We start from the raw sequence: 142,283 nt of genomic DNA, 5'->3' as shown, positions 1-142,283 counted from the left end.
AGTGCTGGGAAAAGGGGGCTTCGGGGAGGTGAGTGAACATTCATGTTTTTAATTGAAGTTCTTATATTCAAGTCACCTTTCCTGTCCCTTCTGGATCAACCTAAAGGGTCGGTGCAGGGATCCCCTGGGGGCACCAGTGGCTCCATGTGGGCCCCGGGGGCAGTGAGGGTGGGGGAGAGTCAGTGGCCTTGGGGCTATCAGGTGTGTCTAAGGTGGAAGGAGGGTGTGGAGCTGGGCAGGTAAGACAGAGGGGCTCTCCCGCCCGCCTCGGGCAGGGTCCAGCCTGCAGAGGACAAATGGGCAGCCCTGGTCGTGTGTGGGGAGGAGATGTGAGGGCGTGAGGAGGCTGGGCAACCTTGGCCACTCAGTGCCTGGATGCCCCTGTCATGCAAGATTTGAGATTTCGTTGTACATTATCTGATCTTCCCAGCATGTGAGGCAAGCCTTGTTATTCCCATTTTAGAGATGCGGAAAACTGAGGTCCAGAGTGGTTAGCCAGCCAAGGGCACACAGACAATGTGGGGCAGAACTAAGACTTAAGCCCAAATGCTTTGGTTCCCGCTTATCTGGATTATAAAGTCAGGGTTCTTGAGGGTCTCCTATCACTGCCTCCCAAAACAAACTTCTCTACCAGCAGCCGGTAGGAGAAAATCCTGTTGCCCTGGGAATGGAATGGTACTTGGGGCCCCAGTCAGTTATCTAAGCCTTGGTGTGAGTGGCTCATTCTGCCCCTTCCAGGGCTGGGAATCCTTGAAGGAGAGGAGGAGGGAGGGCAAGGGCCCGGGACAGCTGTGGGTCCCAGGCCAGGCATCACTGGGTCCTGGGAGCCTGGAGCACCCATGAAGCCAGGCAGGGCCGGCTCTCACCCCATCCATTCTCCACCTGGGAGCTCTGTGGTCCTGGCCTTGGAGGAGCTCGGGGCAGGCCTCCACAGTGCTCTTGCCACCCTGGTTTCTTTCTTGCACTGCAGGTCTGTGCCTGCCAGGTTCGGGCCACGGGTAAAATGTATGCCTGCAAGCGCTTGGAGAAGAAGAGGATCAAAAAGAGGAAAGGGGAGTCCATGGCCCTCAATGAGAAGCAGATCCTCGAGAAGGTCAACAGTCAGTTTGTGGTGAGTGAGCATCTGGGCCCAGTGACCGGCTCGCCATTCTGTGGACTGGGGCTTCCCTCCCTCCGGAAGGGCGTGGTCCTCTAATGCGGCAGGTCCCCACCCCGGGGAAGGGGAATGCCAGTGGCAGGGCTGAGCTACAGAAAGGCAGCAAGGCATTCCTCCATCACAAGGCCCCTTGTGGTCAGTTGTGGCTGGCTTTGTCCCATCCTCAGAGCCGGCCAGTGCCTGGCTCCCTGCTGTGTGTGAGACCGACGCCTCTGTTCTCCTGGACCACTTTGTAAACTCCTCAGTGGACAAAGCAAGTTCACCTGGGCCCAGCCTGGGAGCTGTGGGTTCCACAGACCCTCTAGGCTGGTGCCATCATGGTGGGGACCTTAGTGCCAGCATCCTGGGATGGCACTATCAAGTCTGTGTGCGTTGTGTTAGTCAGTCTAGGCTGGGCCCTGCTGCAGTAACACATTTGCCCCAAACCCTAAGTAGCTGAATACAGCAGAGGTTCATCTGTCACTCACCTGAAGTCCAATCAGATTGGGCCACCCTCCTCCATCTAACAGCTGCCCTGTCTGGAGCCTTAAAAGTGAGTGCTAGGGGTTCCACGCAGAGACTTTCCACTGCCTCTACTGGACAGATGTTCCTGAGTTTCACCCACAGTCTGCTAGCTGGAACCAGTCAACACAGAGACAAGTTAGTTTCAGGGGAGGCTGGGAAATGTGAAGTGCATGGATATTTGGTCAGCTCTAATATCTTCTGCTACATGCTGTTATAAAAAATAAAGCTGGGTACAGTGGTACATGCTTGTAGTCCCAGCTACTCAGAATGCTGAGGCAGGAGGATTGGTTGAACCCAGGATTTCGAGGCTGCAGTGAGCTATGATTGTGCCACTCTACCTCAGCCTGGGTGACACAGCAAGACCTCATCTCTAAAAATAAATACATGCATACATTAAAAATAATATATACACAAGGTAAAAATTTAAGCAGCACAGAAGGATATACAATAAAATGAAAAGCTTCCCTCTTTTAGTAATCACTCAAGACATGTTTTATTCATGTACAGGCTTTATTATTTTTAGCCAATGGGATCTTCCTGCTCGTCTTATGGAGGAATGTTTTTCCCTTACATTGTAGATCTGTTTCTCCATCCAGACCTCTAGTCACACCCCTTTTTAAAGTTGGGCATCATTCTCCTGAAGAGATAAAGCATAATCCATATAGTCAGTCCCCATGAATGGAAATTGTTTTCCATCTTTAAACCACTACAGGGCCAGGCACGGTGGCTCACGCCTGTAATCCCAGCACTTTGGGAGGTCAAGGCAGACAGATCACTTTAGGTCAGGAGTTAAAGACCAACCTGGCCAACATGGCAAAACCCCATTTCTACTAAAAATACAAAAATTACCTGGGCATGGTGGTGGGCGCCTGTAATTCCAGCTACTTGGGAGGCTGAGGCATAAGAATCACTTGAACCTGGGAGGCAGAGATTGCAGTGAGCTGAGATCATGCCACTGCACTCCAGCCTGGGTGACAAGAGTGAGACTTCGTTAAAAACAAAACAAAAAACAAAACAAGCAAACAAAAAACACTACAGACCAGTGGCACTCCAAGAGGATGGAAGTTTGCATTTTGGGATCTCATCCCAGGCCACCCCCAGCTGCCAGCCTTGTCTGGGGTACAGGTGTGGGCAGTGCCATGGTATGTGGAGATGAGGCGGATGAGGCTAACTCCAGCTATCATTTCAGCCACGGGCCATCTTGAGTCCAGAACCTTCCTCCCCACCGCCAGCCCCTTCAGCAGGGACCCCTGGATGCTGCCTATGGAGCCTTGTCTCTGAAGGGACGGTGCTGGCTCTGGCCACGGATGGTGCTGGCGGGTTCTGCTCAGAGAAGAGGATCGTGTGACTCACAAAGCTGGGTGGCATGTCTTTAAGGGCCTTCAGTTACGATGGCTGCACCTTCTTTAACTGTGCCCCATCCACGGCCCCGGCAGGGAGTTCCCACGGTGTCACCTCCTGGAGCCCTTTCTCGGTGATCACCTGGGCAGATGTGGGAGAAAGGGGACAGCTGCAGCTGTTGCAGCAGAAGCACAGTCCCCATGAGCTTGCTCATCCTTGGCTGCCATTTTGTCTCCTTTCCTCAAAAATAGCTGATGTTGATGCACCAGTTTTATGGCACAGTTGGTTCCCAGCCTGGCCCACGATGGCCGGGTTTCATGTGTGCCGCCTCCCTATGTGGAGAAGGATTACCTTCTGTTGTAATTTGCCCCTCCTGCCCCACCATGGCCTTGCTTCACAGAGCCTTGGGTGTCTAGACCCCACCAGCAGAGGACTAGACCCCCCTCTCTTGGTGGTCCCTTGCCAGGTGGACCAGTGTATTAGTCCATTTTCACACTGCTGATTAAGACATAACTGAGACCAAGCAATTTACAAAAGAAAGAGGTTTGATGGACTTACAGTTCCATGTGGCTGGGGAGGCCTCACAATCATGGTGGAATGTGAAAGGCACTTCTTACATGGTGGTGGCAAGAGAAGAATGAGAACCAAGTGAAAGGGATTTCCCCTTATAAAACCATCAGATCTCATGAGACTTATTCACTACTATGAGAACAGTATAGGAGAAACTGCCTGCAATTCAATTATCTCCCACCGAGTCCCTCCCACAACACATGGGAATTATGGGAGTACAATTCAAGATGAGATTTGGCTGGGGACACAGCCCAACCATATCATTCTGCCCCTGGCCCCTCCGAAATCTCATGTCATTCACATTACAAAACCAATCATGCCTTCCCAACAGTCCCCCAAAATCTTAACTCATTTCAGCATTAACTCAAAAGTCCATACACAGTCCAAAGTCTCATCTGAGACAAGGCAAGTCCTTTCCGCCTACAAGCCCGTAAAATCAAAAGCAAGTTAGTTACTTCCTAGATACAATATGGGTACAGGCATTGGGTAAATACAGCTGTTCCAAATGGGTGAAATTGGCCAAAACAAAGGGGCTACAGGCCCCATGCAAGTCAGAAGTCCAGCAGGGCAGTCAAATCTTAAAGCTCTAAAATGATCTCTTTGACTCCATGTCTCACATCCAGATCATGCTGATGCCAAGAGGTGGGTTCCCATGGTCTTGGACAGCTCCATTCCTGTGGCTTTGCAGGGTACTGTCTCCCTCCTGGCTGCTTTCATGGGCTGGCATTGAGTGTCTGCAGGTTTTCCAGGCAAACAGTGCAAGCTGTCAGTGGGTCTACCATTCTGGGGTCTGGAGGACAGTGGCCCTCTTCTGACAGCTCAAATAGGCAATGCCCCAGTAGGGACTCTGTGTGGGGTCTCTGACCCCACATTTCCCTTCTGCACTGCCCTAGCAGAGGGTCTCCATGAGGGCCCCGCCCCTGCAGCAAACTTCTACCTGAGCATCCAGGTGTTTTCACACATCTTCTGAAATCTAGGTGGAGGTTCCCAAACCTCAATTCTTGACTTCTGTACACTCGCAGGCTCAACACCACGTGGAAGCTGCCAAGGCTTGGGGCTTCCACCATGGCTCGAGCACTGCATTGGCCCCTTTCAGCCACGGATGGAGCAGCTGGGACTCAGGGCACCGGGCACCAAGTCCCTCGGCTGCACACAGCACGGGGACCCTGGACTCAGCCCGTGAAACCATTTTTTCCTCCTAGGCCTCTGGGCCTGTGATGGGAGGGGCTGCAGTGAAGACCTCTGACATGCCCTGGAGACATTTTCCCCATGGTCTTGGGGATTAAGATTCAGCTCCTTGTTACTTATGCAAATTTAGGCAGCTGGCCTGAATTTCTCCTCAGAAAATGGGATTTTCTTTTCTATTGCATTGTCAGGCTGCAAACTTTCCAAACCTTTATGCTTTTCTTCCCTTATAAAACTGAATGCTTTTAACAGCACCTATGTCACCCCTTGAGTGCTTTGTTGCTTAGAAATTTCCTCTGTGAGATACTCTAAATCATCTATCTCAAGTTCAAAGTTTCAAAATTCTCTAGGGCAGGGGCAAAATGCCAGCAGTTTCTTTGCTAAAACATAGCAAGAGTCATCTTTGCTCCAGTTCCCAACAAGTTCCTAATTTCCATCTGAGACCACCTCAGCCTGGACTTTATTATCCATATCACTCTCAGCAGTTTGGGCAAAGCCATTCAACAAGTCTCTAGGCAGTTCCAAACTTTCTCACATTTTCCTATCTTCTGAGCCCTTCAAACTGTTCCATGCTCTACCTGTTACCGGTTCCAAAGTCGTGTCTACATTTTTGGGTATTTTTTTCAGCAGTGCCTCACTCTTCTGGTACCAATTTACTCTATTAGTCCATTTTCACACTGCTGATAAAGACGTACCTGAGACTGGGCAATTTACAAAAGAAAGAGGTTTAATGGACTTAAAGTTCCACGTGGCTGGGGAGGCCCCACAATCATGGCAGAAGGTGAAAGGCACTTCTTACATGGTGGTAGCAAGAGAAGAATGAGAACCAAGTGAAAGGGATTTCCCCTTATAAAACCATCAGGTCTATGAGACATATTCACTACCACAAGAGCAGTATGGGAGAAACTGCCCCCATGAGTCAGTTGTTTCCCACTGGCCCCTCCCACAACACATGGGAATTATGGGAGTACAATTCAAGATGAGATTTGGGTGGGGACACAGAGCCAAACCATATCAGCTAGGCACATCCTGCATGCAAGAGAAAGCCTTTACCAGGCTGTGTTCCACTTCCCAAAGCCCCGCTGCCCCTCCAGCTCACCCTCACTCAGCCTTGTGATAATGGCTCCCATAGCCAGAAGGGCAGGTGAGCCCTGCTTTTCTGACTGGCCAAAAAGGCACCATCCAGTCTTCCCCAGCTGATGCACACATGTGCTTCTGTGGAGGGAGCACAGACGCCATTCTTTTGGATTCACTGGGAGGTCGGGGTGCCAGCCTGCCCTACCTGCCTTGGCCTTCTCACCTTGAGCCACTGAATGGGAGGTGCTGGTGTGAGCCCCTTATCAGCCAAGGAGGCCGCAGGCAGGGTCACTGCAGAGGCCATCTGGGTGCAGGAGAGCAGGGTGAGGCTTTTCTGTTCCCTCCCACCCCAGCTCCCAGGATCCTGAGGAGGGAAGTGGAAGTGAGTGGCCATTGTCATGACCTCCCCATGGCACTGTTCTTGCGCTCCCAGGTCAACCTGGCCTATGCCTACGAGACCAAGGATGCACTGTGCTTGGTCCTGACCATCATGAACGGGGGTGACCTGAAGTTCCACATCTACAACATGGGCAACCCCGGCTTCGAGGAGGAGCGGGCCTTATTTTATGCGGCAGAGATCCTCTGCGGCTTAGAAGACCTCCACCGTGAGAACACCGTCTACCGGTGAGTGGGGGCCACCAAGGCCTTCCAAGTCTAAGTCCAAGGGGGTGGGACCAGCCCCTCCACACCCTTGGGCAGGTGGTTGCCATCACTCTGGGAATCAGCCCTGGTCAGCACCAGGGGAGGGTGCAGAATCAGACAGACTTTCCACTCCAGGAACCTGGGGCCCCCGGCACTGAGGAAGCGAGGTGGGCCACCCTCTGGCCAGTGTTCTCCAGCCTCCAAAGTTTAGGGAAGGCAAGCAAGTGAAATGATGTTCCTGAAACTGACTGCTCCTTCAAGTCAAAGAGGACGGGCTGTGACCACTGCTCCCTCCAGTCGCCTCCATCCCAGGATCCAGGGAAGCTTGGAGGGGGCCTGGTGGCCGCTATCTGGGATCAGTCCTGGGAAGACTTGGGTGGGGTCACTGCCCACAAGCAGAGTGGCCCATGCTCCCACCCCATGCTGTCCTCAGCTTGCTGTGGTCTTCACCCCCTCTCCCCACCCACCTCAATCCCACAGGGACCTGGACATTGTAGGGCCAGGGGTCCCGATTCCACTCACAATGAGCAGTGCCCTTCAGATTTTTCTCCCAGTCCTTCTGAAAGAATTTTGAAAATCTCTGTGATGCTGCATTTTAAGTAGACATTTGAAATACTCCATCATATTGACGTAGTGGCAATTTTTGATATGTTGAAATTGAACAGTTACATTACACTCTTCAGGGGATCCAGTGGAATCTCTGGTTGCTGTAGCAAATTGATTTCCACCTGCATTTATCCAAAAAATGCACAGAAAGCTCTTTAGTGATGAGGAATTTTCTATCGTTTCCTTCACTCTCTCCTTCCCCCCAGAATGTTAATAATATATTTTTTGCCTGAAAGTCTTTCACTGATTAGCATATATCTCTGAAACAAATATATAGATACATACAAGGGTTTTTGAAATTCCCCTTGACCGTAAGGCTCTAAGTGTTAAAATAACTTCTCTGGCCGGTTGCGGTACTTCACACCTGTAATCCCAGCACTTTGGGAGGCTGAGGCAGGCGGTTCGCCTGAGGTCAGTGTTTCAAGATCAGCCTGGCCAACATGGTGAAACCCCGTCTCTACTAAAAATACAAAAAGTAGCTGGATGCGGTGGCACACGCCTGTAGTCCCAGATACTTGGGAGGCTGAGGCTAAAGAATCGCTTTAACCTGGAGGTTGCAGTGAGTCAAGATCACCACTGCACTCCAGCCTGGGCGACAGAGTGAGACTCTGTCTCAAAATAAAATAACTCTTTCTGTCTAGTTGCCATTGTAATTAGTAGTAGATCTCATTTCTAATCAGTCCTTTGGAACTGGGGGTTTTGACATCTGGAGTGGGTCGCTACGGTCATACTTGGGAGGGGAGGAGGCTGGTTTTCTTCTGTAACTTGGGAGAGAAGAGTTATTGAGAAAGGGCAGATGGGAGGGAGATCCCAAAAGATGCCAGGACAGAGCATCCTGATGCGAAGAAATCCAAACCCTTCAAACTGCAGACAGGAGGGAACCCCCTGCTCGGTCCTGGCAGACCCCGACACGCAGCCCAGTTTGAACACCTTTGCAGTGGAGCTCATCTTGGGACCAAGAAGGTTTTGAAAACAAGAAAGAATGGTCTTGATGACATGCCCTTCCCCCCATACCATCCCCCCATTTATGTTTCTGTTTTGTTTTCATTCAAATGAAAAGAGTCAAAATTTTCCCTAAGGGTTGAACAAAGAATTCTCTACTTGATTGCCTTTTATTTAAAAAGAAAAAAGAAAGCCCTCCAATTTCCAGCTCATCTTCTTCCAGGGGGAAAGAGAACCACAGTGCCTCCTCCCTGGCTGTGACCACTCACCACGGCCTCTCTCTGGGCTCGGTTCTGGCCAGTGTCCACTGGTGAGCTGCCATGCTAGCCTGGTGGCAGCTGGCTTGAGATGATGGCTACTGCCCTTGTTTGGAATTGTTCACACATCAAAAGAATGCTGTTTAAATAACAACAGCAACAAAAGTATTTGATGATAAATAAGGATACACAGACACCAATTATCATTTGATGAGGCTCACTGGCTGGATTTGGGTACATTAACCACTCCGCATGAGGACAGCTGCCATCAGTTAAATAAACAAAGCTGGGTGGTTGAGAACTGGAGCCTCCATCCAGATCCTGTGTACTGTTTGCCCCATGGCTTACCTGAGTTGCACACACTCTCCTGTTGGCTGTTCTTTTACCCATAGAGAAGACCTTTTCCTATAAAACCAGCTCCTCTGCTGGCTCTCCCCCCATCCTGGAAATGCAGAGGCTCCCTTACTTGTGAGCAAGATCCTGTCATCAAGAGAGGAGACGTTAGGGACAGGATAAGGCAGCCACACCTATGCCGTGCCCCGTGGCTGTTCTTTCTCCCAGGCTGTAGTGTAGCTGGAGTTGGGGGGTGTGCCAGTCTCCTGCAGGCCCCATCCCAAAGGGGGTCTTTTTCCTGTGCCCCCACCTTCTCCCTTTTGATCCTCTCTTCCCAATTGTACAGCTCCCTTCACTCCAGGCCCTGTTCTGCCTTCAGGGCTTCCTGAGACCTGCAGGGTCTTCTCAGCCTTGGCATATCCTCAGCTCTGGAGTAATTGATGTGTGAACAGGGGCCATGACTGGCCTTTTCCTAACTTTCTCAGTCACCCTCCAGGATTGGGAAATGCCTGTGGCAAACAGCAGTGTTGCTTTAAATTACTGGAAGGAGAGAAATTAGCTGAAGATCATTTTGACTCAGACCAGACAGCCTGAGCCAGGAGGTGGGAAGGAAACACCCTATGGCCACTCAGGCCTGATTAGCCCAAGGGGTTGACCCAGATGCCAGTGCATCCTACCTGCCCAGAATGCCCACACTCTGATGCTTGTTGTTTTTCCTTTCAGAGATCTGAAACCTGAAAACATCCTGTTAGATGATTATGGTAAGTCTTTTCCTACTCGGTAGCTGAGGCAAGCATCGCAACCCAGAGAAAGCAAAGGGCCTCCCAGGGATTCTCAGAGAGGGCTGGGGAGGCGAACCACGGGCCCCACTCCCACTGCTCAGTGCTGGCTACCTGGAGATCGGGGAAAGCTGTGAGCATGGACAGAGCTCCTGCTTGGTGAACAGGCAGTGTTCAGAGAGACTTTGAAATTCAGAGTTTTTGAAATTCCCTTTGACCTTAAGGCTCTAAGTGTTAAAATAACTTCTGGCTGGGTGCGGTCTCTACAGCACACTGAACAAGGAGTCCAGAATTTCAGAGATGCTGGGCAAATACTTAACTTCCACCAAGTTCTCCACCTCTCATCTTGTTTGTGAAATGGAAACAAAGCGTCCTGCCCTGCCCTGCCCACCCAGAGGGAAGAAGGTGGTGGAGAGGCTTCTACATGACAGCTTGAGAGGGAATTGCTTGTCAGTCTAGCCAGCTGTAAATGTCTTAGGCATTATGTTTGTGCATTACCATCATTATTTTCTCTTGGCTGTGGACACTGAATAATAAACAACCACAGTAACCCTCACAGCTGTTTAGCCTCACACCTGGAAAATAGTTCCTATACCTTCTTTTTTTTTTTTTTTTTTTGAGACAGAATCTCACTTGCTCAGGCTGGAGTGCAATGGCATGATCTCGGCTTACTGCAACCTCTGCCGCCCAGGTTCAAGTGATTCTCCTGCCTCAGTCTCCCAGGTAGCTGGGATTACAGGTGCACGCCACCACACCTGGCTAGTTTTTGTATTTTTTTTTTTTTTTTTTTTGAGATGTAGTTTTACTCTTGTTGCCCAGGCTGGAGTGCAGTGGCGCGATCTCCACTCAGTGCAACCTCCACCTCCTGAGTTCAAGTGATTCTGCTGCCTCAGCCTCCCAAGTAGCTGGGATTATAGGCACGTGCCACCATACCCGGCTAATTTTTGTATTTTTAGTAGAAATGGGGTTTTGCCATGTTGACCAGGCTGGTCTCAGACTCCTGACCTCAAGTGATCTGCCCTCCTTGGTCTCCCTAAGTGCTGGGATTACAGGTGTGAGCCACCGGTTTCCACACCTTTGATCTGACTAGATCTTCCCACCTGCACAGAGAAGGGCAAGACAGCATCTCTGTGCCCATTTAACAGATGACAAAGCTGAGCCTCAGGGGAGCCATCCTGCCAAAGTCACCCAGCAGCATCAGTGGGGAGCTGAGGGCAGAAACTGGGTCTCCTCCCCGCAGGCCCCAGACCCTGGCAGCCCCCAGTAGAGGGAGGGGAGAAACCTGGTCACTGATGACCTGAAGAGAGGTCTGCATGGGATACTGCGCTGTGGAGGGGCGGTCGGAGGGCCCAGGCCTGCTGCTCCCTCTGGATGAGCCTGGTGCCTCCCTTGGTCTCAGAACCACGCCCACGCTGCTCCTCTCTATCCTAACTGTCAGCCCCCACCAAGCCAGGGAGTCCATGCGGCTCCAGCCTGGCGGGGTCTTGACACTGGCCCTTGCTGACATCTAGGCTGGAGGGGTAGGGTGGGGCCGGGGCCCTGGTGTCCATAGGCAGGGAAGGGAAGGGGACGTGTTCCTTCCTGCGGGGTAAGTTGCGGCCGCGACCCTGCCCAGGTGGGCCGTGGGAGGGACAAAGACCGAAGTGGAGCTCAGCTCGGCGTCTCCCTTTCTGGGGGGTCAGTCCTGGGCTGTGAGCTCAGATTCATCTCCAGGCTCTGCCAGGCCAGACCAGACGTTTTCTCTTCTCGTTTCTCTAAAGTGAAAAACAACCAATCTCCAGAGACCAACAAGGCAGGCCGGGGAGCTGCTTCCCAAATTGTTTTATAATTTTTTCCCCTTAAGCAAATTGTTGCAGAATGCCAGAAGAACCTCACATTTTTCCCATGAAGTAATCCCAGAACCAAGCCAAGATTCTCTGTGGCCTCAGCCTTCCAGGAAGCCCATTCAGCCTTTGACTAGGCAGGTCGGTCCACGTCCAGCCGGGTCCAGGCGCCCTATTGCATCTTTGTGTTCCACTCCTGAAGAGTGGTCATTTTCCTGTGTCCTCCCACACCTGCACTCTCCCAAGGCTCTTGTGGTCACCCTGAGATGGCAGATTGGGGTCCCTCTTGTCCTCGGACAGATGAGAATGCCGAGAGCTCATGTGCCTTGCCCAAGGGTACACAGCAAGGCCGGGTGCCCATGAGGCTGTCCCAGGGAACAACTGACCCTGCTGTCGCCCTCAGGCCACATTAGGATCTCAGACCTGGGCTTGGCTGTGAAGATCCCCGAGGGAGACCTGATCCGTGGCCGGGTGGGCACCGTTGGCTACATGGGTGAGTGCTGGGCCGCCTGTGTCAACACACCTTGAGACCCACTGGGGCCGCCCCTGCTCACCACCGGCCAAGCCCCCAGAGCCTGCTCGCAGAGCCTCTCGCCTCTTCATGCACTGCTGATCACACGCAGAGTCACAGTCTCTGCGGGGCTGCTGGGGGGCAGCCTTAGCCAGGGGGAGGGGGAGCACAGGGGCCCCAGATGTGATGACTGCTCTGAGCTCTCTGCACTCCCAGGCCCCCAGCCCCACCTGTGTCCAAAGCCAAGCCACTCTTAGGGGTCAGGGCCTGGCATACAGCACTGCTAGGGGAGGCCGCATTGAAGCAGGGGTCTGGGAGGAGAGACCCTTGAGAGGAAGGAGGTAATTCAGAAGAGCCCGCAAATGAGAGGCACGCACAGCTGCTGTGTCACCAAGCATGATTCCAGTAGACAGCAGCCTTGGGCTCCTGCGGCCTTTCCTCAGTCTGCTCTGAGACCAGCGTCCTGAGGGTTGCAGGGAAGAAACCCAGAGTTAAGTCCTGTGCCCTAGAATTCCCTGTCCAATTGGGGGCATGCCCTGGGCTTCCTCCTGCGCATTCCACACACCTACCCTCCTTCCCCTGAGAGGCGGGGGCCCCCCCGAGAGCTCTGAGGAGCAGGCACGCTGCTGCCCTCTAGTCAGGCTGGTCCCAACAGCAGCTGCACGGGAGGTGTGCTTTGTCTCTGGTGCTAGAGGGTCCTTTTCAGATTGCATGGCATTTGGCAACCTGTGGGGTGTGTGTCTGTGTGTATGTGAGTGTGTGTGTGCCCACATGAATGCTGATCGATGATTGATAGGGAGGTAGGCAGGTGGGTGGGTGGATGGATGGATGGACGGATGGATGGATGTGATAGATGATGGATGATGGATGGGTGGATGATAGATCTGCCTACCTGTGTGTGCATTTGCCTGGGTCTCCTTTTGCAGAGTGTTCCATGCATCTGTCTGCCCAGGCTCTTGTGTGCAAACCAGCACGTGTATGGATGCATTTCCCTCCAGACATACGTGCTGATGCTGCAGAACTATCTTTTCTGTATTTCTATGGTAAATCTGTAATTCGGTTTATCAAAGTGGTACAGAAGACATAGCAAGAGGTTGTTTGAATTACAGATAAATTTAAAATCATCTTTAATTTGGGTAGATACACCTTTATTCATTGAAACAAATATACCGATAGCACATGTTCTGTGCCAGGTGTCATACTTGCTACAGTAGTGAATAAAGTAGCTCATGTTCTAGGCGAGGGGACATCAAGAGTGCAGGACACCTCCATCCACGGTGGTCAGAGTTCTAAAGCTACAATCAAAGTCCTTTGGGGGCACGGAGGAGAGTCATCAGGGCAGGCTCCCTGGAGGGGGGTGGTATTCACAGCAGTTGGCGGGGTAGGAGTTGGTGGCAGCCATGAAACTGGTGTCCCAGCCATGAAACTCCAGGTCTTCTGTGAGCAGCGCCACCAGCTGTCTCCCTCCTCACTCCTCTCTCCTTTCCTCTGCCCCCAGCTCCAGAGGTCCTGAACAACCAGAGGTATGGCCTGAGCCCTGACTACTGGGGCCTGGGCTGCCTCATCTATGAGATGATCGAGGGCCAGTCGCCGTTCCGCGGCCGCAAGGAGAAAGTGAAGCGGGAGGAGGTGGACCGCCGGGTCCTGGAGACGGAGGAGGTGTACTCCCACAAGTTCTCTGAGGAGGCCAAGTCCATCTGCAAGATGGTGAGCTCCTGGTGGCCAGATGCCACCCCCAAGCTGGTGGCTTCCCTCCCTGGGCCTGGCCCCAGTCTGTCCCCAGAACAGCAAACAGGCTGAAGGGACAGGGGTCTGAGCATGGGGGTGGGGGTTGCAGCCCACCAAGCTAGAGTTGAGGGCACTCCTTGCTGTGGACTGGGGTGGTCAGCGGAGGCTTCCAGGAGAAAGCCTGGGTGGAGCAGGGACACCCAGGAACCAAGGGAAGGGGGGTGAGGGGAACAGTGTGGAACACCCTCACATCCAGCACACAGGGCGGAGAAGAGATGGTCTGAGCTGGTGCCCCAGACACAAAGCAACCTTGGGCCAAGCCCCCGCCCCTGCCCTTGGGCCTCCTGCTCCCTCCACCTCTGGATCCCAAGGTGTTGGTTTAAGACGAAGGGCTACAGGGGGTGGGGGCGATGATTTCAGTCTTTGAACATCTTATAACAAAGTTTTCCACCACTAGATGGACTGCTGGTCACACCAGCCTGGCTCCTGCATGACAGGGTCTAGGGATAGTGAGGTCAGACCCACCCAAAAGCTGGGTGGGCGGAGCCAGATGTGGGGACTGGAAGCCAGATAAAGGAGTGACAGGAGCCATTGGAAATGGGGGATATGGGAGTGGAGTCCGCCCGTGCACCCCTGCCCCTGGGCCCCCCCATGCCGGCCCTCAGGCCCTTCCCTGGGAACCAGGACTAGTGGCTGGCTTTGTGGGGAGATGGCCACTTCCTGCTCCTGTCTGCCTCTCAGCCCCCAAGTGCAGCCCATGCCCCCTTGGGGCCCTCCTCCTTATGGTCCCAAGCACAGCTGTGCTGGCACACCCGCTGCAAGCAGCTGCCCTCTAATGCCAGCCTCATAGGGACAGGAGGGGCCGGAGCACCCAGCTCCACACTTGCCAGCCCACAGACTTCCTCTCCTCTCCCGGGAGCCCCATGTACCTGGAGCCACAGATGGGCAGACCGAGTCTGGGACGGGGGAACCACACTTCCCACCCCTGTACATCTGCAGGGACTTTGGGGGCAGATTCAGCGTGTGCATTGACAACCCAGGCAACTCCCGGAGTTTAGGAAGCAGCAGGCCGGGGAGTTGATTAAAAGTTGCAATGCTTCTGCTCAGGAAGACCTGAGGCTGCGTTGTGAACGGCCCCAGGAGGGTCTGGCTGGGCTCCTCACCCCGGAGGCCCCTCTCCTGCAGCCAAACACCTCTGCTCGGCCCCTTCCTGTCACCAGCCTCATCCTCACATCACAGAGCTGTGGGAAGAAGGCCTGTGTGTACAGCAGACCCACACCCTAACCCCACAGCTGTTGGCCCGCCATGCCGCTGGGGCCTCAGAGAAAGCCACGTGGTCATCGCAGCCAGGGCTAGGGTGGGGGGACCGGAGGAGCAGTGCAGCACTGGTCGGGTAAATGGAAACGTGGGTGTGAGCCACACTTCGCTGTCTCATCGGGAGATATCCGTCAGGTGCGACAAAACTAGACAAGGGAAAGAAGGGGTCAGACAGTCATGGGCAGAGCATCACCAAATGTCCCAGGTCAGGGCCAGGCAATCACAGAAGCAGGTCTTGAGAGATCTCAGCAGGGATATGGGACGTACTAAGAGGATGACGAGGTGGAGAGGGCCCCAGTCCCAGCCCCAGACCCCAGACACCCACCTTGGCCCCTGGCTTTGGGGCTGGGATCTCCTGCTGCAGCCTGGACCAGGGCGCTGCTGTCCCTCTGCTGCCCCCTGGTGGACACTGAGAGAAAGCCTGCTGCTCCCGGAGGACCTGTCCGGTGGGTACAAAACCACTGTCCTCTGGAAGCTTCTGGCATTGCTGTGGCTTCCCTTACAAATGATCTTGGGTCTTGGGAGTCTAGTCTTAGGCCTCCTTCATGCCTTTGACTGCAGCATCTCTGGCATCCAGGCCTACCTTCTCCCCTCCAGCTGGCGGCAGCTCAGGACACTGCAGAGCCTGACTTTCCGGGAGACCTCGCAGGCCCTGGGTTCACAGGGCTATTTCTAGGCTCTGGTGGCTCCAGCCCTGCCTGCCTAAGAGGGTCCCTCCACAATCAGTGAGGAAGCCGGTCTCTGGCCCCCAGGTCTGTCACCCATTCTACCTTAGCAGCCACAGAACCCGCTCCCCCTCCTCTGGAGCCCAGAAATTCACACATCTCACCGCTTTGTCCCCTGAGCCCAGTCCATGGGCCCAGACCTCAGCCTCCACCTTCCCCAAACCCCTGCTCAGTCCCAGCACTGGGCCTTAGCCCCCGTCCAGCTCCCTCTTGCCCTTCAGACATCTTGGTCTCACTTGTCCTTCCAGCCCATCTGTACTCCTCCTCCAGGAAGCCCACTCTGCCTGCCCCACCCATCCCAGCTCACACCTTCCCTTCCTGTCACTTCTCTTGGTGTCCACCTGATAGCATGGTTGCAAACTCTTTACCTGATGATGTGGCTGCAAACCGTTGACCGGATGCCAGGGTTTCAAATGGCAGCATATAGGCGGTGTTTTGTTCAACCTGCACACGGTTTTTCAAAGGAAGTAAATGGTAGATTCATTGCCAAGATTTAAAAATGAGGAGATTTCATATAATAACCTGGATTTTCTGGCTTCTCTTGAAAAGCAGAAGCCCCAGGCCCTGGCTGCCACCCCACCTGGCAGGAGCTGACACATAGCCTGGCCCGGCCCACCCAGCCCACCCCTCGCCTTTCTCATCCTCGTTTGTGCCACTTTCCTGGCCAGCCACTGCAGAAGGAGACTTGCCTCTGAGGGACTGCTTAGAACAGTGCAGCCCCTGGGCCCAGCCCAGCCCAATGCCTTGAGCCTTTGTTGAACAGTGAAGCCCCCAGAGAGAGAAGCAGAGGCATGAGCACCAGACCCTGAGCCACCAGCCTGGCGGTCCATGGGGACATTAGAGGGCAATGCTGTGAGCGACTGAGCTCTCTGCTTAGTCCTTTCAAGGGTGGAACTTGGTGCTGGCCCTGATGCCACCTTTGATTCCTTTGTTTGGGGGGCAGCCCCCTCCAGACCCTGAGCCCCAGGAGGCTGATCTGGCTGCTCACTCTCCCCGGCGTCCCCAGCCGGCGCAGCGCCTGCCCCAAGGGACCAGCAGGAAGTGTACATGGGATGAATATGAGCAAAGTGCACGGGGCACTGGGAAAAGACAAGGCTGGGCCCCTACCCCATGCAGGCTGCTCCTCTGGATTTTAGCCTCAAAGCAGACACTTAGTAGACACCAACTGCGTACAGCTGCAATGCTCAGTAAGGCAGAGGAGATTATGAGGCTGGGGCACTGGGAGTGCAGGTCAGGGGCCGGGGCCCTGCGGTTGTGTGGCTGGCCATGGCCAGTCGAGGCCCCCTGCGTGGGTCCAGCCCTCTGGCCTCATTCACAGCCTCATCCCGTCTCACCCGGGTGTCTGCTCCCAAAGACTCTTCCTCTCCTAGTAACCTTCCTGCCTCGTGGTTCTGATGAAGACACTCTTCTACCTCAACCATCCCTGGCTCCTTCTACCTCCAGATGAAAATCCCGCCACCTGACCTGGCCTTCAGGACCCTCTAACATCTCTCCCTGACCAGCCCCCTCCCCCTGACGCATCTCTGCACCCTCTCCTGCCCTCTAAGTCAAACGTGTTTTGGGTGTTCCCCAGACACACCCTGCACGTCCTGCCTCTCTGCTTTGCTGGTGCAGTTCCCTCTACCTGTATACCCCTCCCCCTACCCACACCTTGAAAGCCTATTCGTCCTACAAGACTCAATTTAAATACCTCTTCCCCATGCGGCTCCCTGACCCCTAGCTGGCAGCCGGTCATGCCCCCTGCCCCCGGGGTGCCCGATCTGTGTCACCTGGATGCGTCCTCTGAGCATGATTAGCCCCCCATGAGTCTGAGCACTCCTAGAGGCCAAGTTCCTCGGTGGTGCCTTCTCTATCAGGAAGGGGCTTGCACCCAGGAAGTACAACTCTGCAAATTAGCTGAGTGTGTGCAGGAGAGAGAGCTATTGATGCAGTCCTTGACTTTTGTTGCTTACCCTACACAGAAGAGGTGACAGTGACTCGACACCCATTAATGAGTGCCCACCATAACCCAGGAACGAGGTCTGTAATCCTGGGAGAAACAAGATTCCTGCTCTCCTGTCCCATCAGGCATCTAGCCAGGCTGTGAATGTGTGAGCACAGATGCATGCCAAGACTCAGGCAGCCCTGAAGCGAGACCTTTGCAGGGTGGGGCAGTGTGTCTTGGGTTCCTAGGCATGGTGCAGACACTGTGGAGGCAGGAGGTCCGGGCAGGAGGAAAGGCCCAGGGGACCTGGCTTCATGGGGCTCTCTGTTTCAGCTGCTCACCAAAGATGCAAAGCAGAGGCTGGGCTGCCAGGAGGAGGGGGCTGCAGAGGTCAAGAGACACCCCTTCTTCAGGAACATGAACTTCAAGCGCTTAGAAGCCGGGATGTTGGACCCTCCGTTCGTTCCAGACGTGAGTAGCCTCCCCCAGCCCCCAGCAGCTCCCTTCGCAGGGTACCCAGGGCTGCCCCCCAGTGCTGCCTCACAGTGAGCTGGTGCAGAGTGTGGGGCACATTGTGTCTTTGTGGGGACCAGCGTCCCCTCCCGGCCACTTCTCGCCTAAGCTGCAGATGAACTTCATGCCAGGCAGTGCAGAAGAGGCGTGGGCCAGGGAGCCCACATTTGCTGTCCAGAGACTTGGGCACTTTCCCGGGTCTGGGGGTCCTGGACAGATTCCTTCTAAGCGTCAGTTTCCTCCCTGTCCAATGAAGCCAGTAACACGCCTCCCACCTGCCTGGGAGATTTGAGGGTGAAATGAGAACTGAATGGGGAATGCTTTCAAGAGCATCGAGGGCCACCACGTTCAGTTCATCTTGACCAGCGTGCATGCATTGAGCACCTACTGTTGACGCCAGGTTCTGGGCCAGGCAGAAACAAAAGAGGCCCCTCCCCCAGCAGCTCACATTGCAGGGAGTTGCATCTTCCCAGGAGGTCCCCAGGTCCCCCGGTCGGTGTGTGAGGCAAGATTCCAGCTGAGGTAGAATTGTCCTTGAAAGTCCCCTAGATGGTCTATAAATCATGAGCTCTCAGCTGGATCAGAGGCCCAAGAGTGGCAGACCAGGCAGAGGCTGGGTGATCTGTGTGGGATACGTGCTGTGATTCCGGGGCCTACTCTGTTTAAAGTCAGGGAGTCAGAAGCCAGGAAGGCCTGCTGTGCTTCGGCTCCTGCCACGCTCCCACAGATGACCCCTTGCCGGCAGTGGGGACTGGGCCAGGGACTGTGGAGGCTGTGGGAGCAGCGGTGTGCTGCAGGCGAATGACTGCCTCTCCAGAGAGCTCATATGCACATCTCTTCCCAATTCTGTGTCCAATGGCTTTGCGTCGGTAACTTACAGTAGATCCCAGTGGTAGCATCCGCACAGCAGCAATTTGCAAATGCTACAAATCAGGGCCTCCATGTCCCCCTTCCCCAGAACCAGTGGTTATCACTTACCAGTACCGCCCTGAGTGGAGGCGGGTGGGGACCGTCCTTGGAACTCTGGTACCCCCTGTAGGTGGGGATCCCCTGGTCCTCTGGGACAGCAGCTGGCTTGGGAAGCTGCTGGATGCGGATCAGTGTCCATGGCAACCACACCACAGACCCCGTCCGGCCAAGGATGGCATCAGTGTGATGGGTAATCAGGGAATGCTTTCTGGAAAAACACGAGGGCCACTGAGAATACAAAGAGTAGGCCAGGCACGGTGGCTCATGCCTGTAATCCCAGCACTTGGGAAGGCTGAGGCAGTCGGGTTAGGAGTTCGAGACCAGCCTGACCAATGTGGTGAAACTCCCTCTCTACTAAAATACAAAAATTAACCGGGCGTGGTGGCAGGCACCTATAATCCCAGCTACTCGGGAGGCTGAGGCAGGAGAATCACTTGAACCCAGGAGGTGGAGTTTGCAGTGAGCTGAGATTGTACCACTGCGCTCCAGCCTGGGCGATGGAGCGAGACTGCATCTCAAAAAATAAAAAGTGAAAGTCACTGAATGCTACAAACTCAATCTGCAGATGAGCTTGAGCAGGCAGGGGGAGGATGGCAATCACAGCATTACTCTCGACCCTGGCTGCCTGGGGAACCGCCTGGGAGCATGAACAACACTCGCCATGGATGCAGTCCCCAGGGAGTCTGGGGTAAGACTTGGGCTTGGGGAGTTTTGAAACCTCCCCAGCTGATTCTAGCGTGCAGCCAGGGTTGACAGTCACTATTATGGGAAGTGCCACGTGCAAGGAGTGTGTTGTTTATTTGTTGTTTGTTTTTAGTGTCAAGGGCTTTGGGAGTGGCCACTCCTTGGCGTTCCAGGAAACCACATAGCGTGAGTGCATGAACATCACGGTTGTGCCATTGGGCTGATGTCCGAAATTGGAGAGGATGTGGGCACCCAGACTAGGAGTGTGGCAAAGGTTTGGAACCCGGGTGGCCATCCTTGTGGCCTCTGGGCTACCTGTTGCTATGGTGATGGGCTGAGATTAGTCATGGCATTGGAACTATTCCTCTAACTTCCAGCACACTCCAGGTCCCATGCCAGACCCCAAGGGAGATCCCATGGCACACAAAACGGTTGGTTGTTTCCTTCATGGAACTTCCAGTCTGAAGAGGAGCAGGGGTGTCAGCAAAACCCCTTAAATAGAAGTAGAAATATGAGTCACAAGAGAAGAGAACAGGCAGCCTCAGGGAAGATTGGAGAGTAGCGGGGCCTCCGTGCATGCACCCAGGCACGGCTGGGGAAGAGCGCTCCAGGCCCCGGCAGCAGCGTGTGGAAGGAGGCAGCTCTGAGGGTCAGGGCGACTGACTGTCCTGCTTTGCCTGGGACTGTCCTGCTTTTAGCACTGAAAGTTCTGTGTCCTGGGGAGACAGGGACAGTTGGTCACCCTGGGAGTGACCCTGGCCACTTCGAATCAGGGCATTAGGATGAGGTAGCAGAGCCCTGCAAAGCACACAGCCTGACAAGGTGCACAGAGCAGCCCACCGGTGCCCTCCTCCCCGGGCCGTGTACCCTGTGGCCCAGGGCCTCTGTTCCTGGCATCCGAGGCCTCAGGTGAGCAAAGGTTGCAGGCCCTGGAGTGCGAAGCCACTGTGAGCTGGGGACTTTGCCTTTTCCCCACTGGCCCTCCCCAGGCTGCACGCCAGCCCCCCCAGTCATCCCTGCCAGCCCCCCCAGTCATCCCTGCCAGCCCCCACAGTCATCCCTGCCAGCCCCCCACAGTCATCTCTGCCAGCCCCCACAGATGCAGCCCCAGTCATCCTACCAGCCCCATCATCCCCCCACCTCCCTCATCCTGCCAGCCCCCAGTCATCCTGCCACCCCACAGTCATCCTGCCAGCCCCCACAGTCATCCCAACACCCCCACAGTATCCCTGCCAGCCCCCACAGTCATCCCTCCCAGCCCTACCATCCCCAGCCCCCCCAGTCCCTGCCAGCCCCACATCCTGCCAGCCACCACATCATCCCTACCAGCCCCACATCGTCATCCTGCCAGCCCCCATCAGTCATCCTCCCTCACCCCCCACAGTCATCCTGCCACCCCCCACAGTCATCCTGGCGGCCCCCACAGTCATCTCTAGCCCCCCCACAGTCATCTCTGCCAGCCCCCCACAGTCATCTCTACCAGCCCCCCACAGTCGTCCCCACACCATCGGGGCTGCTGCCACGTTCTTAAACCACAAGCGCTGTTAGTGATGTCATCTTTTTGACTTCCATTGACTCTTTTTTTTTTTTAAGTAAAAATCAACGTATTTTAAAAGGAAACCTTTCCAAGGAAATAATAGCCATGAAAGAGGGGTTTGGGTGTGCCAGGTAACTTTCTGTTCCATTACAGATTTTTAAAATACGTTCATTTGTTAACATTCCTCTGCAAGCCACCCAGGGCCAGCTTCGTGAGCTTGACCTGGGCACCCGCTAGGGCACCCTGGGTCCCCACACCTGGCTCAGTGCCCTCTGTTGCCATCTTAAAATTCTACATGTGGAACATGGACCCCGCGTTTTCATTCTGTGCTGGCCGTGTGAATGATGTGGTCTTGCTTCCAGCTAAAAGTCCACTGAGTTCCACAGTGGCGTGCACCCCGGGCTTTGGGAAATAGAGAAGGGTCGCAGCTCTGCAACTGGACACCCCTGCCCCCACCCCTGCTTCCGCCCACATGCACTTGGGCCCATGGTTTGCTCTGCTGGGGACGGCATGGCCTCGAGCCTTGAGCTGGGGACCAGAGCAGACCGGAGGGGAGAGTCCCAGAAAGTGCCGAGCCCTGAGACCATTGCTAGAACCTTCCTGGCATGGCGGAGCCCACGCTGAGCCAGTGCACTGATTCACAACTTTCAAATTAGCCAAATGTCAGGAGACTGTAAGCAGGAGGTAGCCTCTACCCTCCAGTGACAGATGTGTCACCAGGTCTGGGGATCCCCTCGCACCCCACCTGGGGCTGTCTCTATAAAGGCCTCATCTCCAGAGCCTCTGGGAAGCCTCCGCGCACCAACCTTGAACTCTTAGAGGGCAGGGTCCACCCAGGTTCATCTCTGCCCTGGCATAGAGCAGGCCCCCAGTGCACAGCTGAGGGAGGAGTAAGGTAAAAGATACGCCCACCATAATAACACCAGCTCCCAGTTACGGGCGCCAGGCTCGGTGGCCAGCACTGACAGCAGCCCTGTCACTCAGGTGCCTCGTTGTCCCCATTTTGCCGGTAAGGAAACAGGACATAGGCCTCAGGGGATATGAGACTTCCCCAAAGTTCCTAAGCCCCACAGCTGGGACTTCAGCCCACGTCTGTCCAGTACGGGTAAGGGAGTGATGGCAGGAAGGAGCCCTGGGCTGGGCACCCAGGTGCCCCCAGCTCCTGTGTCACCCCAGCCAGGGTCCCCTTCATGGATCTGAGAGAGGGCTGCACTGTCATCTGGAGGGGTCGCAAAAAAAAACACAGGCCGTCATCTGAGGTGGGCAGGAAGCCCAGCCAAGCCACTGGGGCCGACCCCTCCCCTGGACTCACCTGCCCCTGAGCCACACACCCTCCAGCCACTACCCGCAGCAGTTCTGGGGGCGGGTCCTGGGAAGACTCCCCACTGCTCCCCAAAACCCTAAGGCCTGGCTCAGGGCCACTGGAGCCACAGGCAGGACACATGTGTGACCGGCCCTGTGCCCCTGGCAGCCCCGTGCCGTGTACTGTAAGGACGTGCTGGACATCGAGCAGTTCTCCACTGTGAAGGGCGTCAATCTGGACCACACAGACGACGACTTCTACTCCAAGTTCTCCACAGGCTCTGTGTCCATCCCATGGCAAAACGAAGTGAGCGGGGCGGGCCACTTGCTTTGGTCTGGGTGGGATGGAGGGACTGATAGGGGGAAGGAGGTGTTGGGAATATGAGTTTGGCAGTGGGAGGATGAGCACATGACTTCTGTTTTCTCCACGAAGGCAGCACACAAAAGCTGTCAGTGGCCAGGTAGGGAGCTGTAGCCACCAGGAGCCGGTCATTGACGGGGAGCCTCGCCCAGCCCCCGAGACCTGGAGGGCATGTGGCTCAGGGGCAGGTGAGGCCAGGGGAGGGGTCAGCCCCAGTGGCTTTGCTGCTGGGCCTCCTGACTGCCCCAGTTAACGGCCTGTGTTTTGTTTTCACGGCTCCTCCAGATGATAGAAACAGAGTGCTTTAAGGAGCTGAACGTGTTTGGACCTAATGGTACCCTCTCGCCAGATCTGAACAGAGATCACCCTCCGGAACCGCCAAAGAAAGGGCTGCTCCAGAGAATCTTCAAGCGTCAGGTGAGACACCCATGCCTGGCCAGTCCTGGTGTCAGCCCCGAGACCCCTGGCTCACTTCCATGGGAAATGAGAAGACCCTTGAGGGGCTCAGAAGTCTGGGGCAGTAGCAGCTTGGAAGGGCAACTGATATGTCCAAGGCCCCTGACACCCACTGCAGCTGATGGGAGCCCCAGGGAGAAGGGCAGGGCCAGCCCAAATTCACCCTCCCTCTGGGTTTCTCCACCTTGACACTATTGGCACCTAGGGCCAGTTAATTCCTTGTCATGGTGCTGTCCTGTGCATCATAAGATTTGGGGCAGCAAGTTTGGCCTCCACCCACCAGATGCAGCAACACCCCATCCCCCAGTCGTGAGAGCCCATAAAGGAGCCAGATATTGCTGAATGTCCTTAGGGGCACAGTCACCCCTGGTTGAGAGCCACTGCCCCCTCTGGCCCTTATGAAGCCTCAGTCATGTAAAGACTGAACATCATAAGCCCAGAGAGAACTGGGGGTAGAAGCTGACCCCGCAGAACCTTCCAGCTCCTGGGATGGTCCCCATCCAATGCTGTGCCCTCCAGCTGGCAGCCAGAGGAGACAGGGCCCTTGGGAAACGACAGTCAGAGCCTGGCCCTGGTAAGGGTTGGTGTGGGCCAATGGAGGAAATGCCGGGGAAGGGCCCCCACCTCACCGCACACCATGAAGGTGGCCACCATACACCCCATCTTGGCCTGGCCCTTGAGGAAGCTGTGGCCCAGTGTGCCCATCCTGGAGCCTGGGAGGCTCCCTCTCCTAGTTCCGCTCCTTCCTCCTCCCCACAAAGAGCCAGCTCCAGGACGGGCACACTCAGCCAGTGATAATATAAAACTACAATGCTTCAATGCTTCCATCAAGTAAAATGGAAGTTCCAGAAAGAATGACCTCTCCCTCCCCTGATGGCCAGGCATGCTAAGAACACCCTGGGTCCTAGAAAAAGAAATTACCATGGAGTCTCACAGACCCGGGTTCAAACCCAGCCCTGACACTTCTTGGTTATGTGGCAACTTCTGGAACCTCTCCCGCCTCAGTTTTCCTGCCTGAAACATCAGGATAGAAATGCCCGCTGCCTAGAGCCATGGGTGGCAGCCCTTAGCACTGTGTGGGCACCAGCACCTGTGAAGCAAATACTTCTTGCCTCCCTCCTCCTCCCCTCTGCAACATGAAGGGCCCAGCACCCACGGGATGCAGAGGGAAGGCCTGAGCAATGGGAACGACCGCCCATCTCTCCCAGGCCGGCCCTCACTAGAGCCCTTTGCATATGAGGCCCCATTGTATCCTCCCAGCCACCCTGTGCGGAAGCTGCTCTTCTCCTGTGTTACAGGAGAGGAAACTGGGAGATGGAATTGCATGCCCAAGGCCACTCTGCGAGGGAGGGGAAGACTAAGAATTCCAGCCCAGGCAGTGTAACCGCAGGCCTGCAGGCTTAACCAAGGTGGATATTATACGAGGGGCCGCCTCCACCCTGACTGGAGGTTCTGTTAATGCCATGGCTCTTCCAAGATACCTGTGCCTCCAGGGGTGGCCCTTGCACCTGGCTGTGAGGGGAGACTGCAAAAGGCAATAAAAAGCAAGGGTTGGAGCTGGCGGAGGCAGCCCCTGACCCATCCCCAGGGCTCCCAGGACTGACTTCTGCTCTCTCCACCCCGTCTCCCCCAACCCCAACCCCAGCATCAGAACAATTCCAAGAGTTCGCCCAGCTCCAAGACCAGTTTTAACCACCACATAAACTCCAACCACGTCAGCTCGAACTCCACCGGAAGCAGCTAGTCTCGGCTCTGGCCTCGAAGTCCACCGTGGAACCAGCCCAGACCCTTCTCCTTAGAAGCGGAAGTAGTGGAGCCCCTGCTCTGGTGGGGCTGCCAGGGGAGCCCCCGGGAGCCGGGGAAGGAGGCCGTCCATCCCGTCGACGTAGAACCTCGAGGTTTCTCAAAGAAATTTCCACTCAGGTCTGTTTTCCGAGGCGGCCCCGGCCGGGGTGGATTGGATTTGTCTTTGGTGAACATTGCAATAGAAATCCAATTGGATACGACAACTTGCACGTATTTTAATAGCGTCATAACTAGAACTGAATTTTGTCTTTATGATTTTTAAAGAAAAGTTTTGTAAATTTCTCTACTGTCTCAGTTTACATTTTGTATATTTGTATTTAAATGAAAGTGAGACTTTGAGGGTGTATATTTTCTGTGCAGCCACTGTTAAGCCATGTGTTCCAAGGCATTTTAGCGGGGAGGGGGTTACCAAAAAAAAAAAAAAAATGTGACTCAAGACTTCCAGAGCCTCAAATGAGAAAATGTCTTTATTAAATGTAGAAAGTGATCCACACTCCACCTTTAAAGGATTGGTTGTATTTACCCACATCTATCTCTGGAGCCATTTCTTCACATTGGTGTCACCCTTCTGTCGGCTTGGAACAATCTGAATTAAATGTTCCAGACACACGTGGGACTTCTCCCTCCCAGCCAGAATGTCCTCTCCTCGGAGTTGCCTAGGCTGAGCCCTTCTCCTCAAGGGGCACGCCGAGCCACTGTTGCACCCACCTCTGTCTGCTCTTCCTTCAGGAAGGCGGCTGGCGCGCGGATCTAGATGTTTGCAGCCTGGTGGGCGACGGGCCTCTTTCCTTCTAAGCAGGTCCTGACTGCTAAAGCCAGTTATTTTCGAGAGGTTTGCCTTAGGGGATTTTTGTTCTATTTTTTAACAGAAGCGTAGGATCATAAAGATTTGTCATGAAACCCCAAGTGTCCCAAAGCCTCGGGGCCCACGGGAGCATCGGGAAGTGAGGCAGTGCGCTCATCCTGACGGAGCAGCGTCGTGTCTGTAGCAGGGAGGGAGGCTGGCCCAGGGACCCGGCATGTTCCTGAAGCGTTCACAGGGTTTCCAGACCTTCGCAGCCCCATCAATGTGCTGGCCCATGTGGCATGGATGGGGCAGTCTCTCCGGGGAAACGAGAGGCCCAAGGAGAGACCAAGCCACCAAAGAGCTCAAGACAAAGTCACTGTTCCTTCCCCCAGGAAGGTGGGGCAGAGGCAAGATCTGTCGGACATTTCAAAGTTTCAGGCAGGAGCTCCCAGAGGACTTGGTGGCTTTGCCAGCCCAGGGGCCTCTGAAGGCAGCCCCCAGACCCTTGTAGCAGGGCTGTCCATCCCCAAGGAGCAGCTGGCCACCTCCTCCTGCCTTGATGAAGTGACCAGGGGCCAATCTGCTCCCACCTCCTGTCCAGGACAGGGTGAACATTTGACCTCACTGTCCCCTGCCTGGCTGAGTCCCTGGTATCTGACTCGGCCACCCAGCAGCTGCCAGGGTCTCTCACCATGTGGACCCTGCCTAGCTGCACCTGCACCTCCTGTCAAAAGCGCAGACTCGCAGGTTCCACCCCAAACCACAGAATGGGAATGCCTGGGAGCCCAGCCCTGCTGCGGGCTGTCAGCAGGGCTTTGGGGGTGATCATCCCAAACACATTTCTCTGGATGATGCAGGCAGCATTGGAGCATGAGCTGTGGGGAGGACAGTCGTGAGCACACCAGCCATGAGGTCCGGTTTCCATGCCTTACCCCGGACTCTACCCCTGAGTCCTGGGGCGTGCCACTAAAAGGGTCCTGGCCTTTAGGACTGATCATTTTGAGGCCCTTTTACAAAGAAATGGGGGAGAAGAAATAGCTGGGCTTCCTTCAAATCTTATTAATGTGCAGTATTTTTTTGTTCAAGACCAGCTCTTGTTTTATGAGGCTCCTTCCATTACCTTTCTTGGGCTGAATACAAAAGAAATACAGCCATATTCAAGTCTTCCAAGGAAGCAGAAAACTCTTTGAATGGTATCTTAAGATCCTTAAGCTCTTGCTGAACTTCCTTTTTCAATGAAAAGAAGGACCATCATCCTAGGACGGTCATCAGCCCAAGCCACCACCCCAGCCACTCATCCAGGAGGTTGGTTCGTTTTGCCCAGTTCATAGCAGCTCAATCCTTACCAAATGGATTCTTGGTGTTGGGAAGCAGCCTCTTTTTATTCCTGAAAGGCAATGCCCTGTCCGTTTGCAGTAGAGAATCCCCAAGGAGCAAGAAAGATGACAGAAGTGTGGCTGCCATGTTTCTAGGTCATGAGAGCTCTGGCGGTGCTATCACAAGGCCTGCACGTGGATTCTATGATAACTTGAGTCTTCCATCATGTTCGCCACCAGCCCTCCCTGAGTGCCCAGAGGAGATGGGGGCAGAGTCACTTGGCCTACTAACGCCTCCTGTTCCTTCTGGCTCATGCATTGCTTTGTGGTAAGAGAAAGGAAGTTTTTAGAACAGTGCCTGGGAATCAGCCCTTCTCCCTACTGAGTCCCCAGTCCTGTCTCTTCCCTGACTCGCTCCTCCAACCTTGGTTTCTATAGCTGCATTTTTTTATTTGAGACAAGATCTCATTGTGTTCCCCAGGCTGAAGTGCAGTGGCATGATCCTGGCTCACTGCAGCCTCAAATCCTGAGCCCAAGCTATCCTCCTGCCTCAGCCTCCGAGGTAGCTGGGACCATAGGTGTGCACCACCATACTCAGCTAATTTTTAAAATTTTTTGTAGAGATGGGGGTCTCACCATGTTGCCCAGGCTGGTCTCGAATTCCTGAGCCCAAGCTATCCTCCTGCCTCAGCCTCCCAAAGTGCTGAGGTTATAGGTGTGAGCCACTGTCCCTGGCCTATACGGTCATTTTTTAAAAGATACTTTAAAATTAAAAGCAAACAACACTGTCCACCCATCTACCTGTCCAGGATAAGACATATTTGGGTGGTGAACGGATTTACTCTCTTTAATGCATTTGGGCGCTTCACAGAAGAGCCTTTCTTGCTCCAGGCATGACATTTTTTGTTCACCGACTTTGTGACTTTGAGGTGAGACATGGGATCTCTCAGAAGCGTCTCTGCATCTGCATTTCAGGAGATGAGCTCCTGTCCCTGGTGGACCGAGGCGGTCTCTGCCATGGTCACCATGATGCCCTGCAAGTGTTTATTGAGTCCCTTGGGGGGCACCCAGAATACCACCCAAAATAGCAAGAAGACCCAGTCCCCGCCTTGCGGAGGATGCACTCGCACGCCGCAGCAACCCATTCTCGCCTCTTCCTTGGCTGGGAACCTGGGCTCTAGGGCTGCTCGCTGTTGCTGTGTCCTGCGCAGCCACGGGAGGCTTCCTGAAAGGCATTGCTCGGAGGGGCGGGGGCGGGGAGGCCTAGCCTGCCCCACAGACACAGCTGTGAGGCCTGGGTCATACACCTACCAGCAAGCAGCTGCCAAGACACATGGTGGTGGGAAGTCCTGGGGACACACACAGCCTCTGCATTGACAGCACAAGTAGGATCAGAGCCCAGGTGAGCCCCTGAGGGTACCGAGGCCTTCCCTCCCTGAAGCCGGGAAGTCTCCATGCCTCCCAGGAGCCTGGCCCCGCTGCAGAAATCCCTCCTCTTCCTCCACACCTTGTCCTTTCCCCCAAAGGCTCGGTTGTCAGTTCCAACTACCCATCGACTTTCCCACTGAGCCGCTGCTCTCAAAACGGAGGGGCACCGCAGCCTCCTTGAGCCTGGCATCCCAGGCCTTGCCAAAGGGGACGGTAGCTTCCTGGATAATCGGAAATCTCTGAGAAGAGGAGGAAATGCCTGAGTGACACTCAGCTGTCCTCTGGGGTCCCCTGGTGTGCATGCACGTCCTCCTAAATACCTGTACTTCCAAGAGGTGGTCTCCTGTTTTCATAACCCAACACTCTGAGATAGGATCTTCGAACTTTTTAGCCCTGGCTGTGGAAAGATAGTGAGTATGAAGTCTTTGTGCATTTGGAAGTGACATCACTGTGTGGATTATGAACACAGAGAGCTGCCATCTTCCTGATCACAATAGGCCATGATTGCAAAGCCTCCTCTCCCAGAGACCCCTTCTGCGCCTGCCCTCCCCACCCACCACCCAGCTGTTGAAGCTCAGCGTGTGCAAGTCTGACCCTGCACAGGCCGGGGGTGTCTCACCTGGCCTAAACGTAAAGGCTTGTGCCGGAGACAGTGATTGAAAACATTTGAAAAGCCAGCTCTCCCTGGCAGAGAAAGACGCTTCCCCTGAATGGAATATAGATGTCTTTCCCTAGTCCATCAAGAAGTCATTTTTGTAACAGTCCCTAACCGAGTGTTCTCAATTAGAAGAGTTTAGTGGCTGTTGGTGTTGTTAAAATACTAATAATCCTTCTAGCATCCAAAGCTTTCTAATTTTTTTCAGGGAGATTTGGACATTAATGAATGGAAACATCCATGGTGGCGGTCACTCCTGAAGGCAGCGGCTTCCGTTCTCCCGCTGCTCTAACTCTGTGTGTTCCGTCTACCGTGTCACAGTGCCACTGGATCTAGATAGAAACACTGTTATTGTTTTTAAAAGAGAAATAAATTCCTTAATGGAAGTAGCATGGCATCGGCATCTCTCTTCTGCTGCTGAGCTCTTGCTCTGCTTCCTCTGCATACGACAGCTGTCCCCAAGATGCCTGTGGCCTTTGGGTTAACCCTTTCCTAAGGTTGACGGTGGAACCCACCCAAACCCGGCCCCCACACTGACCACCCCCTGAACTACCCAAAATGGCCCAGCTCCAGTGGGCAGGGCCCAAGAAAACCTGAATTATTACCAGGCCGTCAGCTTCTGATCTCAAACCCAGCAGATGGTTCTAGAAGTGCCCTGGCCACTTGGCACCAAGGAGGAGCTGGGTGACAAGGGCTCGAGTCAGTGCCAGCACCATGACACCAAATGGCACATTTGCAGGTCCCACCTACCTGGTCTTATACAGAAGAGGCGGGCTCTGCAGAGGGAGCCGTTCTGGCTGTCCAGGCTTCGCCATGCCAGGCACGTGCTGGAACATGGGGTAGCCAGTGAGGCACAGCGGCCCTTGCACCTCGGAACCGGGATTCCCGATCTGGGACCCAAGACCTCTTCTGTCTCCCTCCACCTGCTTGCCTTAGCTGTTAGAATGAGCAGGGCTTACTCTGAGATGTTTATTTTAAAAATAAAGGTAAAAATAAAGGTAAAAATAAATTTAAAAAATAAATAAATAGAATGAGCAGGGCTGGGATTCAGCCAACACCCTACTGATGATATGACCTTAAACAGGCTACTCTGAGACTTGGTGTCTTCATCTGTAAATGGGATCACACCTCAGTGATGGGGCTGCTGGAGGATTCAGTGGGAACTCATGTGCCACCCAGCACAGAGGCCTTGGCTTTGAGCAGGGTCCTGGCCTTGACCTCACACCCATTCACACCCAGCCCTGCCTGGAGCCACACTCCAGCCAGGCCTAGAGCCTGGGGAAGAATCTGCTTACTGGGGGACCCTGTGGAATTGGATAGAGAGAAAGAGGGGCTGGCTGGCAATGAGGGTGGGATGAGGGAGGGGCTCTCCCAGGATGGAAGAGTGGATGGTACTCATGGCCGAGGATTTGCCAACCATGCAGGAAGCCTTCAAGGGCAGAAGATGCAGGGGTGGGGCAGGAAATGCTCTGATCTCAGAACAGGGACGGGGAGGACCTCCCCGCAGGGCCCAGCTCTCTCTCTGGGGCTTTCGCCACTCCAGAAACTCCACTGTCCGAGCCAGCCTCCAGGCAGACAGAAGCTGCCGTCTCTCTTGGGACAGACAGGGTGTCAGCGGGAGAAACTCCAGCCCCATGGCTCCGGCCCCCCTCACCATTTACACTGCCCTGCTCAGCAGCTTTGGCCCGTTCCCAGGCAGATCAGGTGGGCTGGGCAGGAGGAGTACCCACCCCTTAACTCCTCCACACCTTTCAGGCCTGTGCCTGTCCTGTCCACACCAGACAACTGTGGATTCGGTGAGGGGACCAGAAGAGCCTCCATCTAACTCATTTTCAGGAAAGGCTCAAAGCAAGCATCCCTGGGCCCCAGAGAGCTCCAGGCCACAACCCCTCTGGGAGGCGGTCCTTAAGGCTGTTAGGATCCACCTGCCATCCCCAGAGACTGTGAAGAGGAGGGAGAGCTGGGGCCCTGGGAACAGACCTTCGAGCCACAGCATGGCAGGGCTCCTGGTACCACTTTGCCCAGCAGTTTGCCAAGCCAAACATTGCCCGGGCCTGGGCCAGTTGTCATGGGGCCTTGGCTTGGCTGTCTTAGGGGAGAGAGCAGGAAAAGCCCATTCAGCAGGCCATGGGGTAAGATCTAGAGTTTGCACTCTAGGGGCGTCAACTACTGGCAGGTAACCCAGAAGGCGCAGAGGCTTGGGGCAGCACCTCTCACGCTTCAGGAGTTCTGACTCATTTGGTATCTTGATAAACTAGAATCCGATTCGGCAGGTCTGGGGTAGGGGACAGTCCACACTTCTGAGTGCTCCGGGGTGAAGCCACTGGTCCTCAGACAACACTTTGAGCAGAGAGGCCTTAGAAAGCCCCAAACCTGGCTGGGCACTGTTTCTCACGCCTAATCCCAGCACTTTGGGAGGCCGAGGTGGGCGGATCACCTGAAGTCAGGAGTTTGGGACAAGCCTGGCCAACATAGTGGAATCCCGACTCTACTAAAACTACAAAAATTAGCTGGATGTGGTGACATGCACTGTAATCCCAGCTACTCAGGAAGCTGAGGCAGGAGAATCCCTTGAACCCAGGAGGCGGAGATTGCAGTGAACCGAGATTGCACCACTGCATTCCAGCCTGGGTGACAGAGTGAGACTCTGTCCCAAAAAAAAAAAAAAAAAAAAGAAAGCCCCAAACCGGAATGGCAGGCTGGGTCTATAGTCAAACCAGGTCCTGCATTCTATGGTACAGAAGTTTTATTCATACTCACCAACATTTGCCCTGCCCTTGAGGGGAGCTGATACCAGTAATTTTCAAAGTCTGACACCCTCACCCCTACAGGCCACAGCAGCATCCCTGTGAACTTCTGAGAGATCCAGGTTCCTGCTCCCCGTGCCAAGCCTATTGAGTTAGGAGTCTGGGTGGGACCTACGAACAGGACCCCCAGGTGACTGGGGTGCACACTCCAGTTTGAGGCCCACTGGTTTACAAAGCGCTTTCATCTCATTGAGAACCCTTAGGGCAAAGCAGCCACTGGTCTCCCTGCTGACAGCTTTTCAGAGTCACAGAGGGCTGAAGAGGGCGAGGTTCTTACCTGCAAATGGAAGCAGGTGGGTACAATTGGCTACCACTGTTCTTAAACAAAAGGAAAGAGGATACGACATAGAATCCTACTGTCATATTTTTAATGAAAAGATAAACCAAAAAAAGGAAAAAAGTTACCTACAGGGAGAGGGAAGCTACCAGGGAAGGAGAGTGGGAGACAGATATAAAAGCCAGTCTGCTCAGAAATGTGCCCTGTCTTGTAGATTTGACTTTGCGAGCACGCATCAAATAAAACACAAATCCAGACTCAGTGGGGAGAGACCAACTCGAAAGATTTTTGCAAGGGAGGAAAGGGGCTACTGCAACAGGGGCTGGGATGGAGAGCACTGCAAAACGGGGAAGGCTTTACCATGCCATCTGCAAGGGTCTTGAGGGTTAGGTGAAAAGATGATCTCTTTTGTAGAAAGAAAAAGGCTAGGAAGAGCCAGGTGTGGAAAGTGAGATGAAAGGGTGATGTCGTCAGATAAATCGATCAGAAAATGTCACCCTGAGGCGGCCTCTGCTTTGGAGGGGCTGCCTGCAGCTTCAGGCTGAGAGTTGATCAAAGTTCAGAGTCCAGGAAGAAGGAGTGAAACTTACCCAAGTCTGGCTAGCAAGCATTTTGTTTCCATGGATCAGTGGGAACAAGCCATTCAGCTAATCATTTATGAGGCAAAGAATGGGAATTTGGAGGGTCTGTGTCTGGCCTTTCATAGATAAATAAGGGGGACATCCCTCGGCCTTATGGAAGTCTGATGTGGTTGGCTGTGTCCCCACCCAAATCTCGAATTGTAATTCCCATAATTCCCACATGTTGTGGGAGGGACCCAGTGGGAGGTAATTGAATCACGGGAGTGGGTCTTTCCTGTGCTGTTCTCATGATAGTAAGTCTCATGAGATCTGATGGTTTTATAAAGGGGAGTTCTGCTGCACACACTCTCTTGCCTGCCACCACGTAAGATGTGCCTTTGCTCCTCCTTGCCTTCCACCATGGTTGTGAAGCCTCCCCAGCTATGTGGAACTGTGAGTTGATTGAACCTCTTTCCTTTACAAATTACCCAGTCTCAGGTATGTCTTTATTAGCAATGTGAGAACAGACTAATACAAAGTCATATGGGGAAAGGTGGTTTTTTGCAGCGTGTTGTTTTCCTGGAAAACAAAAGTGTGAGGAGAATCTCTTGTTTTGGCTTTTTGTTGTTGTTTTGTTTTGTTTTATGAGACAGGGTTTTACTCTGTCACCCAGGCTGGAGTACAGTGGTGCAATCATGGCTCACTGCAGCCTCTAACTCCTGGGCTCAAGCAGTCCTTCCACTTCAGCCTCCAGAGTAGCTAGGATTACAGGTGTGTGCAACCACATCCGGCTAACTTTTTAAAATTTTTGCAGAACTGGGATCTCATTATGTTACCCAGGCTGATCTTGAACTCCTGGCCTCAAGGGATCCTCCTGCCTTAGTCTCCCAAAGTGCTGAGATTACAGATTGAGCTACTGCACCTGGCAGGGGGAATTCCTTTAATCTTTGCTGTTTTCCAGGAGCACTGGGCTCAAGTAAAATTCAATATTTTAAAAACGTGTAAATGTTTTTGATAATTGTAAAACAAAACAAAAAAATTTTTATAGCAGCCCCTATAAACCAAAAGACAAATGGAACAAACAAATCTGTTCATATGCAGGTGGTGGTATAATCACACAGAGACCATCCCCAAGTGACTTTAAGGCACAGAAATGTGACTGTAGGTTCTCATAGAGGGGCATGTCCTAAAGACAAAAAGAGTTGCCAAAAAAATCTTAAGCCATTTTCACTAAACATATTGTCAGTAATAACGTGGATGTTATTATTCCTCAACTAATGTATGTTATAGGGCAAAACATGTAATTCTGTTAATGTAATTAAGAGCAAATATTTTTCAATGTAAGAAAAAATAAAAAAATAAAATAATATCAAAGAAGAAAAGCCTTTTAATCCAACCCAAAATAAGCTTTCTCTTTATAAAAAAGGCATCCATGAGAACTTTGGCTTCTTGAGACAACACCATTGACTCCCCATGAGTGTTCAGGACTCTTTCCTGGCCACGGGAGATGGAGGAGTACTGGACTTTGATGACGGGGGAGGTTCCTTCCAGTTCCAACAGTCTGCCAGACTTCTGCAGCTTGTTCTGTCTTTGTCTCCCACTTTGCCTCCCTTTATTTTCTCTTTGATATAAGAATTGCCATTTCAGCCAGGCACCGTGGCTCACGCCTGTAATCCCAGCACTTTGGGAGGCCGAGGCGGGCAGATCACGAGGTCGGGAGTTCGAGACCGGCTTCACCAACATGGTGAAACCCCATCTCTACTAAAACTACAAAAATTAGCGGGGCGTGATGGCGCACAACTGTTGCACCTGTAATCACAGCTACTCAGGAGGCTGAGGCAGGAGAATCTCTTGAACCCGGGAGGCAGAGGTCTCAGTGAGCCAAGATGGCACCACTGCACTCCAGCCTGGGCGACAGAGCAAGACTCAGTCACAAAAAAAAAAAAAAGAATTGCCATTTCTAAAAATAATAATAATAAATGAAGGGATGAACGAAGGGTGAAAAATACTGGGGTACGAGTTACATTGTACTCTAGTACTCCTTGGAGTTATGCTATTCAGATGTTCTAGGATGGATGGATGGTTGAATGGACAGGTAGAAGCAAGGAATGAAGGAGGGAAGGAATGTAGGAGATGAAGGAATGTAGGAGGCAAAGGACAGAAGGAAGGGAAGGGAAGGAGGAATGAAGGAAGGAAGGGAGGGCAGGAAGGAAAAGGAAAGGAATATCCATGAGTATGAATGAATAGATGGTTCGATGGATGGAAGCAAGGGTGGGTAGGTGGTAGATGGGTGGATGGGTAAAAAGGTGGGTATGTGAGTAGATGGATTGGATGAGTGGATAGAAGGAAGGAAAGGTGGGTGGATGGATGGATGGATGGATGGATAGATGAATGGATGGATGGATAGATGACTGGATGGATGGATGGTTAAATGGAAGGAAGGGTGGGTGGGTGGTGGATGGATGGATGGATGGGTGGGTGGATGGATGGATGGATGGATATATAAAAAGATGAGTAGGTGGGTAGATGGATGGATGTGTGGATGGATAGATGAATAGATAGATGAATGGATGGCTCAATGGACAGATGGGTAGAAGAAAGGAAAAGTGGATGAATGGTTGGATGGGTGGCCATGGTCCTATGAACAAGTTATGCTCTATATACAGACCCAGTGGAGGATACACTTCTGCAGAGGAGCACCTGTGCAAAGCAGACCTTCCCCAGAGAATGTCCAAACCTTTGCCTGGTATCTTGTATTTATGCAGGTGGCACTTGGCCCAGCAGAATCAGGTATGGAGGGTGGTTATTTAACCAAGGTCTACAGCTCTTGATATGGCAGCCCCTGGCCTTCAAGCACTTCTGTGTGGCAGTGCCCAATGCAATGATGTGGGACAGAGTACACATTCTGAACTCTATATAGAAGAATTGGGTCAATGCTGGTCACCATAGTGACTCCATTTCTGCCCTTAAGGATCTGGTAAAGACACTCAGGATGGAATAGGGTTTCACTACTCCTTCTGCATAACTACAATGAGTCAGGGAGTAAGAGAGAAGTATTAGAATTAAGTCTGAAGTCCCCTCAGGGCACCAGAGAACCCTGGCAGGAGATTTTGTCCCCAGCCCTCAGCAGAAAGGAGAGGAGCTTAGTACTAAACTCTCCACAGAGACTCGCCTGTGCACCTGCATGCCGTGCAGACCTGGCTCAGGGGAGGGGATGCTGTTGGGAGAAGGTTCCACCCAGGTGACCCCAAGACCTAGCCGCCAGCTCTGCTCCTGCCACCACTTGTGGACCCCCCAAGGCAGTGGCTGGCTCTCCACCCAGCTCCAGACACAGACTGGTCCCTGAGTGAGAATCCATTTCTGTGAAGGAGAAAGCATAAGTGGGCCATGCCCTCACCCCTTCCTCTTAGCCTGGGCATCCTGAGGCTCCCACAAGCTCACTGCAGGCGTGCACTTGAGGCTGGTGTGTTTCCCTGGGAGCAAACCTCCTCCTTCCTGCAAGGTCCTGCAAGGCACTGAGAAGTCCCACCCAGTCTCATGGGGACCCACTGGGGATGTATTTTGCTTTTTCTAAGAGAAGCCAAATGTTTCCTTTAATGGAGAACTACCATAGAAAACTTGCCGCATATCTACAATTATCTGATCTTTGACAAACCTGACAAAAACAAGCAATGGGGAAAGGATTCCCTATTTAATAAATGGTGCTGGGAAAACTGGCTAGCCATATGTAGAAAGCTGAAACTGGATCCCTTCCTTACACCTTATACAAAAATTAATTCAAGATGGATTAAAGACTTACATGTTAGACCTAAAACCATAAAAACCCTAGAAGAAAACCTAGGAAATACCATTCAGGACATAGGCGTGGGCAAGGACTTCATGTCTAAAACACCAAAAGCAATGGCAACAAAAGCTAAAATTGACAAAAGGGATCTAATTAAACTAAAGAGCTTCTGCATAGCAAAAGAAACTACCATCAGAGTGAACAGGCAACCTACAAAATGGGAGAAAATTTTTGCAACCTATTCATCTGACAAAGGGCTAATATCCAGAATCTACAATGAACTCAAACAAATTTACAAGAAAAAAACAAACAACCCCATCAACAAGTGGGCGAAGGATATGAACAGACACTTCTCAAAAGAAGACATTTATGCAGCCAAAAAACACATGAAAAAATGCTCATCATCACTGGCCATCAGAGAAATGCAAATCAAAACCACAGTGAGATACCATCTCACACCAGTTAGAATGGCCATCATTAAAAAGTCAGGAAACAACAGGTGCTGGAGAGGACATGGAGAAATAGGAACACTTTTACACTGTTGGTGGAACTGTAAACTAGTTCAACCATTGTGGAAGTCAGTGTGGCAATTCCTCAGGGATCTAGAACTAGAAATACCATTTGACCCAGCCATCCCATTACTGGGTATATACCCAAAGGACTATAAATCATGCTGCTATAAAGACACATGCACACGTATGTTTATTGCAGCACTATTCACAATAGCAAAGACTTGGAACCAACCCAAATGTCCAACAATGATAGACTGGATTAAGAAAATGTGGCACATATACACCATGGAATACTATGCAGCCATAAAAAATGATGAGTTCATGTCCTTTGCAGGGACATGGATGAAACTGGAAATCATCATTCTCAGCAAACTATCACAAGGAGAAAAAACCAAACACCGCATGTTCTCACTCATAGGTGGGAATTGAACAATGAGAACTCATGGACACAGGAAGGGGAACATCACACTCTGGGGACTGTTGTGGGGTGGGGGGAGGGGGGAGGGATAGCATTAGGAGATATACCTAATGCTAAATGACGAGTTAATGGGTGCAGCACACCAACATGGCACATGTATACATATGTAACAAACCTGCACATTGTGCACATGTACCCTAAAACTTGAAGTATAATAATAATAAAAAAATAAAAAAAAATTTACAAATAAAAATAATTTGAGAAAAAAAAAATGCTTGCTTTTCTGAGTTATCAGAATTAACCCGGAAGGAGGTGACAAACGGGTTAGGTCCATTAGCCACTCAGAGTAACTAAGTAATTTGCAAGACAACTAACAGCCTGGGTGTCCTCAGTGTTCCTGGGCCAGGCCAGCTTCCCCGGCAGGCAGAGGTGCGCTGTCATCAGGAGGCATGAGTGGTTTGCTGCTGGGTCAGGCCCTGTGGTCTGCTTGTTGGGGAAACCACCCACCCCGACATCCACCCTGCCCAGCAAGCCTGGCCGTGGCCATGGTCCTGCCAGTGGGTGCTGCCCCTCTTTGCTCACATGTGACTCACAGCTCCCGTAACACAGTAAGAGCTTCCCAAGGCACAGCCAGGGCACTAAGCTAGGTATGGGCTGCAAGCATTTCCTTTTGCAATTAATAAACAAGAAGCAGCATTTATAAACAGTCACCAGCTACCCAAGTCTCACTATCTTTACAAACAACGCTCCATAAACTGAGGCTCTGAGGGGCTCTGTGTCTTGTCCAAGTTGACTAAGCAAATGAGAGGCTGAAACTCACAGTTGTCTCCAGAGTCCCTGCTCTTTCTTCTCTGCATTGCCAGCTTCCTTTCTTCAGTTGGGAGAACAGCCATCAACCCAGCCGGCACCCCCAGCTCTCTCGGCCTTACAGTGGGTGGAATGTTCCTTCTGTAAAATAGGGAGCCAGTGGGCAGCCCAACCGACCTGGGTTCCCAGGTTTTTTTTGTTTTATTTATTTATTTATTTATTTTTGAGATGGAGTTTTGCTCTTGTCGCCAAGGCTGGAGTGCAATGGTGCGATCTTGGCTCACTGCAATCTCCATCTCCTGGGTTCAAGTGATTCTCCTGCCTCAGTCTCCCAAGTAGCTGGGATTACAGGTGCCTCCCACCATGCCCGGCTAATTTTTGTGTTTTCAATAGAGACGGGGTTTTGCCATGTTGGTCAGGCTGGTCTCAAACTCCTGACCTCAAGTGATCCACCTGTCTCGGCCTCCCAAAGTGCTGGGATTACAGGCCTAAGCCACTGCGCCCAGCCTGGGTTCCCAATTTTAACTGAGCATCAGACTCAGCTAAGCCTTACCTTCTCCAGGTGTGCTCTTCAGACCAGCAGCGTCTCCTGGGGACTTGTCAGGTGGTGGACCCTTAGGCCCCGCTGAATCAGGATCTGCCATTTAACCAGATCCTGCCCCAAAGCACATTGAACATTTAGATTCTCAGGTTCTACCCCAGGGAGTTCAAGGTGGCCCAGAAACCAACCACACTTCCAAGGCAGCTCAGAAACCGACCAGCAACAGGGGCTTTGGTTGAAACTTCCCTAGGCGGCCCAGAAACTGACCAGCAGTGGGGGCTTTGGTTGAAACTTCCCTAGGCGGCCCAGAAACCGACCAGCAACAGGGGCTTTGGTTGAAACTTCCCTAGGCGGCCCAGAAACTGACCAGCAGTGGGGGCTTTGGCTGAAACTTCCCTAGGCGGCCCAGAAACTGACCAGCAGCGGGGGCTTTGGCTGAAACTTTCCTGCTGGATGCCATCCTCCTGGGCTTCTTGGGGAAAGCCCAGGGATGGGTGGCTAGAGTTCCAGCTGTTACTACATGGTGCCTGGATTGGGAGGAGACTGGCTTCTTTGCCTCTGCTTGGATGGGCCTACTGTCTCAGCTTTATGGATCTTTGGAAGTTGTAGGTGACCATTCTCCTGCCATTGAGGTCTCTGTCAGGCGGGTTGCTGCCTGCCCTGCTGTCAGTCCTAGAGCAGTTCTGTCTTCACCGAATCTCTTCATCGTGAGTGCAGTGAGCTTCAGAGGAAAGGAAATGCACTGGGGTTTCACTTGGAACTCTAGGGCAGGGAGTGGCCTCGCAGGCTGGGGAGAACTGACCGACCCTCTTTCTCATCTCTCTTGGGTCCACGGCGGTGGATAGGCCTCTTGAGTGTCTCCGTTGTCCTGCAGCTGGGAATGGCTTTCCCTGCTTCCCAGCACACACGTGGCCCCACATCCCACCAGCCCCCAGCTCCCAAGTTCACATCCTCTGGCCCAACCTGGGAAGGTGCCCCTCAAACCACCATGGAGTCAGCCATGGCCAGCAGAGCAGGGTGGGCTGGGCACTCACCCTGGGACAGCAGGCACATCTCAGGAGAGTGAGGGGGCTGCACACAGATGGGGAAGCCATGAAGACTCCCAGGATAGCAGGGAGGAGGGGTGTCCCCCAACTCGCCTCAGTCAGAGGCAGGCAGAGAACGGCAGATCTGACTACTCCCTGCCTTCCCCACACACCCTCGCAGGGGAGGCAGACCAGCTAGCATGCCCAAGTGTGGGCTGAGTGAACAAGACACAGACACGGTCCCAAGACCACTGGCTTGTACATGGCAAAAGTCAGTCCTGGTACCCAAGGCAGAGCCTGGAAGGGAGTAAGAGAGGAGGGACCAGAGCGAGGAGAGGGACCAGAGCGAGGGGAGGGACCAGAGCGAGGGAGGAGGGACCAGAGCGAGGGGAGGGACCAGAGTGAGGGAGGAGGGACCAGAGCGAGGGGAGAGGGACCAGAGCGAGGGGAGAGGGACCAGAGCGAGGGGAGGGACCAGAGCGAGGGGAGAGGGACCAGAGCGAGGGGAGGGACCAGAGCGAGGGGGGAGGGACCAGAGCGAGGGAGGAGGGACCAGAGCGAGGGAGGAGGGACGGACCGGCTTGGGGAGCACAGGGTGTGCTTCATGGTTTCAAGCCAGGGCCCAGGTTCTCAACCCTGCTGCTCACCACAGTCACCTGAAGAATTTGCAGAACTAGGGCTGGTGGCGGCCCCGGTGGACACCATTAAGTCAGAACATCTAGGGGTGGGCTCAGCTGCAGTGTCTCAGTCTCAGCGCCTCTGCTGTAAAATGGGGACAATAACAGCCCTCCAACAAGGTTGTCGTGGGGATTTAATGACGTGACCTGGCAGGAGTGCTTCACCAGGGGCCTGGAGGTGGTAAGTGCCAAGAAACAGTGGCCGTGTTCCTGTGGTCTCGAGTGATGTTACAACTACCTGGCAAGGTGGGCAGTGGCACCCGCTGTGGAGATGGGCACGCTGACCTGGCTGCTAAAGTGACTCACCCAAGGCCACACATGGAGGAAGCTGCAGGGCGAGGTTGTGGACCCAGCGCCCTCTGACTGTGGAGTGTGACCGAGTTGAATGTCCACACTGCTGCCTTGGTCTCCCAAAATGCTGGGATTACAGGCATGAGCCACCACACCCGGCCATTTTAAATGTTTTATTAATGTACTGTATGCCGGTATGATATAGGTCAAAGAGTGTTACAATTCACAAACCACCTTTCCCCACCTGCCAGTCCTGCCCTCCAGCCCTGCCAACACCTGGATTTTAGAGTTCTGGCCTCCAGAACCCTGAGGTCATAAGGAGGTGTTGTTTTAAGCCACCGAGCTTGTGGTAATTTGTTACAGCAGCCACAGGAAACTAATACAACATCTCTTTTTTTAAGAAAAAAAGAAAAGAAAATTTATTTTATAAGCTCAACACTTTATAAGTCCTCAGATTTCCCTTGTTTATTTCCCTTTGGGCTTTGTGGGTTGTCAGTAAAGTTCCGTTGGAAAACCCTGCCAGCCTCCTTGAAGCCAAAAGAAACACAGAAGCAGGAGCCAGCTTTGCCCACGCTTGGCCAGGGAGAAGAAAGATCAGGGCCGGCAAGGGGCTGAGGGCGGGGCGCTTTGAGCCAAGAGAGCAGGTTAAGACCAGGCTCTGCAACCAACAGGTGCTATGACCTTAGAAAAGTTATTTACATTCCCTGGAACTAGATCTCTTTATCTGTAAAATTCATTCAACATTCACTCCACAAATGGCTTATTAAGCTCTTTCCTTCATGCCAGACACTGTTCCTGGTCCCAGAGATACAATGATGCACGTACGAGGCAAAAGTCCCTGCTCTCAGGGAGCATATATTATACGGGGGTAGGGAAGAAAATAAACAAGACATGTAAATAAATATATAGGATGCTTGTCAAAAACGCCAAGGAAAAAGCAATAAAGCAGGGAGAAACAAGTGTCCTTCAGTAGGTGAATAGTTAACTAGCTTGTGGTCCATCCATATCATGGAATACTATTTAGTATTTATTTACATAAATACTAGTTATTTATTTAGTTAATAAAAAGGAATGGATTATTGATACACAACAATGTGGATGGAGCTCAAGAGAATTCTGCCAAGTGAAAGAAGTCAACCTCAAAAGATCACATACCCTGGGCAACACCGGGAGACTCTGCCTCTAAAAGAAAAAAAAAAGTTAGCCAGACGTGATGGCATGCACCTGCAGTCCCAGCTATTCAGAAGGCTGAGGCAGGATGATCACTTGAGCCGGGGAGTTCAAGGCTGCAGTGAGCCATGATTGCGGTACTGCATTCTAGCCTGGGTGACAGAGTGAGACGCTGTCTGAAAAAAAAAAAAGTCACATACCATATGATTCTATTTATGTCATTCTCAGAATGTCAAAGTCATAGAGATAGGGAACAAATTGGAGGGGTTAGGGATAGGTGGGGTAGAGGGAGGTATGATTATAAAGAAGTAGAATGAGAGAGATCTTTGTGGTGATAGCATAGTTCTGTACCTTGATTGCAGTGGCAGTTACACAAATGCACACATGTATTAAAATAGCACAAAACTACACACACATTGGACCAGTTGGAACAGTGTCCATTTCCTGGCCATGCTGTTGGATCCTAGCAATGTAAGATGCAAGCACTGGGGGAAACTGGGTGAAGAGTGCAAGGATCCTTTCTGTACTATCTTTGCAACTTGCTGTGAACCTATAAGGTATTATATTTGTAATATATTTCAAAATTAAAAGTTTTCAAAAATATATGTAAGGAAATATAGACTAAACCAGGGAAGAAGGATAGGCACTATGTGGGTAGCAGGTGTTAAAATTTTGGACAGTACCTAACAATATGTTACTACTTGTATTAGTTTGTTCTCATGCTGCTAATAAAGACATACCCAAGACTGGGTAATTTATAAAGGAAAGAGGTTTAATGGACTCACAGTTCCACATGGCTGGGGAGGTCTCACAATCGTGGTGGAAGGCAAAGGAGAAGTAAAGCTACGTCTAACCTGGTGGCAGGTAAGAGAGCTTGTGAGGGGGAGCTCCCATTTATAAAACCATCAGAACTTGTGAGACTCACTACAACGAGAACAGTATGGGGGAAACTACCCCATGATTCAATTATCTCCACCTGGCCCTGCCCTTGACATGTGAGAATTATTACAATTCGAGGTGAGATTTGGGTGGGGACACAGCCAAACCATATCACTACTTTAGAGGGCAGGTGGATGGTTTAAATGAGATACGATGTGAACTTGGAATGCTGCTCATACTCAGTAAATGCTAGTTTTTAATTCTTTTTATTGGGGAGTTTAGTGTTGTGTTATATTTAAATAACTCAATTTTTTGGTCAAAGGAAACCTGTGTATAAAAAAATATTAAAATTAAATAAATAAGAAACTCAAATTTTTAGATGTCACAATAGTATGGTGGCTATGTTTTTTTAAGTTCATCATTTTTGGAGATGCACATTGAAATATCTGCCAATGATATGATATGAGGTTTGGGATTTCAAAATAAAACAGAACGCAAAATGATTGGTTGTGTTTGGGCAGTACTGCTGACGGTTTGGTGGGTGCTGGGCTAAGCCGAGGTGGGCTGAGTTACAAAGGTGGTAATTGTGATGGTTAATTTTATATATTAACTTGACTGGGATGAGGGATGCCCAAATATTAATAGCTGATAAAATATTTTGGGTGTGTCTTTGAAGCTGTTTCTAGAAGGGATTACTCAATATATAATATTAATGTTGCTATTTATCTCAGGTTCTCTAGAAGCAGAACCTGAGATGGAAATTCTGATGCAAGTGATTTATTGAGGAAGGGAGGAAATCAGGACAGGTCCTGGAGGAAGCTGGGGAGAGATGTGGTTTCATGAGAAGCCCAGCCTCAACCTAACCCCAAAAGGACCTTTAGAGCATAAATTACAGCTCAGAGGTCAAACAGCAGGTGTTATGCTTCTGCATCAATCAGCCATTGGCCATGGGCGTCAGGGGAGGGGCAGCTGCAACCTCTCAGGCATCTCGGTGGAAAAGAATGACTTGATTGATTAGTGATGTCTGCAATGGACATGAGAGGGGAAATGGTGGCTGTGTATAGGCTTGTAGTCTTGAGGACTGCTCAGACCTTTCTAACATACCTCTTTAGAATTCTAACAGGTAACCATTTCCTCATTCATTCACCACATATTGACTGAGGGACTACTGAGTGCTAAGTTCTGGACCTTTTGCAGGGCCTTCATGGAACTTACTGTCTGGGAGGGAAAAGAAGACACAGGCATAGAGAAAATGTGCCAAGCCATATGAAAGGGCACAGGGTAAAAGCTCTAAGCCCACCCCATCACTGACAGCTGTTCCATGAGGTAAGTCAGGAAGGACTGTGTTTCCCAGCAATACAAAAATTCTCAAAATTAAATTTAAACAGTTAAATCCCTGGGTTTTGCTCATTCTTCTTACATATGTCCAACTCTCCGGGCTTCCTCCATGGTTTCCAGCTGGCATACAACATGTTCACTGAGAGCTCCAGCTCTGGACCTAGAGAGACCTGGGATTGAATCCCGGCTCTGCCACTTACTAGATTGTGTGACCTTGGGCAAGTCACTTGACTCTGAGTCTGTTTCCTCAACTAATAAACTGATCTAACAACAGCAGCTGCCTGATTTGCTGATGGGAGAAATGTAAAGCTCTGAGCACCTTCTTGGCAAGGGGACCTTTGGCCCCAAGAGGAAGGAGGTTTTCTGCAGAAGTAGAGAACTCCTCACTCATCAAGGGAAGCAGGAGAGTGAGAGAGGCTGGTGCAGATGGCCCCGAAAGGCAGAGGTGGGACCACCTCTGCTACTTTCTCTTTCCCTTTGCTGGTGGTCCATTGTCTACTGCTGCCTTCGCAATTGAAAAGCCCGATCCCCAGCCGGGCACGGTGGCTCACATCTGTAATCTCAACACTTTGGGAGGCCGAGGAGGGCGGATCACGAAGTCGGGAGATCAAGACCATCCTGGCTAACATGGTGACACCTGTCTCTACTAAAAATACAAAAAATTAGCTGGGCATAGTGGCACATGCCTGTAGTCCCAGCTACTTGGGTGGTTGAGGCAGGAGAATCACTTGAACCCAGGAGGCGGAGGTTGCAGTGAGCCGAGATCACGCCACTGCACTCCAGCCTGGGCAACAGACTGAGACTCCATCTCAAAAAAGAAAAAAGAAAAGCTCAATCCCTGTCTTGGTCCTGCCCCTACCAGGCCCCCTCGGGTGAGTCTCTGAGCCTCAACTTCCCCAGTGATAACAAGGCTGGGGTGCAGCAGGACCCTGGGAGCTGCAGCCCTGCTGTGCTGCCTGACACCCCACCAAACCCTGAGGGAAATACTCGTATGTCCCTATATGATATGGTTTGGCTGTATCCTCACCCAAATCTCATCTTGAATTCCCACATGTTGTGGGAGGAACCTGGTAGGAAGTAATTGAATCATGAGGGCAGATCTTTCCTGTGCTGTTCTCATGATGGTAAGATCTGGGGTTATTATGAGGGGGAGTCTCCCTGCACAAGCCCTCTCTTTGCCTGCTGCCATCTATGTAAGATGTGACTTTGCTCCTCCTTGCCTTCTGCCATGATTGTGAGGCTTCCCCAGCCACGTAGATCTTTGTAAATTGCCCAGTCTAGGGCATCAGCAGCATGAGTACGGACCAATACATCATATTTGGAGGGGCTCAGACAGGGCCTGGAGGGCACACACCCCATATCAGTGAGAGAACTGAGTGGCAGTGGGGGAGAAATATCACCTACAGCCAGATTTGCCTCCTTCTGGGAAGGACCCTGGAGGCATTTTGGGGTGGAGGATGGCATGACTTGGGCATCCCCAAGCCTCTCAAAGCCCTTCATCCCCTCCCCATGGCCTCTTACCTGTAAACCTAGCACTTTGGGAAGCTGTGACGGGAGGATCACTTTAGCCCAAGAGTTTAAGACCAGCCTGAGCAACATACTGAGACCCTATTTCTGAAAAATAAAATTTTTTTAATTAGCTGGGCACGGTGTTGCATGCCTATGGTCCAAGCTACTTAGGAGATTCAGCTCTACCTACTTTACAGAAAGAGAAATGCCTGTCTTAATGGTCCGGACAATTGCAGGTTCCATCCCACATGGGGAGCATATTTCCCATAAGTGAGTATAAGCTGGAGATGTGAGTCCAGTCAGCTGCTCTCACTGCCCCGCTTGGTGAAAACATCCCACCACTGCATGTCATTCTGATGTTTACCCATACGTGTTCTTCACCCAGCCTGGGCTCTCCACAGAGGCCAACGACTGGGCGAGGCCCGTGCCCTAAGACCCAAGAATCTGTCCCCTGAGCCCAGGAGGCGGAAGGAAACCAGCCGTGCCGGTCTGCACCATAGTGTTTGCCTAGGGTGTGTCCAAGGGAAATTTTGGTGAGGCAAGGTACATGCTGGATGCAAGGCTTTAGAACCTCAGCCCATGAGGAAGGATCTCCTCTGTCCTTTAGCCAGGAGTGGGCGGAACAGGGAGAGGGAGTGTTGAGGCTCTTGGAAGTGGGACCTCCATGGCTTGGGAATAAAGTTTGCTCCTAGCTGACCTAACGTCACCATCAGGCTGACCCTCACCTTGCCCATAAGGAGAATAAACCAGTACTACCAGCGTGCCTGCTTGGAGGTTCTTGGATGAGTATCTTGGGCATTTCCAGAGGCAGCCACCCCACTCTACCCAACCCTCACTGAGGCTTTAGGGCCCTCCCCACCTGACGACCTTAAGCCTCTGATGAAATAAAAAGTATACAGTTTCTCCTTAGAAAAGTTGGGGCCTCTGAACTTGATGCCCACTGTTTCCCCAACATATGAGTGGTAAGAAGTAATAGAGAACAATCCTCTGTGCCCTTCCCCCAGTTCCCTGCACGGGCAACACCTCACCAAACTCTAGTGCAACATCACATGTACAGAACCAGGATGCTGACATGGACACTCAACACACGGAGTACATCCGTCACCACGAGGGTCCCTCCTGCTGCTGTTTCATGACCACGCTCACTTTCCTCCTGCCCCCACTGCCTCCTTAACCCCTGGTGGCCACTAATCTGTTCTCCATTTCTAAAATTTTGTCATTTCAAGAATGCCCTTGAACCCCGTCTCTACAAAAAGTACAAAAAATTAGCCAGGCATGGTGGCATGTGCCTGTGGTCCCAGTCACTCGGGAGGCTGAAGTGGGAGGATCATTTGAGCCCGAGAGGTCAAGGCTGCAGTGAGCATGATTGTGTCACTGCACTCCAGTCTGGGCAACAGACTTGACACCCTGTCTCAAAAAAAAAAAAAAAAGAAAAGAAAAAGAAAAGAAAACTCTTGAAATGGAATCATACGACGTGTACCCTGTAAGGACTGTCTTTTTTTTTTTTTTTCACTCAGCATCTTTCTCTGGAGATTTACCAGGTTTTTGCACATGTCAATAACTCGTTCCTTTTTATTGCTGTGTAGTATTCACGGAATGGATGGACACAACTTGTGTAACCATTAATGTGGTGAAGGACATCGGAGTTGTTCCAAGTTTTTGGCTCTAACAAATAAAGCTGCTGTGAGCTTTTGCGTACAGAGTTTTGTGTTGTTGGGGCCAAGGGAACTTTCCCTTTGTCCTCTGAAGGTCCTCTGGAAAATCAACTCACAAAAGGCAGATTCACTGGAGAAAAGGCATACAAATTTACTTGATCATAGTTTTATGGGACATGGGAGCCGTCAGAATAGAGACCCAACCCCCAGGAGAGTGCAGAAGCTTAGACACTGTCTTGAGGTTACAGAAAGAATGGAGGCTCGGATGCTGGCAAAGCAGGTTGTAGGACGGGAGAGAGGAGGAACTTTGCTGAGGGCCAATAAAGGATTCCTACGGAGAATTCAGTGGGCTTGAGGAACATACAAGCATCTGGGGCAAAGTCTGTTGGGCCTGCAGAGCGGACAACAGTTTGTGACAAAAGTCTGCCCAGGTTTGTTAAAAGAGAATTCCTTCCTTGCAATACGGGTTTAGTTCGTGAAAACTCAGAGAAAGGATCACAAGGCATTGTTTTCTTCTTTGGTAGGTCCAGACTTCAGGCAGATAAGGAAACTTCAGAGAATCCATTGCTTTGGAGAACAGTTGGGTTGGGGCAGTCAGAGAGATCTTGAAACTCCTTTTTCAGTTCAGCATGTCCAACATGCCATATTTTGAAGCATCCGCTTCTGAACCCCAACAATGTGAACATATATCTTCATTTCTCTTTCCTTCCCTCCCTTCCTCCCTTCCTACCTTCCTCCCTTTCTCCCTTTCTCTCTCTTTCTTTCTTTCTTTCTTTCTTTTTCTTTCTTTCTTTCTTTTTCTTTCTTTTTTCTTCTTCCTTTTTTTCTTTCTTCCTTCTTTCTTTCCTTCTTCTTTTTCTTTTTTCTTTCAAGACAGGGTCTTGCGCTGTCACCCAGGCTGGAGTGCAGTGGCGCAATAATATCTCACTGCAGTCTTGATCTTCTGTGCTCAAGCGCTCCTCCCACCTCAGCCTCCTGAGTAGCTTGGGACCACAGGTGTGTGCCACCACGCCCAGCTAATATTTTTTCTTTTCTTTTTTTTTTTTTCTTTTTTTGCAGAGATGGGGTCTCATCATGTTGCCCAGGCTGGTCTCGAACTCCTGCCTGAGCTCAAGTGATCCACCTGCCTCAGCCTCCCAAAGTGCTGGGATTACAGGCATGAGCCACTGTTGCCTGCCCATATATCTTCATTTCTTTGGAATAAATGGAAAGCAACCATCGGGTCGCATGGTAGTTGTATGTTCAGGTTTTAAAGAAACTGTGAACGTATTTTCCAGAGTGGCTGTACCATTTCATGTTCCCACCAGCAGTGTATGAGTGATCCAGTTTTTCCAAATCCTCACCAGCACTGGATGTTGTCACTGTTTTTTATTTTAGCCATTCTGATAGGTGTGCATCACTGTGGTTTCAATTTGCATTTCCCTAATGGCTAACGATGTTGAACATCTTTTCACAGGCTCAGTTCCATTTGCACATCCTCGTCAATGAAGTGTCTCTTCACGTCTCTTGCCCATTTTCAAATTCGATTGTTTGGCTTGTTGTTTGAGAGTTTGAGAGTTTATTACACTCTCTAGATATTAGTCCTTATTGCTATATTTGTTGTGGTGAGTGGTTGAAGCCTTTGAGCCCTGTTCTGCAGTTTTCCTTATGAGTATAATACACATCCATCTGGCTTCATAAATGGCAGGGTGCCTCCCCAGAGAGGGAGCTGGGCAGGTTAACGGTGCTGGGTTACTCCAGCTGAGATCCTTTGCAAGCCTGTCTTTTACAGTCCTTGGTTCTCTTCAAACCCCATGGGCATATTGCGTCTCTGGCTCCCAGTTCTTCCCACCACCTTTCCTATAGGTGGCTTCATCCTACACACTTTGGAGATGGTCATGATACCTTGATGATGACAAAGGGCTTGCACTTCTCCCTACAAGGCCATGGTTCTAGCCCATTCCTTAAACCGTCTCAAAAAGGCACCTCCAGCCCTTTTAACCTTTGATGCCATACCTTGTCCTGTTGTTCTTTGCCACAGATTCCAGATTCCTATAGATCCTTGTCACTCATTGTGAATCAAAGCTATTCTGCAGGACATAGAAAGGCAGAAAGGAAGGTCACTGGAAAGCTTCATGTAGAATCATGGCTCAGGGCAGGAGAGCCTGTGTGCTGCACGCTTGGCCACACCAGCCAACGGTTAAACAAGTCAGCACTGCAGGGGATGCCCCAGACAGGGTGAGCAGGAAATTGCAATCTACATAGACCCAAAGGTGCAGAGGAAAGGTCACAGGACTACGCACCAGAGCCCCCTGCTCACTGCAGGTCTGTGTGTGTGTGTGTGTGGCAGGGGTGTGGCGGGGGGAGAGGAACAGGTGTCACATGACCCCTGCCCCTAAGCATCTGAACTGAAGAAGAGGTCAGTCAGCCTCCTCCCACTCCAGACCTCTGGGATACTTAAAGTAAGTGTTGCAGGGTTTGTAGCATCTTGGAACCTTTTGTCCTACATCACAGAAAAAAAAAATAAAAGGTCCAGTGAACTGGTTCCACCTCTTAAGAAACTGTGGTTTCTACAGCCTGAACTTGAGCAAAACTGGAACATCAGAAAATTATTTCCTCCTGCCCAATCTCTGATGTGATAGCAGATCCAGTCCTCAGCTCTGTTTCTACAGAGAAAGCTGGGTGAACGGGATGGGTCTTTACTGAGTTCCCTTTGACGTTCTCCCAAAAAATATATGTGATCATCCCCTCTCCCTCCCTCTGCCTCCTTCCATCGTCCTTGCCACCTTTGGACCCATAGAAGGGGGTTCTTGTGGGAAGGGATGATCTATGAGCCAGGCCCTCTTTCAGATGAGCTATCAAGTTAGTTTGTTTACTTATTTTTTTTCATCTAAACCCCAAATACCACAGAACCAGCACCTGCAATTTTTCCTAACACATCCTTTGAACTTGCTGCAAGTTAAACTGTAGAGGTTTCATTTCTCAGTTATAATTCAGGGTGACTTCCCCCCTCCATTTGCTTCCAAGAAGCACCCTCTCCTTCCCTTTCTACCCCAACTCCCATCAACAACTGAAAAAAACGAGAAATCAGAACTTCAGCCACAGCAGCCTTTCTTGGCTCTGTGTGAACACTGTGGAGAGAATACAGCTCTTGACTCCCTGGCCCTCCTCCCTCTCACGTCTGAGCTGGGAACACCATAAACAGTCACAGTGCTGAGGCAGGCAGAGAGGCAGACGGGTACAGCCAGACGGGACAGATGTAATTAGCAGCATCATTTCTTTGTGTGTGCAGAATAGATAGCAGAATGCCACCACCCACATGATGCTTTGGCAAATGTACTGTCGCTCATTTTCACAAACAATTCAATGGGTCTTTTAAAAGTGTCTACAACAAGCAAAGAAAGTTACGGAAAGAAACCAGAGTGACAACTCAGCCCAAGTTCCAAAGTTACTTGAGAGTTACTCTGGGAACAGTGACGCCAAACCAACTCCAACTTCAATCTGATCCAAGTTCAGATGGACAGAGCCTGGCATCCACGGGGCAAGCAGTGGCGCTGGATTCATCGTCAGATAAAGTGAGCTCAGATGCCACCGTGTTCCTGACGTAGCTGTCACATGATGCCTCTGAGTCGTACTTTTTCCATCTGCTTAATGGGCACGTTGATCCTGGTGTGTCTATTTCTAGACTTGCTGTGAGGCTGGAGGGAGGCCATTTGGAAGGGGAAGTCTTTGTGATGTATGGAGTGGGGGTCGTCGTTAAGGAAGAGCCTCAGGAATTGCAGCCACGAAGGCAGTGCCATTCCTAAGGTAAATCACGGGAATAAGAAGTCTCTTAACCCCACCTGCTACAGCAGTGAGCATTAACTCTTCCCCAGTGGCAATTCCCCAGGCCTCTCTCCTCATGAAGCCCAAGGATCAATGAGGTAACCCTTACGTGCTCCAGCACCCACATGGTCCAGCCTCGAGCTGTTGTGCAGCTGGAGAAGCACAGTCCAGTGTGTTTTTCTTCAGTTTCCCCAACACTCTGAAGGAGAGCCCAATACCAAATTCTGATAATGTATTCTTTTATTTTTAATGCATTTTTATTTTATTTTATTTTATTTTTTAGAAGGAGTCACTCTGTTTCCCAGGCTGGAGTGCAGTGGTGCAATCTCAGCTCACTGCAACCTCTGCCTCCTGGGTTCAAGCAATTCTCCTGCCTCAGCCTCCTGAGTAGCTAGGATTACAGGCGTATGCCACCATGCCCAGCTAATTTTTGTATTTTAGTAGAGACGGGGTTTCACCATGTTGGCGAGGCTGGTTTCGAACTCCTGACCTCAAGTGATCCACCCACCTCGGCCTCCCAAAATGTTGGGATTATAGGTGTAAGCCACTGCGCTCGGCCTTTATTTTTATTTTTGAAAGACAGGGTCTCATTTTATCACCCAGGCTGGAGTGCAGTGGTGCAATCATGGCTCACTGCAGCCTCAAACTCCCAGGCTCAGACAATCCTCCCACTACTTAGCCTCCCAAGTAGCTGGGACTAGAGGCATGTGCCTTCATGCCCAGCTAATTTTTTATTTTTTGTAGAGATGGGGGTCTCACACTGTTGTCCAGGCTGGTCTCAAACTCTTGGTCTCAAGCAATCCTCTCACCTCAGCCTCCCAAAGTGCTGGGATTACAGGTGTGAGACATTGCACCTGGTTTGGGAGCTTATTAAAATCCTCATTTCTCTCCTATTCATGTCCCTCACCCTGGCAGCCACCCTGGCACCCCCTTCACTTCTCCCATCCCTCTTCTGCCCCTTCCTGTATCACGTAGCTTTGCTTGGCCTTTTTTCCACGGGTGGAGACGATGTAAGCCAGCTGGCAAAGACGGAGTTTTCAAAGGCAGCTGGTAACAGAGGAAGGCTCGCAGGCTAATGCTTATTGCCCCACTGCCATTGTTTCATTTGATGGTGTCCTCAAAGCTCTCCTGGGTTCAAACTTAAAACCCGTGCAAGTGTCAAAACAAATCGTGCCTTTTTGAGTATTTTTTTCTCTCCTGGATCTTCCTTTCAAGCTTGTTTCCTACCTTCCCTCCGGGTAAAAATGAAGATTTGAGTTCCTATTTTCTTTTTTTTTTTTTTTTTTTGAGATGGAGTTTTGCTGTCATTGCCCAGGCTGGAGTGCAGTGGCGTGACATTGGCTCACTGCCACCTCCGCCTCCCAGGTTCAAGCGATTCTCCTGCCTCAGCCTCCCAAGTAGCTGAGATTACAGGTGCCTACCACTACACTTGGCTAATTTTTGTATTTTTAGTAGAGACGGGGTTTCACCATGTTGGCCAGTCTGGCCTTGAACTCCTGACCTCAGGTGATCCACCTGCCTTGGCCTCCCAAAGTGCCGAGATTACAGGTGTGAGCCACCACACCCGCCCGAGTTCCTATCTTTCTTGAGAAGCATCTTCCAAAACGTAAATGCACAGACTCTCAGAGCTGGAGGAAGCCTCAGGGTCCAGCTAGTCCAATCCCTGGTGATGTCTGAATTCCCCTTACAATATCCTGGCAGGTAACCACCCAGCCTCTGCTCAAATGCCTCTTGGGAGCGGGAAACCCCCTCCTACCCCCTGAGGCTGAGCAGACCATGTTTGATTTTTTTCCAAGAAAACCTTCCTCAAAGGGCACCTTAGCCTTCCCATCCCCCAAACCCAACTCCCAGTGGTCAGTGGTGGTGTTGGGAGGTCAAAGGAGGTGGCACAGAAGTGTCCACACCATCCCTGGTGTACAGCAGGTGCCCAAAATGTTTAAGCAGATGAACCTTCTCAAGGAAAATGATTTAAACTTGATCAACCAGTTACTTTCAAGAAGGGAGCTCCATGAGTGTGGAGGCAACCGGGACACACACTGCTCACTGGACCTGCCGACAAAAACTGGGTGCAGGGTGTGGCTCTGCCGGCACCTCACACTCGGGGACCTGAGCAAGTCACTCGGCCTGTGACCCCACCTCTTCACCTGGACAGTGAGGCTAACAGTCCCTGCTGTGTGGGCCCACAGGCCATTTTCAGTTTTAGTGGAAATAATGTGTGCGTGAACTTGAAAGGACTTGATAAACATAAGGGGTATTCTTATTATTCTTCCTATAATTAAGGAATAAAGACCATAGAATGGTCCCAATGTCTCCATTTATAATCTTATTTATTTATTTATTTATTTATTTATTTATTTATTTATTTATTTTCGAGACAAGGTCTCGCTCTGTTGACCAGGCTGGAGTACAGTGGCGTGATCATGGCTGACTGCAGCCTTGACCTCCTGGGCTCAAGCAATTCTCCCGCCTTGGTCTCCCAAGTAGCTGGGACTACAGGCGCACGCCACCACAACCAGCTAATTTTTGTAGAGATGGCACCTTACTCTATTGCCAGGACTGATCCCAAATTCTGGGGCTCAAGCGGTCCTCCTGCCTCGGCCTCCCAAAATGTTGGGATTATGGGTGTGAGCCACCACACCTGGCCTCAATTTATAATTTTAATAATTCTCCAAAGAGATATTGATTTTTCATAGAAAAAGAGCCCCAAACTCCTCCTACCTATCAAGACTTGGGGAAAATGGCCTCATGTGACGTGTGTGGGGTGGAGTAGGGAATACAAATTAGCGTCACTCCATATCCCTGAAAAACTGCAGTAACACCATTAAACTCACCCTGGCAGCAAGTCGTGCCCTGAAGATGCGTTGCTTATTCCTCTCCCCTCTCAGCTGCTGGAGGAACTTGAGGGCGGGGCTGGGCTTGCTCCTCTCTGGGTCGGGCACAGCCTGGAGCTCAGTGACTGTCACACGAGAAGTCCTAGGCCAGCAAGTATGGGGGTTGGTGAGGGGCATTCAGTGGCCACTGAAATGAATCTCTTATTGGCAGTTGAGCCCTTCTTTTCTTGCTTTTTCTCATTTTCTTCCCTGAGAGTGGACTCTGTTGATATGCTTTGGCTCTGTGTCCCCACCCAAATCTCATCCCAAATTGTAGTCCCCACGTCTCAAGGGAGGGACCTGTAATGCTCACGTGTGGAGGGAGGGAGGTGATTGGATCATGGGGTGGTGTCCCCCATGCTGTTCTCGGGACAGTGAGTCCTCATGAGAGCTGATGGTTTTACAAGTGTTTGGCAGTTCCTCCTTCACACATTCTTCTCTCTCTCCTGCCGCCATGTAAGATGTGCTTGCTTCCCCTTGGGCCATGATTGTGCATTTCCTGAGGCCTTCCCAGCCATGTAGTACTGGGAGTCAATTAAACATCTTTCCTTTATAAATTACCCAGTCTCTGGTATTTCTTTATAGCAGTGTAAGAATGGACTAATACATCTGTCAAAGAGGATTTGTCCTAATGCATATGGGGACACTGAGGATGAGGCATTTTACAGCTCATTGGTGTTTGCCCTGAAACTCCAATGGCCCCTTATTCCCTAACAAGATTTATCTGGGGTGTGCTTGAGGGAAAGGTACCAGGGCCTGAGAGTGGGGGCTGCTGACCAAGAAAGGGGCTTTGAGGAGGACAGAGCACTGGACTGGGAGTCCAAAGACAGTCCTCATTCCATCCTGTCAGCTTAGGCATCCCCATTCCCCCTCAGCCTGCTTCCCATCTATGCCAGGCGGGCTGGCCTGGGCTGCTCCTAGAGATCTCATCCACCTCTGCGGTCACTAAACTGATGGTGAAAGTCCCTGAGGTGGCCTGAGGGTTAATAACTCGTAAAGTCAGACGTCCATGGGTGGAACAGAGCAGAGACAGCCACGGGACTCGGAGGGTGTAAACAGCTCCAGGCACCCAAGCCAAGTCAGGCACTGGCAGAGAGTTTGGCGTCTATTTTCTAATAGCTAAGGGGGAAAAAAAAAAGCAAAAAAACTTGCTGAGTTATGTATTTCCTGTGGAATGAAACATTCTCAAAGATCTACTTCCTGGATCTGTACTTGCCCGCCTTTAACAGAGCCACAAATAAGTTCTCTGACCACTGGAGACACGAAAATGGCACTCAGCTAGGTTGCCTACCAGTCCTTATGGAGAATAAAGGCACTCTCTCTACTCAGACTGTAAGAAGGCTGGCCTCCAGGGCCCTTTATGTTCCTTTTTTTTTTTTTTTTTGAGATGGAGTCTTGCTCTGTCGCCCAGGCTGCAATGCAGTGGTGCAACCTTGGTTCACTGCAAACTCGGCCTCCCAGGTTCAAGTAATTCTCCTGTCTCAGCCTCCCAAGTAGCTGGGATTACAGGCGCCTACCACCACACCTGGCTAATTTTTGTATTTTTAGTAGAGATAAGGTTTCACTATGTTGGCCAGGCTGGTCTCGAACTCCTGACCTCAAGTGATCTGCCTGACTTGGCCTCCCAAAGTGTTAGGATTACAGGCGTGAGCCACCGTGCCCAGCCCCCTTTACATTCTGAAGACCTAGCTGAATGCAGCCCTACAGCCTGGGTGTCTATCAGTGTTTCCCAAAGCATTGTTGTGCATGGCCTTGAACACACAAAACATGGAGTGTTCAGACCCTGCACATTCCATCGATTGGTCTGGCCCTTGATGGGCTCCCTGGAGATGACCTCAAGGCCCTCAGAATATCCAGCCCAATCAGACTGTCTTTACGTGCTGAGGCCTGGGCCATGCCAGATAGTTTATGCAGGCAATGTAGTTTATGGTTGGAGACATGGGCCATATGGTATCAGTTTGACCTCTGGAGGAGCTAGAGACTGAGTCACTAAGATCAGCCACATGGATGTTCCACACCTATGTGAATGATCCTCAATTAAAAAAAAAAAAAAAGCCAGGTTCATTGGCTCATGCCTGTATTCCCAGCACTTTGGGAGGCCAAGGCGGGTGGATCACGAGGTCAGGAGATCGAGACCAGCCTGGCTAACACGGTGAAACCCCGTCTCTACTAAAAATACAAAAAAAAAAATTCGTTGGGCATGGTGGCAGGCTTCTGTAGTCCCAGCTACTCGGGAGGCTGAGACAGGAGAATTGCTTAAACCCAGGAGGTGGAGGTCGCCGTGAGCCAAGATCACACCACTGCACTCCAGCCTGGGCGACAGAGAGAGACTCTGTCTCAAAAAAAGAAAAACAGCCCTGGACACCAAGACTTGGTTGCACTTCCCTGGTTGCTTCATGTGTGTTGCTTCCCACTGTTCCTGGGAGAAGTAAGTACTGTTCACGTGACTCCACTGGGCGAGGACAATTGGAAGCCGTGCCTGTCTATGCACCTTTGCTGGTTTGAATCTGGATCCTTTCTGAATATAACTCAGAAGTTTTCTGAGTTCTATTAGTCCTGATAGCAAATCAGGAACCTGAGAGTGGTCTTGGGGACTTCTCCCCCAACACAATGGTCTTTGGATAACTTAGACAAACTATTGTATCAGTTTTTCTGAGACAGAGCCAGGAGTGCTCATTTTATTAAGTTTCTCAGATATTTCTGAAGCATAGCAAAGTTGAGAATCACTGCTTGAGAGAAGGAGGCGGTGTTTTCTGTCTGTTTAGTTGAGACAAATCTATGTGTGTTTGCTTTGCCTTCAAATAGCTTGTAACCCTTACAACTGGAATTACCAAACATTGCACTTGTACTGTGGTCCCCAAACTGTCCATCCAGGCACCCAGATGCTGCAGCAAACTCACAGGCATGCCATCGAATATTTTATTTTATTTTATTATTTATTTATTTGGAGACAGAGTCTCGCACTGTCACCCAGGCTAGACTGCAGCGGTGCAATCTCGGCTCACTGCAACCTCAGCCTCCAGGGTTCAAGGGATTCTCCTGCCTCAGCCTCCTGAGTAGCTGGGACTACAGGCACCCGTCACCATGCCCGGCTAATTTTTGTATTTTTAGTGGAGACAGCGTTTCACCACATCGGCTAGGCTGGTCTTGAACTCCTGATCTTAGGTGATCCACCCTGCTAGGCCTCCCAAAATGCTGGGATTACAGGCTCGAGCCAGCGCGCCCAGCCTGAATATTTTAAATCATCAAGGGCTAGATAGTAGTCGTTAACAATGTGTGAACCAGCTCCAGGTGGTTCACAGTTTCAATGCTTGATCGTGCTACCTTCCTTTTGATGGAGTCATATCTTTGCACAGCTGGGTTTTCGGTGGTTGCTGTGATAAAAAGTAAGTACCACACAAAAATCACTGTGGGACAGGAAATCAGGGTGGCGATGTCAATCTGATTCCAAGGTCTGGGAAGCTGCATGATTTCCATGAGCATACACATCTCACTAGTGAGCAACTTTGGTTGTTTTACACTGAAATAGAAATGCTCCTTTTTCTTTCAGTTTATGTATGCGTTTTTTTCCAATGGCTGCTAACATTTATTAAATTAGGAAACAAATACTTATTAAGTTATTTGGACCTAATCACTTAATACATGGAATTGTTCAATTTTGTTTGATCTAAGGACACCATGAAAAAATTACTGAGACACTAAGGATATTATGAACTGAAAAAATTCAGGAACCTTTGGACTAATGGGAAGGGTCAGCATAAGTAATATTATTTCCTTGTCAGAAGTGAAGGAAATACAAGTTAAAGGACACCAAGAAGAAACAAAACAAATCCAGAACATGGGCCATTTTACACTAATACTTGGCCTAGTCTCTTCAAAATGGTATTGCCACTACATTATAAATAAGATTGAAGGCTGGTCTACATTGAGAGATATTACAATGTCAACTTTTTTATTGGATCCTGGTTTTTAGAAGGACATTTCAGGTCAGGTGTGGTGGCTCATGCCTGTAATCCTAGCACTTTGGGAGGCCGAGGTGGCTGATCACTTGAAGTCAAGAGTTTGAAACCAGCATGGCCAACATGGTAAAACCCCGTCTCTACTAAAAATACAAAAATTAGCTGCACCTGGTGGCCCATGCCTGTAATCCCAGCTACTCAGGAGGCTGAGGCACGAGAATCGTTTGAACCCAAGAGGTGGATGTTGCAGTGAGCCGAGATGACGCCACTGCACTCCAGCCTGGGTGACAGAGCGAGACTCTGCTCAAAATAAATAAATAAATAAATTTTTTTAAAAGACATTTCAAAATGTTCTATAGCTTGGGAAGTTTGAATATGGAGTAGGTATTAGATGATATTGGGAATTATTGTTCATTTTATCAGGTGTACTAAATGTCCTTGTTTTAGGTGAAGCATTATGTCTGATTTTCTTTAAAACAGTTTGCCAGCAAAATGTGAGCAGAGAAATGAATCATGGCAAAGTGTTCATTATTAAGTCAAGGTAATGCCTTTGTCATGGTTGTGTTTTTACTTTTTGGAATATTTTGAAATTGTCCTAATAAAAAGTTTGTTAAAAGTGATGGGTTAGTGGTAAACTGAGCAAAATGATTTGTCAGCACTGAAGAGGTAGGAATAGAAAAATATGGACAACTCCAGTGAAACTCCTTCCAGCTCTGCCGCAGCATCAGACATAGGCGAAATGGCACCTTGGCTGCTGAAGGTTATGTGAAGTAGCCAGTCTCCCTAACGGGAAAAATCAGAATACAACCTCAAAAAGCTCATGCATGGAGGAGGAGGGGCCACCTTCTTCTCACTCCACACGGCTGGATGAGGAGTTGAGGACAGGGTGTGTGGATTATCCATCTGCTGAGAACTGAGACACCAGAGCTGGGCAGCAGGATGACAGCACAGTGAGAGGCCCAGGACCCTCGATACCCTACCCCCAGCATCACCACAGCTCCCGGCTCACATTGAATGTTCCGCCTGGGTGGACTTCTCAAAGAGATGCTTGCTATGATCAGAATGTTTGTGTCCTCACCCCCAAATTCATGTTGAAACTAAAAGCCAAAGCAAAAGTATTAAGAGGTAGGGCCTTTGGGAGGTCATGGGGCTGGAGCCTTCACCAGTGAAATTCGTGCCCTTATCAAAGAGGCCCCAGAGAGCTGCCTCACCCCTTCTACCATGTGAGGACACAGGAGGAAGACGTCCATCTGTGAAGGAAGCTGGTCCTTGCTAGACTCCGAATCTGCCAGCACCCTGGTCATGGACTTCCCAGCTTCCAGACTGTGAGAAATAAATGTCTGTTGCTTCTAAGCCATTCAGTCTAAGGTATTTTGTTACCGCAGTCCAGATAGACAAACACAGTGTTCCTTAAAAACTGCCAGGCACAGCGGCTCACACCTGTAATCCCAACATTTTGGGAGGCTGAGGTGGGTGGATCACCCGAGGTTAGGAGTTCAAAACCAGCCTGGCCAACATGGTGAAACCCCACCTCTACTAAAAATACAAAAATTAGTTGGGCATGGTGGCATGTGCCTGTAGTCCCAGCTACTCAGGAGACTGAGGCAGGAGAATCGCTTGAACCTGGGAGGCAGAGGTTGCAGTGAGCCAAGATCACGCCATTGCACTTCAACCTGGATGACAGAGTGAGACTGTATCTCAAAAAACAAAAACAAAAACAAACAAACAAAAAACACTGCATCTCAGGCTGGGTGCAGCAGCTCATGCCTCTAATCCCAGCCCTTTGGGAGGCCGAGGCGGCAGATCACTTGAGGTCAAGCGTTACTTGGGAGGCTGAGGCAAGAGAATCACTTGAACCTGGGAGGCAGAGGTTGCAGTGAGCCGAGATCGTGCCATTGCACTCTAGTCTGGGCAACAGAGTGAGACTCTGTCTCAAAAAAACCAAAAAACAACAACAAAAAAAACCCTGCACCCCAGATGCTAGAAATATTCCATAGCTGAATGTGGTGGTAGTTATGAGTGTGTAGACAAATGGAGACATCCATGGAGCTGTCCACTTAAGATTTGTGTACTTTACTGAAATTAGATATGTCTTAGTTTAAAAAAAAAAAAATTCCTTCCACCAAAAAAAAAAAAAAAGAAAAGAAAAAAATGCATCCCAGTGAGCTGAGGAGGAAAGAGTGAAATTGTAGCCTCTTACCTGGGAAGCTTCAGAAATAAAACATTTTGGAACGACCACCCTGAGGTAGAAGATGAGGATTTGGAGATACACTTTTAAAATAAAGTGATGGGGGGCTGGGTGCAGTGCCTCACGCCTGTAATCTCAGCACTTTGGGAGACTGAGTTGGGTGGATCACCTAAGGTCAGGAGTTTGAGACCAGCCTAGCCAACAAGGTGAAAACCCATCTCTACTAAAAATGCAAAAATTAGCCAAGCATGGTGGCATGCGCCTATAATCCCAGCTACTTGGGAGGCTGAGGCATGAGAACCCGGGAGGTGAAGGTTGCAGTGAGCCAAGATCATACCACTGCACTCCAGCCTAGGTGACAGAGCAAGACTCTGTCTCAAAAATAAAAATAAAATAAAGTGGTGGTAAAGAGAGACGTTTAGTATCTCAGCCATATTAAACTTTTAAGCCTCTGTGCACACAGCTAGTCATTTCTTGATCTCTTTGTTAATATAACTTCAGTACCAGGCAGTTTGTTGTACAAAGTCCTGCAGTTCTTCAAGTAATAAACTCACATCAAAACACTGTTTCCGAGCATTAAAAAAATATATAGCATTGATTTAAAAAATGAATGAACTGAACAAAGGTCTCCCACTAATGGCCCTCGTGGGATATTTGCGAGGGTTTTGGAGCCAGCAAAGGCCAAAGTAGAGAGTGGGGCGGGTTAGGGGCGGGGGTGGTAGTCGAAAACCAATGAAAGGAGGCAGACGAAAACGTCAGTGCAAGCCCAGGAAGTACCTCAAAACCTCATCTTCCTGCCCGAAGATGAACTGCCTCAACTGTTGGGGGCAAAAAGGATGGGAGCAGCTGCACCACCTTCCTGCCCAGTCCCAGCCTCTGGGGAGAGGGTCTCCCCAGGGCACCCTTCTGGGAGAGACAAGGAGAAAAGTTGGTGGAAGGGGACGGTCTGACAAGGATGGGTGCCCAGGGCCTTGGAAGGTGCCCCCGTGCTGCAGGGACCCGCAAAGAAGCCCAGGAGCTGCCTCCCTCCACAGCTCACCAGCTCCCCCGTGAGCTCAAGCCAGGAATTTCAGGCAGGCTCTCGGGGTCCCCAGACTTCCTTCTACTCCAAGGAGCCTGGGGAGCCCGGGACCTCCCAGAAAAGCATGTGGGCAGCTCTGCCCTAGGAGACCATGGTTCTTGTCAAGAAAAAGTCACCGAGGTCCAAGAGGCTCCTCCAAAGAATGTCTGCTGAATTCCCTTCCCCTTCCTTCGGACACAAAATGTCTGGAGAGGCAACAACCTGGTTCCAGGTTGGAAATGGAGCCATATTACGCTGCTGGGGCACCCACCACTCAGATCTCCCTCTCACTTCTCTGGCTTCCCCCTGCATGTCCCCTTCTGGGCCCTAACCCTCTCCTGAGAGCCCCCCTACCCCTGGTTTCTAGCCTGCAATCATTTGAATGACATTCAGGTCCAGCTGGCTGCCCGTCGATCACGACTCGAACGCGGGGTAACATCGTGTGCATGTGTGTGCGGGCGATTGGAAGGACAGTGAAAGAGTCCCAGGCAAGGATCCAGGAGTCAGACCCGGCCGGGACTCTGCTACCCTTCCCTGCGCACCTTAGGCAGACCACACGACCTCTCCCTGGTTTGGTGGCCTCATAATAATCACCAAGGTTTATTAAGCCGCTGTGTGCAAGGCACTGTGCTGTGCACATTGCATGTATTATCTCATTGGATTTTATATAATACTACCGTCTGAATGTGTGTGGTGCCCCCGACCCCCGCCCCAAATTCACATGTTGAAACCTAATCCCCATTGTGATGATATTAAGAGGCAGGGCCGGCTGGGGCGCAGTGGCTCACACCTGTAATCCCAGCACTTTGGGAGGCCAAGGCGGGCGGATCACTTGAGGTCAGGAGTTCGAGACCACCCTGGCGAACATGGCAAAATCTCCTACTAAAAATACAAAAATTAGCTAGGCATGGTGGCGCATGCCTGTAATCCCAGCTACTCAGGAGGCTGAGGCAGGAGAATCGCTTGAACCCAGGAGGCAGAGGTTGCAGTGAGCCTATATCATGCCACTGCTCTCCAGCCTGGGTGACAGAGCAAGACTCCATCTCAAAAAAAAAAAAAAAAAAAAAAAAAAAAGAGGCAGGGCCTTTCACAGGTGATTAGGTCATGAAGGCTCTGGGTCAGCACCTGAATGAATGGGAATCGGTGCCCAGAGACCCTAGGGAACTTGCTTGCCTTTTCCAGCTGAGCATGTGCCCAGCATGTGAGGACGTAAAAGGCACCATTGATGAGAAACAGGCTCTCACCAAACACCTCATCTGTCAGTGTCTTTAATCTTGGGCTTCCCAGCCTCCAGAACTGTGAGCAATAAATATCTGTTGTTTATAAATTACCCAGGTATTTTGTTATAGCAGCTGAAACAGACTAAGGCATAAGGACCAATATTATCCCATCTAATAATTGAGAAAACTTGGGCTTGAAAAGATCCCTGGTGGCTTACACAAGCTCACAGGGCTAATAAGCGAGGGAGCCGGGATAGAATTTAGGCAGTTGAACTTCATGACATGAATATAACCACAATTCTCATGCTAACCAATAGTAAAATAATAATAATAAACAAATAATGAGGCTAGGTGCAGTGGCTCACGTCTGTAATCCCAGCACTTTGGGAGGCTGAGGTGGGCGGATCACCTGAAGTCAGGAGTTTGAGACCAGCCTGGCCAACATGGTGAAATCCCGTCTCTTCGAAAACTACAAAAATTGGCTGGGCATGGTGGCACATACCTGTAATCCCAGCTACTCAGGAGGCTAAGGCAGGAGAATCGCTTGAACCCAGAAGCAGAGGTTGCAGTGAGCCAAGAGCGCACTGCTGCACTCCAGTCTGGGTGATAGAGCATGACTCCGTCTCAAAAATAATAATAATGATGATGGTTGACAGAGGTTCTTTTAGTGCTAAGGTTCTAGGGAAACCTGCAAATTTAGTAAAGGTGGACCCACATTTTCATGTTTTCAGGTCATGATGAGTGACCTCGCTCCCTTAGGAAAAAAAGGAGAAATACTCCCTCTGGGAGGGACAGGGACAGCCTCCTGGGAGATCAGAGTCTCGCCTCTGCCTCTGCAATCAGCCAGGATTTGTAGACACAGATATTTATGAGGCAGCCTGCGGCGCTCTATTTCATCCCCCATTCTTATGAGGGTGAGAGGGGCAGAAGGAGACCAAAAGCCACATACTTGCAAAGTCATCCTTCCTCTGGAGACCAAGAAGCAGCAGATTCTTTTCCTGGGAAACAAATCTATCAGGCAGACATCTGTTACTCTTCGCGATCTGTATGCCATAACAGTTTAAAAAACAGAGTTTAAATGCTTAAAGAAGAAGAAAACAGTTTGCCTGTGTTGCAAAGCAGCATATAAACGGTGCGGAATTAGCACAAGGGAAACATTTATCTTTCCTAGATAATCTCAAAGCAGGACTTTTTTTGGATTGTATACAATTATGTTTATTGGCGTGGAAAGATGCTCATGATATATCACTAAAGGAAAAAAACACAAAGAAACAAAAAACAAAACTGGTTGCAAACACAAACCAGGCTTTTTAAAGAAGCAATGACTCTGCCTCCCTGGCTGGGGCTGGGGCCCTCTGTGTATCCCATAGAGGAAAGGGTAGAATGGGCCGAGACTGGCTGGGTAGTAGCCTTCTTCCTGGGAGAACAGAGACAGAGTCACATTTTCCAGCAGGAATGACCAAAGATTTGCCTGAGCTGGATAAACCCAGCCTGGTGTAGTGATGGATGGTGGGCTCTGGGGATCCAAAAGACCTGGGTACCAGTTCTAGCCCCACTATGAGTCATGGTCGACCTAGCGCAGGTTCAGTGCTGCTGAAACTCACTTCTCCACTGACACAGTGGAAGTCACATCTCCTGCACACAGGGAGGTGCTCATGAAAGGGTGGGCTTCTCTCCCTCCAATCTGCGTTTCTTTTTTTTTTATTTTTTATTTTTTTTTTTTTTTTACACACACACACACACACACACACACACCACACACACACACACACACACACATACATATAACAAATTAGCCAGGTGTGGTGGTGTGTGCCTATAGCACCAGCTACTCAGGAGGCTGAGGTGGGAGGATCACTGGAGCCCAGGGGTTTGAGTCTGCAGTGAGCTATGATCACACCACTGCCCTCCAGCCTGGGCAACAGAGTGAGACCGTATCTCTTTAAAAAAAAAAAAAAGGATACTAGATGAAGAGAGGAGCAGGGGTGTGGCGTGAGGAGGACAGACCAGCTAGGAGGAGGAGCCTCCGGGCAAGAGATGAGGTGGCCTGGTCAGGGCTTGTGGCCATGGAGATGGGAGGCATGGACACGGTGAAGCTATATTTTGGAGAAGAATCTAGAGGACCTTCTGATGATCAGATGTCGAAGTGCAGGACAGAGGAGACTCTCAGGCCACTTCCAGCTACCCCTACCCAGTGGCCTTGTGGGAATCAGGAGAAGGGCTTCTCTAAACAAGTATGCAGCACAGGGCACCCGTGCAAGACCCTCACTCTGAGACCCTCACTTGCAAGTGCAAAGTTGCTCAAGCCCCTGATCCTCACTCAGTGACTTGGGCAACTTTGGACTTGCAAAGCTTGTAGTGTCTGTGGCAATCCAAGGGGAGCCCTGGGCTCTACCCAAGGTTTAGGGACCATTTCAACACAGTGATTCTACCCTCCCTGGCTCCAGCTGTGCGTGAAGTTTCTTCCCTCCTGCCTGGGCACCAGATTTTTTACAGTACTCACTGCATTGGACGCAACTAACCTTGTGAAGAAAAGAGTTTTTAAAACCCTGGAAGCTAATGTTACAAGACCATTTAGCACATAAATAAATGCAAGTTCTAGAACATCTGCAGCCAAAATGAAAGTAAACAATGACAGAATGTGAGTCATGAGTAGTTTGCAAAGCTTGTAAACAAAGCATCCTCCCAAATTCAGAGCCATGGCCTGAGAGTTGGGTACCAATTAATCAGCCCTTAACTCTATCACACACAAAAGGACACGTGTCCTCATTAGCAAGCCATGAGGGGAACTTAGCTAACTGACCGTCACTTTACTCTCTGGAGTTCACTTAAAACTGAAATAAAAAGCTTATCCCCTGAAGAACAGAGCACTCATGCTCACATTGTTTGAAAGAATCACTTCACTGCCAGTGTCAACATGAAGCTTAACATCCTGATATTTATGGGAAACGCAAAACAACCCCGCTCATAAACTGAAGAGATGAGCCCAACCAGCCAGGCATGTCCCATCGGTCCCTCTCCCAGGGGCTGGTCACTTTCTTTCTGATGGCAGTTGTTGGTGCAGACCTCATGTCCTCTCCTAGCCAATTGCTCTCCAAGGGCAGGGTTAATGCCTCATTCTTTCATCCCCCTACATTCCTGTGTCTAGTATTTGGCCTGGATGTAGTAGGTGCACATTAAATATCTGTTGTGTGAGTGGATGAGCATCTTTCCCAAAAGGCCAATGTTCACCCCAGCCCTGGACTTCCCGAGGGCCCTGTCCAGGCAGAGGATGGACCAAAAAGGGAGCTGGGTAGGAGACATAAGGTTTGGCTCCTGTCGCAGACTCTGCCACTCACAAGCATGTGCTCATGTGAACCACGTCATCCGTTTTGGTGTCCCCATCTCTAAAACAGGAGGAATAGCTGTCCCCCCACTTTTTAAGGGCTTGCGATGACGCAATGGGAAAGAAGCACTTGGAAAGGGGTTCCACAAGTGTGATGTGGTTTCCCTCACACCTCAGAGGGGAGTTCTGCAATTGAGAAGGTGGGGCAGTGCAGGACCATGGTTAGACATGGTGTGCAACTTACTCTCAGAAAGCCAGCAGGTAAGCAGAGTGGATTTGGAGGTATAATGAATGACTGCAAAGTCACAGAAGACAAGGCCACCCAGGCTGTGCTCTCTGCACATGGGAACTAGAAATCAGAGTACAAAATATGGAGCCAGCAGATGACACAAATATGGGAGTGGCCTGCTGTAAGGCAATAGGGAATGTTGGAGCCTGCAGCCAACTAGAGATTATGATCATGCTCTGCCTCAGGCATTTGCAAAAAGATTTAAAACTTACACCCCATGAAACAGCAAAACGCATCTATGGCCTGCTGGCTGGGAGTCTGAGACCCCTGCAGATGGCTGTATCAAGCATGTCTTTTTTTTTTTCAGATGGAGTCTCGCTCTGTGGCCCAGGCTGGGTGCAGTGCCACAATCTCAGCTCACTGCAACCTCTGCCTCCCAGGTTCCAGTGATTCTCCTGCCTGAGGCTCCCTAGTAGCTGGGATTACAGGTGTGCGCCACCACACCGGCTAATTTTTTATTTTTAATAGAGACAGAGTTTCACCACGTTGGCCAGGCTGGTCTCAAACTCCTGACTTTAAGTGATCCGCCCACCCCACCTCCCAGAGTGCTGGGATTACAGGCGTGAGCCACCATGCCGGGCCTCTAGCATGTCTTTTTATTCCAATGCTCACTTAGGGCCTTGCTGACACTGGAGAGACTGCCCCTCCCAGGCAGGGCCCCCTAATTCCTAGAGATAGTAAACAACTAGAGTGTGCCTTTAATATGCAAAGCAACCAATCCAGAGCATGTAACCCAGATGCCTCCTTGATCAGGCTCTCACACTGGGGGCCATGACCCATCTGCCCTAAGCACCTCAGGGGCTGGCCAGACAACTAGGGACAGTCCCTATACCCCAGAGCCTGCTGAAATGACTCAAACCAGCCCATCCGAAGCCTGTTTACCCTGCTTGCCTTTTCCAAAGAAACCACAGTAAAGGCTCTTGCCCACGTTTTCCCCCTGGGCTGCCTCCTGACCCTGGTGCCTCCCCCACGTGGCCCTGCATGATTATCGCATGCCGCCTCGGCTTAGGAACTGTGAGTAACAAATTGTCTCTCCAGTGGCAGTTGTCTCCTGATCCGTTGGCCTCATTAGGACTGAATAGTAAGAAAACCTGTATTTTCATACATCTATAAACCCCGCTGGAGCACAGATCATCATTGCTGCTTTATTTCCCCCCGTGAATCTCGGCACCTAGCACAGTCTCTGGCACATTGAAGATGAAATTTCTTTCTTTCTTTTTTTTTTTAAGACAGAGTTTTGCTCTGTTGCCCAGGCTGGAGAGCAGCTCACTGCAACATTCGCCTCCCGGATTCAAGCGATTCTCCTGCCTGTACCTCCTGAGTAGCTGAATTACTGGCATGCGCCGTCGTGCCCGGCTAATATTTGTATTTTTAGTAGAGACAGAGTTTCACCATGTTGGCCAGGCTGGTCTCAAGCTTCTGACTTCAGGTGATCCACCTGCCTCGGCCTCCCGAAGCGCTGGGATTACAGGTGTGAGCCGCCACACCCAGCCGAAGATACAATTTCAACACTAATCGATGAATGGATGGGCATAGGGACGAAAGCAAAGGGTTGGGTAGAAGCATCTGTTTGGCTATGTGGATCCCTACACGTCAGCCTCACATTTGCAATTGCTTCAGGACACTAAATTCTGCATATGCCTCATTTCTGCGACTGGCATAGACATAGGCAATCAGGCAGGAGCAAGCCAGAGGGAGTGGCGTAAGTTCACGCTAGTAGGAGTAAGTGGTGATTAAACTCTGAGGCTCACCACCCTGCTGGCATTCAGCTTTTCAGGCAGCTCCTAAGTGGGGACAGGCAGAAGGCTTTTCTTTTAATGTCCGATCTTCTGGCTAACTCTGGCTATTTGCTTTATTCAAACTCTTAGAAAGAGATGGTCATCTCGAAGTGTCTCTGCACCCATTGATAAAAGGGGAAAAGCCAGAGAGCAGCCTTCTAGCCCACCTTCAGTCTCTGGGACCTGCCCACAACAGGCTCTTCCAAAGGGAGTCAATCAGGTCGCCCTGAAGCCTCCCTACGTCTGCAATGGTGCAGTGGGCTCTCCTCGCATCCCTGAATAACCGAACTGCATCCGGTTAATAAACTGAAAGCTGAGCTAGAGAACCTGTGTTGTTTTTCATCTTTACTCTTTAAAATGCATCAATCTAGCCAGGCGCGGTGGCTTATACCTGTAATCCTAGCACTTTGGAAGGCTGAGGGGGCAGATCACTTGAAGTCAGGAGTTCGAGACCAGCCTGGCCAACATGATGAAAACCTGACTCTACTAAAAATGCAAAAATTAGCTGGGCATGATAGCGGGTGCCTGTAATTCCAGCTACTTGGGAGGCTGAGGCACACGAATCGCTTGAACCTGGGAGGCGGAGGTTGCAGTGACCTGAGATCATGCCACTGCACTCCAGCCTGGGAGACAGAGTGAGACTCCATCTCAAAAAATAAAAAATAGGCCTGGTGCAGCGGCTCATGCCTGTAATCCCAGAACTTTGGGAGGCCGAGGCAGGAGGATCACGAGGTCAGGAATTCGAGACCAGCCTGACCAACATGGTCAAACCCCGTCTCTACTAAAAATACAAAAATTAGCCAGGCGTGGTGGTGCGTGCCTGTAATCCCAGCTACTCAGGAGGCTGAGGCAGAATAATCGCTTTAACCCATGAGGCGGAGGTTGCAGTGAGCCAAGATCATGCCACTGCACTCCAGCCTGGGTGACAGAGCGAGACTCTGTCTCAAAAATAAATAATAAATGCACCAATCTGCTCTGCTTGACAATGAACTGAATTTCTCTGATCATGGGGCCCTTGGGTGTCATTCTCAGCATCACCGTCTCCTTCCTAGGTTCTGGAAATAGGCAGAGAGAAGACAGGCGCAGAGTAGGCCTGTCTGCAAAGTACCTGAGGAGGGTGGAGAAGCCTGTGTTTGCTGTTTCTGATGAATGCCGTTGGGTTATTTAGTGCTTGGCAGTGAACGGCTCCCTGAAGACCATCCCTTTCCCAGGCCCTGGATGGAAAGGCAGGAAACATTTGACCACAGTGTCTAGACAGTGAGGCTAGGGAATCCGGGGGGCTGCCCAGGAGCTCACGTGGGGGACAGCCATCAGTAGGGTAACTGCAACCCAGACTAGAACCAAATTAGGGCTTGTAATAGGCATTATCCCAGTCTAATTATTAAGCTCACCCCCTCTTCTCTCCCAAAAGTGTCCTAGTTTGATTGATAAATTACACAGCCACCTTCAACATTAGGGAATTTTGCAAACAGGAAAGTCTGAGTTGGGAGGCTCACACGCAACAGAAGCTGGTCACTTTGTACAAATAGAAAGGGCTTAGCAAACATCCTGGAAAAGGCCTGGTGGCAGCACCCAACCCCCTACAAATAGCAGGAACAATTCACCGAAGGGAACTGAGCCTGACCTTGGCCCTGGTGGGCTCTGCTCTAAAAGTGGAGTTCCTGGGCTGGCAGGGACAGCCTGGCCCAAGCGTGCCCCATTCACAGCCTCCCCACCCAAGAAGGGCAGGCTTAAAGGCAGCATTTCTTTTCCCTGTTGAAGTCTTAAGCCAGAGTTAGCAAGTTCAGCAAAGGGCAGGGGCAGAGAGGAAAGGATTATGATGTGTCCCTGATGGGTACAGGAGAAGGGAACAGCCCCACCAACTCCATCCTCAGCACGCACCTGTGCTACAATCCCATTCAACAACACCTTGAGTTGCCATGGGGACCCTGAACAATTTCCCACTTGTGTTTTTTTTTCCTTCCTGGTTGAGATCTTGTTTCTGTCAAGATGAACTATTTATCTGTGTTGCATGAAATGTCATGGGTTGTGGTCAAAACCAGGACCAACCCACGCACAAGAAATAATAACCCTTTGATGACACTCACACACAAGCTTCCCAAGTCTTTAGAAGCTCTCAGTGATTCATTTTCTTTTTCCAGCACTGAACTTGCTCTCGAGAAATATTTAACCCAAAAGGCGACTGGCAGGCAATACCCCCAGTAGCCTGGGTTTGCCGGATCAACTCATGTTTGAGTTAATTTACCAAGCGACCTGTGGACATGTGTCCACTCACCAGAGAGGCAGAGCAAACACAAGGTAAAAGGTAGTGATACGTTTCACCTTGTGGCCTTACATGAGGTTTAATTAAGGTATAAAATGCTCGACGTGTCCAGTGTTGAAGGAATCTCTGTTTTGTGAACTAAAACTTCCAAGTTATTACTATTCTTTTTTTATGTTAGCTTAGCCATCATGCAAAATTTACTGGTGAAGCAGTTAATAAAACACACATCCTATTGAAGGGTTTTGTACATTTCAGTCCTTACAAATAACAAAGCAATGATAAACCCCGCACGGTCCTGAGAGGAAATTCCGTTGCTTCTTAAAGCTGCCAGTCCCGGCTTTTTGGGGGCTCATGTGTTATAAATTCTGGAAGCTCTTTTAGCTGCAGTTTGAGCATCAGGTGAATCTTCTTCCTCTTCCTCGGTTCGCTTGTGTTTTAAAAACAAGTCAGACTTTAAGAAGCGGCTGTAGCTGTCGTACTTCATGAGATTAAAGATCTAAGGAGGAAAAGAAAAAAGAGTCTGAAGGCTGAGGCTAATCCAGGCCATAAATCATCCCATCAGATATGTATTAGATACCTACCATGTGCCAAAGAATACTAATACTTGCAAAGAACACACTAAGAAAGCTCAAATAAGTCATCTGCTAGACAAGGCAGATTTCCTGGAGATTTTTGGTCATTATGCAATAATCTCAATGGAATATATAGAGAGTCACATGAACAAATATGCCTTTATTTTCCATGGAAATATGGATTCACACAGCACTGATTCAGACCCTTGTACCAAGAAGTCCTTCAAGACTCTCCACTTTATTTGTCTAGATAAGACAAGGATGTATTTCTCCAAGAACTTGAGACAGCCGAATAGAAACCATTTCTGTAGAGACAGTGGTGTTAAAAAGACCACTGACATATCATATGATGCCAGTATTGTGAAGACTCCCAGTAAGTCTGGCATCCAAGATCTCAAACAAATCTATTATTGTGCCAAGAGTCAAAATGAGGCATGCTCACTGCAGGGCAGGGCAGTAAAACTATAATCTTAGCAAGGGAACAGGTCCGAAATAAAGAATAGAGCAGCCAGCTGCACAATGCCAACATCTGTGCCATCAGACAGGCTGGGGAGCACATCCCTAGAATGAAACAACTCTAAGGTATGTCGGGTGAGCGGAGAGGACACCCAACAGAGCTGAAGTGCCCCAGATTAGATGGCTACCCCCGCTGGCATGGCAGGTGCTCAGAGGGCTGTCCCCAGGCACAGTAGCTTCCTCTGGCCGCCACTGAACCTCTTTTCTGGGCCACGGTCCTTGTGACCAGCATTCATTTTCCCCCACTGCTACCCAATCCTGTGCCATCTGCCCTCCCCTCTTGCCCCAGGAAAGGGGCAGAGAAAGAGAAGCACAAAGCCTTTTCCAGCTGTCAAGGGCTATGATCTCTTTCCCACCCCTCATTTCTCTCTCTCTCAGACCTTTCCACTTAACTTGCAGTACACTCTGCAACTAAAAATCCACACGGTTCACCCTGGTACACGGAACAACCAAGTGGAAAGTTCCAGAGATGTCTAGAATGTCGCTGACTGCCAGGCGGGGTTGTCAAGTGGACGGTAAAACCCTGACATCTTTTAAGGCTGCCCTCTCCCAACACACGTACACTATTTTGTAAAGTAAACATCTGAGGGTGCTGGGGGTGGTGGCTCACACCTGTAATCCCAGCACTTTGGGAGGTGGAGGCAGGTGGATCACTTGAGGTCAGGAGTTCAAGACCAGCCTGGCCAACATGGTGAAACCCCGTCTCTACTAAAAATACAAAAATTAGCCGAGTGTGGTGGTGCACACCTGTAGCCCAGCTATTCGGAAGGCTGAGGCAGAAGAAACACTTGAACCCGGGAGGCAGAGGCTGCAGTGAGCTGAGATCACACCACTGCACTCCAGCCTGGGCAACAGAGTGAGACTCTGTCTCAAAAAAAAAGAGATAAAACAAAAATAAAAAATAAAACAAATAAACATCTGAGGGACTCAAAGGACTCAGAACATCTGCTTGGAGGATGGGAGGTGCTTCAGGAGGGAACTGGAACCCTCAAATTTTACACCTTCATCTTCCCAAGATGGCTTCAACCACAGCAGAACCGCCTGAGTCACTGTGCTATAAACAGAGTCCACAACCCAGAGAAAGACCTGGGACTTTAGGTTTTCTTTAAACTGTTAAACTAGCGCCTGCCCATCCCCTGGTGCCCTTCTAGTCTTGCCCGAGTCCTCCAGCTGCTCAGCAAGACCCTGCCGCCTTAAGCCTCTGTCCTGTGCCACACTAGAGCAGTCATGTATCTTGTAGCCATCCTGTAATTCCAGGTGTGACTGTAATTTGCTGAGGTTTATAGAAAAAAAAAAAAATGTTTTTAATCCCAGAAAATACAAAAATCATGGGCAGAGCTGAGGTGGGGTATGAGAAATGCCATTACTCCTTCCTGGCCTCCCACCGACGTGCTAAGCAAACGTCACCATCTGCCTTATTCAGCCCTTCCAGGCACAAGAGTCCCCAAGGGAAACTTAGATGCTCACCTAGTTCAAAGTCTGCAATGAATGCTCAAATGTGACTAATGAAACCAGCTGCACGAGGATCCCACCTGGCACCCAGCCTCAGTCCTGTACCCACTCCCACCCCAGGTCCACGCAGATGGGACCCACCACTCTGAGCAGGATGCGGTGCGACCCAAGCGTCTCGTGTGAAGTCTCTGCGTGTGGGAGAGGAACATCCTGTTTGCCTGTAGTGGCTCTGAGGCTCAGACTTCAAAGTAGAGAAGAAAAAAGGCCGGTGCTGGGGGCACCCAGGGCAGAGGAGGAGGGGGAGGGAAGGAGGCTGCTTCGGCTGGGAGGAAGTTCAGGGGCTGCACCGGGCTGGCAGGACTCGACCCCGAGATCCCAAGGCTGCCAGCAAGCCTGAGGGGAGGGGGCTGCAAACTATTTATTAAGAGCATAAGGGCCACTCCCTACTGGGGCAGGTGTGAAACGCCCCACGAGTGCAGAAGTCCTTCAGGCAGAGGTTTCCTCCTCTGAGAGCCCTTGTCCATCTCCGGTGCTGCTGCAGTGACTGGGAGGCAGCTGTGGCTGTTGGACCCAGACAAGCTGGAGAAAGGAGAGGATGTCACCCCCAAAGCCCTTGTGCGCCTGGGCCGTGGGAAGCCTGATTGCTCTACATGGGGTGCACGGGCAGACTTCTGACTGCTACCGGCCAAGGACCCGCTGGGCCTGGCTCAGGAGCACACAGCAACAGGGTGCTCGACGGGGCTCAGCAAAGGTGACTTAGAGGATGGAGAATGCAACTAAGGCTGGGCACGGTGGCTCATGCCTGAAACCCCAGCACTTTGGGAGGCTGAGGCAGGCGGATAGCAAAATCCTGTCTCTACTAAAAAATATAAAAATTAGTGGGGCTTGGTGGCACCCACCTGTAGTCCCAGCTACTAAGGAGGCTGAGGTGGGAGGATCACCTAAGCCTGGGGAGGTTGAGGCTGCACTGAGCTAGGATCACGCCACTGCACTCCATCCTGGGTGATAGAGCCAGACCTTGTCTCAAAAAAAAAGAAAAGAGAATGCACCTAAAACTTTTCCAAGAAAGCGGCCAGAGACCGTGTGCCCAGCTACTGGCCAGAGCCTCATCTATCATAGGGAAAAGAGCTGTGACTGGGGTCCAGTAAATGTTTACTAGTGCCTGAACAGAAACCGTATGCTGTGCAGCAGCAGAGGCTGGGAAAATGAACCTGGCCAGTACCAACGCGGCCACAGTGCCCTCCAACCCTGCGCTGGGCAGCGTGTGGGCATTCTTTCATTCAGTTCTTCCTCCAGCGCTCTGAAGACCCTAACTTGACAGAGGAAGAAAAGAGGGGCTTAGGGGTTCCTCACAGTTCTGGAGGCTAGATGTCCAACGTCAAGGTGCCATCAGGGTTGGCTTCTCCTGAGGCCACTCTCCTTGGCTCGTAGACCACACCTTCTCCCTGCGTCTTCACAGGGTCTCCCAGGTGCATGTGTGTCCTTACCTCCTCTTCTTACAAGGACACTAGTCAGACTGGATTACAGCCCACCTCAATGTCCTCGTTTAATGTTAATTACCCCTTTAAAGCCCTATCTCCAAATAAAGTCACATTCTGGGGATTAGGACTTCAAGGTATGGATTAGGGAGGGGAGCACAGTTCAGCCCCTAACAGTGAGCAAAAGAGAAGGGTGGGAGGCCAGCCCTGGCAGGCTCCAGAGCCCCCACTCCCAACCCTGAGGCCATCTGCCACTCGCATGGCAGGACAATAAAAACGAGGGCTGCAAAGAGAGTAACATGGAAAACTGCCCGTGAATGTTAAATGACTGATACTAAATTTTAAAAACACACCCTATCTAAAAACAATGATCCCAAATACGTTCTTTTTTGTTGTTGCTGTTGTTTGTTTTTTTGAGATGGAGTCCCACTCTGTCACCCAGGCTGGAGTGCAGTGGCATGATCTTGGCTCACTGCAACCTCCGCCTCCCAGGTTCAAGAGATTCTCCTGCTTCTGCCTCCTGAGGAGCTGTGATTACAGGCGTGCACCACCACATCCAGCTAAGTAGAGATGGGGTTTAACGACATTGACCAGGCTGATCTCAAACTCCTGACCTCAGGTGATCCACCCTCCTAGGCCTCCCAAAGTGCTGGGATTACAGGCGTAAGCCACAGCGCCAGGCTCCAGAGACATTCTTTAAGAGTGTATCCATGTGTCTAAGTGAGAAACAAATGTCCCTAAAGGTCAGTAGTGGGGTGAATGGTGCTCCCCCAAACTTACATTCACCTGGAATCTCAGAATGGACCTCATTTGAAAAGAGGGTTGGATAACGGTCTTAAAATGAAATCATACTGCATTTAGGGTAGGCCCTAAATCCAAGGACTGGGTGTCCTTATCAGAAGAGGAGGGGATACACAGAGAGACACACTGAAGGAAGAAGGCTTGTGAATGCAGAGGCAGACACGCGCCAAGGAGCACTAAGGAGTGCCGGCAGCCACCAGCAGTCTGTAAGCTGAAGGGGCAAGGAAGCACCCCCGACACCCCCCACCGCCACCGCCCACCGGAGTCTTGTGGAGAACAGGGCCCTGCCAACACCTTGATGTCAGATTTCAATCCGTTTCTGCTGAGCGAACACGTTTCTGCTGTTCGAAGCCACTTGGCTTGGGGTCATTGCTTATGACAGTCCGAGGAGGCGCATCCAGTTGGCTTATTGATTTCACCTCACCCCTGCTCAAACACAGAAAATGAGATGGGCCTAGGGGTCCCAGACACTTCCAAAAAGCAGGGCTCCCTGAGGGGGAGACATGACCTCACCATGGTTGGACTGTGATGGGCACCTGAACAACACGGTCAGACTCCTTAAGTGTCCACAAGGAAGAGAAAGAAGAAAATGGAGCCATCTGGGCTAAGCAGGAGGCTGCAGGTGAGTGGAAAACACAGGAACAGAGCTGAGGCCGCCATCCGTCCAAAGAACGGCTGCTGGTGAAGCAGAAAACTCAAGTTGGCGGCTGAGCTGCATTCTGTATCTTTTTTTTTGGCCAAGACAGCTGCGACTTAGCAAGGTTTGGGGTTTTGGCAGCCCCACATCTGCGAGCTGCACGCCTGGACTGTAAACTGTTTAGCATCGTTGCCTTGGGATCCAGTCCTACAGGCTGCTGGAAGTGAGACTCAGACAAAAATGAGGAGGGAGGCTTCCTGCAGATGTGCAACTCTGCACAACCGTCCCGCAGAACAAGGTCTTTATATCACCAAGCCACCTCCTCTCCAGATCCCAGACATTGCCATGGCTGAGCAGGATTTGCCTTCCTGAAAGAAAAATATCCATGCAGTGCCCCAACTTCAGACTGTTCAAAATGTGCCGCTCCAGGAAAGGACGTCCCCCTGACACATACTCATCTGTGCAGAGACGAGGAGCTCAACCAGCCTTGAAGGCCCCTCTATGAACATTGCGTCACTGTCTCCATTAATTGCGTTTCAAGCCTAATAAATATTTTAACACGTCTCAGAAGACAAGTACAGGAGACCTAAACAAAACATGCATCCTCTCTTCTCTTCAAAACCCTCTGCCATGTTATTTTAATCCGGCACAGGAAGAAAAAATCATTCCTTAAGGAATGAAAGTTTAATTAGCGGGATATCATATTTGCTTTAAGAACTCGGTTTCATTTTTACACGAAAATCGCTGAAATAAGGTGCAAGCACTGCCATCTCTGAATTGCGGCTCTAGAATGCATCCTCTCTTCACATACATGGACTACAGACGTGCTTTTGTACCCATGCGAGGAGACAGAAAGGGGAAAGAAAGGAAGCTCCCGTCCCTCCAGCCCTCAGAAGTGGCTGGGCATTGACGAGGCTGTCGGGGCAAGGTACAAACAGGGATGTGCCCACCCCCTAAAGTAAAGACCACCTCCTTTTCAAGTGGGAACGGACTGCACCCAGGAGGAGGTCTGAGGGCAGCTGGCAGACAGCAGATGAGCAGACGAAGCAGCTTAAGTCAGCCCTTGCCCCAGAGCGCCAGGATGGGCCACACAGAAGGCTCTGTCGCCTTGCACGGCTCTCCAGCTTCACAGACAGACCAGCCAGAGATGGACAGTGTGCCATGGGTGGGATTGGAACTCCAGAAGGAGTCTGGACACCAACAGGATCAGAGAGACCTCGCTTGGACGAAATCCCCTCCCAAGCTCACGGGTTCACGCGTGTGGTCACATGTGTGGAGTGGATTGTCCGCTTTTTTCTACTGTCCATACGATTCAAATTCCAGGCCCAAATGACATGACTCACTTTCTGCTGGGGGTGAAGGCATTTTAATTTTGCCTTTTGCCATCAGAAGGGAAGTTGAATGCTCCTCTGAGTGCCACTCTCCCCTCCTCTTCCCCCAAATACTTTTTTTTTTTTTTTTTTTTTTGAGACGGAGTCTCACTCTGTTGCCAGGCCGGAGTGCAGTGGCGCTATCTCGGCTCACTGCAACCTCCGAGTCCCTGATTCAAGCAACTCTCCTACCTCAGCCTCCCAAGTAGCTGGAATTACAGGCACGTGCCACCAGGCCCAGCTAATTTTTGTATTTTTAGTAGAGACGGGGTTTCACCATGTTAGCCAGGATGGTCTCAATCTCTTGACGTTGTCATCCTCCCGCCTCAGCCACCCAAAGTGCTGGGATTACAGGCGTAAGCCACCATGCCCAGGACCAAATACCGTTTTAAAGTTGCAAGAAACATCTCAAAGTATCTCAAATACTGCCCTTCCCACCCTGACCCTCATGAGGCAGATGGCTACAGTGTACGCAGACAGCCAACCTCCCTTCCGTTTGAACAAAAAACCACACCTGCCCTTTCTAGCGGAGCATGCTGGAAAATACCCGTTTCTTCCCTGCGTTTGATCTTTTGGAGCAAATGTCACCTGGCACCCATAAGACTGACACATCCTAAGTCCTTGGCTCTGGCCACCACCACAGCCTCTGCCACCATCCAGGAGAAAGGACCATGGTCATGCAGGGGCACCCAGGCCAAGGTCCTGTTTGGAGAAATAATGGGGCAGGGGAGAGAATGGGCCCCCAAATGACCACCACAGGCTGGACAGCCCCTCTCTCACCCTCCCAGGCCCTCAATAGCTGGCCCACCCCTCTTACTTACGTTGAAAAAGGAAGCATTTCTCACCTCTTACGTTCTGGGGAAACTCAAAGAAACTGCATTGCTAAAAAGGGACCCCATTCATGGCTCCTTTCTCTGTCAAGGATGTGGCTGGGAGCACTGGCATCTCACCCAAGGCTTTTCCATTTTATTTATTTATTTATTTTTTATTTTTTTTAGACAGAGTCTCACTCTGTCGCCCAGGCTGGAGTGCTGTGGCATGATCCCAGCTTACTGCAACCTCTCCGTTCCAGGTTCAATTGATTCTCCTTCCCCAGACTCCCAAGTAGCTGGGATTACAGGCACATGCAACCATGCCCAGCTAATTTTTGTATTTTTAGTAGAGACGGGGTTTCACCACGTTGGCCAGGCTGGTCTCAAACTCCTGACCTCAGGTGATCCGCCCACCTCAGCCTCCCAAAGTGCTGGTTTTCCATTTTTTTTTGTAAGCACCAGAGGCTAAGGACTTCTTTTTGAGTGGAGAAGGCCACCTCATCTCTGCTTTTCCAGGCTAGAGTTTAGCACCAGACCCAAAGCCTGGGGAAGGCATCCTAGCAGATGCAAAATCTGCTTATGTATTTATTTACTTTGAGACGGAATTTCGCTCTTGTCACCTAGGCTGGAGTGCAATGGCACCATCTCGGCTCACTGCAACCTCCGCCTCCTGGGTTTCAAGCAATTTTCCTGCCTCAGCCTCCTGAGTAGCTGAGAATACAGGCATGTGCCACCATGTCCGGCTAATTTTTTTGTATTATTCGTAGAGACGAGGTTTCGCCATGTTGGCCAGGCTAGTCTCGAACTCCTGACCTCAGCTGATCCACCTGCCTCGGCCTCCCAAAGTGCTGGGATTATAGGAGAGCCACTGCGCCCGGCCGGCCCAAAATCTGCTTTTAAGTGTAGGCATGCGGACCCCTGATATTCATGGAAGAAGAATGAGCACCCCACAACCCCAAACCCATGCCCTTCTCTTCCATGGACTGAGAAAGCCACGAAGCTGCCATGTGCAATGATCTGGACCTTTCTATCTTCATCACGCTCATGGCTGTTCCAGACCATGCTGCGCTGTAGATAGAACTTAAACCAAAGGCTTCTAAGCAAGAAAGGTGTGTAAACTGGGGTTAAGAAATGTGCCAGAGGAGAATTTTGTTTTAAATCTTTCATATGGAACAACTTTAAGTCACTGAGCAGACTTCAATGTGTTCCATTCTTCAGTGTTTGAGTAGAGCCTGAAAGGACCAATGATGTCATCGATTTCCTGCTAGGAAGAGAGAAGGAGGGGCAGGACTGGAGGATCTTAATTTTTCACTTCATACCCTCCTGGATACATGAATTTCCTTTTCTTTATCTTAACAATGAGCATGTACTAATTTAACAACTTAAGATAATTTTGGGCCAGACACCGTGGCTCACGCCTGTAATCATAGCAGCACTTTAGGAAGCCAAGGCTGGAGGATTGCTTGAGCCCAGGAGTTCAAGACCCGCCTGGGCAACATAGTAAGACCCCATCCCTAGAAAAATATATTTTAAAAATTAGCTGAGCATGGTGGCACACGCCTATAGTCCCAGCTACTCGGCAGTCTGAGGTAAGAGGATGTCTCGAGCCTGGAAGGTCAAGGCTACAGTGAGCCATGATGGTGCCACTGTATTCCAGCCTCGATGACAGAGGGAGACCCAGTATAAAAAAAAATTAAAATAGGTAGGGCGCAGTGGTTCATGCCTGTAATCCCAGCACTTTGGGAGGCTGAGGTGGACAGATCACTTGAGGTCAGGAGTTCATAAATGCCTTATTATTATAATCCCCACTTCACAAATGAGAAAAGCCAGGCACAGAGAGGGAGCAAGTCTTGCCCACAATCTCACAGTAACTAAATTCTAAAGTGAAAGAAGCCTGGGCGCAGTGGCTTATGCCTCCAATCCCAACACTTTGGGAGGCCAAGATGGGAGGATCGCTTGAGGCCAGGAGTTTGAGACCAGCCTGGGCAACACAGTGAGACCCCATCTTTACAACAAATTTTTTAAAAAAATAGCTGAGCATGGTGACACTTGCCTGTAGTATTAGCTACTTGGGAGGCTGAGGTGGGAGGACTGCTTGAGCCCAGGAGGTCAAGGCTACAGTGAGCCAAGATCACACCACTGTACTCTAGCCTGGGTGACAGAGTGAGACCCTGCCTCAAAAAAATAAATAAATAAAGTCGAAGAAGTTGGGGTAGGGGCAGCAGGGGTAGTCAGATCTAAGGAAATAAGGTTGTGGTGATCAGAGAGTGACTTTTTAACACCAGGGCATTGAATGCTCATAGACTGCTTTGCAGCGCAGCTCAGAGAGGTAGCAGAGTATTTGCCCAAAGCCCCATGTTACAGATGAGGACTCAGAAGCCACAGTAAGAAACAGAACCCTCCTGGGGTCAGACAGAGGCAGGGCTGGACTAGAATCCCCTACTTCCACCTCTGGTGCTCAGGGCCAAGCTCATGCACTGTGATAACGGTGACGAATTTGGCATGTCTATATCCAGGGAGTGATGGGCAGGGGAAGAGAGGGAAGGGGGGAGAGGGGAGGGGCAGAGGTCAGGCCACTCCCACCTACCATACAAATGGTGAGCCACCGTCAGGAGGTCAGGGTTTCACGGCTGACTTTCTAATAACGGAGCTGGCTCTGCACCGAGCCATCCGCCTTCTTTTGCCCAACTGGTGCGGGATGGGCACAGCCCTGAACTAGGGACCTGAGCCAAGGGGCTCAGGCTTTAAGAGGTCCAAGCCTTACCAGCCCAACCAGCACATTCTATAAACAGCCACTGTTCACATCCCTGCAATTAAACTGTCTACCACAGCCTCGGGGCCTGACCCAGCCAGTCCCTCCCAACTGAACTTTCACCACCCCCTCATTTGCTACATTCTGACAACGCTGACTCCCTAACGCACCTGCTGCCCCTGGCTCGGGGTCTTTGCGCTCGCCTCTCCTTGGAAGGTCCTGGCTCCCAGGTCCTCTCATCCAGATCCCGCTTGCCATTCAGGTCCCAGTCACCTCTCCAGGGAGCCCTCCTTGAGCACGGACCTTAGCAGGCCCCTCCCAGTCCCTCTCAGCTCATCCCCTGTTGCATTTCCTTCTTAGCATTGCTCTTTCTCTGCCCTCCTTGGGGGGGCGGATGCTGATTTCCCTGTCGTACACACAGTTCCTAGCACAGTCCCTGGTATAGAGTAGGGCCTCAATTCATAATTGCAGCATAAAGGAATGAATAAAACAACAAATCCACAAACCAGCAGACCAACCAGGACTGAATCAAATTTCCTAGGAATAGATGTTTTTGTTTGTTTGTTTGTTTTTTGAGATGGAGTCTCGCTCTGTCGCCCGCCCAGGCTAGAGTTCAGTGGTGCGATCTCGGCTCACTGCAACCTCTGCCTTCTGAGTTCACGCCATTCTCTTGCCTTAGCCTCCCCAGTAGCTGGGACTACAGGCGCCCACCACCACACTTGGCTAATTTTTTGTATTTTTAGTAGAGACGGAGTTTCACCGTGTTAGCCAGGATGGTCTCGATCTCCTGACCTTGTGATCTGCCCGCCTCGGCCTCCCAAAGTGCTGGGATTACAGGCATGAGCCACCGCGCCCAGCTGGAATACATGTTTTTAAAGAAGAAAAGACACTGTAAGGAACTACAATTCGCTGAAGAAACCACCTCTTTGTAAGGTAGCCCCCTTCCTTCCTGCTTCCTCCAACCTAAATTTGTCCAACAGCAGCCTTTGACTCTAGGCTAACGTACTAGGGAAATGCCCACAGCACCACCTTTCACCTCTTCTGGCTTTGCCTCCAAAGGGCTGGGCACACCAAGCTTGCAGAACTGAATTAAATCAGAGAACCATCTCGCCACTTACATGAATTTCCCAGGTAGCAAAGTTTTAAGCCCCTCAAACTTCTCTTAAGATGCCTTTGGCTGGACACAGTAGTAGCTCACACCTGTAATCTCAGTACTTTGGGAGGCCAAGGTGGGTGGATCACTTGAGGCCAGGAGTTTGAGACCAACCTGGACAACATGGGGAAATGCCATCTCTACTAAAAATACAAAAATTAGCCTAGACTGGTGGTACATGCCTGTAATCCCAGCTACTCAGGAGGCTGAGGTAGGAGAATCGCTTGAATCCAGGAGACGGAGGCTGCAGTGAGCAGAGATGGCACCATTGTACTCCAGCCTGGGTGACAGAACGGGACTGGCTCCAAAAAAAATGTTTTTGATGAAGTGCTCATTAAAATGAATAATGCATTCTTCACATAATACACTGACCTCAATTTAACTTCTACTTGATGGCTTGGGGTCACCAGGCTCACTTATCATGTCACTGTCCCATAGCACAGGGATGCCCATGGTGTGGCGTGTGGCAATGGAGGTCCCCACGCCCAGGGGCTCAGGCCTCGGTGCTGTGCTTGTGTCAGTGTCATTTCTGTGTCCTCCCTAGCTGTCAGTGATCACCTCTTGTTGCTCATCACTCCATAGTCTCTACCACAACTTCAAATCTGCTATGAACCGAAAAACCTGTTAGAACTGTGTGCAAACCAAGAATAAACAGGACCTGACTGAAAACTCTTGAAGCTCTCCTTTAAACAGGGTGCATGGGAGTTGGCTCATCTAGCCTGGGGCTCAGGGAAGATTTTCGCGTCCTTCTAGGTTCCAGCTGTGCCCTACAAAGTCAGAGCTGCCCTACTAGAAGCTCAGAGAGCAGCGGAGCCCCACACGCACGTAGTGATGAGGAGCTAAGTCCCGGGGCTGCGGTGCTGAACGCACGGAAAGCGGCTGCTCTGCGGCTCCACCATAAAGCTCAGCAGTGCTCAGCAAAGCCAAAGCCGCGGGAGAGGCTTTTGAAAGTTCAGTGAAATCTTGTGGCTCCAAACATGTTCCCCTCAGCTTCAACCTCCTTCACTTAGGAAAACAGAGCTCTCAAGAGAGCTTTTGCAAGAAAAATACCGGGGCTAGTGCTGAGCACGCATTTTGACAGTTATAGCAAAGCCCCGGAGAGACAGAGTTTTCAAAGCAAAATGGAACCCAGGGGCCCTTCACATGGAGACTCACTGTGAAATCAGCTCTGATTCCAAATACCTTGTGTTCACCCAATTATGCCTTAGGAGGAAAGTTCGTGGATCTTTCTCTCTATCCAATTAAAAAAAAATTTTTTTTGTTTTGAGATGGACTCTCACTCTGTCACCCAGGCTGGAGTGCAGTGGCACTATCTCGGCTCAGTGCAGCCTCAGCCTCCCAGGCTCAAGCAATTCTCCTGCCTCAGCCTCCCAAGTAGCTGGGATTACAGGCGCCCACCACCACACCTGGCTAATTTTTGTATTTTTAGCAGAGATGGGGTTTCGCCATCTTGGCCAGGCTGGTCTGGAACTCCTGACCTCAGGTGATCCACCCGCCTTGGCCTCCCAAAGTGCTAGGATTACAGGCGTAAGCGACTGAGCTCAGCCTTCCAATAATAGATTTTTAACAACAGAGTATAACAGTACTTGCTTTACATTCAACAGTTTGGACTGCACATCTGTTTGGTGTGCATAAACACATACATTATTATTACACTTATTAGGCCACATCTGTTAGGGGCATGTGTATATGTGTATTTATAGAAAAAAAGATGGAAAGTCTACAGATCAAATGCTATTTGGTGGTTATCTCCAAGTGTGCAATCATGCAATAAAGAAATGATTTCTTCTTTATATTTTTGTTTTCCAAGTTTCTTTTGTTGAGCATGTGTGATGCTTACAGTTGGATAAAAATTATTTTTAAAAATTTGTCTGAGGCTGGGCATGGCGGCTCTTGCCTGTAATCCCAACACTTTGGGAGGCCAAGGCTGAAGAATCGCCTGAGCTCAGGAGTTCAAGAACAGCCTGGGCAACATAGTGAAAACTCATCTCTACCAAAAAAATACAAAAATTAGCTGGGCACGGTGGCGCACACCTGTGGTCACAGCTACTTGGGAGGCTGAGGTGGGAGGATCACTTGAGCCCGGGAGGCCAAGGCTGCCCTGAGCCGTGTTCATGCCACTGTGCTCCAACCTTGGCAACAGAGGGACATCTTATCTCAAAAATAAAATAAAATTAAATAAATAAATAAAATTCTTTGTCATTAAAAAAGAAAAAAAAAACAATCAGCCTCTGTCCCCTGTGTTTCTTCCTTTCTGTGCTGGCTAGGCCTCCCACTGAATGAGTCTAAGGGGCATGCCTAGTCACAAGGCCCAGCTCCGTTCTGAGCTGTTGGGCAGGCGGGCTGGATCTCTCGGAGCTTGCAGTGCTACCGCATGGAGTCAGAACTCTCCCATTCCCCATCCTACCTTGGCTCCCGCAGTCCTGGGAAGTGGGACGACCTGCATTCACAAAGCCTTTCCAATTCCTCTGCTCCAGGGGCCTCACCAAGCCTTGAGAAACAGCAAGAGGCTGCCCAGGAGCCTGGCAGAGCAACACAGGCCATGAGGGTCATGGGGGGAGCATGGTCTTTGAAGGCAGATGGACGAGAGGGAATCTGGCTTCCAGCGCTTTCTGCTCCCTGCATGACTTAATGCTAACAAACCACTTAATCTCCCTGAACCTTGCTTTTCTCATCAGCAAAATGGGAATAACACTCATTGCAGATAAAATGAGACAATACACACCCAGTGTGGCATCAGGCTCAAATGGGCAGTCTTAAATGGTAGTTAGGGCTGGGTGTGGTGGCTCACGCCTGTAATCCCAGCACTTTGGGAGGCCGAGGCGGGTGGATCACTTGAGGCCAGGAGTTCGGGACTAGCCTAGTCAACATGGTGAAACCCTATCTCTACTAAAAATACAAAAAATTAGCCGGGCGTGGTGGCGAGTGCCTGTAATCCCAGCTGGTAGGGAGGTTGAGGCAGGAGAATCGCTTGAACTCAGGAGGCGGAGATGACAGTGAGCCGAGATTGAGCCACTGCACTCCAGCCTGGGCAACAGAGTGAGACTTCGTCTCAAAAAAACACCCAAAAAGGCCAGGCGCAGTGGCTCACACCTGTAATCCCAGTACTTTGGGAGACCGAAGCGGGTGGATCACTTGAGGTCAGGAGTTTGAGACCAGCCTGACCGACATAGTGAAACCCCATCTCTACTAAAAATACAAAAAATTAGCTGGGCATGGTGGCGGGCGCCTGTAATTCCAGCTACTCAGGAGGCTGAGGCATGAGAAGAATCACTTGAACCTGGGAGGCGGAGGTTGCAGTGAACCAAGATCGAGCCACTGCACTCCATCCTGGGAGACAGAGTAAGACTCGGTTTAAAAAAAAAAAAAAAAAAAAAGAACAAGAACAAAAACACAAAACCAAAAACGAAATGGTAGTTAGTGTTGTCATTATTGAGAATACCTAGAGCACAACCTAGAGCACAGCGGTCAGTACAGGTTCTCAACCCTGGCTGCACTTTAAAGTACCCTAGGGAGCTCTGAAAAGATTCTGAGGTCCAGGGTGGGGTCGATATCTTCATATGGCTACAGTCACAAAGTCACCACTTCCAGGAGGCCCCCCGCAAGTCTCCTTCAATAGCCAAATGTGAATCAGAATTCACATGGAATAGCTGCCCAATGCTAACCTTTTCATTATGACTCAGGGGCTACATGATGAACTATTAATAGCTTACAGTATTAGGCCACGAGAAGTATGTGGAGGTGTCTGGATATCTGCACAGAAACAGCCTGCCACTTTGAGTTCTCCTGCTTGCTTTCTGGAGTTTTCTGTCTATTCTTACCTTCAGCAATTATAGGTTGCTTTCTCAGTACAGGCTCCTCAAATAGCTCCAGCCTGCCCTTTAATCTGGATTGAGAAGGCAGATAAGCCTGCTGGTCTAAACTGTGTGTAGACCAAGAGTAAACAGGTCTGGGGAGACTCCTGTGGGGCAAATCTCGAGCTTAGAATTCCGGTCCCTGCTCTCATGGCCCCTCAGTGTACCTCGGTCCGCCCGGCCAGATGAGATGGTTTCCAGGGAGTCTAACATTGGGTGTTTCACTAAATTCTTCCAGGCCTGGAATTAATGTAGGTTTTCAAATCAAGGTGCAGGCAAGGAAGTCGGGTTACCTGGTCCTGGAGTTTCTGGAACATCAGAGGGTGCGGTTCTTCCAGGATCTTCTCGTTGAGCCGAGACTGCCCCTCCACGTTGACCTGTGATGAGGCCTTGCTGGACAGAAAGGTCATGTAGATCTCCTTTGCCTTTTCCTGCATCTGGAGGAGACAGATGGGGCCTTGTGCTATCTGCACACACAGCCTTCCCGGCCTGAGCCCTGCTCTCCCCTCCAGCCGGGCCCACAGGAGCTTCTGTGGCAAGAGAAAGGCACCCCCACAGCCCAGGGGCTCTCAGGCCACTCCAGAGAGAATTTCTGTATGGGAGAGCTTGCACTACCAAGCCCCTACCCCCACCCCTTCATGCGCCTGCAGCCACTTCTCCTGGAACAAAATTGCTGCATTAACCACTGAGAAGCGATGACAGAAAGAATCCTGGCCTGCAGAGAGCACTCAGTACCATTTACAACCATCCTGTGGCCGGGCACAGTGGCCCATGCCTGTAATCCCAGCACTTTGGAAAGCCAAGGCAGGTGGATCACCTGAGGTCAGGAGTTCGAGACCAGCCTAGCCAGCATGGTGAAACCCCATCTCTACTAAAAGACAAAAATTAGCCAGGCATGGTGGTGCACACCTGTAATCCCAGCTACTCAGGAGGCTGAGGCAGGAGAATTGCTTGAACCCAGGAGACAGAGGTTGCAGTGAGCTGAGATTGCACCACTGAACTCCAGCCTGGGTGACAGAGTGAGACTCTGTCTCAAAAAAAAAAAAAAAAAAAAAAAAACAAGTTAAAGTATGCACGCCTATCCCTACCAGTTATCAAGCGCCCACTAGGCTGCAGACACCTGCTTGGAGGGATCCCATTTCCTTAATCCCCCGGACATGCAGCAAAGGGCATTTTCCTGTTAGTGTCACTTTCCCCATGAGGACACAGAGGTCAGGAGAGGTGGCATGGCTTATCTGAGAGCTTCCGGGAGCCTTAGGACTGTTTGGCTCCAAGGCCTCTGAATTCTGCTCAGTTCCACTTCCGCAAGACACATTGGCCCCTCCAGGTTGTGCGGTATGCGGCCTTCCCAGGCAGGGTGCATTTCCTTTTAGCTAACGAGAGACTGAGCACAGGCAGTGGAGAAAACACTCGCTGCCCACCCTCAAGTCCCGAGTGCAGTCCTGCTGGGAAGCAGGAGCCCTGAGTAGATACCGGCTTCCTGTCTCACCCGGAACTAACCGAGGCTGGCTCAGGAGCACTCACTGATGGTAAGGAGATGACTTCACAGTAAGAACTGAGTCTTCAGGACAGCGCGCCTCAGGGCGGGGCTGCAGGCGCAGGAGCTCTCTCCTCCAGAGCTTCCCCTGAGGGCTCGATTTTCTTTTAGAGAAAGGAGACTTCCTGTGCTCATACCTCGCCAACAGCAAAAACGGGGCTGTTTCACTGAACGTTAGAGTCTAAAGCATGACCTTACCCTACAGAGCAAGGCAGACAACAAATGCCTCTAAAATGCAGCCACACAGCTATGACGTGTGTGTGTGGGGAGGGCCGGGGGGCCTGGAAAACTGCCTTTCTCTCCAAGAGGCCACCTGGGGCTCCACATGTGCTGTGGAGCTTGATTTGGGAAATGCCAAGCTCTGCAAACCTTCTGCCCTTAAGGAAACCACCAGAAGGTTTTGATAGCTGGTGCATGAAAGGAAGGAAGAGTAGCCCTTTTTTAGTTCAGGGCACTGGGGACAAAAGATCCTGAGAAGCCGTGGCCTGGCCATGTCCTGTTCTGCGAGAAGGCAAGCCTCGCCAGCACTTGCACGGAGATGGCCCAGGTTGGGTGAACACCGAAAGCCATGCTGTCCACCCTGTCTTCAGTCAATAGGAGCAATGAATCGATGCCAGACTCAGTGACACAGGAGTCTCTCCAGACAAGCATGGCTATCTAAGGGACAGGTCTGGGGGTCATCCTCGAGACCCAAGGGGGTGGCACTTAGGAGCTGGCCCTGCTGTCCTCTCCAAGACCCACCAGCTCCATGAAGCCACAGCCTCCCTCCCACCACCCCCATTCCGTCAGGAAGCAACGCTTTTGGAAAACCACTTCCTGTTTTAAAGCCACTTCATGAAAGGAGAATTTCAGCCAGGCAGATGAGCAAACTCCATGCAGAGGTCTAGGGGCAGAAATCACTTTAGACCTCCCCTCCTCCCCTTGAACATTCACACACACACACACACACACACACGTGCACACACGCACACACATACACACATGAATCCAGGATATCTTGGGTGATTCTGAAATAGAGAAGTGCAATGAATGGTTTGAGTCTTTGAGGTGGGGCAGAAGGGGCTGGGGGAGAGGAAGTAGGTTCCAGTGACTGCAGGTATATAAGCTTTGAGGGTCTCAGCCCTGCCCTCTCCCACCGGCTGTCCCTCCTGAGTCTGTGTGAGAACAGTGTGGGGTTCGAGGCCCTGGCTGACCAGATGCGCACCGTGAGTGGCTGCAGGGCTCAGCTTATCTCGGTGGAGCTAGGAAGTATGACTGAAAAGGGAAACCCTGAGACAGCGACCACAAGCCAGTCACGGGAAGGCCTGGTGTCTAGGCCGAGAACATGAGCAGAAAAGAAGAACCAGTCTCTGGAGCTATTTTGATAGATTTTTCCAGAGCTTTGTTAACCCTATTCTAGCTACTGTCAGGGTAGGAACAGAGCTGGTGGAGTTGATTCTGTGTCGGTGGCCTGGAAGGACGGCCGACTTCTCTTCCACAGCCCTGACACACGTGGCTGGCCACAGCCTGGACCAGAGAGCCCCTTTCTCCCTGGGGAGACCTGAAGTGTCCAGCATCTGAGGCTGTCCTGGCAGGTGCTGGAGAAGGGCCCCACCTGGGCCCATCAACTCGGGGACTGCCCATGAAGCACCTGCACCCCAGTGAGCACCTTCCAGGCACCCCACAAGGCTGGGGCCCTTCTTCGAGGCCTGGCAGTGCCTCAGCTGTGACAATGCTCAGCCAGACGTCGGCTCTCGAACCCTGCTCCCTGCAGGTGCACGATCAGGAGAAGCAAATTCACTTTCCTATCAGCCCCAGAAGTGCACATCTATGCAGACGAACAGCAAAGTCACTAGGAGCCCAAAGCTCAGAAGAGTGCTGCTTCCCACACTGGCCCCTCCCTCCCCAATCGGCATGCTCGAACCTTCCCACCAGGAAAATAAAAGATCCCCCTTGACCCCACAGCTCTCTATGTGGGGGTTAATGGCCTCACCACCCCCCACCCCCCCCCCCCCTTTTTTTTTTCAAGATGGAGTCTCACTCTGTCACCCAGGCTGGAGTGCAGTGGCGCGATCTCGGCTGACTGCAAGCTCTGCCTCCCAGGTTCAAGCAATTCTCCTGCCTCAACCTCCCAAGTAGCTGGGATTACAGGAGTCTGCCACCATGCCCGGCTAATTTTTTGTATTTTTAGTAGAGATGGGGTTTCACCATGTTGGCCAGGCTGGTCTCAAACTCCTGGCCTCAAGTGATCCACCCGCTTCAGCCTCCAAAAGTGCTAGGATTACAGCCACCGTGCCTGGCCTCCAATTCCTTTTTGAAATCTCTTAAAGGAAAAGCATGCACCCCTGTCTCCATTGTCCCTCCCATTCATTCCTCACGCTACACACAGGCTTCTGCCCAGCCAGCGCAGCTCCACCAGCCCGCTGACGCCGCCCAGGCAGCGAGGCCTCTCAGACCTTCCTCTGGAGCAAGCTGGCCCCAGCCCTGCCCAGCGTTGCGACTTTCTTCTCTTCCCGCTTCCCCCACCTTGTAAGAGCCCTGTCCTCTCAGGATCCCCAACACCTCCCTGTGTCTGTCCCCCAGCTCCTGTCTCCCTGTGTCTGTCCCCCAGCTCCTGTCTCCCTGTCCCAGCTCCTGTCTCCCTGTCTGTCCCCCAGCTCCTGTCTCCCTCTCTGTCTCCCAGCTCCTGCATCCCTCTCCCCTCTGTGAATTCTGGGGTTTCCCAGACTTCTGTCCTTGGTGACAACTCTAACTCCATGTTCACCCCAGATTTCAGACCAACCCTCCCCCAAGCTACTGACCCATGTAGCCAGTTGGTTTCTAGCAACGTGGACATGGACATCCCAGTGACACCTCGAATTAACACAAAGGAACGGAGTGGTCCCCTCCTGGCTGGCAGGCCCCGCAGCCACTACTCTGGGAAGCTGGAAACTTCGATCCCCTGTAGCCACTCCCCACCCCCATCCCGTCTGCTGGCCTCCGGCTCCTCTCCACCCCGTCTTCTTCCAGAGATGGAATGTGGGAGACAATTCCTAGGACAATGAAAGGATCAAGACACTAACTTTACTAATATCAATTTCAGAAAGAGAATGAGGGAACGAAAATATCCAATAAATGATACGAGAATATTTTCAAGAACTGGCTCAGGAAATGGGAAGCAGTCGGAGACACAGCAGATGACTCTGCAGAGACCCAGAAGAATGAACCCAAGCCCCTGAACGGGTGGGGAGGGGGTGCCAACGAGAAGCGTGTCCAGAGACGGCAGGAGCTGGGGGCATCGGGTAGCCCAGATGGAATTGATGAGGGTGGCAGAAAGAAGCCATCAGACCCCCAGGTCCTCCACCCCAGGTCCTGCTCCAGCCCTGAGTGCTCAGGTGGCTCCCTTCCCACCTTCAACAGAAGAGTCGCGTTTTCTTTTCTAAAGAAACAGACCCAGGGAGGCTCCAGAACAGAGAGGCACAGAGGATGGCAAGAATGAGACACCGAACTGAATAAAGGGATTCAGGGAAATTCCAAATATAGACCCCCCCCCCTCCGCCAGCAAAATTCTCCTGACACAGTTAATTAGAAATATGTTTAGTTTAGGAACATATCAGGCTTGTGGCCCCCCCAGGGAGAGACTAGAGGGCCCTTGTCTGGAGAAAATAAAAAAGCAGAAAAAACTCAATAGGAGGATCTGAAGATGTAGTCAAAATCTCCAAAAGCCAAAAAATAAATAAATAAATAAAAAATAGGAAAAATAAAACATGAAATTAAGGGCTCAATGCAGAGGGTGAAAGGTCGTTATTGGAAAAGAGACCAGAGACAATGGAAAGAAAAAAAGTTACTAAAATGATGATAATAATAACAACATAAGACCATTTCCCAGAACTACAAATTTCCAGATTATAAGGCTCCACAAAGAATTCACACAATGAATGAACCCCACCTCTGCCTCCAAAGCCCCTGACTGAATGGTTTTAGAATACTAGTGATGAAAAGATCCTGACCAGGTGGAGCATCTCACACCTGTAATCCCAGCACTTTGGGAGGCTGAGGCGAGAGGATTTCTTCTGAGACCAGCCTAAGCAACATGGTGAGACTGCTTAAACCCAGGAGGTCGAGGCTGCAAAGAGCCTCACTGTATTCCAGCCTGGGTGACAGAGTGAGACCCTGTCTCAAAAAGAAAAGAAAATTGCTGGGTGTGGTAGTTCACGCCTGTAATCCCAACACTTAGGGAGGCCAGGGCAGGTGGATCACCTGAGGTCAGAAGTTTGAGACCAGCCTGACCTAGTGGAGGGCGCCTGTAATCCCAACTACTTGGGAGGCTGAGGTAGGAGAATCGCTTGAACATGGAAGACAGAAGTTGCAGTGAGCAGAGATCATGCCATTGCACTCCAGCCTGGGCAACAAGAGCGAAACCCCGTAAAAAAAGAAAGGAAGGAAAGGAAAGGAAAGGGAAGAGAGGGGATGGGAGGGCAGGGGAGGGGAGGGGAGGGCAGGGGAGGGGAGGGCAGGGGAGGGGAGGGGAGGGGAAGGGAGGGGAAGGGAGGGGAAGGGAGGGGAAGGGAAGGGGGAAGGGAAGGGAAGGGGAAAAATAGAAAAGAAAATACATCCTATACTATGCCAGAGAGGAAAAAAAAGAAAAAAAAAAAAAAGAACAGTTTACATATAAATTACTGATTCTCAACAAAAGTAGAAGACTAAGGGACAATGTCTTTAAACTTCTGAGTGTGCTCCACCCCAGAATTCTATGCTCTGTCAGATTATCAGTGAAATAGGAGAGTAGGGAAAAAAATAACATTTCCACTGAACAAGGTCTTTACATATCTACCTGCCAGACCCCCCTTCTCAGGAAGCTATTGCCAGCTGTGTTTTGGGCTCTTCTCTCATCAGTCATTCTGGAGGGAAGAAGTCATTTTCGTGTGCTGTTCCCAAAATGAGGGAATGACTCAGGAGAGAAGAGGACTTGGATCCAGGAAGTGGAATGCCTTTGTCCTACAAAGAGGAAGGAAGTTCACCATGTGTCAGGCATGGGTCTAAACCCTCGGAGACGGTGGGGAAGAAGAGGCCCCCCACTCCCAGATCCCAGAAGACAAACCACACAGAAGACGGACAAGTAAATGACATGGATACGCGAAGTTGGTAAATGCTGGATAATCCACGTCAAGGAATGAACCAACACAGGTCCTATTAAAACAACAGAGGCGAGAGTGGGATTCGTATCGACTCCTCAACAGCCTTAGTTGATGGAGAGAGAAAAATCCTCCCACAGTCTCCCTGCTGGAACAGATGTGATAAGTTTGACTGTGAAATCCAGTTAGGTTAAGTGCATAACGGAGGATTAAAAAGAACTGGCCAGGCACGGTGGCTCACATCTATAGTCCCAGCACTTTGAAAGCCTGAGGCGGGCGGATCATCTGAGGTTGGGAGTTTGAGACCAGCCTCGCCAACATGGTGAAACCCCATCTCTACTAAAAATACAAAAATTAGCCGGGCATGGTAGCACATGCCTGAAATCCCAGCTACTCAGTAGGCTGAGGCAGAAGAATCACTTGAACCCGGGAGGCGGAGGTTGCAGTGAGCAGAGATGGTGCCACTGCACTCTAGCCTGGGTGACAAGAGGGAAACTCCGTCTCAAAAAAAAAAAAAAAAAAATTCAGTTGGGCAACTTCTCCCAGTGCCTATGTTCCCCCATACTTTTTGTAGTAATTTAGAGCTTACTCACTGGTTTTACTTCCTAGGCAGCAGGACTCACTAGGGAATGCCTGGAGTCAGAAATGTGGCTCTGAATTCTTTTTTTTGTTGTTGAGACAGGGTCTCACTTTGTCACGCAGGCTGGAGTGCAGTGGCGCAATCATACCTCACTGCAGCCTTGACCTCCCCGGGCAACTACAGGCGCACCCCATCATGTCTAGCTAATTTTTTTTTTTTTTTTTTTTTTTGGTATTTTTTGTAGAGACAAGGTCTCACCGTGTTGCTCAGGCTGGGCTCGAACTCCTGGGCTCAAGTGATCCACCCACCTCGACCTCCCAAAGTGTTAGAATCGCAGGCGTGAGCCACTGTGCCCAGCCTCGGGCGAGCTGCTGCTTAACCACTCGGGTCATATCCCTGCATCTTCAAATGGGAACAGTGACTCACACTGGGGCCCAAACACTCCAGGCCAAACACCTCAGGTGTCACGAATGCCTCCCCCCAATCTGCATTCTCAGGCAGTGACGGGAGGGTGGCATTCACTGCACTAAAGCGATTGCCAGGTGCATTCCAGGCTTAAGGACACAGACTTTCAAGAAGTCCTATGCTGGGCCGAGCGCAGTGGCTCACACCTGTAATCCCAGCATTTTGGAAGGCCAAGACAGGCGGATCACTTGAGGTCAGAAGTTCAAGACCAGCCTGCCAAACATGGCGAAACCCTGTCTCTACTCAAAATACAAAAATTAGCCAAGCATGGTAGCACACGCTTGTACTCCCAGCTACTCGGGAGGCTGAGGCAGGAGGATCGCTTGAACCCAGGAGGCGGAGGCTGCAGTGAGCCAAGACCACACCACTGCACTCCAGCCGGGACAACAGAGTCAGACCTTGTCTCAAAAAAAGAAAAGAAGTCCTATGCTGGATGTCAGGAGTACAGGCATGGAAAGGGGCTGCCCATTCTGGAAGCTCTCTCTGTAGGATGTGGACAGGGCAGGGCAACCCAACACCAGACCTGCCTGACCTGAAAGGCTGGAAAAGGCACATCGAAAGTTTGACCCCCTCCTTCCAACCACTCCATTAAAGTCCTACGGGGCTTTCCCAGCCCTGCTCACCTTGGCACGCAGGTTCTCAGGTTTGGCTGCCCTGCCAGCCTGAAGCACAGCACAGCAGCCTCCCCCTCAAACATGCCACTCAGCCCTTCTGGTCTTCCCTCAGCTCTTTTCGCCAGCCCTGCCTGCCCACACACTGTCCCTGCTCCCGGGAACCCCCTCCTGATCTCAATGCCAAGTATCAGCTAAAAAGCCACTTCCCCTGGATCCCTCCCCGTTGCCCACGCCTTGCTCCCGCGACACATGTGCTTCCCATCTCTACACTCATCGCACTCGCACGGGCTTGCTCCCCTTGAGGTGCCCGTTCCCTGGAGCCGCTCACCTGTCCTGTCCCCGGGCTGCCTCCTGTTCAGTGCCAGGCACCAAGCAGGCACTTCACGAAGATTTGGGGAATTCAACTGAACGGAGGCACAGAGCAGCATGGTGGTGCAGAGAACAACGGGTAACTTCAGGGAGCTGGTTCAAGTCCTAGCTCTGCCACGGTGCAGGGACCTCACTTCCTTGTCTACACTTCAGGTGCGGACCGGCCCACCCACAGGGCCCTCCTACCTCTAACACTCAAAAGAATAAGGCAGGGGAATGGATATCTGTCTGCTTGCTTGACTCTGAGCTAGGATTTTATGGTGAGGCTGGTCGCAGCAGTGGCAGTCTAGCATTTATCGATGGTGGTCCCCAGGCCCTGTCTTCGGTGCTGGAGACAAAGGACAACAATGAGGCTGTTCTTCTGAAGGCCCTCAGCCTGAATCCTAGCATCCCGAAGCATCCCCCACCACCTGCTTCTCACTTTCCCCTGAGGCTCCTCTCCACCCAGGAGGCTCCGGCCAATGTCATCCAGAGGAGGGAAAAAGCCAGAAAGCAAAATCCAAGGGTCCCGCCCAGCAATGGCTTTCGAGGTGGGCCTGGGAAATTCAAGCCAAAGAGAATCCATCTTAGAATCCTCCCTTGCCACCTCCGGAGAGGAAGGTGGAGGAGAAAAGGCCGCGCTGCACCACCCGGGAGGATGTGTGTCTGCACCCGAAAGACCTTTGAATAAACCCATGATATACATTTTCCAAGCAGTTGTCTGCAAATGCTTCATGGCTCCTGGCCCATAGATTCCAGCTTTTGGACATGAAGTCTCAAAAACTGGCAACTCACAAGCCTCATCTGCCCGTGGGTATGTTTTGTTTGGCAGGCAAGGTTTAAAATTTTTTTAAAATTAGTTCCAACATTTAAAAATCATCTGGTTTCACATAAGGATCCAAATGTCCAGCTTCTTTAGAAAAACAGGCAGCACTAGGTGGAATATAAGACATGCCTTGGGAAGAAAGGCCACCAGGGTCCCAGGGCAAGCAAAGATCTAGGAGATCACCGTCAGTAAGTTGGTGGAGACAGAACCTGAGGCAGGGGAAGCCCAGACAGCCACAGGCCCTAAACCACCAGCCGCAGCCTGGGCAGGCAGACAGAATGTCCTTAGCTGGCCCCAGTCCCCAACACTCCCTCCAGCCTCACACCAGAAGCCTCCTTCATTCACATGACTTACTAGCTCCTGCAGGCATTTAGCCAGCAGCCTCTTAGAAAGATACAGGGCCAGGCCTCATAAACCCACCCAGGGCACAGGCCTCCTTCCCCATAATCTCATCTACCCTCCCTTATACCCAACCAGCTGACACTGGGAATGAAGGCAAAGAGGATGCATCTACCCAGGAGAACAATCAGAGGCTTTCTCCGCAGGATGCTCGCCAACTATGGGATGCTCAGTACGATACATTGAATAATTGACAATCCCTCTGATGCACCTTGTGCTTTTATCATTACACATCTGCGTATCGTTTTACCATGTCCAAAATGCTAACATGTCAAAATCTGGGGGAAACATCCTCATAACTTATTCATGAAGAAAAAATTCTACGCAATGAGAAACTCTAAATGACATAAATTGTTATTTTTATTTTAAATATCGGTCCATTTGAACAGCTCCATTTAAAAATGGATTAACTTACCCTTTAAAAAATAATTAATATTTGATCAACACAGGATACCTAATCTGAAGCTTAAATCTTCCCCCAAAACTAATATGAATCAGGTTTCTTTAGGCAACTTCAGAATCTATTGGAAAGGCAGTTGTAACTTTATAAGGAAAGGGAAAAAAATTATCAGAGTGGAGGAAATACCTGCGTCTTATCTTGCATTTTCTTAAAATCTTCGCATGCTAGCCAAAACAAAACATTTTCTTCACTGAATTCCTTTTTTAAAAATTCCTGTGGATACAAAGAAAAAGAGTCACATAGTATTCTACTGTAAAAAAAAATAAAACAAATGGCATTTCCCTTCAAAGACTGATTTGGCAAAATTCAACAGAGGAGCATGTTTCAGTTACTCTTCGAAAACTCCACTCTGAAAAACAAATGAGTATGTTTCATGTTAAAGCTATAATTTCATATGCATTTGACCTTAATGGTTTTGACATTGTAAAGAAGAGTACAAATGAAGCAGGAATGTACTCATATTTCTAAGCTGACAATAAATTACCAAAAAGTAAATTAAAGTGGAAGATATATTGGTTCCTTCCAGACAGTGTTTAAACAAAGTACATTCCTCTAAAATCAGGCTCTTTTTTTTTTAAACAAAAGAAAAGAAAACACATTAAGTATGTCTAAAGATACCACGATACAAACTATTTTAAGTTGGAGGTATGTGCGTTTTCTTATGGCCGATCTTGGGCAGTCCATGGCACAGCCAGCTACTCTGCTGTGCAGAGACCTCTTGAGTTGCAAACACTGCTCACAGTGGCCTGGCGACCAGGAACTAGAAGCCTAGTACCACCTGCCACTCCCTCCCTGGGAGCTCCAACAGTCACCAACTGCATGAGGACTCATCCTATTCCTGACCCAAGACTTAAAGACAGAAGTAACCAGGACTCATTCTTGAAATTCACATGTGGTCCTCCATCTGGCACCGGGGGCTTCTGCTGGTCAGAAAAGCTATTTCTAGATGGGATCAACAGTTTCCCATGCATTAGCCCTGCTCTCGGAGGTCCCTTCGCCAAGTTTGCATTGCCAGCCTCTCTCACTCTGTCAACAATGCATTCTGAGAATCCCCCAAGCACGAGAGAACAAGCCTTCACATCAGAGAGACCCAGAGCTGGGAATTCCTCATACAGACTCCACCAATAGACACGGTATCTTCTCTCTCCTCCCACCCTGTACCCCTCCCACCTCACTACACAAAAACCAGAAACAGGCTGCCCATCTGTGACAGCGTTGCCAACATAGTCATGACAGATGAGAAAGTCTCACCCTCAAGCTGGGATAGACAGTACCGAGCTCTCAAGCTGGCATAGAGAGGGCTACGCTGATAGACAATGTTGAACTGGCCTATCTCTGCCCTGTGTGCATCTGAACTTCTGCACACACTGCATCCATCCCGATTAACAATGAAAAAGACAAACCCTAAATCTTTTCACGCCTTCTGGGTCTTCCAGCAGATTCTCCAGGGATGCCGCCCATTTGGCTGTGCTCTTGAGGCTCTGGTGGCTGCTGCTGGAACTGCCATCGCTGTCATGGATGTCTGCAAAGCAAAGTTCAGACTGCGTATGTGGTCCAAAGACACTGTCATTTTAAGAAATCTGCATGCAATGGTCAGCACTGTCATCAACATCTCGGCTGACATACACCGAGTTATGTGTTAGGCTCTGTTCCAGGTGTTTAACATGATGGACTCATTCTTGTCACACAACCCTGGAAGGCAGGCACTACTATTTCCTCCATTTTACAGATGGGGGTAAACTGAGGCTCAGAGGGATGAAGGGACCTGCCGTTTCCCACCAAATCCGTCCCCTACTTGTGTCCACTGGCCAATTTGGAGGCAGCCCTCAAGTCACACTCCAACCCTCCTCCCAGAGAACCTTGATTCAGCAGCAACTGCTTCCCCATGGCGCTTTGTGCACAGACTTACAATTACGGTGCTGTGTTGTGACTATTCACATGACTGACTCGCACTAGTCTGATGGCTCCTATATGTCCTCATCTTGTATCTCCAGCACCTAGCTCATTACCCGGCACAGAGATTAAAAAACTCATTGCAGGACAGGACTCACGTGATGGTGCAAAATGTCAAGAGGGTTGCCAGAATACCCAGGCATCAAGATAAATGTCATTTCAGGCAATAGCTTTGTTTGTTTGTTTGTTTGTTTGTTTTTGACAGAGTCACTCTATTGCCCAGTCTGGAGTGCACAATCTCGGCTCACTGCAACCTCTGCCTCCCAGATTCAAGCAATTCTCCTGCCTCAGCCTCCCGAGTAGGTGGGATTATAGGTGATTGCCACCACACCCAGCTAATTTTTGTATTCTTAATAGAGACAGGGTTTTACCATGTTGGCCAGGCTGGTCTTGAACTCTTGACCTCAGGTGATCCACCCAACTCAGCCTCCCAAAGTGCTGGGATTACAGGCATGAGCCACCGCGCCCCGTTCCTCAGGCAATACTTTTTCAAAAAATCAAAATTTATACTAAAAAATCCATGATGAACAAAATACCCAAATTTCAAATAAAGACAAGATCGGTTATGCTGATTTTTCCATTTGCTTCAGGGTCCAATATGGCTCAGCATCACACTGTTATTTTTCCTGACTTTATTTAAACTTCGGACATTTTGTTCATCACGGATGTTTTTGCATTAATTTTGATCTTTTAAAACACTGCATTAAATATCATTTATAGGCTGAGTGCAGTGGCTCACACCTGTAATCCCAGCACTTTGGGAGGCCAAGGCAGGCAGATCACCAGAGGTCAGGAGTGAAACCTCATCTCTACTAAAAATACAAAAATTAGTTGGGTGTGGTGGCATGCACCTGTCATCCCAGCTCCTTGAGAGGCTGAGGCAGGAGAAACGCTTGAACCCAGGAAGCGGAGGTTGCAGTGAGCCAAGATCACACCACTGCACTCCAGCCTGGGTGACAGAGCAAGATTCCATCTAAAAATAATGATAATAAATAAATAAATAAATATCCTTTATCCTGATGCCTGAGGTTTTTGGCAAACCTCTTACATTTTGGTGCACAGAGAAAATGGATGAAAACTCTTTGCATCTGCACATCTTCCACTGTACTCTCTGACTCACGACACTGAGAAGTCTCCTGGGAGGAACAGGGAATCTCCAAATAACACACTTCGGCCACTTGCCTGTAGGAGGAGGGAACAATGAAAGCATGCTTCATTCTATGGCATGTGATCCCTTCCTGGAGTCAAGGAAGAACCATGGAATGTCACTTCAGATGGGGCCAGGTTCAAAACCCAGTTTCCTGGCCGGGCACAGTGGCTCACGCCTGTAATCCTAGCACTTTAGGGGACTGAGGCGGGTGGATCACTTGAGGTCAGGAGTTCAAGACCAGCCTGGCCAACATGGTGAACCCCCGTCTGTACTAAAAATAAAAAAAATTAGCCAGGTGTGGTGGTGGGTGCCTGTAGTCCCAGCTACTTGGGAGGCTGAGGCAGGGGAATCATTTGAACCTGGGAGGCGGAGGTTGCAGTGAGCCAAGATGGTGCCACTGCACTCCAGTCTGGGTGACAAGAGCGAAACTCTGACTCAAATGAAACAAAATAAAACAAAACAAAAAACCCAGTTTCCGCAATTCAAAACTATAGGTTCTTGGGCAAAATTCTTGTGTATATCTGAAAATCGTCCCCCATCTCTTGGGTTATCATAAGGATTCAAAAGTGGAAGCACATCAGGCACCTAGCAGCACGCCTGGGACACGGTAGATGCTCAACAAATGTAAGCTCCTTTCTCCCCGTCCCTAAAATAACCAACTATCAAGCAAACTACTTCTATAACTAACACTTTTTTCCCATTGACGTTTTTTTTTTCCAAAGCTAGAGACATGTTTCTATAAAAAAAAGTTCATATCTAGGAGAAAATAAACTTTTAATTAAGAAATCAGCAAGGCCGGGCGAGGTGGCTCACTCCTGTAATCCCAGCACTTTGGGAGGCCGAGGCAGGCAGATCACAAGGTCAAGAGATCGAGACCATCATGGCCAACATGGTGAAACCCCGTCTCTACTAAAAATACAAAAATTTGCCAGGCGTGGTGGTGGATGTCTATAATCCCAGCTATTAGGGAGGCTAAGGCAGGAGAATTGCTTGAACCCGGGAGGCAGAGGTTGCAGTGAGCTGAGATTGCACCACTGCACTCCAGCCTGGTGACAGAGCAAGACTCCAGCTCATTAAATAAATAAATAAATAAATAAATAAATAAATAAATAAATCAGCAAAGCAAATCACTTCTAAGTGATATATTTTTTTAAATAAAGTCTCATAAATATTAATTCCTGCAAACAGCTAGGGGGCCACACAGCTAAAAATGGTTTTGGAGAAAATCTGTATCAGAGCACACCGGACTTACTTAATAGTAACAGCTCCTGTGATCTCTGATGTTCTTTGGGGGGTCAAAATACATGTTGATTTCTTGATCCCCTGGGACTCCGAATCCAAGCACCTGAGGAAACTACCAGGATTTTAGACATTCACCAGATGACACGAGCTAAATTAGAACCAGGCCAGCTGGGCACAGTGGCTCACACCTGTAATCCAACACCTTGGGAGGCTGAGAGAGGAGGATGGCTTGATCTCAGGAGTTCACGACCAGTCTGAGCAACATACTGGCACCCCATCTCTATAAAATATTTAAAAACTAGGCTGGGCGTGGTGGTTCACACCTATGACCCCAGCACTTTGGGAGGCCCAGGTGGGCAGATTACTCAAGCTCAGGTGTTTGAGACCAGCCTGGGCAACATAGTGAAATCCTGTGTGTACAAAAAATACAAAACTTAGCTGGGCATAGTGGCATGTGCCTTTAGTCCCAGCTATTTGACAGACTGAGGCGGGAGGAGAGCTTGAGTCCAGGAGTTCAAGGCTGCAGTGATCCATGATTGGGCCACTGTACTCCAGCCTGGATGACAGAGCGAGACCCTGTCTCAATCAATCAATCAATCATCAATAAAGCAGAAACCCAGAAACCCAGCAGGGACCATGCTTCAATGCTCATTGGCAATAGAGTACGTAAGAGAATTATTTGGGACAAATCCTTTCCTCTAACCATGAAGGAAACTCACTTAAACACATCACCAAATGGAGCCGATGCTTTTCTAAAGTGACCCTCCAGTTCGTGGATATTAAATTAGTTCCCCGTTCTCTTTGTAAATGCTGCAGTGGCAAGCTCCTGAACATTGAGTTTCTTTCCAACAAAGTATAAATCCAATTAAAAGATCATTATTACAAGATATTTCTGCAGCAGGGTTCATTCTGCCAAGCATTCCACCAATTTACTCTTCTGCTCTTTGCCCAGAGAATACAGTTTGACAGTTTGCTCCATTTCCCCAGCAGATCTTCTCTTAAGTAAATAAATCTAGAGACACAAGTTCACTGTTCCAGGAACAATCTAGGCAGCTGCAAATTTCTCTTGCCATGGCAGAACCATTTTGGCCATAAGTTTTCAACCTTGCTCTGAAAGGATTCCAAAACTCTTGACATTCTTTTCCATAATAAACCAGACCATGTTTGGGTTTTCACTGCCACGCTGTCTTGCACATAAATACACACAGTAGATTACCATTTAGCCAACAGAGTGTCTGAGAGTTAAAAGAGTTGACCTCACTGTTAGACAATTGCCAACCCCCACCCTTTATTTCATACTCTAATCATTTTTGCATATTAGGGTTATATGTCTGTTTTCATTTGAACAAAAAGTTTTACAACTCAAAGCACACTAATGCGGTCCAGCCCCACCTCCCCCACCACCTCATTTTATAGACTGGGAAGCAAAAAATCCAGAAGATAAAATGACCTATCCAAGGTGATGCAGCTGATGAATCACTGGACAGACCCCATACTGGGACCTATATGGGAGGTCAGCTGTCCTCACCAGGGCCATGTCTGCAGAATCCCAGGGCTCCTGGGAACACAGTTAGAAAACCGATGGGCCCTTCCATTCCATTGTCTCCCCGGCTAACATCTCCCTTATATCACATGTCATGAAATACGTTAACAATGGACACTATTACAGAAGAGCATGGAATTTCCAGGGACGGCTCAGCAAGTGCGCCAAGATGGAGCTGCTCTTTATAGCCGTGGGTACTGGTTTTCTGGCTATGGTGCTGTAGATAAAGAGAAATTCCTTCTTGCCTTTTTGCCCACCTTCTGTCCCCATAAGTGGAATAGAAGATCCTTCTATCTGAGATACCCGCTCTCTATCTGTCATAAGTTTTTATTTTCTCCAAAAATGTTGGTTTGAATTTTTCTAAGACTTCCTGATTGTCTTTCGAGTTTAAGGCTTTTGGCTATGGCACCCCACCCTTTTAAAATCCATGTGACTGATATCAGTATAGACAGATCTCGATGAGACAGCGTTTGCAAACTCCACTCACCGAGTGGCATCTCTCTTTTCCAAGTCACTATCCGCAGCCTCCAATATGACTGAGCAGACAGGGATGGCCCTTAGGCTGAGGGCACTTCTGCAACTCAGGGTCCCCTGCTCAAGGGACACACTAAGTAATGAATTCCTAAGCCATCTCAGCTCAGTTACGACCCGTGGGCACGGTGGCGCATGCCTGTAATACCAGCACTTTGGGAGGCCAAGGCAGGCAGATTGCTTGAGCTCAGGAGTTCAAGACCAGCCTGGGCAACATGGTGAAATCCCATCTCCACAAAAAATACAAAAATTAGGCCAGGCGTGGTGACTCACACCAGCATTTTGGGAGGATGAGGTGGGCAGATCACAAAGTCAGGAGTTCGAGATCAGCCTGGCCAACATGGTGAAACCCTGTCTCTACTAAAGATACAAAAAATTAGGGCCGGGCGCGGTGGCTCACGCTTGTAATCCCAGCACTTTGGGAGGCCGAGGCGGGCGGATCATGAGGTCAGGAGATCGAGACCACGGTGAAACCCCGTCTCTACTAAAAATACAAAAAAATAGCCGGGCGTGGTGGCGGGCGCCTGTAGTCCCAGCTACTTGGAATGGGCCGGGCGCGGTGGCTCACGCTTGTAATCCCAGCACTTTGGGAGGCCGAGGCGGGCGGATCATGAGGTCAGGAGATCGAGACCACGGTGAAACCCCGTCTCTACTAAAAATACAAAAAATAGCCGGGCGTGGTGGCGGGCGCCTGTAGTCCCAGCTACTTGGAGAGGCTGAGGCAGGAGAATGGCGTGAACCCGCGAGGCAGAGCTTGCAGTGAGCCGAGATCGTGCCACTGCACTCCAGCCTGGGTGACAAGGCAAGACTCTGTCTCAAACAAAACAAAATAAAACAAAAACAAACAAACAAAAAAACACAAAAATTAACTGGTCATGGTGGTGTGGGCCTGTAGGCCCAGCTATTCAGGAGGCTGAGGTGGAAGGATCACTCGAGCCCAGGAAGCAGAAACTACAGTGAGCCGATATTGCACCACTGCTCTCCAGCCTGGGTGACAGAGCCAGACGCTGTCTCAAAAAAAAAAAAAAAAAAAAAAAAAAAAAAAAAAAAAAAAAAAAAAAAAAAAAAAAAAAAAAAATCATAAAAAAAGAAAAGAGGCTGGGCGCAGTGGCTCACGCCTATAATCCCAGCACTTTAGGAGGCTGAGGCAGACAGATCACGAGGTCAGTTCAAAACCTGCCTGGCCAACATGGAATACAAAAATTAGCCGGGCGTGGTGGTACGCGCCTGTAATCCTAGCTACTCAGGAGGCTGAGGCAGGAGAATTGCTTGAACCCGGGAGGTGGAGGTTGCAGTGAGCTGAGATTGCACCACTGCACTCCAGCCTGGGTGACAGAGAGAGACTCCGTCTTAGGGAAAAAAAGTTTAAAAAAAAAAGAAAAAAATGTTAACAACCAAGGGGGAAGGGGAAGCAAGTTAAAGTAAGTAAGTACATACATACATACATACATACATACATACATACATACATACATAATAAATGTTACAACCAGTCCAGTAATATTAGAAGAAATAAATACTCCTTCTCAATAGCAAAACAGGTTTACCTTTGAACTTAAGAATAAAGCAAAACGAAGATTTCCCAGCTGCCCAACTTCTGGTACCTGGATCCACAAAGTTCCAATATTCTTCTATCCCTTTTCATTGATAAAAGTTTCCGTTTCAGACAGATTACACAAGAAAGCAAGACTGACATGAATGGGTGGAAAAAATGTCAAGCATGTTCTCCAGCAGCTTCACGATCTCTCCAGCTAGGGAAGACCTGCTTGTGATATGTGTTTGTTGCAATTTTATCATGCTGTTTTATTTTTGTTGTCACTGTTTACTTCAGCTGTAAAACATTTTTGCAATGAATAAAATTTTTTGGTGTTTCGTTTTGTTTTCTTGGCTCCTGGGCTCTTTAAATCATTTTAGATCTTCAAATTTTTTGCATGCAAAATACATATTTTTCAGCAAATTTATTTTCAGACTAATCTGTCATTAGCTAATAATAATGGTTAATACTTGAAATGGGCCAGGCATGGTGGCTCACACTTATAATCCCAGCACTTTGGGAGGCCGAGGTGGATGGATCACTTGAGGCCAGGTATTCAAGACCAGCCTGGGCAACATGGCAAAACCACATCTCTACAAAAAATACAAAAATTAGCCGGGTATGGTGGTGCACTCCTGTAATCCCAGCTACTTGGGAGGCTGAGACAGGAGAATCACTTGAACCCGGGAGGCAGAGGTTGCAGTGAGCTGAGCTCACACCACTGCACTCCAGCCTGGGCAACAAAACAAGAATCTGTCTTTAAAAAAAAAAAAAAAAAGGCCAGGCGCTGTGACTCATGCCTGTAATCCCAACACTTTGGGAGGCTGAGGCAGGCAGATCATGAGGTCAGGAGTTCAAGACCAGCCTGACCAATATGATGAAACCCTGTCTCTACTAAAATTACAAAAATTAGCCAGGTGTGGTGGCACGTGCCTATAGTCTCGGCTACTCAGGAGGCTGAGGCAGAAGAATTGCTTGAACCCGGGAGGCGGAGGTTGCAGCAAGCCGAGATTGTGCCACTACACTCCAGCCTGGGTGACAGAGCGAGACTCTGTCTCAAAAAAAAAGTTGGCATGGTGCCTCACGCCTGTAATCCCAGCACTTTGGGAGGCCGAGGCAGGCAGATCACGAGGTCAAGAGATCGAAACCATCCTGGCCAACATGATGAAACCCCATCTATACTAAAAATACAAAAAGTTAGCCAGGTGTGGTGGTGCACGCCTGTAGTTCCAGCTACTTGGGAGGCTGAAGCAGGAGGATTGCATGAACCCGGGAGGTGGAGGTTGCAGTGAGCCGAGATCAAGCCACTGCACTCCAGCCTGATGACAGAGCAAGACTCTGTCTCAAAAAAATAAAAAGAAAAACTTGCAAATGATTTACAATGTGCTGGGTACTGTTCCAAGCTTTTACCTGAATTAAATCATTCAGTTCTCACGATAACCTACTGACGTGGTTAGTATTATTTCCACTTTGCAGATAAAGAAACTGAGGCACAGTAACTTACGAGGGTCCCAGCTAGAAAATGGGAAATCACGGCCCAAACCCAGGTACTCCTGCTCCAGAGTACACGCTCTTTACCAAAGCCTCTACTGACATTTTTAGTTTTTATATCTGCTGATCTTTATACTCACAGAGACCAGAACACAACAGCCTTTAAGAGACCAAGAACAATCACACTTTGGGGGAAAAACAGAAAACTAGGTAAGAGTCCAATCCATGCAGAAAAAACAAACAAACAAAAAAAACTGGTCACATAAGACCAGGTGGAATCATCTAGCACACAAACACAATGTATATGCATTTTTCATTTATGCTTATGCTGTCCTATGTGGCTTCTGGCATCAGTAAAAGCCATTATTTCAAGGATGGGTGAAGCATCACAGTGCAGATGGCTGGGACTGGTTGCTTGCAGCTTATTTTATGATGCATTATTTATAGATGCTATGATGTCATATCTAACAGAGACCTTCTCCAGACATTAATTCCTTGGAAATCCATACTCAAAAGGCATCTGTGACACTCATCAGAGATGAACGCTCACAGCATGGATTTCTGCTGTTAATTTGCAGGAAGGTCTGTGTAATTATCCTGCATAGACAATTTCTCCAAGTCAAATAATATTTTAGTAATATCTCACTATCCAGTTTCCTCAACAGCAGAGTCAACTTACATCCTCAGAAGGTTTGTCCTAAGTACTCCCCCAAACTCACAGGCTATTAAACATTCAAGTCCAGGAAAAGGCAGAGATATTAACCCTAAATTCCAAAGTGGCTTGGTACAACTCACATGCACAGGCCTGCACACACACACTGTACTCCTTTAAAATACTCTACTTTGTAATGAAGTTTCAAAGAAAGTACACACCCCACAAAACTTATTTAAAACCTCTTGTCACCTATACCACATCAAGTGTATTACATTTTTTAAAAAGTCCTCCCAATTTAGAATCAGAGAGTCATTTTGTTACAACTGGTGATCTGTGTAAGGCTCCAGAGAAACTGGGTCACGGAAACATCGTATCTAAATATTACTTAAGTGTTTATCGGCTCCAGTATCTAGCTGCTGAGAATAACTACCCCGCCTGCATGCAATTCCCCTGCCGGGGAGATCTGATTGAACTGCAGTTAGCAGGAAATAACATCAAAAGTGAAGCAAGTTTTTCAATAATCATAGTAATAGCCAGCATCCAAGTCAGGAGCAGGAAAGCAGGTGGCAGAGGGTTGGCTCCACTCAGAAAGGGCATCGTGGCGTTTTCACACGCGGGTTTGGGCCTCACAGAAAGCCAGGTGCTCCTACTGGCCCTTCCAAAGTCACCTGTGCACCTCTGTGTCCTCACAGCACACTCTTCCCAGCCCCTGCCCCGCCCAGGGCCAAGACGACAGGCGAACTGTGGACATGGAAAGGGGTGGGGGCGATTCCTTACGTTCCATGCTCTGGGGTCCACCTGAGAAGTTCCACGCAGACCAACAATCCACTGCCTTCCCAGAGACGCCTTGTGTGAGAAAGGCAGAGACTGGAGGGCTCCCGGGCACCCTTGGGTCCGAAGAAAAAAGAAGCCTCAACATCCTCTTTTAAGTGGACTAAACAACAGATGGCCACTGGTTTCCAGTTTCTACCAGAGGGAAGGAAATAAGAACGCCAAACTGTTATTTGTAGCCTCCCTAGACTCTCCACTTTCTAGGCAAAGGCCAGAAAAAAGAAAATGGCCCAGCAGCCCTAACCTGAAAACAAAGACCCTGTCATCGATTTTCTCCACTTCCAGAAGCCCCTGTGTGTCCTCTGGGGCCTGACATTTCTGCATAAAGCTGCCCTCACTCTCCTACTCTGCCTCAATCTGTCCCGCACCCTCCCTCAAGGCAAAGTAAATGACTTTTTCCTCCAGGGTCAGTCAGGTGGATGGTGCATTTCTTGCAAGCAAGGGCTGCGTCTTCCTCAGGGTCCGCATGATGTCTGGCACTCAAGTATATATTTTATAGTGATAAATATTTTCTAAGGAATGAGCAAAGCCAGGCACCAGGCTAAGGGTAGAGGGCACAGAAAGAGAAAGGAGGACGGATAGCTATTAAAAATAGTTGAGGCCAGGTGCGGTGGCTCACGCCTGTAATCCCAGCACTTTGGGAGGCGAGGCGGGCAGATCACCTGAGGTCGGGAGTTTGAGACCAGCCTGACCAATGTGGAGAAACCTAAAAATACAACATTAGCTGGGCGTGGTGGTGCATGCATGTAATACCAGCTACTCAGGAGGATGAGGCAGGAGAATGGCTTGAACCCGGGAGGTAGATGTTGCCGTGAGCCAAGATTGCGCCATTGCACTCCAGCGTGGGCAACAAGAGTGAAACTCCATCTCAAAAAAAAAAAAAAAAAAAAAAAAGTTGACATTTACTATATCCCATCGAAACTTTGCAACAATCCCTGGAAGCTGGTTTCCTCAAAGGCCCCATTTTACAGATCAGGAAACTGAGGCACAGAGACGATACATAATTTGCTACAAAGAAGCAAGCAAGGAAGTGGATGAGCTGGGATGCAACCCCAGGTTGTCTGGAGAGAAAAACACAGAGAAAGATGCCAGAAATGAAAGGTGGGGCCCATTTTCTCACAGAACTTAAAATGAATTGAGGATAGGAGGCCAGGGGTTCCCAGGTGGCCGCCTGCCCACAGTGCCATGGGCTGGTAGGAAGTTATCTTCACTAGTCCACAAATAAACCAGAAGGAAGACTAGGAAATATTTACCAAGCGAGCTGTGCTGGTGGAGGAAGGGCAGTCTTGGGTTGCTTGTTTTGTTTTTGCTTTGAAATAGATCACTATGTTTCTCTACGTGGGGCACAGTTCAGGACATACAAAAGGGAGTGTGGTGTAATAGTCTTCCTCACACCTCTGTCCCTCAGGTGCCCAATGTCTCTCCCCAGGAGCGACAACCTCTAGAAGATTCTGTGAATCAGGACAACTCTTTACCTGAGATTATATCTTTCCTACTATTGGGGGTGTTAAAATGTCCTTTTCTGTGTGAAATGATAAAGGTGTTTGATGATGGCTTTGTTTGTTTCTAATGTCCTGACTAGAGAAAAGAAGGAAGGGAGGGAAGCAGGGAGGGAAGAAGGAAGGGAGGGAGGGAGCGAAGGAGAGAGAGATAGAGGAAGGGAGGAAAGTTGTCGGCTCCACATTCATTCTCTAAATATATTTTAGCAAAGTCGCTAAATGGTTGTTGTGTTTAGGTGGCCGTGGACTTGGGTCCAAGACTTGAATTCTCTGCCCCTTCTGAAATGGGTGCCTCCGGACAAGTCCCTGCAGAGTGGCCTCTGCAGCCCTTCAGGGAGAAATGAAACGGTTCCCTCCTGCTCAGACAAGCTGCTCTGTCAAGCACGGAGGGTGGGAGGCAGCGAGGCCTAGAAGGATGGCTCTGCTGGAGCAGGGAGACCCAGGCTTTGGGACAGGACAAAGGACACCTGGGGGAGCAAAGGCACAGAGGGAGTATTGTCCAGTCCCTCCAGGGGTAGAATAAGGAGCAGGAAAAATGGGGCTGGGAAGGACTCAGTCAGATAAGGGGTCCCCCACCAGGCAGCGGGGCAGCAAGGTGGACCTGAGGGTGCTTAGCAGGGCTCCTGACAGATGGGAACTTGCTTGGAAGGGAAATTTGTCCCCACAAGTCTGCAAGGGACTGTCTCACTCCAGCAGATGCCGCCTGACACCTCTTATCAAGGGGCCACTGCTGCTGCCTGCTGGGGCCCCCTCCGCTCCTGCTGCCACCCGCGGGCTGCTGCAGCGAAGAGCTATCTGGGGGAAGCAGAAGAAACTAGGGGGCATAAATTTAGTGCAGTTTAAGCAACTGGTTCCCAGAGCCCAGCATCCGGGGACTCACTCAACCCAGGGAAGGAAGTGACTCAGTTCACCCAGGAAGCCCTAGGAAATGGCCATGCCAGGCATCTACATTTTCTAACCACGAAGAAAGGAGACATCAAATACAAACCAGCCAACACAGAGAAAACACAGTGAGCACCTCACACCCACCAGGCTACGGGCCGCACTAGGTGGTCACCAGAGCAGGACCCAGAGGCTCAGCTGGCTCATGGGCTGACCACACCTGTAGAAAACAAGGCCCCTCAGCCGGCCCCTCTGTCCCCACAGGCCTGGGCCAGTGATATTCTGCAGAGAAAGTTGCCCCAGCTGCCAAGGCTACCCTGCTGCCAGGTTGTTAAAACAAAGACATTAAATTGCTGTGCAAACTGTCATCTTTAAATAAAACAAGCCCAGCCATAAACTTAAAACTGTTCCCAAGGGTTTAATGGGATCCTGTATGACAGGCCCGAGGGGACGGCCGAAGCCTGCCCGGCAGGGTGGGAATTCCCCTGAGAGGTCACCCCTGCGTGCAGCTGCAGGGGTAGGGAGTCGGGTGGCTTCAGCTTGGCATCTCAGATGGGCATATTTCAGTTATCAACAATGCGAGGTTGATAACTGGGCAGGGTGACTGGACAGAATCCCGTTGGGGGACCCTCACATTTCACTGGCCTGAGAATCCTCTGGGGTGCTTGTCAAAGATGCACCCTACCCTCCCACCCCACCTACAGCCCCCTAGACTGAGTCAGTGGGTCTGGGCGAGGCCTGAGAAGCTGCACTTTATCAAGGCCCTCCTGAACCCACAGGACGGGTGGAACATACTTTGAGAAACCTCAGGAAGAATCAAGAAATCCCACTCTGAACCTTGGAAGGAGGGGTTAGGAACTCAAAATCCTCCGCGGAAAGGCAGTGTCTCCAGTGAGATTTTGCTGAAAGGTAGGAAAAGTGTAAAATAGAAGGTGCTGGGGGAGGCAGAACCACAGCCAGGTCCAAATCAGGGGTCCTGCAGGAGCAGCTTCGGCTTTTGTGGAGCCTGAAGTTTATACAATTTGAGGATTCTCTTTAAGAAAAATAATTCAAAATTACAAAAAAAAAACCCATCAGTACAGGGTCCCCAAAATCACTTGGCTGTCGTCTTAGTACCTCAGCCCCCAGGCCCAAATGACCCCTTTCTCACTAGGCTTCTCCTTTTCACATGGCCGGGTGGTGACGACCAGTCAGGCAAGAACTTTTGTTATTTTCCATAATGAGGAAAGACCCTACACCTACAATTTCAAAGAAAATCAGGCTATTGGAGTCGAGGCATCCAGTACCAATCCATGATGTTTAGTGGCTGATCTTCCTTCCTTCCTTCCTTCCTTCCTTCCTTCCTTTGCTTTGGGTCTCACTCTGTCACCCAGGGTGAAGTGCAGTGGCATGATCTAAGCTCACTGCGGCCTCAACCTCCCAGGCTCAAGCCATACTCTCACTTCAGCTGTCTAAGGAGCTGGGACTACAGGCACGCACCACCATGCCTGGCTAATTTTTTAATTTTTTTGTAGAGATGGGGTTTTGCCATGTTTCCCAGGCTTATCTGGAACTCCTGAGCTGAAGCAATCCTCCTGCCTCAGCCTCCCAAAGTGCTGGGATCACAGGTGTGAGCCACTGAGCCCGGCCTGAGACTGACCTTTCTATCAGTGATGTAACCACATTTTATGAGGTTTAAAATTTATTGCCCTGAAACAATTTGTTCCCTAAAACTACCTTCAGCCTTTTTGGGGTGCAACCTGGCTACATGCAAAATCACCCCAAATCCATGTATCTCCCAGGATACAATGGTTGTATTTGTCAGTCTTCAACCCAAAAGTAATCTAAAGTAATAAGTAACGTATACAGGGCTATTCATAGCAGCTCTATTTATAACAGGAAAAAGGGAGAAAAGCTACTAATTATTACACTTTTATTATGTGCCACACATTGTACTAGGGGCTTCATGTGGTTTTGAGTATTTAATCCCATAACCCTATGAAACCCACTTTGCAGGTGGAGAAAGGTGTGCTGGAACATCAGCTCTCCTGAGTCAAAATGAAGCCTTCATTTTTAGCTTTGTTGATTTTCATGATGTAAATATCCCATCATAACTACTTTCAAGCTATCTATGGTTTACAACCAGTTCCCAAACTTTTTGAATATTTAGCAACTGGCTCTTGCAAGCCAGTTTGAGCCAGCTCCAGCACATCATTGAAACGGAGGCACAGAGAGATCAAGTAATTTGCCCAGTGTTGCTGAATGACAGAGTCAAGGTTAGAACCAAGAGTTTAATTCGAGTCCAGGCTCTGAGCAGCCCTCCACAGGCCTGTGCCAACCATAGAGAATGGTTAACATTAACACCCACAAGGGAATTCTTTGACTCACATGCAACACAAAAAGGTTTACATGACCACTAACGCTAATGGAGCACTTAGTACATGCTGGGCAACAACATAAGATCATTACAACAACCCTATGAAATCCTACATATTAAATACAATAATTTGCAAAACTTGATGGATGGGAGACAGGTTCCAATTAAGTACTTTAAAAGGCGAGTAGCTACTGTTATTCCCATTTTGCAGACCCTCATTCTGCAGAAAGTTCCCACGGCTGGTGAATATGGCGAAGGTGAGATTCGGATCCAGCCAGTCTGGTCCCAGTCTCTAAACCACAATGTCCCTCATAAAATACCAGGAGCAGAAAGGAAATGCACCAACGCGTTGGGACTCTGAGCGCCAAGCAGAAGTGAATCTTGGCGTGGGAAGCCCGGCAAAGCCTCTGAACTCCAGAGCCAGGGGAACCTGGGTTTGAAAGCCTCCCCATCACCTGCTGAGTGTGACTGGGGCAAGTCACCTAACAGCGCCTGGCTTCCGCTCCCTCCTCACTCACGGGGTTGTCCTAGGGGTGAAGGGAGAGTTCACCTAACGCGGTGGACAAAGCCCTTGGCGCACCCAAATGCCTGCACAGGTCGTAGCTATTGTGACGAGCAAAAGGGTGGAAGGACCGGAATCAAGGGCATGGCTCCACCTTCACCGTGGGGTCTTTGTCCTATTAAGTTGCCCCAGACCGTGGCTCAGGCTGGCCCAGAGTGACAGCCAAGGTGAATCCTTCGTAACGTCAGAACTTCGCTGGCTCGGACCGCAGAGGTGCCCTTCTCCATCCTGGGGTTCCGCCACCCTCGCGATCCCACCTTTTGGCTCCTCGCAGCAGAAGCGAAGGCCCCCGGTGCCCCAGGCCCAGGCGCCTGGTCGGATGCCCGGGTCCAGCCGTGCTGCCCTGGGCGCTCGGCATCTTTCCACCCACGCCCGCAGCGGAGGCGGAGAGCGTCACTGAGGGAGAAGACCGCGAGCCGTTCTGCTTTCGGAATCTGGAGCCCCATATCACCTCCAAAGTTTGGAGATTTGGGGCGCTCCTTTTTCTCCCAGACCATCACTAAAAAGAAAACTGCGGCTGTTCCTCTTTCAGCCAAACTTCCTCCGCGGGGCTCCCGGAGGAGCTCTGCGCTCCCGTCGCGGCTGGGACCGCGAAGGTGCGGTACCCAGCGGCGAGAAGTGGTGCGGTCGGCTGGGGCTCCAGTCTGGGAGGTACCACCGAGCCGCGCCCGAGCACAAGAGGGAGGGCAGGAGGCCGGGCTGGCGAAACGGCGCCCCGACCCCCCAGCCCGCGGGCCCCCGGAGCCGCTTACCTGACGGCGGCCGCTTCCTGCTCAGCCGGCTCACGGCGCGGTTGAACATCGCCGCGGGCGCCCGAGGAGGAAGCAGGAGCAGCCCGGCGGCGCGGCGGCTGAGCCGGAGGAAGGCGAGGAGGAGGAGGAGGGCGAGGAGGAGGAGGAGGGCAAGGAGGAGGAGCGGGCTCAGCACCGCCCCGGAGCGCTAGGTCCTCGCCCGCCGCCCTCCTCCTAGCCAGGCGCCGCGTGGCGCGCTCAGTGCGCCTTGCCCGCCCCCGCCGGTGGGGGCTCGCGGTTCCGCTACGGGGTGCCCGGGCGGGGCAGGGCAGCCCTGGGTGACCCCCGATCGCCCAGAGTCTGCCCCGCCCCTGGGATGGGGTGCACTGGTCCAGAGGGAGCCCGCGCCGCCGGGAACTTAGTAGCCCCGCGGAGGCGGTTAGCGCGTCCCAGGGTCCCTGGCCCTCGCCCGAGATGCGGCCCCGGCCCGCCCCGCCCCGCCCAGCTTCAAGCTCCTGCGCCCATCGCGGTCTCCCGCCTTCTCCCTGTAGCCCCCGGAGAAACTGGCACGGCGCCGCGGGCGCACCGCGCTTCGGGGCTCTCAGCGAGCCTTCGCAGGTGGCGGGCGGGGTCCCCTCCGGGGTCACAGGCTGGGAAGCCTAGGCCTCGCGGTTCTGCAGAGTCCGGGCGCGGCCCGGCCCGTGGCCTTTGCCTCCTCGTCACCAGGATCCCCGCCTGCCGGGGCCTGGCTGCTCCTCGACTTCGTGGGCGCTGCGCCTTCCCGCCCCGCGAATGCGGGTGGGGCGTCCCCAGGGCCCGTGCGCTGAGCTAGCCGAGCCGCCGCGGGTGGGCGCCCTCTCCCCGGCCGTGCCGCGCGAGCGCCAGGACTCGGGGAGATCTGAGAGGATTCTGCAGGAACCCCCAGGTTCCTGCGCCGGGCGGCGCTCCGTCCCGCACACCACGCTCTCGGGACACGTCTCTAACTTTGGGGACACGTGGGCACTGCCTCTGGCAGGGCCTTCAGGCTCCACGACCGGGACCACTCAAGCCCCCACGGCGTCACCTGCTGGGCGCTGCGCGCTCCACGGTTTCCTATTATTTCATTTCTTCTACAGAGCAGCCCCAGAGGGGATGTCATTAGCCCCCATTTTCTTGAACATTTGGTTTGCAAGAAATTGTCTTTCTGGCGAGTTTTATTTTTCTCCTTGTGTATCTGGCTTTGTCTCTAAATTGGTCTTTATTTTTAGCTGTACTAATTGCTATTTTTCTAAACTGTTCCCCAGTCGCCCTCCCCCCCATCCCCCCCGTCCTTTTGCAGTTTTTTTCACTACTTGGCACTTTCTTTTGTATCTTCTATTCTGAGCTTCCAGTTCTGCTCACTTTCCCTCTCCCTCTACCCACCCCACAGCCCCAGTTGCACCCCAAGTGTGTCCGGTGGTTGGTTCTTGTTTCCCTCTCTGCTATTCCCCCTCTAAAAGTCGTTTTCCTCCGAGCATTTCCAAGCACTCTCCCCCTTTCTGCTGCCAAAAGAGGATTTCCAGGCTCCTGAAGCGAACGCGGTGACCAAGAACAGGGTTAGACCCAGAGCGGGGAATTCTGCTTTTAAAACTGCTGTTGTTGGCCTACTCCGGGCCCAGACAAACTTCCATCTCATTGTAATGGGATCAAGCTGTGATACTTAACTATAGGCAAGAGTTTCACCTTTCGTAAGAGCAGGATTTTAAATGCTGGCAGAGTCCTGGATCCAAGTGAGGTCACTGCATTCTTATAACAATAACAAGGGAATTGGTGCAACGCACCCACCCAGAAAACTTCCCCGAGACCAAATTACAAATAATCCTAACACAGGAAATAAGCACACTGGCACACAGGGTAAAAGTTAGGCACAGCAGCTCAGTGTTATGCTAGTTGCCAAGACCACCCTAGCGTGTCCTGAAAAACACTGGTGTGGCTTAAGACATGCCATGAATCCCTCCTGAGCTAAGAACCCCAGGCATCTCTTAAATAAAGGGAAAATATAACAGCCTTAAATCACTTTTACTGTCCTGTTAGCACATCAGAGAGTAAGTACAAAAATTAAGATGCATAGTTAGGGCCGGGCGCTGTGGCTCACGTCTGTAATCCCAGCACTTTGGGAGGCGGAGGCAGGCAGATTACCTGAGGTCAGGAGTTCAAGACCAGCCTGGCTAACATGGTGAAGCCCCATCTGTATAAAAAATACAAAAATTAGCCAGGCCTGGTGGCAGGTGCCTGTAATCCCAGCTACTCAGAAGGCTGAGGCAGAAGAATCACTTGAGCCCGGGAGGAGGAGGTTGCAGTGAGCCAAGATCTGGAGGAGGAGGTTGCAGTGAGCTGAGATCTCACCACTGCACTCCAGCCTGGGCCACAGAGCAAGACTCTGTCTCCAAAAAAGGGAAAAAAGGCCGGGTGCGGTGGCTCATGCCTGTAATCCCAGCACTTTGGGAGGCCAAGTCAGGCGGATCACCTGAGGTCGGGAGTTTGAGACCAGCCTGACCAACATGGTGAAACCTCATCTCTACTAAAAATACAAAATTAGCCAGGCGCGGTGGCAGGCATCTGTAATCCCAGCTACTTGGGAGGCTGAGGCAGGAGAATCGCTTGAACCCGGGAGGCAGAGGTTGCAGCGAACTGAGATCGAGCCATTGCACTCCTGCCTGGGTGACTGAGCAAGACTCCATCTCAAAAAAAAAAAAAAGCATGGTTAATGTTTAATGTACACAGTTTAAAATTTTTGCCTGGGACATTGAAATTGTTATAAATACCCGTTTTAAGTGTCTGAACGTTCAAAAGCCAGTTTTCAAAGTGCACTGTGCAAAAGACCACATATATATAAAGCCTCCTAACTCCTAAAACTTGCCAAATGCACACACACACACACACACACACACACACGATTAAGTTCCAACCGTGGTTTGCATTGGATTGAAGGTGCTCACCATCCAAATGGCATTTTTCCTGTAAGTCCAGCATGCACTTTCTGAAGCTTTTTTTTTTTTTTTTTTGAGACAAGGGTCTCACTATGTTGTCCAGGCTGATTTCTGACTTCTGGGCTCTCAAGTGATCCTCCCTCCTTAGCCTCCTAAGTCAAGCCTTCACAAACAAACTGTGGTAGCCAGTGTGGGGAAGAAGAGGATGAGCAGTTTAGCCGCTTTCTTCCCCTGCTGGTCTCACTTTTGGTTCAAGGATGTTCACATCAGGCAAGAAGCAAGAGCCCCGGATGTCTTCTGGTAACACAAGATTTCAGAGCGATTACTGGCTTTGGAGTTCAATATTTTCATTCTGTAAGCTGTGAATACATTTTACAGCCTCTCATCACCAGAATTTATGTAACAAGACTATTCTAGGCCAATTGAAGCAGACAAGGTATAGTAAAATGAGTAAGTGGCCAACTTAAAGTCAAGAGACCTGGGTACTAATCTGACCAAACAGCAACCAGCTGTGTGGACACACCAGATGTGTCCTCAAACACATCGTAGCCTCAAGGGACAGGGCAAGGAGAGGTGCCACCTACACTCTGAGCAAGTGGCGTTCAATAGCAATAAACAAAAAAGCATCTGGCATAGTGCCCAGCACATGTAGGCACACAAAAAATTACTGGAATTTTAATTACTCTTACTCCCCCTACAATGATGTTTTAATAAATGATAAACTTTATCGTACAGGCAGTCAAAAGTGGATTTCTTTTCAATTATAGGAAATTGGCAGGGTTAGTAACACTGTGATGTTCACATTGTTACTACGCTGTGAAGGAGGGAAAGTAAATTGTTACCACCTCTCTAGAAGGAAGAGAAGCAGATGTGTTAAGATATGTATTTGACAACATATGTAAGTCTTCAAAATGTTTATAACTCTTGGACTAGTGAATAATTCTATAACTGGTAATTTGTGCCAAAGAAAAACAATAAATGATCAGGGTTATTTACAGTAGCTAAAAATGCCCACTAAGAGAATGAATAAGGTATAACATATTTTTGTGATAGAATATTTAACAGTTGTAAAAAACTGTGAAGAACCTTTGGAACTTGGTGGAAAAAACTGGTGCTAAGAGAAAAATGAAGGAATCTTAGACGAAGCTCTCATTGAAAAATCAGGATACAAATATAGAGAAAATTTTCAGTGTTGAGGAAGAGGAGAATATGGTACGTTTATACATAGAAAGCTAGCAGTTAATTACACCTAAATATTACTAGACTATACCTCTAGATGATAAGATAATGGGTTCTTTTTTCATCATTACATTTTCCTGTTTTGCAAACTTCTGCAGTGTATGTGCTTTTAAATCAGGGAGAAAAATCACTAATTAGAGACTAATTGAAATCTCTACTGGGTTTAATGCCACAAAAATATATAAGACTTCATCTCTGTTGCAGTTTTGTGTTTTGTTTTTTAGAGACAGGGACTTGTTCTATCGCCCAGGCTGGAGTGTGGTGTTGCGATCATGGCCCACTGCAGCCTTGAACTCCTGAGCTCAGGCAATCCCCCTACCTCAGCCTCCTGAGTGGCTAGGGCTACAGGAGTGCACCACCATACCCGGCTACTTATGTATGTACGTACATATGTATTTATTTATTCATCAATTTTTTATTTTTAATTTTATTTATTTACTTATTTATTTGAGATGGAGTCTTGCTCTGTACCCCAGGCTGGAGTGCAGTGGCGTGATCTCGGCTCATGGTAACCTCTGCCTCCCAGGTTCAAGTGGTTCTCCTACCTTAGCCTCCTGAGTAGCTGGGATTACAGGTGTGTGCCACCACATCCGGCTAATTTTTGTATTTTTAGTAGAGACGGGGTTTCACCATGTTGGTCAGGCTGGTCTCGAAATCCTGACCTTGTGATCCGCCTGCCTCGGCCTCCCAAAGTGCTGGGATTACAGGCGTAAGCCAATGTGTCCAGCCGTCATTCATTTATTTTTGTAGAGATGGGGTCTTGTTATGCTGCCCAGGATGGTCACAAACTCCTGACCTCCTACCTTGGCCTCCCAAAGTGCTGAGATTACAGATGTGAGCTACAGCATCTGGTCCCCGCCCACCTCCTCTCCCCGCCAACTTTTTTAAGAGTCAGGGTCTCACCGGGCGTGGTGTCTCACGCCTGTAATCCCAGCACTTTGGGAGGCCGAGGGGGGCAGATCACAAGATCAGGAGATCGACGCCATCCTGGCCAACATGGTGAAACTCCGTCTCTACTAAAAATACAAAAATTAGCTGAGCATGGTGGCACATGCCTGTGGTCCCTGCTACTCGGTAGGCTGAGGCAGGAGAATCGCTTAAACCAGGGAGTCGGAGATTGCAGTGTGCCAAGATCACACCACTGCACTCCAGCCTGGTGACAGAGTGAGACTCCGTCTCAAAAAACAAAGAGTCAGGGTCTCCATCTGTCATCCAGGCTAGAGTGCAGTGGTACAATCATAGCTCACTGCTACCCACTCCTGGGTAAGACTTCATTTTTACATTAGTTTTGCTTTCTTAAAACTCTTAATTTCCCATGGAAGAAGCAAGCAGACACTGGCCGCCTTTCCCATCTTTGATCTCTCTTGCACTTCAGATCCCACATTCCTGGCATATCACAGCTGGAGGGATCTTTGGAGATCAGCACATTATGCTGCAGATCAGGAAACTGAGGCTCAGACAGCAGCTGAACTTGTGTTTAGCTACGATGTGATACTAGGTTTCCCGACTCCTAGGCAGCCAGTTTTCCTGGTATGGCACTCTTTATCTGGTTTGTTTGTTTCTTTGTTTGTTTGAGACAGAGTCTCGTAATGTCACCCAGGCTGGAATGCAGTGGTGCAATCACGGCTCACTGCAGCCTCCACCTCCCAGGCTCAAGCAATCCTATCCTCCCACCTCAGCCCTCTTCAGTAGCTGGGACCACAGGTGTGCACTACCACGCCTAGCTAATTTTATTTATTTATTTACTTATTTATTTATTTATTTATTTATTTATTGCAGAGATGGGGGTCTGTCTCCCTTTGTTGCCCAGGCTCATCTGGAATTTCTGGGTTCAAGCGATCCTCCCTCCTTGGCCTCCTAAGTAGCTGGGACTACAGGCACATGCCACTATGCATGGCTATTTTTTTTTTTTTTTTTTTTTGAGACACAGTTTCGCTCTTGTTGCCCAGGCCGGAGTGCTGCAATGGTGCAATCTTGGCTCATTGCAACCTCTGCCTCCAGGGTTCAAGCGATTCCCCTGCCTCAGCCTCCCGAGTAGCTGGGATTACAGGCATGCGACACCACAGCCAGCTAATTTTGTATTTTTTAGTAAAGACAGGGTTTCTCCATGTTGGTCAGGCTGGTTTCAAATACCTGACCTCAGGTGATCCATCCACCTCGGCCTCCCAAAGTGTTGGGATTACAGGCTTGAGCCACCACGGCCAGCTGGCTAGGTTTTTTTAATACAATTTTTTAAAGTAAATTTTATATTATTATTATTTTATTTTTATTTTTTTGAGACCGAGTCTCACTCTGTTGCCAGGCTGGAATGCAGTGGCACAATCTCAGCTTACTGCAACCTCCGACTCCCGGGTTCAAGCAATTTCCCTGCCTCAGCCTCCCAAGTAGCTGGGACTACAGGTGTGTGCCACCACACCTGGCTAAATTTTTGTATTTTAGTAGAGATGAGATTTCACCATATTTGCCAGGCTGGTCTCCATCTCCTGATCTCATGATCCGCCCACCTCGGCCTCCCAGAGGGCTGGGATTACGTGAGCCATTGCGCCCGGCAAAAGTAAATTTTATTTTTAGAGCAATTTTAGGTTCACAGCAAAATTAAACAGAAAATAGAGTTCCACATGCCTCCTGCCCCAAACACGCATAGCCTCTCATAGCATATGACCTCCTACACCAGAGAGGTACATTTGTACAATCAAGGAACCTACACTGACACATCCTTATCATCCAAAGTTCATATCAAATACCCTTTTCCCATCTCAGGACTCCCACCTTTTTTGGGGGTTGAGGGGCTAAGGAGCAGAAAGTTTAATAGGCAGGAGTAAGAGAAAGGAGAACAGTTCTCTCTCTAGGGAGAGAGAGGGGCTTCCGAAAGGAAAGACCGACAGTGGTGGTGTTCACTGGATTTTATAGTCGGGCTTGAGAAGGCGGTGACTGATTTACATAGGGCCCACAGATTGGTTGGATCAGATGTGACGTTTACATAGCGCCCAGGGAAGGCTGGCCACACCCACGCCACTCTGATCTTATTACACAAATGAGTTTTCCACTTGACTGGTGACATCTTGTCTGCTCCTTATATACATGTGGCTGGCAAAGACAAGGGAAGATGGAGCCGCCATTTTGAACATGCCTAGTCCCAGGTGGCTTTTTTCCTGCCAGCATTCACCCGTGCAAGCATCCAGCTTGCTTGTCTATGTCTGCAGCTTGATTTTACAGGCTGCCCTTTGTTAGGAAATGATTTTAGGGCTGCTTTCTTTTTCTTTTTTCTTTTTTTTTTTTAAGACGGAGTCTTGCTCTGTCACCCAGGCTGGAGTGCAGTGGCTCAATCTCGGCTCACTGCAAGCTCCGCCTCCCGGATTCACGCCATTCTCCTGCCTCAGCCTCTCTGAGTAGCTGGGACTACAGGCGCCCGCCACCACGCCCGGCTAATTTTTTTGTATTTTTAGTAGAGACGGGGTTTCACTGTGGTCTCGATCTCCTGACCTCGTGATCCGCCCACCTCGGCCTCCCAAAGTGCTGGGATTACAAACGTGAGCCACCGCGCCCAGCCAGGGCTGCCTTCTTAAACAGGAAATTTAACTGAGGACTCCCATACCCTCACTATCTGAGTAATTGCTTCTTAACTCCTATATCATTCTCCCCTCATAAGTGGTAACCCTAACTGCTGTTAGGGGGTATTGGACGATGACTCTTTCTGGCTACTTCCTGCTGAAAAGGGGCAGGACTGCCACCTCTCTATCTCCACCCTGACATCTCCTCTTGGACGTCTGATAAGACACCTGAAAAGGAATACATCCAAACAGAACAACTCTTCCACCTCCATTAAAAGCAACTTCACCCTTCCAGTTGCTCAGACAATTTTCTTGGGGTCATTTCTCATGCCTCTTGACTAGTGATCAAGTGATCCTTCGAAATACATGCAGAAGCCCTCACTTCCCACTGTCTCCATCTCCACTGCAATCACCCTTGCCCAAGCCATCGTCTCCATCTCCACTGCAGTCACCCTTGCCCAAGCCATCGTCTCCATCTCCACTGCAGTCACCCTTGCCCAAGCCACCATCTGCTGCCTGGAGTACCACAGGAGCCTCCTAAGGGTGACCTTGCCATCACCTGTTCCAAACCCAGCAACCAGAGTGATCCTTTCAAAACCAGGGACGTCTCACCATGTTAACCCTCTGCTCAAAACTCTGTAGCCACTCCCCACGTTGCCCAGAGAGGATGCCCATGGCCATGTAGAGACCTGCAAGGTCCCACATGGTTGGGTCTCCAAGCCCTCCTCTCCTGGCCTTCCCACTTACTCTTCCACCCCTGCCACAGGGCTCCTCCTCATCCCTCAAACGCCTCCGTGCATTCCCACCTCATGACCCATGTAGGTCCCTTCTCTCTGGAACACTCCTCCCTGGGACATGCATAGTATCGTCCTCCAGTTTCTCCAGGTCTTTATCCAAATGTCACCTTCTCAGTGAGGTCTCTCACCCATCCTGTTTAAAATAGCAGCCCCTCCCCCTGCACTTTCACGCCTTTTTTTTTTTTTGAAATGGAGTCTCGCTCTGTTGCCCAACCTGGAGTGCAGTGGCGCGATCTCTGCTCACTGCAAGCTCCACCTCCTGGGTTCACGCCATTCTCCTGCCTCAGCCTCCCGTGTAGCTGAGACTACAGGCGCCCACCACCATGCCTGGCTAATTTTTTTGTATTTTTAGTAGAGACGGGGTTTCACTGTGTTAGCCAGGATGGTCTCGATCTCCTGACCTCGTGATCTGCCCACCTCGGCCTCCCAAAGTGCTGGGATTACAGGCGTGAGCCACTACACTGGGCCACTTTCACGCCTTTTTTTTTCCATCCCTGCCACGTTTCTCCAAAGCATGCATGGCCCTCTAACAGATTATGATCCACTTAGTATGTCCACTGCCTGCCTCTCCCTACAGCCCTCATCCGCTGCATTACATGCTCCCTTGCATGTGGGCTCAGTGGAGGCAGAGAATTGTCACTGTTTTTTCCCTGCTGTCCTAGCACATAGAAGAGTGTCTGTCACAGAGTAAACACTCAACAAAAATGTGCTGATGAATCAAGAGAAGGAATACTTATCTCCTCTCTCCCCAAACTCCACTAAGATGATAGAAAAGGCATTGAGGCCAGGCGTGGTGGCTCATGCCTGTAATCTCAGCACTTTGGGAGGCCGAGGCGGGCAGATCACATGAGGTCAGGAGTTCGAGACCAGCCTGGCCAACATGGTGAAACCCCGTCTCTAATAAAAATACAAAAAAATACAAAAATTAGCCAGGTGTGGTGGTGTGTGCCTGTACTCCCAGCTACACAGGAGGCTGAGGCACAAGAATTGCTTGAACCCAGGGGGCAGAGGTTGCAGTGAGCCAAAATCATGCCACTGTACTCCAGCCCTGGACACAGAGTGAGACTCCATCTCAAAGAAAATAATAATAATAATAATGAAAAAATAAGGTATAGGCTAGGCATGGATCATGCCTGTCATCCCAACAGTTTGGGAGGTCCAGGCAGGAGGATCACTCAGCTCAGGAGTTTGAGATCAGCTTGGGTAACGTAGTGAGACCTTTGCTTCTACAAAAATAAAATAAGGTATAAACCCACCTGGGCAAGGTGTATGTAAAAGGAGACAACATGGCTGGGTGCGGTGGCTCACGCCTGTAATCCCAGCACTTTGGGAGGCTGAGGCTGGCAGATCACCTGAGATCGGGAGTTCAAGACCAGCCTGACCAACATGGAGAAACCCCGTCTCTACTAAAAATACAAAATTAGCTGGGCGTGGTGGCGCATGCCTGTAATCCCAGCTACTCGGGAGGCTGAGGCAGGAGAATCGCTTGATCCTGGGAGGCGGAGGTTGCGGTGAGCCGAGATTGTGCCATTGCACTCCAACCTGGGCAACAAGAGCAAAATTCCATCTCAAGAAAAAAAAAAAAAAGAAAAAAGAAAGAAAAAGAAAAGAAAAAGGAGACAATAATGGGAGAGAGATTTCAGCCCATCAGAAAGGAGATGGAGAAGCAGAAACACTTAACAAGAGGAAGGAGCTACAACCTAAATGCAGGCAGGGCGTGCCAGTGAGAACAAGCCAGTTCACCCTGCAGAGCCTCAGAGGAGCTCCTGACCCAGAGAAGGGGACAGGCAAGGACTGAAAAGGGGGGATTGATAGAAGTCTATATAAGGAGACTTCAGTTCCCCTGCCACCTACCTTAGGAAATAATTATCTTGGGAAATAGTGAGGCACAGAAGCTCTGGACTTATGAACCACTGGCTGAGCTAAGGGTGCAGATGAGCTGTGGGCATCAAAGAGAGTGTTAAGCCTAGGTCTGCACACAGGATTGGGAGCCCCTTCTTCCTCAGCCCCTTCCCCAGCAGCCAGATGTACTAGAAAAATTTAATCTCTCCAAAACAAATAAAAAACAAAACAAAAACACAATGGAAATTAACATTTAACGTTCTCCAGAGTTAGCACTGGCCAACTACACAGACATACACAATCCACATGCCTCTTTTTTTTTTTTTTTTCCAGTGGAAAATAACTTTTATTGAGACCCCACCAGCTGCAAAATCTGTTCCTGGTGTTAAGCTCCTTCTTCCTTTGCAATTCGGTCTTTCTTGAGTGGTCCCATGCATGCTTTCTTCTCCTCCATGGTCTGGAAGCGGCCATGGCCAAACTTGGAGGTGGTGTCAATGAACTTAAGGTCAATCTTCTCCAGAGCCCGCTGCTTCATCTGCACCAGCAAGGACTTGTGGAGGGTGAGCACCCGCTTCTTCGTTCCCACCACACAGCCTTTCAGCATGACAAAGTCATTGGTCACTTCACCATAGTGGACAAAGCCACCCAGAGGGTTGATGCACTTGTCAGCCAGGTCATAGTCAGTGGAGGCATTGTTCTTGATCAGCTTGCCATCCTTGATAAGGTAGCCCTGGCCAATCTTATAGATCTTCTTGTTGATCTCAGTGTGGTGATGGTAGACTTTCTGCCCAGCGCATGCCACAGAGAAGGCCACACGAGCAGGATGCCATGCCCCAATACAGGCCACCTTGTGCAGGCCTCGGTGGGTCTTGCGGGGCAGCTTCTTGGTGTGCCAATGACTGGTGACCCCTTTGTAGCCTTTGCCCTTGGTCACCCCAATGACGTCGATCATCTCATCCTGCCCAAACACTTGGTTCACAGGTACCTGCTGCTCAAGCCTCTCACGGGCCCAGTCCAGCTTCTCAGCCACGGTGCCTCCATTCACCTGGATCTCCATCAGGTGGGCCTTCTTCTGGTGCAGAGGAAGCAGGCGCATCTGGGTGTGGGCAATGACGCAGATGACTTGGCAGTACTTCTTCATGCTGCTGAAGTCTTCTCTGGCTGCTTCTTGCCATCCTTATCCTGCCATTTCTTGCAGTACTTGGTAAAGGCCTTCTTCTTAGATTTATGCCAGTTCTTACAGAAACGCCTCTTGCATTCATCACTGATGTGCTCAGCGAAGACAGTCTTGAAGGTCCGGAGGCCTTGAGGAGTTTCCACGTAGCCCCCAATGCCCACAACCACTATGGGTGGCATCTCCACAACGGTCACAGCCTCCACCACCTCTTTCTTGTTCACCTTGGATCTTGGCCTGTCGACTTCCCGCACGATGTGGGTCATGCCAGCCTTGTATCCCAGGAAGGCTGTGAGGTGGACCGGCTTGGATGGATCATCCTTAGGGAAGCTCTTCACCTTCCTACGATGCCTGCTGCTGCACTTCCGAGGCAGGAAGCCGAGGAACCCGTGTCTGGGAGCGGAGAACTTTCTGTGAGACATCACGCCGTCAAATCCCACCGGTACAGCCCACATGCTGCTTTCACACACACAGTTCCAAAGAGCTTTGGATACCTCCTTCTCAAGGATGAGGACTATGCAAAGACCACAGATATTTAAGGAACGTCTCTAATGAGAGAGACAGAGAGAAACAGAAAATAGGAATTCAGGTGAAAGACAAGAGAGAATAGGCATGAATCTTTTAAAATACCATAACTAGCTCAGAGAGGGAGAGAGAGAAGCTATTTCATCCATTCATAAAAGAAGAAAGATGGGAATATAAAAATGAAGTAGAAACAAAATATTTCAATAAAGGAGTTTGAAGATAAAGGTGAAGAAATCTCCTGAAAATTAGAGCAGATGAAGAAATGTACAATGGCAGAGAAAGAAAGAAAGATTGGAGAATCAATCCAAGTAATAGGAGTTCCAGAAAGACATTACAGAGAAAATGTTAGAGAGAAAGTTAAAGATATAATTCAAGAAAATTGCCCAGACTGAGATGGGCATGGCAGTGTGATCTGTAGCCCCAGCTACTCAGGAGGCTGAGGCAGCTGGACTGCTTAAGCTCAGGAGTTTGAGGCTGTAGTGTGCTATGATCTCACTTATGAATAGTCACAGCACTCCAGCCTGGGCAACATAGCAAGACTCCATCGCTTAAAAAAAAAAAAGACAGAATGAATGAATTGGCCGGGCGTGGTGGCTCACGCTTGTAATCCCAGCACTTTGGGAGGCCGAGGCGGGCAGATCACAAGGTCAGGAGGTCGAGACCATGGTGAAATCCCGTCTCTACTAAAAATACAAAAAAAAAAAAAATTAGCTCAGTGTGGTGGCAGGCGCCTGTAGTCCCAGCTACTCGGAGAGGCTGAGGCAGGAGAATGGCGTGAACCCGGGAGGCGGAGCTTGCAGTGAGCCGAGATTGCGCCACTGCACTCCAGCCTGGGCGACAGAGCGAGACTCCGTCTGAAAAAAAATTAAATAAAATAAAGAATGAATGAATGAAAATGTCCCAGACTGAAGAAAATTCATCTCCAAATGCAAAGAGTCCACAATGGGCACAATGTGAGACCTACAACAAGGTACACCTGCATGAAATTTCATAACAAAGATAATTTCCAAAAAAAACTTAGAGCACATTGGTGGTGGGAATACTAAATGGTACAGCCACTTTCAAAGGTGGCTTGGAAGTTTCTTAAAAAGTTAAATACATACCTATCATATCATCCAAACATTCCACTCTTAGGTATTTAACCCAAGAAAAGTGAAAACATGTGTCCATACAAAGACTCTTACATGAGTGTTCACACCAGCTTTAGCTGTCATAACCTGGAAACAACCCAATGTCTGTCAGCAGCTGCATGGATAAAGAAGTTGTGGTATAAACATACAAAAGAATGAATTATTGACACATTCAAAAACATAGGTAAATCTCAAAATAATTACTCTCAATGAAAAAAAAAAGACCAAAAAAAGATATATACTGTATGATTCCATTTATGTAAAATTCTAGAAAATGCAAACTAAACTATAGTAACAGAAACAGATCAGTGGTTGTTTGGGGGAGAATAGGGAATAGGGGTAGAGGAGTGATGGGAAGGATGGATTTCTTTTTGTTTTTTTGAGACAGAGTCTCGTTCTGTCACCCAGGCTGGGGTGCAGTGCCAGTGGCTTGATCTCAGCTCACTGCAAACTGCGCCTCCCAGGTTCAAGTGATTTTCCTGCCTCAGCCTCCCGAGTAGCTGGGATTACAGGCATATGCCACCATGCCCAGCTAGTTTTTTTGTTTTGTTTTGTTTTTTGAGATGGAGTCTCACTCTGTCGCCCAGGCTGGAGTGCAGTGGCATGATCTTGGCTCACTGCAATCTTGTCTCCTGGGTTCAAGAGATTCTCCTGTCTCAGCCTCCCGAGTAACTAGGATTATAGGTGTGTGCCACCATGCCCGGCTAATTTTTGTATTTTTAGTAGAGATGGGGCTTCACCATGTTGGCCAGGCTGGTCTCAAACTCCTGACCTCAAGTGATCTGCCCGCCTTGACCTCCCAAAGTGCTGGGATTACAAGCGTGAGCCATCGTGCCCGGCCCAGCTAATTTTTGTATTTTTAAGAGATAGGGTTTCGCCATGTTGGCCAGGGTGGTCTCGAACTCCTGGCCTCAAGTGGTCTGCCCGCCTCAGCCTCTCAAAGTGCTGGGATTACAGGCATGAGTCACTGCACCCAGCTGGAAGGATGGATTTCAAAGGAGCACGAAGGTTATTTTGAGTTGATGTGTTCACTATCTTGACTGTGGTGATGGTTTTGTAAGTGTACACATGTCAAAACTTATATAGTTTATATATGCGCATTCCACTGTATGTAATTTTATCTCAGTAAAGCTGTTTGTAAAAGTATGTATGTGTTGAGAATGTAAAATGATGTAGCCCCTTTGGAAAACAGTTGGGCAGTTCCTCAAAAAGCTCCATGTGGAGTTACCATATCACTCAGCAATTCCACTTCTGCATGTCTACTCTAGAGAAATGAAAACATACGTCCATGCTAAAACTTGCACACAAAGGTCCATAGCAGAAAAGCAGAAACAACCCATGTCCATCAGCCGACGATGCATAAGCAAACCTGGTAGCTCTCCATCTATTACCTGGAATATTATTCAACCGTAAAAAGGAATGCAGTACTGATACACTACACCGTGGATGAGCCTCGCAGGGGAGCCAGTGATCACCTCTAATCCCCCTTTTGGCTCTTAGTGGGCTCTTCAGCTGGATCTAGAAACCAAACTGACACCAAGCTGATCAACAGGAGCGAAGTATACGCATTTTATTAGTTTGGCATGTACATGGAAATCTTCACAAGAGACTCAAGTCTCAAGTGGCTAAAGCAAGATGCTTTTTTTTTCTGCATCACTTGGACTACGCAGAGCAAGAAACTTTTATACTTTTTAGACAAAGAACAATGGATTTGAGGAGGAAAAAAAATAGGACAAAGAAAATCTGGCAAGGGCGATAAAATGTTCTAGGAGATCCACTAGGAGATACAGGAGGGGGTGTAAATAGGTGGAAGATCAGTGTTATTTCATGAAGTTGTTTATTCAGGTCCATTGCCGTCCTCAGTTCCAGTCTCTGGCGATAAGGGCTATTTTCTCTCTCTGGTTTGGAGAGGGGACCCCTCCTAGAGGAATCTTTATCGCTTGGTGCATACGGGAAGAGGCAGGTCAGCTGGCCCTTTCTGAAGCCACCATTTCTCCAATATTTGCAACTTGAAATAATCAATATACCAATTAGGCATATTTTGGGGTGGCGTGTCCTTCATGCTCTCAACCTTGAAAAATGTTACGCTAAGTGAAAGAGCATCACGGAGAACATCCCTTGCTGCATGATTCCATTTATACCAAGTCCAGAATAGGCAAATCTGTAGAGACAAAAAGTAAATTTGCAATCGCCTAAGCCTGGGAACAAGGGAAGAAGGGGAGCGACTGTAATAGGTACCTGGTTTCTTTTTGGATCATGACGAAGTTCCAAAATTAGATTATGTTGATGGTTTCACAACCCCATAAATACATTAGGAACCATTTAATTGTGTGCTTTACATAGGCAAGTTTTTTGGTATATAAATTCTATCTCAACAAAACTGTTAATTTACAAAGAGCGAAAACAGGTCACATACAAAGGGTCAGAAATCAAAATGTCACTGGACTTTCTGGAAAGCTAGAAAGCTTGAGGGATATCCTGAAAAAAAAAAAAAAAAAAAAGATCAGGTGCAGTGTAATTTCAGCACAGGTGGATGGCTTGAGCCCAGGAATTGGAGACCAGCCTGGGCAACATAGTGAGACCCTGTGTCTCCAAAACAAAAATACGAACATTAGCTCCGCGTGGTGGTGCGTACCTGCAGTACCGGCTCCTGGGGTGGGAGTGAGGGGGGGTTGGAGGGGGTGTGGCGGGGGCTGACGGCTGAGGTGGGAGGTTTGCTTGAGCCCAGGAGGTTGAGGCTGCAATGAGCCGAGATCATGCCACCACACTCCAGCCTGGGCGACAGAGGAAGACCTCATCTGAAAAAATAAAAGGAGTAAATGCAAAAAGAGAGGGCAGCACAGGCTCCAGAGAACAAGGGCCCAACCTGGGAGAGCAACAGAGTCCTGGCCAGGGTAACAGGAGTGCAGTGGGACTACAGCAGCCGGTGCTGGGGGAAGCATGAGAGAAGCCTCCAGAGGCCTCCTTTGATGACCTTGAATTTGAGAAACTGTATTGAAAACCATTTGATTCTACCAGGCACGGTGGCTCACGCCTGTAATCCCAGCACTTTGGAAGGCCGAGGCGGGTGGATCACTTGAGGCCAGAAGTTTGAGATCAGCCTGGGCAACATGACAAAATCCTGTTTCTACTAAAAATACAAAAATTAGCCAGATGTGATGGCTTGTACCTGTAATCTCAGTTACTCAGGAGGCTGAAGCAGGAAAATTGCTTGAACCTGGGAGGTGGACGTTGCAGTGAGCCAAGATCATGCCACTGCACTCCAGCCTGGGGGACAGAGCAAGAATCTCAAAAAAAAAGAAGAAAGGATGGAAGGAAGGAACAAATGAAAGAAAGAAAGAGAGAGAGAGAGAAAAGAAGAATCAGTAGTATATGCATATTGTTCAGATAGATGGAGGCAAATACTAGAAGAATAGCTGAGAATGAAAGATGAGTAGCTTTTGAGGAGTAGGCCTGGGAGAGGAGGGTGAAAGGGAGTGCTGGGGTTTTTTGTTTTGTTTTGTTTGTTTTATTTTGTATTGTTTTTCAGATGGAGTCTTACTCTATTGCCCAGGCTGGAGTGCAATGGTGAGATCTTGGCTCACTGCAACCTCTACCTCCCGGGTTCAAGCAATTCTCCTGCCTCATCCTCCTGGGTAGCCGGGATTACAGGTATGTACCACCACTCCCGGCTAATTTTTTTGTATTGTTAGTAGAGATGGGGGGTTTCACCATGTTGGCCAGGCTGGTCTCGAACTCTTGACCTTCATGATCCGCCCACCTCGGCCTCCCAAAGTGTTAGGATTCCAGGCGGGAGTCACCACACCAGGCTGGGAGTGCTGTTTTTCATAAGACTTTTAGTACACTTTGGCTTTTTAGACTATTATACAGATATATTATTTTAATGAAAATAAAAATTAATTTAAAAAAGTTCTAGTAATCACTACTTGCCTAGTCCATAACAAAAGAGAGGACTTAGTGGTATCACCAATAATAGTAACAGCTAAATTTCACTGAGTACTCACTATGTACTTGGCACTGTTTTATCTTATCTTTTAATTTTTAACATTTTTCTAGAAATGGAGTCTTGCTCTTCCACCCAAGCTGGAGTGCAGTGGCTCAATCAAAGGTCACTGCAGCCTCAACCTCCTGGGCTCCAGCGTTCCTCCCACCTCTGCCTTCTAAGTGGCTGGGACTATAGGCACACGCCACCACGCCAGGCTAATTTTTTACTTTTGTAGAGATGGGGTTCTTGTTTTGTTGCCCAGGCTGGTCTCAAACTCCTGGCTTCAAGTAATCCTCTTGCCTCAGCCCCACAAAATGTTGAGATTACAGGTGTGAGACACCATGCCTGGCCCCGAGTACTATTTTAAATACTGTTCTTATTAAACAACCCCTTGGAGGGGCCTTAATCACTACCCCAGGTTGCCTCTAATGGCAGGCGGAACACCAGCTGTCAGTGAAATTACAGTTCTTCATGGATTGAAAAGTACCACTTACAGATATATTCTTTGGATCATCACTAAACCTTGTGATATAGGAATTTATAGCTGGAGAAACTGAGTCTCAGATTTGGAGAAATGCTCAACAGCAGAGGTGAAAGTGAAAAGCAAGAATTCAGGTCTCTGGGCTCCTGGTGCCAACTGCACCCAAATCCATGAAAAACAAATTTGAGTGAGTCTCATTTTTTGCCCGGTGAGTGCATGAGATCTCTCCCGGGTTCAGGCCATTCTCCTGCCTCAGCCTCCCGAGTAGCTGAGACTACAGGCGCCTGCCACCACGCCCGGCTAATTTTTTTATATTTTTAGTAGAGACGGTGTTTCACCATGTTAGCCAGGATGGTCTCGATCTCCTAACCTCATGATCCACCCACCTCGGCCTCCCAAAGTGCTGGGATTACAGGCGTGAGCCACCGTGCCCAGCCAAAGATATTTTTAAAAAATCAGTTTCAGGTGTTTGCTTTGTAAATTGCTCCCTCCTGCTATTTTCTTTTTTTTCTTTTTTCTTCTTTTTTTTTTTTTTTCCAGACAGAGTCTCTGGAGTGCAGTGGTGTGATTTCAGCTCACTACAACCTCTGATTTCCGGGTTCAAGCAATTCTCCTGCCTCAGCCTCCTGAGTAGCTGGTATCATAGGCACGTGACACCACACCCAGCTGATTTTTGTATTTTTAGTAGAGACGGGGTTTCACTATGTTGGCCAGGCTGGCCTCAAACTTCTGACCTCAAGTGATGCACCTGCTTCGGCCTCCCAAAGTGCTGGGATTACAGGCATGAGCCACTCTCTCATGTTATTTTTAAATGTTAAGGAAAAAGGAGTTTACGATTTCCAAGAATCTTCACCCAGTTCTTCTTTCAAATCTAGATACAGGCCGGGTGAGGTGGCTCACGCCTGTAATCCCAGCACTTTGGGAGGCCAAGGTGGATGGATCACCTGAAGTCAGGAGTTTGAGACCAGGCTGGCCAACACGGTGAAACTCTGTCTCTGCTAAAAATACAAAAATTAGCTGGGTGTGGTGGCTCGCACCTGTAATCCCAGCTACGCAGGAAGCTGAGGCAGGAGAATCACTTGAACCGGGGGGGCGGAGGTTGCAGTGAGCCCATATCATGTCACTGCACTCCAGCAGGGGTGACAGAGTGAGACGCTGTCTCAAAAAAAAAAAAAAAACTTCAAATCCAGATATAAAAATGTCCTCTGAAAAGCAAAAGAAAAACAGTGTACATGTGCACACACACTCCACAGACACCCACACATGTAAGGTGTTAGTATAACATGTTAACACTGTTCTGGGGTGAGTGGGTTGTTTGTTTTAAATAATCACACTGAAACACACACCTCCCAAAAAGTGTTGTCCTATTCAGTGTAATCACTCACACTCCACTGAGTCAACTGAGCAGCTACCACTGCTCAGGACTTCTCCCAGCCTTCTTTGGAATGTCACTCACATTCTCTTGGACATTTCTAGAACAATATTTTGTGGACCTAACTGGTTTTTGGAAACTGCCAAAAACCACTGGTGAAAACTGGCAGAATAAGGTGGGTGATAACTGTTGTGAAATGCTGGGAAGCAGGGAGGGGCATATGAGACAGAGTTATAAAATAGTTGGGCAAATTTACTCGTGTGCCATATAAATCATGCTTGAAATAACTTTAGAAGAATCAGCATTTGGGGCCAGGCCCGATGGCTCATGCCTGTAATCCCAGCACTTTGGGAGGCTGAGGCAGGCGGGTCGCTTGAGACCAGGAGCTCAAGACTCACCTGATCAACATGGCGAAACTCCAACTCTACTAAAAATACAAAAATTAGCTAGGCGTGGTGGCTCACACCTATAGTCCCAGCTACTCAGGAGACTGAGGCAAGAGAATCACTTGAATCTGGGAGGCAGAGGTTGCAGTGAGCTGAGATCACACCACTGCACTCCAGCCTGGGTGACAGAGGAAGATTCTGTCTCAAAAAAAGAAAAAAAAATCAGCACTTGGCAAGAGGATTACAGATGACTAGCTTTTAGGGCAAACACACATTTCCCATTTTGGATATGTGTCTAGCATGATTAAAGGAGGCTCACTTTATAAAAGCAGTAGTTACATTACTAAAGTTTATGGCCACCATATATACACCTACGAATGTTCCTTACTATTAATAAAAATAATGGAAATTGTGTGAACTATTATAATAAGCCCCACAAGACAGAATTCAATTCAAAAAAATTGTTTTAACTATGTTTTTAACCTAAGCCTATTCACTTACATTTCTCTGATGTTGAAAAATATAAAAGTCTTTAGTGGTTTTTATCAAAAGTCTTCTGGTTATTCATCTATACTTATAAACAAATCTCGAACACTTTCAATGATTTTAAAATCATAAAACCCAACTGAGAAATAGTTAGAAAGTAATCTTCAAAAGATACATCACTTATCAAACATTCTTATTTATGATTTCCAAATACATTTTATCTGCCATCAAATTTCAGCTAAAGTCTATTTTCCACCTGTTTAACATGTGGTTATAGGAAATATCTCAAAACAGGTAGTAAACCTATAATAAAAATCATCTGACAAGAATGCAGGGACTGGCACCCACCAGTAGTCCTGGCTACTTGGGAGACTGAGGTGGGAGGATCGCTTGAACCCAGGAGTTTGAGGCTGCAGTGAGCTATGACTGCACCACTGCACTCCAGCCTGGGTGACAGAGCAAGACCTCAACTTAATTTAAAAAAAAATAAAATAAAATGCAGGGTCTGAATATTATATTGTTCTTGCTCAAATTTTAACCAGCTGGAAACTTTCCAGAATCACTAATTCCTAGATATACATTGCCCACGTTCTCGGGAAATGTATTTTGGCTCACAAGTTTGATATTTTTATCAGGTGTTAAAGGAATATTATGTGTGTTATTATTAGTGACACAGATAATTTTAGACCCTAATAAGAAAAGTTGAAATCATATATAAAGCCACAACTCAGATTTTGAAGATATTTAGGAGAGGAAATACATATGTGTGCATGTATATATGTCTATACACATGTGCATATACATACATGTACACATATACATACATATACATGTGTGTTTATGTATACATATTTAAAGGGATTTGTAAACAAGCTGAAAAGCAGTGAGAGTCACTGGCACAGCAGCTATGTAAGTACACTTTAGAGACAGCCTGCATGGCTTACCTCTCTCAAGAGTAGGCACTAATGAGCTGGGTGCAGTGGTTCGTGCCTGTAATCCCAGCACTTTGGGAAGCCCAGGCCGGTGGATCACTTGAGGTCAGGAGTTGAAACCCCATCTCTACTAAAAATACAAAAATTAGCCAGGCGTTTTGGTGGGTGCCTGTAATCCCAGCTACTTGGGAGGCTAAGGCAGGAGAATCGCTTGAACCCGGGAGGCAGAGGTTGCAGTGAGCCGAGATCCCACCACTGTACTCTGGCCTGGGCGACAGAGTGAAACTCCAACTCAAAAAAAAAAAATAATTCCTAACTCCACAGAGATCTAAAAACTAATTCTGTAGAGATCTGGCAATTGTCAGATGCAAAGTTTTAAGCCCAAAGACCTTTCCATAAAGAAGTTACCTTTGGCCGGGCACCGTGGCTCACCCCTGTAATCCCAGCACTTTGGGAGGCCAAGACGGGTGGATCGCCTGAGGTCAGGAGTTTGAGACCAGCCTGGCCAACATGGCGAAAACCCGTCTCTACTAAAAATACAAAAATTAGCCAGGCATGGTGGCAGGCACCTGTAATCCCAGCTACTCGGGAGGCTGAGGCAGGAGAATTGCTTCAACCCAGGAGGTGGAGGCTGCAGTGAGCTGAGATCACGCCATTGCACTCCAGCCTGGGTGACAAGAGTGAGACTTCGTCTCAATAAAATAAAATAGGTTACCTTTATGAGGAGGGAAATGCCACAAATTTCTGGTTATCAGGATCATTAGATGATCCCTATTGATAAAGACAGAATCCGTTAACAGTACTTAGCTTTATATGCCTCCAGTCATAAATACCAAAATACTTTCTTTAATAACTATAAGTCCCATATATTTACATAATAGGCTACAGAGTGCCATTTTGGATCCAGTCCATGTTTTGAAGGGATTTATAGATACAGGTAAAATGTGCTGCCAGACATTATTTACAACCTAAAACAATCTTTCCACCTGGGCCTAGTCTGTTCTCAGCCACCAGTACCCTCAACCTTTTTTAGTTGGAGTCACTAGAAAGTTTTTTCACCCTGACTGTAAACAGCAGTAAATTCTCCAAGTACTCACATAACATCCTTGACTTTACAGGCGAGATGACATTATGGCAATTGAGGACTGAAGATTGGTGTTGGCTCCACTTCACAGGCACCTGGCAGCTAATAATATTGCTGAGGTTGCTGATCCACTTTATTCCTTCATGTCCATTATGTTTATGACATTACATTAAAAATACCAGATTAGAGATATGGTCTTGCTCTGTCACCCAGGCTGGAGTACAGTGGCACGATCATAGCCCACTGCAGCCTCGAACTCCTGGCCTCAAGAGATCCTCCCACCTCAGCTTCCTTAGTAGCTGGGACTACAGGCGTGTACCGCTGCGCCTGGCTAATTTTTTTTTTAATTTATTTTATTTTATTTTATTTTTGAGAAGGAGTTTCACTGTTGTTGCCCAGGCTGGAGTACAATGGTGCGATCTCAGCTCACCGCAACCTCTGCCTCCCAGGTTCAAGCAATTCTCCTGCCTCAGCCTCCCGAGTAGCTGGGACTACAGGTGTAAGCCACCACGCCCAGCTAATTTTTGTATTTTTAGTAGAGAGGGGGTTTCTCCGTGTTGGTCAGGCTGGTCTTGAACTCCCGACCTCAGGTGATCTGCCTGCCTCAGCCTCCCAAAGTGCTGGGATTCCAGGTGTGAACCACTGCACCCGGCTTAATTTATTTTTTGTAGAGATGAGGTCTTGCTATATTGTTCTTGAACCCCTGGGCTCAAGTGATCCTCCCACACCGGCCTCTTTTTTTTTTTGAGACAGAATCTTGCTCTGTCACCTGGACTGGAGTGCAGTGGCACGATCTCAGCTCACTGCAACCTCCGTCTCCCGTGTTCAAGCAATTCTCCTGACTCAGCCTCCCAAGTAGCTGGGACTACAGGCGCCCGCCACTACACCTGGCTGTAATATTTGTATTTTTAGTAGAGACAGGGTTTCACCATGTTGGCCAGACTGGTCTCGAACTCCTGTCCTCAGGGGATCTGCCAGCCTTGGCCTCCCAAAGTTCTGGGACTACAGGTGTGAGCCACAGTGCCTGGCCCATCGCGGCCTCTTAAAGTGTTAGGATTACACGCGTGAGCCATGGCTCCCAGCCACAATTCAAATTTTGGAAAACGAATTATCTGCCCTAATTATTATGCTCCAGCCAAACTACCCAGTTTTTTTTTTCTTTTTGCATTCCTTCCCCACAAGTTACTTTGTGTCAAGTTTCTAATGTTGAGTTTCATCATTTCACGGACAACAGACTTCTAAAACACAGGAATACTTAAGATCTATTGGTATTTCTTTGGGTCAAATTGGTAGAGCTAACGTACATTGAAGTCATTCAAATACATTCAGACTACACAGATTCCTTATAAATTACTGGTATCGAGAAAAGAAAAGATTCAAGAAGACATTACAGAATTCATCATATGTTATCAGAATTACTGATATAGTCTATCCTAGCATAGAGTAGCTTTCTCAACCTATTGCATAAAAATTACCAGCAAGAAAGAATAATACAAAATAAGGTTTATGGCTAAGTTGGCTCTGTATCATAATTATCCATTCTAGCATTCTTAGAAGGATCCTGGCTCGGCCCAGTGGCTCACACCTGCAATCCCAGCACTTTGGGAGGCTGAGGCAGGTGTGGATTGCTTGAGCTCAGGAGTTCAAGACAAGGCTGGGCAACATGGTGAAACCTGGTCTCTACCAAAAATACAAAAAAAAAAAAAAAAAAATTAGCCTGACGTGGTGGCATGCACCTGTAGTCCCAGCTACTCAAGAGGCTGAGGTGGAAGGATCACATGAGCCTGGGAGGCAGAGGTTGCAGTGAGCTGAGATCATGCCACTGCACTCCAGCCTGGGCCACAGAGTGGGACCCCACTTCAAAAAAAAAAAAAAAGAAGAAGAATCCCACCTGTGATAAAGGCAATAACTGCAGTCACATTTGAATGGCTCATTTCTTGACTCATTCTGAACTCCCTTAAGCCCAGTGTCTGTTAGTTCTTTCAAGCTGAGAAAAATTGTTGAGTAAGAGGTATCTGTATTAACATCCTTTCTTTCTGCACAGATGACAATCAATGTCCTTACTCCTCTCCTCCTGTAGGGCAAGCCATCTCTGATCTCCTGTGAGATCTGTCCTGCTGTTGGAGTGAACCTTCTGGAAGAGGGGAAGCGAATTTGGTACAAGGGTTGAGTCAAGTTACTAAGATCCTTTACTAACATTTCTGAGCAGACGGGATGACAGGCTGCTGAATCTTCCTGGGAATTTTCTTCAGTGGGCATCCGAGAAGACTCTGGGGTCAACGTTGGGTTAAGCTTTTGGGATGGGTCCATCAGTGGCCTAGTCACAGCTCTAAGCTCCTTCCTCCTGGATCATTGGGTTTCAGTGGGTGATTCTGGACTCTCAAAATTCTATTTTGAACACTCTATCTTTATTCTAGTCACTAATAATCCAGCACAGAATATTCCTGATGAAAAGTCCATCAGGGCAGGGCACAATGGCTCACACCTGTAATCCCAGCACTTTAGGAGGCCGAAGCGGGCAGATCACTTGAGGTCAGGAGTTCATGAGCAGCCTGGCCAACATGGTAAAACTCTGTCTCTACTAAAAATGCAAAAATCAGGTGGCACACGGTGTCTCATGCCTGTAATCCCAGAACTTTGGGGGGCCGATGTGGGCAGATTAACTGAGGTCAGGAGTTTGAGACCAGCCTGGCTAACATGGTGAAACTCTGTCTCTACTAAAAACACAAAAATTAGCCAGGAGTGGTGGCAGGCGCCTGTAATCCCAGCTACTTGGGAGGCTGAGGCAGGAGAATCACTTGAACCAGAGAGGCGGAGGTTGCAGTGAGCAGAGACTGAGCCACTGCACTCTAGCCTGGGTGACAGAAGTGTGATCCTATCTCAAAATAAAAGAAAAAAAAAAAACCAATTACCTATATAACAGTAAATTAAATTGAAAAGTCATTCTGGCCATTGTGTAGAAAAAAAACTAAAAAGGGCCGGGTGCAGTGGCTCACGCCTGTAATCCCAGCACTTTGGGAGGCTGAGGTGGGCAGATCATGAGATCAGGAGTTCAAGACCATCCTGGCCAATATGGTGAAACCCCGTCTCTACTAAAAATACAACCGGGTATGGTGGCACTTGCCTGTAGTCCCAGCTGCTCGGGAGGCTGAGGCAGAAGAATCACTTGAACCCGGGAGGTGGAGGTTGCAGTGAGCCAAGATCATGCCACTGCACTCCACACTGGGTGACAGAGCGAGACTCCATCTCAAAAACAACAATAAAAAAACTAAAAGGGTTAAAAGCTTAGGTAAGATACAAAAACAGTTAAAAATGAAAAAAAAAAAAAAAAAACCTGATTATATCTAGTGCTGGCAAAGCACCTGGAGTTTTCATTTCAGTGCTGCATGCGAGTGTAAACCGATGCATCGTTTTGGAAGACTGCTGCGACGTCTATTAAAACTGATCAAACACAGCTCCTATTACTCGGAATTCCATTCCTAGGTATACACTAAACAAGAATGTGTACACGTGTTCCCCAAAGGACATTTTAAAAATTCCTAGGCCGGGCACGGGCTCTCACCTGTAATCCCATCACTTTGGGAGGCCAAGGCAGGTGGATCACCTGAGGTCGGGGGTTCAAGACCAGCCTGGCCAACATAGTGAAACCCCCCTCTCTACTAAAAAAATAATGGTTGGGTGCGGTGACTCACGCCTGTAAACCCAGCACTTTGGGAGGCTGAGGCAGGTGGATCACGAGGTCAGGAATTCAAGACCAGCCTGGCCACAATGGTGAAACCCCATCTCTACTAAAAATACAAAAATTTGCCGGGTGCAGTGGCAGGTGCCTGTAATCCCAGCTACTCAGGAGGCTGAGGCAGGAGAATCGCTTGAACCTGGGAGGTGGAGGCTGCAGTGAGCTGAGATGACACCATTGCACTCCAGCTTGGACAACAAGAGCAAGACTGCAACTCGAAAAAAAGAGAAAGAATAGATCAATTGTAGCACATTCACATAATAGAATATCATACCATATCATTGAAAAACTCAGCTACACACACACACAAACACACACACACACACACACACACACGAATGAAACTCACAGTATTAAGTAAGCCAGATACAAAAGAACATATACTGTTTAACTCCATCTATATAGTTACAAAATAGACAAACTAATCTGTGGTCATATAAATCAGTCAGTGGTTATCTTGGGGAAGAGTGGAGGTTAGAGACTAGGACAGAGCATGAGGCTTGCAGGGTAGGGGCAATGGTCATATTTCCTGGATCTAGCTACCATTTACATGAATGTGTTCACTTTATGAAAATTCAGGCCAGGGTGGTGGCTCACGCCTGTAATCCCAGTACTTTGGGAGGCTGAGGAGGGCGGATTGCCTGAGCTCAGGAGTTCGTGACCAGCCTGGGCAGCAAGGTGAACCCCGTCTCTACTAAAATACAAAAAAATTAGCTGGGCATGGCAGCGTGCACCTGTAGTCCCAGCTACTTGGGAGGCTGAGGCAGGAGAACTGCTGGAACCCAGGAGGTGAAGGTTACAGTGAGCCGAGATAGCACCACTGCACTCCAGCCTGGGCGACAGAGTGAGACTCTGTCTCAAAAAAAATAGAAAAGAAAATTCAGAGCTGTACAAGTATGATGTATACTTTTCTGTGTAATATTTTTTCAAGTATACATATGGTAGAGGCCAGATGGGAAGATACTGCAGTAGTCTGGATGAAGGAAGATGTTGGTTTATTTTTTTTTTTTTTGAGACAGAGTCTTGCTCTGTTGCCCAGGCTGGAGTGCAGTGGCATGATCTCGGCTCACTGCAACTTCTGCCTCCTCAGTTCAAGCAATTCTCCTGCCTCAGCCTCCCAAGTAGCTGAGATAACAGGTGTGCACTACCAGGCCTGGCTAATTTTTGTATTTTTAGTAGAGACGGGGTTTCACCATGATGGCCAGGCTGGTCTTGAACTCCTGACCTAAAGAGATTTGCCTGCCTCGGCCTCCCAAAGGACTGTAATTACAGGTGTGAGCCACCATGCCTGGTGAGATGTTGGTTTAGACTAGGGTGAGAAGAACCATAAAGTGATCCGTTTATGTTTTTTGTTCTTCTTTCTGATTTTCCATTTTGTAACCACTTTAGTAAGTATAATACAATCATCAGCAAATCTAATGTCAAAACAAAGCATTTTCTTGAAAGAGTAAATTTGAGTAAGCCTATAAATAGCTGTGAATAAGTGTAGATAACTTCCAGGTATATTAAAAATTAAAATCTTCGTATTTGACAGCACAAATAGAATCAGGGTACTAATTTAAGACCTAACCAGATTAGGAATACAAAGTATATGGCCAGGCGCAGTGGCTCACACCTGTAATCCTCACACTTTGAAGGAGGCTGAGGTGGGTGGATCACTTGAGGTCAGGAGTTCAAGACCAGCCTGGCCAATATGGTGAAACCCTATCTCTACTAAAAATACAAAAATTAGCCAGGCGTGGTGTCAGGTGCCTGTAATCCCAGCTACTTGGGAGGCTGAGGCAGGAGAATCGCTTGAACCCAGGAGGTGGAGGCTGCAGTGAGCCGAGATCGCATACCACTGCAGTCCAGCCTGGGCAACAAAGAGAGACTGTGTCTAAAAAACAAACAAAAACAATATATAAGGCATTCAAGAAACATTTATCCTTCATGATACAAGGGCAAACTGGCCAGGCATGGTGGCTCACACCTGTATTTCCAACACTTTGGGAGGCTGAGACACGAGGACCGCTTGAGCCCAGGAGTTCAAGACTAGCCTGGGCAACATATTGAGACCCTGTCTCCACAAAAAATAAATAAAAGCTGGGCACGGTGGTGCACATTTATAGTCCCAGCTACTTGGGAGGCTGCGCTGGGAGAATTGCTTGGGCCCAGAAGATCAAGGCAGTAGTGAGCCATAATCACACCACTGCACTCCAGCCCCCCAAAACGGGCAAACCAAATTCTAAATAACATACTACTTTAATTGTGCCTTCACATGGGGAACATCAAACAGTCAAACATCAACACTCAAATTGCCTACTGTTTTCCTAGGATTGCTACAAGTCTTTTATAATTTGTCTTATTCTCTTAAACAATTAAGAAACTTCCTTCTAATCCAACTAGTTTATCAGCAAATATGCTGAAGCACATGCTGACTTCAGATGTCTGTGCTATATATATATATATATATATATATATATTTTTTTTTTTTTTTTTTATCCACTTCAAGAATCTCAACTGTGTCACTTCCCATGGCTAGTTCCATTTTTGTCTGTTATACTCAGACGTTGCCTGTCCAGAAACCCAGTTCTGCTGTGCTAGCAGCCCCTCTTCCTAAAACATGGCCCAGGATCACCCACATTATTGAAGAGTGATATGCAGAAGTAGTTATGGTTCCTACCTGGCACACACCCAGCACATTCCCATTAGGAGTGCAACCTAATCATCTTTGTTCTTGTTGTTTTGAGACAGGGTCTCGCTCTGTCATCCAGGCTGGAGTGCAGTGGCACAACCAGGGCTCACTGCAGCCTTGAAATCCTGGGCTCAAACAATCCTCCCACCTCAGCCTCCCAAGTAGCTGGGACCTACAGGGGCATGCCACCATGCCTGGGTTTTTTTTTGTTTTGTTTTGTTTTTGAGACAGGGTCTCACTACGTTGTCCAGACTGGCCTTGAACTCCTGGCCTCAGGCAATCCTCCCACCTCAGTTTCCCAAAGTGCTGGATTACAAGTGTGAGCCACTGTGGCCAGCCCTAACCACTGCTGAAAGATGCTTGGCAAACTACATTGCATAGCAGTAATGGATAACATTAAGTACAAAAAAACCTAGGTTTTGCCGGGCGCGGTGGCTCACGCTTGTAATCCCAGCACTTTGGGAGGCCGAGGCGGGCGGATCACCAGGTCAGGAGATCGAGACCACGGTGAAACCCCGTCTTTACTAAAAATACAAAAAAATTAGCCGGGCGTGGTGGCGGGCGCCTGTAGTCCCAGCTACTCGGAGAGGCTGAGGCAGGAGAATGGCGTGAACCCAGGAGGCGGAGCTTGCAGTGAGCCGAGATCGCGCCACTGCACTCCAGCTGGGTGACAGAGCGAGACTCCGTCTCAAAAAAAAAAAAAACAAAAAGACAGAGCGAGACTCCGTCTCAAAAAAAAAAAAAAACAAAAAAAAACCTAGGTTTTAAAAAAATCTGTACTTTTGGAAAAAAAAAGAAAAACACCTAGTTTTTGTGAAAAATGTGTAACCATGGCTAGTAGTTTTAATCTCTCAAGCTAGGAAGAAAAAAGAAATCTAGGCCATTTAATTTAATTTTAATTACTTTTTATTTATTTTTGAGAGGGAGTCTCGCTTTGTTACCCAGGCTGGAGTGCAGTGGTGCGATCTCAGCTCACTGAAACCTCCACCTCCCAGGTTCAGGCAATTCTCCTGCCTCAGCCT

At 49.5% G+C, this 142,283-nt stretch overlaps 3 protein-coding genes across 9 annotated transcripts in view; 1 reads left to right on the top strand and 2 right to left on the bottom strand.

The window, feature by feature from the left end:
• GRK5 (G protein-coupled receptor kinase 5) overlaps positions 1-25,574 on the top strand; it is a 247,761-nt gene extending 222,187 nt beyond the window's left edge. For 3 of the 4 annotated variants that reach the window (XM_058435963.1, XM_058435964.1, XM_058435965.1), the window contains 10 exons: positions 1-28; positions 971-1,111; positions 6,267-6,457; positions 9,337-9,374; positions 11,619-11,708; positions 13,225-13,433; positions 17,754-17,891; positions 22,595-22,732; positions 23,072-23,203; positions 24,888-25,121. The exon at positions 1-28 is cut by the window's left edge and continues 36 nt beyond it. In XM_058435963.1, coding sequence (XP_058291946.1) covers positions 1-28; positions 971-1,111; positions 6,267-6,457; positions 9,337-9,374; positions 11,619-11,708; positions 13,225-13,433; positions 17,754-17,891; positions 22,595-22,732; positions 23,072-23,203; positions 24,888-24,986 — 1,204 coding nt within the window. In that variant the 3' untranslated portion in view covers positions 24,987-25,121. Of the gene's footprint in view, positions 29-970; positions 1,112-6,266; positions 6,458-9,336; positions 9,375-11,618; positions 11,709-13,224; positions 13,434-17,753; positions 17,892-22,594; positions 22,733-23,071; positions 23,204-24,887 lie in introns of all 4 variants that reach the window. The other variant, XM_032176492.1, reaches the window with a different exon arrangement.
• Positions 25,575-70,293: 44,719 nt separating this feature from the next.
• RGS10 (regulator of G protein signaling 10) lies at positions 70,294-113,070 on the bottom strand. 4 transcript variants are annotated; one of them, XM_032176470.2, is made up of 5 exons: positions 112,941-113,070; positions 97,363-97,481; positions 96,086-96,172; positions 85,931-86,074; positions 70,294-70,736 (listed from the first exon to the last, which is right to left on the bottom strand). In XM_032176470.2, the coding sequence occupies exons 1-5, from the start codon at positions 112,987-112,989 to the stop codon at positions 70,590-70,592; spliced, it is 546 nt and encodes a 181-aa protein (XP_032032361.1). In that variant the 5' UTR covers positions 112,990-113,070; the 3' UTR covers positions 70,294-70,589. The 4 variants fall into 4 exon arrangements, with proteins under 4 accessions (XP_032032361.1, XP_032032371.1, XP_058291729.1 ...); XM_032176480.2 differs by lacking the exon at positions 112,941-113,070 and adding an exon at positions 106,836-106,958; XM_058435746.1 differs by lacking the exon at positions 112,941-113,070 and adding an exon at positions 102,335-102,372 and having other exon boundaries at positions 70,310-70,736.
• A 10,575-nt stretch (positions 113,071-123,645) lies between these two features.
• On the bottom strand, positions 123,646-124,892 carry LOC116482932 (large ribosomal subunit protein uL3-like). The gene is given in 2 exon segments (XM_032754563.2): positions 123,646-124,451; positions 124,454-124,892. Coding segments are annotated over 2 exon segments (1,209 nt in total). The 3' UTR covers positions 123,646-123,681.
• Positions 124,893-142,283: the final 17,391 nt, after the last annotated feature.

Source organism: Hylobates moloch, unplaced genomic scaffold (genome assembly GCF_009828535.3).
Source record: "Hylobates moloch isolate HMO894 unplaced genomic scaffold, HMol_V3 SCAFFOLD_3, whole genome shotgun sequence".
In the NCBI taxonomy this organism is placed as follows: Eukaryota; Metazoa; Chordata; class Mammalia; order Primates; family Hylobatidae; genus Hylobates; species Hylobates moloch.
This window is presented reverse-complemented; position numbering and strand designations above follow the sequence as displayed.

What these genes read in the sequence shown, in the direction of transcription:
- RGS10 (XM_032176470.2), bottom strand. Translation starts at nt 112,989, where the DNA reads ATGTTCAACCGCGCCGTGAGCCGGCTGAGCAGGAAGCGGCCGCCGTCA. An exon ending in CAGGAAGCGGCCGCCGTCAG is followed by an intron (nt 97,482 to 112,940) that starts GTAAGCGGCTCC and finishes TTTGCTTTGCAG; the next exon opens with ACATCCATGACAGCGATGGC. An exon ending in AAGGCGTGAAAAGATTTAGG is followed by an intron (nt 96,173 to 97,362) that starts GTTTGTCTTTTT and finishes TTGTATCCACAG; the next exon opens with GAATTTTTAAAAAAGGAATT.